The 121,662-nt window shown below is 59.9% G+C and overlaps 4 protein-coding genes and 1 non-coding gene across 6 annotated transcripts; 4 read left to right on the plus strand and 1 right to left on the minus strand.

The window, feature by feature from the left end:
- Positions 1-5,065: 5,065 nt before the first annotated feature.
- MAP2K2 (mitogen-activated protein kinase kinase 2) lies at positions 5,066-30,707 on the plus strand. Its single transcript, XM_087425724.1, has 11 exons — positions 5,066-5,365; positions 10,195-10,405; positions 16,083-16,229; positions 21,042-21,119; positions 21,775-21,826; positions 21,909-22,033; positions 22,648-22,861; positions 24,745-24,809; positions 26,173-26,234; positions 27,390-27,435; positions 29,265-30,707. The coding sequence occupies exons 1-11, from the start codon at positions 5,274-5,276 to the stop codon at positions 29,373-29,375; spliced, it is 1,203 nt and encodes a 400-aa protein (XP_087281850.1). The 5' UTR covers positions 5,066-5,273; the 3' UTR covers positions 29,376-30,707.
- A 19,542-nt stretch (positions 30,708-50,249) lies between these two features.
- Positions 50,250-67,474, plus strand: ZBTB7A (zinc finger and BTB domain containing 7A). Its single transcript, XM_087425720.1, is given in 4 exon segments — positions 50,250-55,474; positions 58,147-59,429; positions 62,811-63,219; positions 63,221-67,474. Coding segments are annotated over 4 exon segments (1,758 nt in total). The 5' UTR covers positions 50,250-55,459; the 3' UTR covers positions 63,272-67,474.
- Positions 67,475-70,339: 2,865 nt separating this feature from the next.
- PIAS4 (protein inhibitor of activated STAT 4) lies at positions 70,340-95,173 on the minus strand. 2 transcript variants are annotated; one of them, XM_087425721.1, is made up of 11 exons: positions 95,087-95,173; positions 89,786-90,212; positions 78,782-78,866; positions 77,949-77,990; positions 77,548-77,638; positions 77,302-77,430; positions 77,072-77,177; positions 74,650-74,723; positions 74,384-74,544; positions 71,703-71,833; positions 70,340-71,228 (listed from the first exon to the last, which is right to left on the minus strand). In XM_087425721.1, exons 1-11 carry the CDS (start codon positions 95,111-95,113, stop codon positions 70,966-70,968), a joined length of 1,536 nt encoding a protein of 511 aa, XP_087281847.1. In that variant the 5' UTR covers positions 95,114-95,173; the 3' UTR covers positions 70,340-70,965. The 2 variants fall into 2 exon arrangements, with proteins under 2 accessions (XP_087281847.1, XP_087281848.1); XM_087425722.1 differs by lacking the exon at positions 95,087-95,173 and adding an exon at positions 92,267-92,397.
- An 11,596-nt stretch (positions 95,174-106,769) lies between these two features.
- EEF2 (eukaryotic translation elongation factor 2) lies at positions 106,770-116,510 on the plus strand. The gene is made up of 15 exons (XM_004441305.3): positions 106,770-106,871; positions 107,885-108,099; positions 109,100-109,281; positions 109,356-109,567; positions 109,990-110,168; positions 110,328-110,433; positions 110,891-111,004; positions 111,237-111,375; positions 111,497-111,692; positions 112,707-112,965; positions 113,428-113,535; positions 114,324-114,677; positions 114,917-115,099; positions 115,188-115,320; positions 115,800-116,510. Exons 1-15 carry the CDS (start codon positions 106,869-106,871, stop codon positions 115,991-115,993), a joined length of 2,577 nt encoding a protein of 858 aa, XP_004441362.1. The 5' UTR covers positions 106,770-106,868; the 3' UTR covers positions 115,994-116,510.
- Positions 109,849-109,913, plus strand: LOC147912195 (small nucleolar RNA SNORD37). The gene has a single exon (XR_015550285.1). It is a non-coding gene; the product is annotated as a small nucleolar RNA SNORD37 (small nucleolar RNA).
- Positions 116,511-121,662: the final 5,152 nt, after the last annotated feature.

Consider the following 121,662-nt stretch of genomic DNA (forward strand, 5'->3'; position numbering starts at 1 on the left):
CATTGTCTGGATGGACCACATTGTGTTTATCCATTCATCCTTTGATGGACACTTGGGTTGCTTCCACCTTTGGCTACTGTGAATAATGCTGCTGTGAACATGCGTGTGTAAGTATCTGTTTGAATTCCTTCTTTCAATTCTCTTGGGTATATACCTAGAAGTGGAATTACTGGACCATATGGTTCATATTTAATTTTTTGAGGAACCACCGTATTGTCTTTTTTTTTCCACTTTTTATTTTGAAATAATTTAGGCTCACAGAAAATTTGTAAAAAGTACTGAGAGTTTCCCTGAACCCTTCACCCAAATTCTCCCAAAAATAACATCCTATATAACGATAGAACAATGTTGAAACCTGGGAATTCGCATTGGTACAATAGACATTATTCTGATTACAGCTGCTTCTACATGTACTCATTTTTTTGGGTATGTGCATAGCTCTATGAAAATTTGTCAAATGTTTAGACTCGTGTAACCACCACCATAATCAGAATACAGGACATCTCCATCACCACAAAGAAAAGCCCTCAGAGTCACAATCTTCCCCAAATCCTGACTCCTGGCAATCTCTGATCTGCTGACCAACACTATGATTTTGTCATTAAAAGAATGTCATATGAATGGAACCATGTTCCATGGAAATTTTTGAAACTTTTTCTTTCAGTCAACATAACACCTTTGAGATTTACCCAAGTTGGTGCACGTATCCATGTTTCGTTCTTTTTTATTACTGAGTAGTATCCCACTGTGTGGAATTAATCCACGATTTTTAAAAATTCATTCAAGCCACAATTCATTTATCAATTCCTCCACTGAAGGACATTTGGGTTCTTTCCAGGTTTGGGTCTATTACAGATAAAGCTTTATGAACATTTGTGTCCAGTTTTTTGGGTGAACCTAAGAGCTCATTTCTCTTGGGTAAAGACCCAGGAGTGTGATGGCTGGGTCATATGGTAAGTGTACCTTTGACTTTCTAAGAAACTGCCAATTATTTCCAGCTGGTATTCCTACCAGCAATGTACGAGAGTCCCAGTTGCTCTGCATCCTCGTCAACACTTGGTATTGTCAACTTTTTTAATTTTAGCCACTCTAATAGGTGTGTGGTAGTATCTCATTGTGGTTTTAATTTGCGTTTCCCCAATGGCTAATGATGCTGAGCCATTTTCATTTTATAAAAATAGTGTCACATGGGGCTGGTCCAGTGGCGTAGTGGTTAGGTTCACACACTCTGCTTCTGTGGCCCAGGGTTCGCGGGTTCAAATCCCTGGCCTACTCACTGCTCACCAAGCCGTGCTGTGGCAGTGTCCCACATACAAAATAGAGGAAGATGGGCAGAGATGTTAGCTCAGGGCCAATCTTCCTCACCAACAAAAAAAAAAAAAGGAAAATAAACTTAAAAAATAGGGTGTCACAGACAGTCTTCTGTAATTTTACGTTTTTAAGACTTTTTTACGTGGTTGTCATTTGTGTGCCCGATATTTCTTTGTGGGACAATGCTAGAACATATTTTTCCATTCCTCCGTCAATGGATATTTACGTAGTTTCCAGATTTTTGCCATCGAGAACATAGCGTCGGTGTCTCCTGGTTATATGAGAGCAAGAGTTTCCTAGGTTGTATGCCTAGGAGCAGAATTCCTAGGTTGTAGGGTATTCACGATAGTACTAAATTGCTTTCCAAAGGGGTCAGGTCAGCAATCCTTTTGGTTAATCCACTGCACAGGTGAGAGCGATCAAGTTCAGGGTGCGTTTCCAGATAGGAACAGTGAACACATGTGACATTAATACTAGAGCGTGCCTAATCAAGATAAATGTCACTTTGCATTGAATCTATCAACAAAGCTGTTAGAAATTTATTTCTCAGTGGGAGGGAAGTGATTTAGGAGACACCCAAGTCTCTGGAAGCAGGAAACTGATGCACGAAGAAAGTGGGGATTGCAACCAACGATAAGCAGGGAGATATGTAACACGGAGAGGCTGCGGAGCAAACTGCGCTCACCAGACAAGATAAAGGAGTGGAGGATGTGAGTCTGCACTGTAAGCTGGATAATAAAAGCTCATGTACTATCACAAGTTCTGAGAATCGGGTGATTAGTAGGAAATTTACGTCTCTGAGGACAGGAACGCCCGTTTCATTCATTCAAGTAGCATTAACGTATGAAGCATCAACTGTATCCGAGCGGCTGATCTGGGAGAGGAGACGAATTCAACCTCTTCCGTGCCTTCAAAACGTTCGTAACTAGCAGGGAAGGCAAAATGAAAGAGCAGTGATGTGCATCAGAACACGGTGAGAGCTGTAAACCAGAAATAAACAGGGTGCCCTGGGAATTGCAAGTAGGCAGCTGGCAGAAGCTGGGAGAAGCAGACTTGCTGGAAAATGTGCCATGTGAGCTGAGCCCCCAAATAGGAACCAAGGAGAACTGAAAAGGCTGATCATCAGAAAAGATATGATCTCTTCACCCTCCTCAAGAAGGTAATCCCCAAAATATACACCATGGTATGTCATATGGCGTGGAAAAAGAACAAATTAGTGTTATACGCAACCCCACGGGAGAATTGCAAAAACATTGTGCTGAGCAAAAGAAGTCAGACACAAAAAGAGTATGTACCGTACAATTCCATTTCTATGAGGCCCTAGAACATGCAAAATGAATCAATGGGGATAGAAATCAGAATCTAGAGTGTCTCTGGGGCAGTGGTGTGCTGTGGTCAGCTTGTCTTGGCTCATAGGAGCCTCTTGTTACCATTCTTTCCAGCTTCGTGGTAGCTGGAAATCAGCCATGGTGGAAATATTTACACCACAGAAATGGGCAAATGTTACAAATTATAAAGCAGCCTCTCTGTGCCCCCTCCCCCAGTTCCTTACTTCAAAAGCCCGCTGTTAAACATTTACCAGGACACCACTGCTGATTAGGGCGAGGGAGATTAACTGAACAGGGCACTGAGAAACTTTCCGGAGTGACAGAAATGTCCTACGCCTTGTTTCCGGGAATGGTTACATGGGTATATACAATTGTAAAAGTCGAATGTTCTCGAACATTCGAGAACTGTGCATTTATTATATGTAAGTTATAGCTCAATAAAAAAGACTCTATGGATATACACAGCCTAAAATGAAATAAAATGATGAAGAGATCACTTGGCAGAACAGAAAGAAAGAGGAAACGCCCAGAGCTGAGAAAGGTCACGGCATTATCTGAGGCCAGATGAACATTCCCCTGAATTTTGGGTGAGTGGGTGGGAACAGTCAGAGACAAAACTGAAAACGCTCAGACTGTGGAAGTGGGGGTGCAGACGCGTCTGGGAACAGGTTTAATCAGGGGAGAGCTATGGTTACATCTTTGCATTTTTAGAACATGGTCACATTTTGTAATTATGTATGTGTGTATTATGTATCTATTTTTTAAACATTGTATCTCTGGTGCCCAGCACTGTAGCTTTCACATAAAGGGCGTTGCAAATCAATTGTTAAAAGAACGTCTGAAAGGCACCTGGAGAGAAGTCGGCAGGACTGAGCCGGGGAGACCAGGGCACCTGGGCTGGATGGACCCTGGAAGAGACTGTTCACTGTGCCTGTGTCTTCCCATGTGGTTCCCAAAGGGGCACCCCACCATGAAATGTACACCCGTGCTCAGAGACGTGACAAAAAGAAAAGCAATGCGGGGAGTTTTTCATGAAGTCAACTTTTTCTCGTTTAAATGACTGTCGTTTATTCTGTGTCACGTACTTCCTTCTTTTCTTTTCTTTTTTTTTTATTGGTGTTAAAATGACCTTTCTCATAAAATGGTGTCGCCGCTGTGGAAAACACTTTGGTGGTTCCTCAAAAAATTAAACATAGAATTACCATATGATCCAATGATTCCACTTTTGAGTAGATATCCAAAAGAATTGAAAGCAGGAATTTGGATAGATATTTGCACACCCATGTTCACAACCAGATTATTCATAACAGTCAGAAGGTGGAAACAACCCAAATGTCCATCAATGAACAAATGGAGAAACACAATGTGGTCCATCCATACAATGGAATTTTTTTTTCTCCCCAAAGCCCCAGTAGATAGTTGTATGTCATAGTTGTACATCCTTCTACTTGCTGTATGTGGGACGCAGCCTCAGCATGGCCGGACAAGCAGTGCGTCGGCGCGCGCCCGGGATCCGAACCCGGCCTGCCAACATCAGAGCACATGCACTTAACCGTTAAGCCCCGGGGCCGGCCTGATACAATGGAATATTATTCAGCCTTAAAAAGGAAGGAGATTCTGACACCTGCTCCAACATGGGTGGACCTTGAGGACATGACACTCAGTGACATGAGCCAGATACAGAAGGACAGACACTGTGTGATCCACTCCTATGAGGTCCCTAGAGGAGTCACATCCACAGAGACAGAAAGTAGATGGTGGGGCCAGGGGCTGGGGGAGGGGACGGGGAGTCAGTGTTTCCTGGGGACAGAGTCTCAGCTTGGGAACATGGAAAGTTCTGGAGACGGATGGTGGGGATGGTTGCACAACAATGTGAGTGTGCTTCATTGCCACTGAGCTGTGCACTTAAAAATAGTCAAAATGGTAAGTTTTATGTTACGTATATTTACCACCACAACAAAAAAGTTTTACAATGACCTCTCTTTTTAAAAGAATGGGGATACTTGATATTATGAGGTGCTAGTGGGGAGGGGGGGTTCCAGAATTGGCAAAAAGACTTAAAGTCACTCTGGGTCCACCTCTCACACGGCTCTGAGGGTCTGACCTCTCCCCTGCCCACCTGCCCACGCTCATCAACCCCACCGCCGCCTCCCTCCCGCCCTGCCTGTCCCGGCCCCCAGCGCATGCGCACTCGCACGGTGGGAGGCGAGAGCGCGCTGCTCCAGGCACCGCCTGGAGTCGGTCTCCGCCCCTTCCACCTTAGGCGAGGCGGCCTCGGCTGGTGCGCACGCGCCGCGGGGAGGGGCGGGGCCCGGCGCGGCGGCTGGCGGTGGTTCTCGCGAGAGGCCGGCTCGCGATCTCGTCGCTCCCCTCCCCTCCCTCGGCCTCCGGGGCTCTGGCTGCAGCGTCAGCCTGGCTCGGGCCTCGGCGGCGGCGCCAGCGGCGGCTCCTCGGCTTCAGCCCCGGCGCCCCCCGGCGCCCCTCGGCCCCGGTCGGCAGGCCGCCCGCCCTCGCCGCCCCGGCGCCGGCTAGGCCGCGGCCGCAGCCCCGGGCTCGCGTCGGCGCCGCCCGCTCCCGGCCCGCCCCCTATGGGCCCCGGCTGAGGCGCCGCCGCCGCCGGCCCGCGGAGCCCCGATGCTGGCCCGGAGGAAGCCGGTGCTGCCGGCGCTCAACATCAGCCCCGCCATCGCCGAGGGCCCGTCCCCCACCAGCGAGGGCGCCTCCGAGTGAGTGGCCGGCCGGGGGCGCACGGGGGGAGGGGGCGGCGCGGGGGGTCTCGGGGGAGCAGGGGGAGGGGGCCCTGAGTGGCGAGGACAGAGGAGGGGGTCCTGAGTGGTGAGGATGGGGGAGGGGGGTCCTTGAGTGATGGAGGACGGAGGGAGGGGGTCCCCGAGAGGAAAAAACGGAGAGAGGGGGCCCTGGGTAATGAGGGAGGGGAAGGGGGCCCTGAGTGATGGAGGAGGGGGTCCCTGAGAGGAAAGGATGGGGAGGGGGCCCTGGGTGATGAGGGAGGGGGAGGGGTCCCTGAGTGTTGAGGGACGAGGGGGAGGGGTTCCCGAGAGGAAAGGACGGGGGGCCCTGAGAGGAAAGGACGGGGTGGTGGGGGGCCCTGAATAGTGAGGTCAGGAGAGGGGGCCCTGATTAAAGAAGTCAGGGGGAGGGATCCCTGAGAGGAAGGGATGGGATGGGGGGTCTCCTGAGAAGATGGGGAGAGGAGCCCTGGGTGGTGGGGGGGGGGGAGGGGGCCCTGAGTAGCGAGGATGGGGTAAGGGGGCCCTGAGTGGTGGAGGACGGGAGGAGGGGGTCCCCGAGAAGAAAAGACGGAGAGAGGGGGCCCTGGGTAATGAGGGAGGGGGAGGAGGTTCCTGAGAGGAAAGGATGGGGAGAGGGGGCCCTGGGTGATGAGGGATGGGGGGTCCCTGAGAGGAAAGGATGGAGAGAGGGGGCTCTGGGTAATGAGGGAGGGGGGGGGTCCTGAGTGATGGAGGACGGGAGGAGGGGTCCCTGAGAGGAAAAGACAGAGAGGGGGCCCCTGGGTGATGAGGAGGGGGAGGGCATCCCTGAGAGGAAAGGATGGGGAGGGGGCCGTGGGTAATGAGGGAGGGGAAAGGGGGCCCTGGGTGATGAGGGAGGGAGGGGGTCCCTGAGTGTTGAAGGATGAGGGAGGAGGGGGTTCCCGAGAGGAAAGGACGGGGGGAGGGGGAGGGGTGCGTCCCTGAGAGGAAAGGACAGGGTGGTGGGGGTCCCTGAATAGTGAGGTCAGGAGAGGGGGCCCTGATTAAAGAAGTGAAGGGGAGGGATCCCTGAGAGGAAGGGATGGGATGGAGGGCCCCCCCCAGAAGATGGAGAGAGGGGCCCTGGGTAGTGAGGGTGGGGAGGGGTCCTGAGCAGTGAGGATGGGGGAGGGGGCTCTGAGTATCGAGGTGGGGGGTCCTCAGTGATGGAGGATGGAGGAGGGTTCTTGAGAGGAGAAGATGAGATGAGGGGGCCCTGAGTAGCGAGGATGGAGGAAGGGGTCCTTGAGTGGTGACATCGGGTTGAGGGCAGGTTCTTGTGGGGAGAGGATGGGCTGAGGGGACTCTGAGTAGAGAATCAGGGCAAGGAGTGGTCCCTGAGGGGAAAGGATGGGGCGTGGGACCCTAAATAGTGAAATTGCAGTGAGGGGGGTACCTGAGTCGTGAATTGGGGTGAAGGAGGTCCCTGCAGGGAAAGGATGGGCGTGGGGCCCCTGAGTACTGCGATCCGAGTTGGGGGATCCCTGAGTCGTGAATCAGGGGTGATGGGGGGATTCCTGAGAGGAGAGGATGGGTCAGGGAGTCCCAGGCAGTGAGATAGGAGTAAGGGGGCAGTCCCTGAGTAGTGAGGTCAGAGTGCGGGATCCTGAGGGGAGGAGGAGGTGAGGAGGGTTCCTGAGTGGTGAGGACAGGTTGAGGGGTCTTGAGGGGGTCCCTATGGGGAGAGGACAGGGTGCGGGCGGTCCCTGAGTAATGAATCAGAGTAAGGGGCGACGGGGGGGGTCCCTGGGAGTGAGGATGGGGTGAGGAGGTCCACAGAAGACCAGCAACAGGGAAGGGACGCCTGAGCGATGAGGATGGGGGACGGGTCCCTGAAGGGGTGTGGGGAGGAGGAGAGTCTCCAAGGGAATTGGGGGAAAGGAGCCTGAGAGACTAAGGGCAGGATGAGAAGACCCTGCTGGTGGGGGAGAGGGGCTCCTGGAAGTAGCAGAGAGGGGTGAGGAGGCTGGGGCAGCAGGGAGTGAGGGGGATGTGGAGGGGTGGGGTGTGGGGAGAAGTGGGAGGGGTGGGGGAAAGGAGCGGGGGCCCTGCTGGGACCCCTGAAGGCACATAAGCAGAGCTTCTGAATCGAATGGACTGGCAGAGCCTCCGGGCTGGAGAAGTGCAGGCCGTGGAGGGAGACTGGAGGGCTTGGGGGCAGGGGACAGAGCAGGGAGCAGGGGGTGGCGGGGCTATGGGATGGCGGGATGGTAGTGTGTATGGTCACACCGGGGTGACCGCCTGGCCGCAGAAGTCCCCATGACCTCCCCACTCCCGCTCTCCATGCCGGTGGAGGGGAGTGGTCCAGAGGCCCCTGGCCGGGGGGTCTGCTGGCTGTGCTTGTGGTGTGCCGGGCAAAGGGCACGTCTGGTCCCCTCGGGGACTTGGCCTCCTGCGCCCCGGGTGAAGGACGGTCTTCACGCACGTGTGTGTGTGTGTGTGTGTGTGTGTGTGTGTGTGTGTGTGTGTGTGTGAGCCGGCATCTTTCTCCGTCTCCCAGCGCACAGCTCAACGCGGGGACAGGTTCCTAATTTTCAGAAACCCGCTCCTTGTTCTTCCTCCGGGAGACCTCTTCCTTCCTCTCCACTTCTCTTTCTTTGATGTGGTTTCTGATTTCCATCCCTTCAAGAATTCCCCCAGCAGAGGAGGCCAGCCGTTGGAATTCCAGGGTTTTTTTTTATAACCCCAGTCAAGTTGCCATTAAATTTAAAATGGATTAATCAGCTGACTCCAGATTGCATTTTAGATGTCACAGGGCAGGGCTGGAGACCTTCCAGAGTCTGGCCTCCAACATGGCCCCTTCAGCCCTAGGGGGAAGGAGCCGGCTCACGTCCCTTCATGCCTTTGCCTCCCCTGCTGCGTCCGTCAGAGTCCTCATTTCTTCTTCATCAGCTCTTGGTCTCCCAGGCATTGAGTGAGCTCCCGCCAGGCCCCAGGTCCTGGCTCAGGGCACGCTGCGATGAGCACAGGCTCTACAATCAGGAAGGACACAGGTTCGCTCTGGCCTCTGCCACTGCCTTGCGTCGTGACCCTCGGGCAAGTTCCTCAACCTCTCTGAGCCTGTTCCCTCCTGCGTGGGCGGGGGCAGCAAGAGACCCACCCCCGGGAGGATCATGAGACTTCAATGAGATGGTGTTTGCAGAGCTCTGGTACCTGCTCAGGAAGTGGCACCTAGCCCCCTACCAGCTCAGGTGACATCGCCCAGTGGCAGGTCATCTCGCCTCCCGGCCTCTCTGCCCTTTGCTGGCACCTCTTTAAGTTGCAGGCGAGTCGTGGCCAAACTCCGAAGTTGGAAGGTCCCTGAGAATTCCATTTTCCCTTCGTCCCTGCTTGAATCCCCCGTGAGGTCTCCCCCAGGCGGACAGTCAACCTCGGCCTAAACCCCCCCCAGGAATTGGTGGCTGAGGACCGCCCGAGGGGGCCCATTCTCCTGTATCCTTAGCTGCGCACACTGTCTGGTCCGCTAGCCCCGACCACAGCCGGCAGTGGCTTGTCCAGATTCAGGGGAGCTGTAGGTATAAGATGCATTCCCGATTTCAAAGACATAAAATACAAAAAAGTAAAAATAAATATTCATTCATTTGTTTATATCGATTACCCATTGAAAATTATATTTTTGATGGGTTAAAACAAATATATTAAAATTAATTTCACCTGATGCATATTTTTTTAGCATGGCTAGGAAATGTTAAATTGCACACGTGGCTTCCCTTCTATTTCTTTCGGACGGCACTAGGTGGGTTCTTGTGTGCATTGAGCTGAAGTCTCCCCGCCTGTCACGGGGAGCTGCCTTTTCCTCCAGGATCTGCTTCAAAGTCAGGGCATCCGTGGGGCCAGCCCGGTGGCATAGTGGTTAAGTTCATGCGCTCTGCTTCGGTGGCCCTGGGTTTGCAGGTTCAGATCCCGGGCGCAGACCTATGCCCTGCTTATCAAGTCATGCTTTGGCAGGCATCCCACGTATAAAGTAGAGGAAGATGGGCTCGGATATTAGCTCAGGGCTAATCTTCCTCACACACACAAAAAAAAAGTCAAAGCATTAGTGAAAATAGCTTATTGTCAAAATGTCCTTTGAAGATCCCTTGAGTCACCCACTAAAGTGCAATAGATGTGGTTGGTTTTTTTAATAGCCAGGTCCAAGAATCTGTGTGTGTGTGTATAAATGCCTAGTGTTTTCAGTAATGCTCAGGGTATGATAAGAGTGTGCAGGTTGGGCGGAATGCCCTGGAATTGTCTGCACTACTGAAATTATGCCCCTCTCCTTTTCTCCCTCAAATGCCTGTGCAGGATTCGTGTAAATTAAAGGCATGGACGCTGAGACTTCTGTCTGCCCATTGGTTCTGGTTCTCTGCTCTGAGGCCACTCACAACGAGTTTGCTCCTCTGTCCTCGTGAAGGACAGGTGTCCTGGCCTGGGCCTTCATGCGCCCGACCCCCGGTCTTGTCTCCCCAGTTCCCTCGTCTCCTTCCACACGGTCTGGAGCCCTTGCTTCAGGAAGGCTCCTGGGTCTGATCCCAGAGCTGGTCCTCCAGGTCCTGGGGTCTGTCCTGAACTTTGTGAGTGGGGAGAGAGCCCGTGCCTGTGTGTCTGCGGGAGGTCTTGCCTTCCTGCTGGATCCCAGGCCCCTGGATCACGAGAGTCAGGTCTGGTTCATCTCCGCGTCCTCCCAGCCGCCAACCCAGGGCCCGGCGCGCAGCGGCCACACAGCAACCTCGGCTCAGGCTGCGTCGTCTCTCAGTAGCTCATATACTCCTCACTCACCCTTGCCCTTGGGGTCTCTGCAGGGCGAACTTGGTGGACCTCCAGAAGAAGCTCGAGGAGCTAGAACTCGACGAGCAGCAGAAGAAGCGGCTGGAAGCCTTTCTCACCCAGAAGGCCAAGGTCGGGGAGCTCAAGGATGATGATTTCGAGAGGATCTCGGAGCTGGGAGCCGGGAACGGCGGGGTGGTCACCAAGGTCCAGCACAGACCTTCGGGCCTCATCATGGCCAGAAAGGTGAGAGGCGGCCGGCGGCGGGGCGAGCATTCTGTCCCCTACTCCACGGTCCGTGTAGGGGGGTGATTTCTCCCTGGTAGATGGGACGGAGGTTTGAACAGTGTGGGCCTCTGCTTCCTCACTGGCTCCTGGGCTCAGAGGCCCTCCCCACAGTGTGGGTCCTGGTCCCGAGGAAGAGCCCGGGGTCTAGGTAGAATACGGCAATGCTGGCTTGCCTCACGAGGCTCTTCCCTTCCATCACGGACTTCTGCCCTTGGGGAGGGCTTAAATTCAGATTCCCAGGAATGTCCAGGACTGTTTATGGACTGGCTTGAGAAATGTAGTGAGTGGAGTTTTGGGGAAGAAAGGAGGAGAATCAGGTCCCCTTAGAGCTGGCATCACCCTGACTTCATGACCAGGAGAAAGCACTGCAGACCCAGACGGGGCTCTGTTGCGATGGTCACATGAGGGGGTCCCTTGGCAATGAGGTAACCCAACTACTTGTATTAGTCAGAGTTCTCCAGAGAGACAGAACCACTAGGGCGCACGTGTGTGTGTAGAGAAAGAGAGGTATTTAGGGAATGGGCTCATGCACTCCTGGGGGTCTGGCAAATCCAAAATCTGAGGGCAGGCTGGCAGGCTGGAGATCCAAGAAAGCATTGATGTTCCAGCTCGAGTCCAAGGGCAATCTGGGGGTAGAATTCCCTCTTCTTTGGTGGGGACCTCTGTCTTTTCTTTTAAGGCCTTCAACTGATTAGATGCGGCCCACCCACTAATGGAGGGTCCTCTGCTTTTCTCAAAGTCTGATGATTTCCATGTTAAATCACACCTAAAAAATACCTTCACAGTGACATCTAGACTGGTGTTGGACCAACCACTGGGGACCATGGCCCAGCCAAGTGGGCACATGAAATCAACCATCACCCCACCCTTTGGTACAAACTCTGGCACTGAGGAGTCCAGGCCTCCCTCGTCTGGGCCCCTGCGCCACAGCGCAGCCTCCCACTAAATGTGCGGGAGCACTCCCGGGGAGACGTGGGGAGTTGGAAGGAGAGGATGTGACCACTGGGGATAGTGGCTCTTAAATGCGTGAGTGGGGGACTTCGTGTTGACATGGGGGTTAGCGCGTAGGAACGAGTTCTTTCAGCCGCCTCTTTCTGGAAGCCCATAATCCTGTAGTGCCCAAATCGTGTTCTTGGAGACCTGCCCGCCCCAGGCCCGGGCGGGTCTGTGCGGCCCAGCGTCTCCTGAGGGTCCTGCCTTTCCCGGGAACGAGGTGCTTGCTTTCCACTAGGTGCAGCCCCGCGGCTCTTTCTCCCGCCTCTGGAGCCGCCCTCCCTCCTGAAGCCCCACCCCAGGCGGCCGCTTCAAGACCAGAGCTGCCCTGGAAATCTCTGGTCCGCCGTCGCCCGAGTGCTGGTCGGGGTTTGCGTCCGGGACCGAGGGGTTCTCTCAGGCCAGCGAGGAATCTTCTGGGCCGACATGCCTTGTAGTAAAGGTGACTCTAGGGGTTTATCTGCAGCTGTATGAAACCCTGGGAAGTAAGATTGAGGAGTTTAAGACCAGGGAGGCCAGACAGGTCCTGTGGTCCAGTGACGGTGCTGTCCCCTTTCAGTCTCCTGGTTTGACACAGTCTTTCAGTCGTAGGCGTCGCCGTGGGCTGGCTGCAGGGTCCACGGGGTCCTCTCTGCTGTTGCTACAACTTCCCGTGCTTCTGTAATTCTTTCAAGACAAAAGGTTAAAAAAAAAATAGGTCCAAGAAAACTAAAGGGAAAGGACCTCAGATTTTGCTCCCCGTAGATCGTCACCTCCGGTGTGGGGACAGAGCGGGCGCCCACGTGTATCTGGTGACTACGTTGAACGAGAAGGCCGGCTCCGTGGCCATCGTGCGGTTGGGGCCATGACTCCCTGACGGCCCAGGGCCCTCGGCCCGTCGGGGGGGGTCTGGGGCTCCTGTTAATCCATCTGGAATGCCCGTTCACCCGGGAGGCCAGTCTGCCTTTGTTAAGTCGAGGGCACAGACGGGAAAATTGAAGTGACAACGTGGTTTTTAGGCATCAGTGGCCTCGGTCCTTCCTCTGCTGCCCTGGGTGGGATTCCCAATTCCCGGGAAGCCGCATACGAATTCGATGCATCCTGAGTGTCAGCTCGTCAGATCTCCACGTGCGGCCTCCTGCGGGGGTGAGGGTTGAGGGGTGAGGCTTCTGGAAGGCCTGTGGGGATCCCGCTCTGAGGGCCGGCGTCCCCCTGGTCCCTTTGATCGGCAGAGGGTTATCCTAACCACCGTGACGTGCTGGGAAAGCAACAAGAGTGGTTCTGTAGGACCTGAGAAAAGCCGTCTTGATTTTTGCAGTCACCCTCGTTCGTGAATGTTTTCTTGACCCAGGCATGGCCTTCTGACTCCTGCTTCCTTCTGAGAGGCCCGAAACAGAACCTCGGCGTTACTCGGGCTGGGGGAGCTCGGCGAGGAGTTCCACCTGTTAGTTACGCGTGCGGGGCTCCCGTCCCTCGCCTTCCCTGTACCCTCGGCCTTGCGTTTAGCTGCACCTGCTCGCTTCTAGAAGGAGGTTCTGTGACCTGCCCAAGGCCCCATAATAACACAAGCTGCCATCTTTCAAGGGGCTGCCCCGTGTCAGAGCTGGTGCTGAACCCTCAGCAGCTTCACTGTACAGATGAGAAAGCTGAGGCTGAGTCGGGTCGGTGTCTGAACTGGGTTTGAATCTCTTGGGTCTGCCCTTCACAGTCGACCTGACCTGGTGGAAGCTGTCAGGGCTTTGCCTCCAGAATCCACTTCCCTCTTTTCCTAGTGCGTCCCCTCCCACCCCCATTCCTAACTCAGATCCCCCATCCTGCAGGGGAAACCCAGGGGGGTGTCCGTGAGCCCGGCCCCATCCTGACCTGCCCGCCCACCCGCCGTGCGCCCCGGGAACGGGACTTACCGTCTCGGGACCTCAGCTTGCCCATCAGTGCAGTGGGGCCAGCAACCCCGTCTCCCCCGCACACCCTCAGTGGGGGCTCCTAGTCAGTCTGGGTGAGTGCATCTCGCTTCACTAGATACAACAGACCCGTTAAACCCGGGATCAGGTGGCAGTGGCCCCTTCTCTCCACTGCACTTTCCCGAAAGCCTGATGCACTTTCCCGAAAGCCTGACTCCCGTGGTCTTATTTCACGTCAGGGCCCCAACCCCGGCTTCCGGGACCTGGGATTCCCTCCAGTTCTGTCCACTCCTTCCGCTTCTCTAAAGCTGAGTGGCTGGGCCGGCCCCGTGGCTTAGCGGTTAAGTGCGCGCGCTCTGCTGCTGGTGGCCTGGGTTCGGATCCCGGGCGCGCACCGACGCACCGCTTCTCCGGCCATGCTGAGGCCGCGTCCCACATACAGCAACTAGAAGGATGTGCAGCTATGACACACAACTATCTACTGGGGCTTTGGGGGGGGGGGGGGAATAAATAAATAAAATCTTTAAAAAAAAAAAAAAGAAAAGCTGAGTGGCTTCTTGCTCCCCAGCCGCTCGCTCATCTGTGGCTCCTCTGAAGTGCGATCACACGCGGCTGCTGAGCCCTGGAAACACAGGCGGTCCAAACGGACGCTGCCGTACGTGCGAGCTAACACACCAGGTTTCAAGGGCTCCACGTGAAAAAATTCTCATTGATGTTTTTACACGGATCACTCGTCGAAACGGTGATGTTTTGATACATTGAGTTAAACAAAGTACATGAAAAATGCATTTGACTTCTCCTGTTTCGTGTTACTTTATTAACTCAGCAGCTGGAGGATTTAAAATTAAATGCGCGCTCGAGTTGCATTTCTGTTGGGCAGCGCTGCTCTGCGTTGCCCCTGACTGCCCGGCCATCGGCTTCGCTGTCCCCTTCTTTCTCGGCTTTCAGGGTCAACCGCCCACCCTCGACGCAGCTTCCCTCTCAGACCCAGCTTCTAGCGCCTGCAGAGCGTATCTGTGTGCGCGTTTCGGGCGTCACCTCACAGACGTGGTCCCGCTGGGGGAAGGAGCATCCTGGGGTCCTGGTGTGATCCGCCATCCTGCTGGGGTGGCCCTGGGGGGTGCAGTGTCCCCTGCCTGTGGGCTGGGCCGGGCGGAGAACCTTCAAGTGGAGGCCCCGGGCCCTGTGCTGCTGGAACCTGCTGCAGTTCTCAAGGTCGGGAAGATCATTGGCATGGGCCTGTGAGCAGGTGGCACCCCCACACGTACCCTGTGCCCCCCGAACTCGGCACACACCCCTTCATGCCCGGCTGCCCTCGAACAGGCAGCCCTTTGTCCCTCCGCCTGGAGCACCTGCCCCCACCTTGTCTGTTTGGCCGACTCCTACCCGTCCTTCAAGGCTGCCCTGTGTCGCCTGAGCCCCGGACCAGCTTTGTGTGATTCCTGCGACGGGGCACCTCCACCTCCGAGGCGGTTCACCCGCTTCTCCTCCCCAGGCGGCCGTCTCTGCCTTCTCTCTCTCCTCGTCACTGGCTTTGTGCGTAATCGGCTCTAACAAACATCTAGTGAATTGACGGTGATGGTTTTTAGACACCCGTGATCTGGCTCCGCCTCTCCGACAAAGGGTGCAAATCACACCCTTTTCTTGTCGTAATGCGATGGCTGGTGCAGCTAGGAGTCTAAGTGGCCGGCCCGGCTCTTTGCCGCCGGGCAGTGGCTCTCAGCTCACTTGGGGTCTGCAGTCGGGCGTTGTTCTTGGTGTTTCTCAGCTGTCTTCTCCGCCTCTCTCCAGATGGCCCTTTGGTTTCTCACCTTTTGAAGTGTTGTCATGGATTTGGTGACACCCCCTCTGCCGACCTGAACTCAAGTGGAAGGGGAGCTGGGGTCCTAGGCTGGCGGCTGGAGGCTCTTGGCATTGTCTCTGGCCTGGAGGTGGGAAGGGCTCTGGGGAAACCTGCCTGAGGGGGGCGGGGGGAAGGAATCCCCTCTGGTGGGGCATCCCCTGGCCCGCCTCTTGGGAAAGGCTGGCACATCGTATGATTGGGTGGCAGAAAACTCCTCTTCACAGAGCTCACCCTGTAACTGAGGGAAACATAGTTGCTACATTGATTTTTTTTTTAACAGGTTTATCAAGATGTAATTCACATACTGTACAGTTTACCCTTTTAGAGCATATAATTCACTGGTTTTTGGTATATTCACAGGATTATGTACCCATCACTACCATCGATTTTAGAACATTTTCATCACTCCAAATAGAACCATTTCTCCATTAGCAGTCACTCCCCACCACCTCCCCAGCCCCTGACAACCACGAACCCACTTCCTGTCTGTGGATCTGCCTGTTCTGGACATTTCACATCAATGGAATCACACACCGCGTGTCCTTCTGTGTCTGGTTCTCTCACTGAGCGTCATGTGTTCATGGTCCATCCACGGTGTGGCTGTGTCAGGGCTCCACTCCTTTTCATGGCTGCATCATATTCCCCTACGTGGATGGACACACTGTTTATCCATCATCCACTGATGGACACTTGGGTAGCTTCTGCCTTTTGGCTGTTGTGAATCACGTTGCTGTGGACACGCATGTACAGGTTTGTGTGTGGACGTGTGTTTTCGGTTCTCTTAGGTAGACGGACACCTAGGAGTGGATTGCAGGCTGGTCTTTGCTGTCCTGAGCACCCCCAGAGCGCAGGAGCGAGGCCCCCTCTTTGCAGGCTCCTCAGTGGCCTGGTCTTGAACCTGCTGCCCATTCCCTTGCAGCTGATCCACCTGGAGATCAAGCCGGCCATCCGGAACCAGATCATCCGCGAGCTGCAGGTGCTGCACGAGTGTAACTCGCCGTACATCGTGGGCTTCTACGGGGCCTTCTACAGCGACGGCGAGATCAGCATCTGCATGGAGCACATGGTGAGCACGGGGCCCTGGGGGCACCCCACGCCAGGGCCGCAGCCAGCATCCCCACAGCCGCCCAGGCCGCGAGCAGGTGGATGTGGCAGGACGGAGAGTTGGCAGAATGAGGGGGTGCCCGGTGAGAAGGAGGTCTGCCTGCCTGTGCCCCTCCGGGCCTGTCCTCAGAGGCCACAGCACAACTGTTTCCAAGGGCATCCTTCTGGAGGCAGCCGACGTCTGTGTGAGCATGTGTGTACGTGATTCCTTTGTTTTTAGACACCAGGCACCCTCTTCCCAGCTTGGCTTTTCCTCTTGACACGTGGTGGAAGTCATTCCCTGTTGGCAAATATGGAGCTGGCTCCGGCTTTTTCCCTGCCATCTAGTATTCCAGCATCCACATGTACCTGGGTGGTGATTTGCAGGTCCCCCGGTGGAATGGCTGGGCCCAAAGGTACCTGTGATTAAGCGATTGACCGATACTTCCTGAGTGCCCTCTGAAGAGAGTGCCACAGTCTGGGGAGCTGTTTGAAAGGCGGGCCCAGGTCTGCACCCCGGCTCAGATCTGTGGAATCAGAAGCTCTGTGGTGGAGCACAGCACCTGTCTTTTTTTAAACCGCCACGCTTGATTCTCATGTACCCCGTGTTAAGAAATGCCGGTCTTGAAGCTCAGAGATGGGTGGGATTGGGCGTCATGAAAGCAGAAGTGGTCAGAGCTGCAGGCCTGGGAGGAAACGCTGCCGACCCTCTGCGAGCGAACTGGTCAGGTATGAGACTGCCTGCTGCCGGCTGTCCGGCCCAGGCCCGGCGGGGCCCTTGCAAAACCAGGATGCGGCGTGCCTGTCGGCACAGCAGCTTCGGTTACGCCTCGCAAACGCGCTGTCCCCTCTGACGGTTTTGTAATGAAGGCAGGAAACGAATTTGAGCAAGCGCCCGCAAGGAAGGCGTCGTGAGTGGGCGGGTGGGGTGGTGTAACAGCTCCAGAGGGAGCACCCGAGAAGGTGCTCCCGCCCGCCCTGCCCCTGCCCAGCCGCGTGGTCCCCGCCATCCCTGCCGGGCAGCGCCCTCAGAGCCCCTTTTCTCACCCGGGAGCGGGAGATGGTGTCTGCCCGCCCGCCTGGCCCAGGCACCGTCAGCCGAGAATCGGGCGAGAAGGGCGTGCAGTCGCTTTGTGGTCTGAGGGGAGCTCCTCTGTGCTGTCGCTCCCCTCCTCCCCTCTCTGCTTCCTCCTCCCCCCCTCCTCGGCCCTCCTGCCCCTCCCTCCTCCCCTCTTCTCCTCTCCCTCCTCCCCTGCCCCCTTCCCAGTCTCCTTCCCGCCCCCTCCTCTCCAGTGCTCTCTGCCACCCCTACCTGTTTCCCCCGGACATCGTTTGAAGGCCCCCGCTCCTGCAGTAAAGGGGGCGTCACCACCGCCCTCTCCCCTTCATTCTTGGTGACTGAAGCCTTGGTTTCGGCGGGAGGTGTCTGCTCCCTGCAGCTTGCAGAGGGTCCCCCAGGATGCAGGGGAGGCCTGGCGATTCCACTGCTTGGCTGTGCTCACCGTCCCGAGATTCCTGGGTGGGCTGTGTGGGGTGCTGGGCGTCGCGCGTGCGAGGGGGGTGGAGCGCGATGTGACGCACAGGAGAACAGCCGCACGCTCCGCTGGGCCCGCGCTCCCCACCTTCCCCTGACCGCTTCTGATCCACGCCTGGGAGGCTGCGGGTTTTCAGGTTTGGGGCGAGCCTTCAGGAGGGGCACAGAGGATAGTAAGTCGAGGACGGGGGAGGTGGCCCTTCCCCTCACCGCTCCCCACAGTGTCTGCACGTGCAGGAATCCCCTTGGAGCTGATCCACGGGCACGGAGGGTTCCCGTGTTTGCAGGACGTCTGCCTCGTTCACTCGCTCCTTCCTGTGCCCTGGGGGGCCCCGCATGGGCCCTGGAGTCGGGCCTTGGTGCACTGCTCGCCTCCCTCGGCCGACTTGGGTCCCGCACCTCTTGGCCTGTCACGCCCGGTGGTGTGATGCCTGCCTCCCAGGCCGGGGCGAGGAGTCTGGACACGAGGAACATCGAGGGAGCATCAGTTGTCCCCGTGTGTCACGTGACCTTCACCTCCGTTTCTCACAGTCGTGACATCTGCCTGGTCGATCTCCCGCTCTGTGGCTCCGCTCCCTGATCGAGGCCCATCTGATCTCCCCTGGGTTCGTGTGTGAACCGGCTCTTGTCTCCAGTCAGGTGGATTCCAGCCCCAGCTTTGGAGAAAAGATCCCTCATTGACGACGAGCACCCCGAGTCGGCTCAGAAGTTGACCCTCACCTGGCCGGCGCGTGGGGCCTCTGGGGCTTAGACACAGCAGGGCTGGTGGTTCCCCCGCGGCCTGACCCTGTTACTGGGAGAACTCAGCGCACAGTGGGTGTCTCAGGGCCAGAGTGGCTGGGGCGCAGCTCCTGAGCACTCAGAGGCTCCTCTCTGTGTTTCTTGGGCTCCCGTGCGATCTCCTAAAGAGTGTGCGGCCCCGTCTTCGGTGATGAGAGATCCACCGGTCCCAGAGAGCCCAGGCTGCCATGCAGGGGAGAGTGGAGTCAGCGTGTGTGCAGAGCGGGGGACCTGAGGAGGGAGATGCGCGTCCACCCGCTCGTGTGGATGTGTATTTAAGGCTCTGTGCGCCCTCTGCGTATGGGTGTATATGCAAATGCACAGAAAGATCTGGAAGACTGTAAGTCGCACTTCAGAGGAGGCGAGTGGAATTGCTGTGGCGTCAGAGTATTGTTTATCTGCATTGGAAGTTTTACAAAAAAAGCACATTCACGTATCACCTGCTTTAAAAAGGACGATTTCGAGAACATTGCGAGCACACACGCAAAATGAAAGTGTGTGGCCACGCGTGAGGAGGGAGATTCGGGGTCAGAGAGACCTAGATGTGCCGTCTTCTGCACCACATCCTGCTCCCGTGACCTGAGGGCTCACTTACCCTGCCAGACCTCAGTCTCCCTGGCTGCAGACCAGGCGTCGCTCCTGGGGGTGGTCCTGCCCCCCCAGGGGACACTGGGCCATGTCTGGGGACATTGTGGTTGTCACACTGGGGGTGCTTCTGGTATCAAGTGGGCGGGGGCCAGGGATGCTGCTCACCCCCACAGTGGCCAGGACGGCCACACAGAGATGTCCCAGCCCCATGTCCTCAGTGCCGAGGGGGACCCTGCCGTCGAGAGAGCACGTCTGCGTCACGGGGGGGCTGCCTCCTGAGACCCACGTGGTGCCGGCCCGCCCTGGCCTCTCTGCAGGCGTTCTCCAGAATGTTCTCCGGCAGCACGCACATACCCACCTCTACGAGAAGTCAAGACTGAAAGGAGCCACGTTGGGGAGCAGGGATGACAATTTAAAAAGAAGGTTTTTTTAATTTAAATTCTTTTAAGGTTGAATGATAAAACAAAAAACGAGAAGGACTTCCCATCTGGCCCTGCGTGCAGAGCGGGCTGGGCGGGCGCCCTGGCCAGACCAGGCTCGCCGGAACGCCCGGTGCCGTGGCTTCCTCGGCCACACCCTGCTCTGCGCACCGGTCCCTCCCCTCAGCGTGGGGCTAGTTGAGTCACGCCGGTTCTCAAAGTGTCAGAGTGCATTGGGTTTTCTAGAACTCCCCACCACGGCCATCCTCATTGAGCACGGCTGGGGCAGAGCCAGAGAGGGCAGACCCAGGCCTCCTCAAGACCGCGGGCTTTGCCCCGCCCCCCACTGAAGTGCAAGGGGTCCCCAGGAGGCCGGTGGCTTGGGGCGCAGACCCGGAGCAGTGCAGTGGAGAAAACACCGGCTCTGGGGCCGCCCACCTCATCCGTCCGAGCCTAGAAGCTGGTTTCCTTCCTGGGGAGTGCGGGGAGACCACGGCAGGCTCCGGCCGTTGGTCAGAACTCGGCCGTGTCCACCCGGCGTCCTGAGTGGCCGGCGCGCGTGTCCTCGGAGCCCACCTCTGAAGAGGCTCCTCGGGCCAGAGCCGGCGACACCCTGGGGTTTGGTCTCCGGTTTGGTGTCGGGCGACCTTCTGCAAGACATTCGATATCTGTCGTCTCCTCCTCGTCAGGTGGATTTGGGGCCATGCCCGGGGTGGGGGACCGACTGGGATGACCCGTGTCAGGTCCTCTGTGGGACACGCCGTGCACAGCAGCCTCGAGCCCGTGACGAGACCTGAGGGAAAGGGGCAGAGCTGTCACCTCATCTAGGAGTCCTCCGTGCCCCTCGTGCGCCGGGTCCCTTCCTAGCGAGGCCGGGGCTCGGAGAAGAGGGGCAGCAGGGCTGAGGCAGGGGTGCAGGGGCGCAGTGCAGAGGGCGTGGGCTCAGCCGCGTCTCTCCTGTTCCACCTCTGCATCGCCTCTGCTCACCCCCTTCCCGCTAGGGCTGCAGCCGGCCCGCTGGGAGTGGACCCCGGGCCCCCAGAAGCAGGTCCCGCTCGGGCACACTCGCCGTCGCTCCAGTGGCCAGCCTGGCAGCCATGCAGCCCTCGCCTCCGGGGCTCCGCTCCACCCGCTGCTGCCGTGGCAACCCGGGAGGCTGAGTCACCGCCGGCCACGGGCCTGCGTCCCGGAAGGCCGAGCCGCCCGGGGAGTGCGGGCAGCCTCTCCACTCCTCACGGGTGCGCGGCCCCGAGGCGGCAGGGGCTGAGGGAGCCCCGGCTCTTGCCGGCCGGTTGCGCTCAGCTGTGCTCCGGCATCTGTCTCCCGTGGAGGGCCTCGAGCTCCGGCTCCAGGGAGGGAGATGCCTGGTGTCAGACCTGCCGCTCGGCGTCCCCCTGGGAGGCCGTGTCTGCCCTGCCAGCCCACGGGGGCACCGCCCGGCTGCCAGCTGCTCAGAGCGGCCTTTCTCCCCCAGGATGGCGGCTCCCTGGACCAGGTGTTGAAAGAAGCCAGGAGAATCCCCGAGGAGATCCTAGGGAAGGTCAGCATCGCGGTGAGTGTACAGCGCCGGCTGCCCCGGCCTTTGCGTCCCAGCCCCGTGCCTGGCATGGCCTTGTTCTAACTGCGGCCCCCTTCAGCGTGGCCGGGGCGGAGGAGCCCTGGCAGCCAGTGGGGTGGTGGGGCGATGCCTTTCTGCCCATCGGGCGTTGCAGTCGCCCAAGACGCTGGTGGCGTGGCCCCAGGGATACGGTGTCCCACGTGCCACCATCCTTGAGTGTTTCCTCGCTGACTTGGTGGAATCGCCCACTGCGCGCTTCCCGCCGTGGATTGGGGGCCTCCGCACAGCCCCGGCGCCGAGGCGCTCAGCAGTGACTGCCCGTCGGGCTGGAGCGACCCCCGAGGCAGGGTGGCCGGGCCAGACTCACAGCCCTGCCACCGGGCCCGGGGCCTCGTCTCCGCTTCCGTGGGCCTCGGCCCTCCTCTAGGCCGGAGCAGGCAGAGGTGTCTGCCCGTGGCGGGGGTCTGTGCCCCCAGCGCAGGCTGTCGTGGCCACCGCTTCACCACTGCCTGCTCGCCCCACCGTAAAGCAGGTCCCCTGAGCTTGCGCCAGGTGCGGTGGCCCCTCGGGTCTGGCCCGTGGGCCTGTCCAGAGGAGCGTCCTCTCCCCGCGGCGCGGCCCTGCTGATGGCCCCCGTGGCTCCCCGCAGGTTCTCCGGGGCTTGGCCTACCTCCGGGAGAAGCACCAGATCATGCACCGAGGTGAGACGGGAGCGCTTTCTGGGCTGGGGGCGGGGGGGCGGGCAGGTTGCGAGTGCCCCTCACCCGCCGGCTCTGCCCCCAGATGTGAAGCCGTCCAACATCCTCGTCAACTCCCGGGGCGAGATCAAGCTGTGCGACTTCGGGGTGAGCGGGCAGCTCATCGACTCCATGGCCAACTCCTTCGTGGGCACCCGCTCCTACATGTCTGTGAGTCCTGCCGGGGGCCCCCACCCCCTCAGCTCTGCCCCGTTTTCCAGAAGCGTCTCCAGAAGCCTGCACTTCCCCGTGGTCCACTTTCTGTCTTGGCTGGATTTCTCCTTTCCGTTGAGCTTCTAGTTTCCGTCACCTCCTCGCACAGGTTTCTCTCTGGAAACGCCTGCTGCTTGCTTTCCACTGGCAATAAAAGTGCAGGCGGGGAGAGCAGTCAGTCAGATTCTGAGCCAAGGCACTAGCCCTCAAGTAGTCTAGGAAACGTCTGAGTGAGCTAGGAGCAGATTCTGGGAAGTTAGTCTTGGGCTTGTGATGAGAAGGAGGCATTCTGCTGTCTTCTCGGGCTGATCACCCTTTTCCAAAAGCGCTAACGACGGCGGGTCTTTGAGGAGCCGAGGTCACACCGCCAGGAAGCTTCCCTGTCCCGAGGCGGTAGAGAGAGGGCGCAGAACTGCTTTCTTGTCGCTTGGTCTCTAGAGGGGCGGGGGCCGGGATGGGGCTGCAGGGGGAGCGTTGGAGACAGTGAGATGCCGCCCCGTCCGCGTGCGCTCCGGGCTCCCGCTCGCAGCCGTCCCCCTGGGCGCTCCTTCCCTCTCTGTCTCGCCCGACAGCCCGAGCGCCTGCAGGGCACCCACTACTCGGTGCAGTCGGACATCTGGAGTATGGGCCTGTCCCTGGTGGAGCTCTCCATCGGGAGGTACCCCATCCCCCCGCCAGACGCCAAGGAGCTGGAGGCCATCTTTGGCCGGCCCGTGGTCGATGGGGCGGAGGGAGATCCGCACGGCGTCTCGCCACGGCCCAGACCCCCCGGGCGCCCCATGAGTGGTACGTACGGCCTGCGCCAGAGCTGCCGGTCCCCTCGGGCCCTCCGGCACCACCTGTCCCCCGGGTCGTACCCGCTGTGGTCAGCAGTCCTCAGATGGTCCTGAGACTTCTGGGGGCAGCGCGGGGAGCAGCCCCAAACCTGTCCCGTCCGGGCAGCTGAGCCTGTCGTCACCAGCTGCGGGGATCTAGACACTAGCTCCTCGGCCAAGCCCTCGGGTGGTTGGTTTTTCCATCGTTTTATCACAGAGACATTCAGACGAACGGAAAAGCTAGAAGGCTTGCCCAGCGGGCGCCCCGTGCCCACTGCCGAGACGCTGCAGCGCACGCTCTGTGTGTGGGCTGGGTCACTCGGGGAGCCCCCAGTGGAACCCGACTCAGAGTTTCCTCAGGTGGCTGGTGGATGCAGCCCCAACAGGGCACAGCGTGGGAGGGATGGGGGGACGGGGGGCGCTGGGGGTAGCTGGGCGCCCAGATGACTCTCGGTTCCCCGGGCGGCCACCTGGGCAGTGGGGCGCCCCGGTGCCAGCGAGGCTCAGGCTGACACATCGGCCGCTTTGGGCGGTGGCGAGGGGGAGGGGTCATGGCTGAGGTGGCGTTAACTAGGAAGCAGCGCTCAGGGCTCTGTGTATGAGTTTTAAAGTCAAGTGACAAGAAGAGAGTTGAGTTAAACGAGAGTCCAGGGGAATGTTCCGTGGACTGTAGTTGGTTTCTCTGTTTGGTGACAGGTTTACTGAGATGGAACCGACACCATAAGATTTACTCGTTTAAGGCGTACAATTCAGTGGATTTGGGTATTTTCACAAAGTTGTTCAACCATCACCTTTATCTAGTTCCAGAACATTCCCTCACCCCAGAAAGAAGCCCCACCCAGTCAGCAGTCACTCCGCAGCCCCCAACAAACATGAACCCACTTCCTGTCTGTGGATGTGCCTGTTCTGGACATTTCACATCAAGGGGATCACACACCGTGTGTCCTTCTGTGTCTGCTTCTCTCATTGAGCGTCGTGTGTTCAGGGTCCGTCCACAGTGTGGCTGTGTCAGGGCCTCACCCCTCTTCATGGCTGCGTCATATTCCAGTGTGTGGATGGACCACATTTGTGTATCCATTTACTGGTGACAGACACTTGAGTTGTCAGCCAGTGATTTTCGTGGTATTTTTGAGCCCAGGTGCTCCCCTTTCCTGGCACCACGCTCAGACTGCTGGGGTGTCTTGATTTTCTCCAGGGGAGAGCCCCCCCGCCCCCTCAGTCTGTGTCCTCAGGCCCTGGCTCCGCCCCTCCCAGCGCCACCTCCCAGATAGCACGGCAGGCGTCCCGCTGTGGCCCCTTCCCTGCAGGGAGGACGCTGGGCTGTGCCAGGCGCCTCGGCCTGCCAGCACCTGCCCCGGCCCACGTGCCCGCTTCAGGACAGAGGACAGAAGGCGAAAGTCCAGCTGCCAAACCCGGCCCTGGCCAGCTGGGTCTGGGACAGGGGTCAGCCGCCCCCGGCCGGCCGCCTGCCCTGAGCGGCATGTGGGGCTGCTGCCGTCTCCACGCAAGGTCACGCTGCGTCCTTGCTCCCGGGCAGCACCCCCACGCCCCGCCTGAGCGCCAGAAGCAGGGGGTGGTGACAGGCCCAGCCTGGGCGCAGCACGGTGCCCAGTGTGTGACTTCTCAGAAAACGCCCCTGTTCATTGTGGCGTCTGTTTCGTTAACTCACGCGAGGCTCAGGAGAGCAGTGAGTTTGCCAGGAAGGCAGGTGCAGGGGCACAGCCACCCGGCCAGCGGAGCCCCCCGGTTTGGACCGGCGTGGGGAGGAGGGTGCTGCTGCGTTCACACTCAGACCCGACACCCGGCAGACCTGCGGCCGCCTGCCCCCTCACCGCTGTCTGTGTCCCCTGGCAGGTCACGGGATGGACAGCCGGCCCGCAATGGCCATCTTCGAGTTGCTGGACTACATTGTGAACGAGGTGCGTACCCGAAGCCCCTTTGGCACTTCTTCACACCAGCGGAATGAAGCCCTTCCTGCTGGAAGACGTCCCTGAAAACAGAATTCCGCACATGGGCTGTGGGTCTTGTTGGGGAGGGAGAGATGGAGACGTTCATGTCTCGGTAGGGGGTTGTCAGCTGTACAAATAGGTGACCGTCCTCGCTCCGTGCCGCACAGACCCACCCCTCCCCAAGGGGCCTTGTGTTGTTCGTTCTCATAAAGACGAACCCGAAGTCCCCCGCAGCCCCCGCGCTCCGAGGCCAGGACCCAGGCCCTCCCTGGAGCTGTCACCCAGCATCGCTCCCTGAGCATCTCGCAGCCCTTGAGCAGGGGTCAGAAATAGTCCCACTTCCCGGGGGAAGTCCAGGCTCGCCGTCCTCTCGGGGAAGTAGGCACAGAGCCCCTGGAAGGGCCCCCGCCTCGTCCTCTCCAGCCGTGAGTGGGTGGCGTGAAGACTCCCATTGCGCAGACGCTAAATCACGGCGTAAAGATGGGAGCGGGACCCGACCCCAAAGCGCCCCCTTGCAGTGAGGTCAGCAGCCCCCGGGCCTTCTGTGGGCTGACCTGTGTTTCCCGTGGCCCTTTCAAGTGAGGGCAGAGAAATGGGGCGGCTGGGCTTGGCCCAGGGCTGGGTGTCGAGGTGAGTGGCTCCGAGCAGGGTCGGTGGCAACAGAACAGGGCGGGTGGCTGTGGTGACACAGCGCTCGCTGCGCCTGGCGGCCACGCCCCAGCCCAGGAGGCCGCCACCCCTCCCAGCCCTGAGCGCCAAGGTCGGGCCCCAGGACTCAGGGGGCAGAGAGCCAGCAGGGAAGCCCTGTGCGTTTCACCAGGACAGCCTCTGCCCCCCGCCTTCCCTGACAGGCCTGACCCTGCACCGGCTGTCTCCACCCCAGGACGTGTGCCGGGCCAGGCTCCTTGGGCCCCCCGGCGTTAGGGCCCAGACCCCTGCAGCTAGCTGCCCACTCGGGTCCAGACCCGTGGCTCATTCCGAGACACACACGGAGGTGGGCGGCCCAACAGGACGAGTGTGGTTGAGAGTGACCGCCCTTGTCTCTAAGGCGAGGGTGAGGCCTGCCCTCCTTCCCTCCAGAACTGGTGCTCCCAAAACCAGCTTTCAAAAGAATACCCTGGAAGAGCCCGAGCCAGTCGGGGTGGCGGGCGCAGGGCCTGGGGGGAGGCCGCTGGGAGGGAGAGGGGACGGGTGTCCGCCTCCAGTGCGCTGAAGGGCCAGGGCAGGAGAGGCGCATCCCGAGGGTCCCCGACAAGTGCTATGCCGTACTCTCTCCGTGATTCTGGAACCATCCTCGAGTGTGTGACCCCCACCCGTCTGTTCTCTCCCACAGCCTCCTCCCAAGCTGCCTCACGGCGCTTTCACGCAGGACTTCCAGGAGTTTGTAAATAAATGGTAAGGTGCCGTGCCCCCCAGCAGGGCTCGGGCGGCCGGGGCTGGGCCAGGTCACGGAGGCCCCACCTGCCTCCCAGACGGGCCGCCGCACCCCGGCCGTCTGCTCAGATGCACCTTTCCTCCCGGTCCCGGGCGGGCCCTGTGCTGAGCCTGCTGGGCAGGAGTGCCGGGTTTAGGGCCGCGTCTGGGGACACCATGGGCTCATCTGAAGACCCAGGCTCCGCTCCCGGGCTGCTGGGTCACGGGCCCGGCTGCCATCCGCAGCTCGTCCCAAGCCCGGAGTGAACCAGGATTTCAGCCTCTCGCGAAAGCACGTTCCTCCCGCCTTGCCCTCAGCCAGCGGGCCCCTCAGTGTCCCGATCCCTCAGGCCCCGTGACCCTCCAGCTTCCAAATAAGCCTTCGAGCCAGGCTCTGGGAGGTGGCCACCTGCTATGGGCGCCTCCGCTCTCTGAAGACTGAGAAATGTCTCAGGCGACAGGCTGCGGACCAGGAGGGAGGGCCGGGGCCGCCCCACTTTCCTCTGGGGCCTCCTGCCTGAGTGTCAGGATGAGCAGGCGCGGCCACCCGGCTGCCGCCTGGGGGCTGTGTGACTCAGCCGCAAACGGGCTCCGTTCTGTGTGGGGAAGGAGCCACCGGCCCTTTGCACGACCTCTGGCCGGCACAGTGTGTTGCGAATCCAGTTACTGGTCATGTAAACGTTTTGATACTCGTGAAAGAGGCTTTTGTGAGGTTTGAAGAAGCACCACTCGGCCCCGAGCTGCTTCAAGCAGCTGCCTTCAGACAGTTCTGCTTTTTTGAAGGAAAAAGTTCAACTTTGACATTTGGACTCCCGAACTTGGGGTTTTTATTAGAAATGGAGCTGCGGTGGCTGCCGGGCCTCTGACTGGCAGCAGCCGGGGGTTTCCCACGCTGTTTCCCTTCCCTCGGGTCCCGGTCCTGGCGCCTCGCCCTCCCTCCCTGGGGCGGCCTCCTTACACCACGGGGACCAGGCGGCAGAGGGACAGCAGGACGGGTTCTGTGCCTGGCCGCCTCCGGGCACGGGGCTGGCACAGGCTGCCCGGTCACAGCACAGAACGCGAGTCCCCATGGCCACGACTAACTGCCCTGTCTTGTCTCCCCGTTCTGTCCTCCGTCCCCCCTCGCGGAACTGCCAGCCTCATTAAGAACCCAGCAGAGCGCGCGGACCTGAAGATGCTCATGGTGAGTGACGGGGCGCGGGGGCGCGGGGCGCCGCCCGGGCCTCTTCCTCCTCCTGGAGAAGGGGACCCTGCCAGGCCCTCTCGCCTGAGCCGGCTCTGCTGTCCCGGGCATGAACCGAGGGGAGAGCGCTGTGGGGGGAATGATCCAGAGCAGCCGCCGTCCTCGGCTCCGCGCCCGGGTCTGGGGTGCGTCTCAGACTGAGCTCTGAGCTTCTGGCCGCTCCTGCCTTGGGCCTGTCGGGACCCCCACGGGTCGGGGAGGCTGCAGGCTGTTTCCTTGCTTTACACCCACACCGCCCAGCGTCCTTGAACGCCAGGGTGGTCGCAGGGACCCGCCTTCCCCTGGCGGTGGGGACGGGCCACGGAGCTGGCTGACGTCTGGCCTTAGAAGGGGCCGTCACAGCGCCCCCCGCGCCATGTCCACCGTTGGTGACGTTAGGTCTAATCACCTAGGACAGCCCGCTATTTACGTGCCTCTAAGAGAAAACAGTGCCGGGTACAGTCCTAAGATGCTGACTCGCGGATGTCCCAACACGAGCGAACGGGCCTCCGATCACTGTCAGAAGGCGGTGTCGTAAATGACGGAGCCGAGCCCTTCGCTGGGTGCTGGTGCCCTGCCTGAGGCCACCGGCCCAGGGACCGCCCCGCTGCCTCTCCACCTCCGCCCTCCCTATGCTCCTCCCCTGTCCTCCAGCCTCTCTGCTGCTCTCCACCTCAGGGCCTTTGCACAGGACCAGGCCCTGCTCCCCAGCTGCGGGTCTCCACCGCAGCGCCCCGGCTGAGAAGGCCCCGGGCACCTTGTCTGATCCCGCCTCCCTCTGTTAGTTGTGGCGACAGCCGTGTGTCCCCGTTGTGTTGCCGTTTGCTCTGATCAGGATAGAAGGCCTGGCCTGGAGCCCCCTGTGGAGGGGTCTGTGTCCGCCTGATTCTCTCCAGAAACTCCTTACTGTGTCTCACACAGAAACGTGTGTTAAGAGAACACGTGACGTAATAAACACGGGTTCGCTGTAAAATATACACGTGGGAAATAGAGAAACGCCTTCACGTTGAAACCCCTGTGGCGCCCCCAGCTCCCCGCAGTTCACGTTGTGCAGGAGAACCTTCCAGATCTCTCTGCCTCAGTAGAACTGCTGCTGTCTGGGCTAGCTTAGTGACTGCTCCTCCTCGTGCCTGAGACCCCAGGAGCCCTGTGCCCCTCGTGTGGATTTTCAGCTGTGCTTGCGCCCCCCATTAGGAAGGCGAGAACTGGCCCGCCCGCCCCCGAGCCAGAGCCAGGCCTCGATGTCGTGTGGGGAGGCTGGAGCCCCCCCTGGACTCTGAGGCCCCCCCCTCCCCAGCACAGCCCCCCACGAGGATCCCCTAGTGCTCTGCTGTCCCCTACGCCGTCCCCTACGCACAGGAACTGCCAGCCGCGTGTGGCTGTTGAAGCTGCTTTAAGCGACATGGATGGCACACGTCTGTTCCTCAGCCACATGGGCCGTATTTCAGGGGCCGGGAGCCGCACGTGGCCGGCGGCTGCCACGCCCAACGGGACGTGTAGACAACTTGTCACCACAGAGAGTTCTGTGTTCCGGACCCCTGTTCTCACCATGGGGGACACGGGGCCGTGTCTGGGGACATCTGTGGCTGTCACACAGGGGAGCTCCCGGCATCGCGTGGGTGGGGGCCGGGGGTGCTGCTCCACCCCCACAGCGCCCAGGCCGCCCCCCAGAGAGAGTGCCCGGCCCCGTGTCCGCAGAGCCGGGCACTGGGCTGCGGGGGGCTCGGAGCCGCCCCGTGTCCTGGGCCGGGCGGCAGGGCGTCTGCTCAGGCGCTCCTCTTCCCTTCCAGAGCCACGCCTTCATCAAGCGCGCCGAGGTGGAAGAGGTGGACTTCGCCGGCTGGCTGTGTAAAACGCTGCGGCTGCGGCAGCCCAGCACACCCACGCGCAGCGCCGTGTGACGCGGGCCCTGTCCCCGCCCTCCCGCCGCCTCCCCACGGCGGGCCGCGCGCTTCCTCCCCCCGCCGCCTCCGGACGCGCCGCCTCCGGACGCGCCGCCCGAGGTTGCAAAGCAGCGACACGGGGAAGCGAGAGCGGAGCGGGCCCGCTGGCCGTGTGGCGCCGTGTGTCCCGGGGGCGGCGCGGGGCAGCCAGGAGAGCCGGCCGGGCGCAGAGACGCGGGCTCAGGAAGTGGCTTCGCTCTTCCTCCAAGGCCGACGCCGCGGAGGGACCCCCAGACGCCGGCGTCCTTCACCAGAAGAGGGGACACGCCACTGCCTCGTTTCTCGGTCACCCCTCGCCTGACCTCTGCCCCTTGGGGGGCTCCCCCGCAGGCCCCGCAGAGCCGTCATGGGGTCCACTCCCTGCCCCTGCCCCAGGCCCGGCCCCTTGTCGTACGGCCCGCGTGGCCTCGGTGGAGCGCGGCCTGCCCCTGGGAGGGACTGCCCTCTCTCCTGAGCCGGAGCAGACCGGCTCCGCCGCCGCCGCCGCGCTGCCGCTCGCCTCGGCGGGAAGGAAGTGTTGGTTTCCAAGCCGTCGTGCGGTTGAAACCCCAGCAGATCCCCAGATAAGGCCGTGCTCCCCCGCGCCTGCAGGCCCACAGACGTGGGCGGGCGGCTCGCTGTCACCTCCACGCGCCCCGCGAATCAGACGTGACGCCCCGGGCATGTCACCCCGGGCACGTCACTCGCAAGCCTTCGAACCGTTGAGCTGCAGCCAGTTGGAAACGCAACGGCAGGAGAGAGGTCGTCCTGGCGGCCGTGGCTGTTGGGCTGTCCAGCCAGGCCTCTGCTGTGGCCTGCGCCTGGCCTCTCCGCCTTCTGGCCTGTGCCACCGCAGACGGAGAAGGCCGCCCCTGGGCCACTGGGCAGTAGGCAGTGGCGGAGGGTAGGCCTGCATCTAAGGCAGCCCCTCCTCCGTGCGCTCTGAAGATGCTGAAGCTGTGAGCTGCCCCCCTCAATACTTCCTGAAGGCCTGAAAGTAGCTGATCCTTATCTGTGGCAAATTGCAGGGGAAGGGCTCCCAGGGAGGGACGGGCCTGTGCAGGCCCCACTGGCCCTGTGCTTCAGGAGGCGGCGCAGTGGACGGCCGGGGCTTGTGGTCCTCTGGGAACTGCTGGATCCTTTTCTTCTTAGGGAGACCTTTCTAGTCTCCTGTGTTGTTTTTCTGTGGACACCAAAGAGGAGACGAGGTGGTGGCTTCTTCAGCCAGCTTTCCGGGTTTCTGCCTCTTCATAGTTTACCCCCCAAGTCTCATCTGGTCTAGAAAAGAATAAAAAAGATAACTGAAAGTTACGAAGGTGTCGCTCTGTGGGCCCCTGACTCCCTCCGGAGCTTCCTCAGGGGGGTAGGGGGGCCTGACGTGTGAACCATGATTCAGCGTCTTGGTCCCAGGGTACCTGGCGCCGGTGGTCACAGCCGGGCCGCATCTTTGGGCCTGTCCTGAACACAGCAGGGCTCAGGGCCGGGCTGACTCCCGTTGACAGAGCTGGGGTGAAACCATGAGGACCGGGCCCTAGGGGAGTGGGAGAATTTGGGGGTGGGCGCAGTACGGCCCCCAGGGTATGAGGGACAGGGAGATGGCTCGGAAACAGGGTGCCTCCACGAGCAGCCATGGACGAGGGCAGCCCAGCATGGGCCACTGTTGGCTGGACCGTTCTGTTGCTTGGGAACCATGGCGAGAGCACGTCTGACTGCTGACAGTTTCTGGGTGTCCAGCCGTCGCCCCCACTCCTGCAGACACCTACACTTGGAGCCTCTGATCCAGGTTCCCAGCTGCCCGGGCCTGGCTGCTCCCAACCATCTGGCCAAAGGCAGCTGCAGACAGGCCTGGGGACACTGCTCCCCGAGCGGGGACATGCTCACAGGGTCTCTTGCGTGGGAGCAGGCCTCTCTGCGAGAGCCACGCAACAGCCGTGGGCTTGGGGTCTCCTGACCCCTGGCGTCCAGGCAGCGGTGGGGCCGGGCCGCCGGGCGCTCCCGGGCCCTCCCTGGGGTTCTGAGCCCGAGGGCCCTGCACCACGGTGTCCGGGAGTCTCGTGACTGTTCAGGGCCACCTGTGGACATGCCCACACGGTGACCCCCAGCACCCCCTGTCTGACCTCTGTCCCAAAAAAGAGAAACCAATCAGGAAACGGATTGGGGCTGCGGACTCGCGCTCACCGGCGGCTCTTTTGTCTGTGCCCTGTGTTCACTCTCGGGCGCTGGGTTTGGAAGAAGACACCGAGTGTCGTGTCTGTGCGGGTTTTCTTTCAGGTCAACATTGTCATCATCATAAACAGCACTTTACGTGACCACGTGCGCCGTCTCCTGTGTCCTCGGAGAGCGAGCTCTGTCCCCGCCTGGTCCCCTCCGTGGCATTCGTGCCCGGAGCCCAGAGCCCGGAGCCGGTCGCTCGCCAGCCCACGGGCGGCCCTCGGAGTCACCTGGCTCCGCAGCCGGCGGTGGCCTCTGACGAGGCGGGCTCCACCCAAACAGTCCATGTCCTCAGACCCCGCGCAGGCCGGCCCTGCCCTTCATCCTGAGGAACTCCCGTCCCCTGGGACGGGTCGCCTTCCCTTCTCCGGGGCGGGGCAGGCAGAGAAACGGAAAGGAAAAGGGCCCGCAGAACCAGCGGCACACCCCAGCTGACTTTTAGGCCCCTGGGTCTCATGGGGGCAGTTCTGCCCCCTCGGGGACACTGGGCGGTGTCGGGGACATCTGTGGCTGTCACACTGGGGGTGCTCCTGGCATCGGGGGGGTGGGGGCCAAGGATGCTGCTCACCCCCACAGAGCCCAGGACGGCCCCACAGAGAGTGACCTGGCCCCCATGTCCGCAGTGCCGAGGGGGGACCCTGATTTGGCCCAAACCCCTCCCCAAGTTGACGGTGTAGGAGGCCACAGTCTCCCCGCAGCAGACGTCAGACCCTGCAGCCACCCGGTCTCCTGTGTCCAGAGCCTGGTGTGGCAGGGGGTGTGGGCCCAGAACCTTCTAGAAGGTAGGGAGTCGGGAGCTGTGTGCTCGGCGGCCTCGGGGGACTGAGGGAGGTGTGTGCAGGGCAGGAAGCCTCAGGTCCGGGAGGCGGAACTTGCCCCCCGCTCGGGGCCGTGGAGTCCGGGTTAACCAAGTTCAGAGGAAGCTGAGACAGGCTTTCCCAGAACTCGGGGGTCCGCGGGGAGTGGGGTGAGGAAGGGGAGGGGCCGCGCTCAAAACGAAACCAGCAGGGCCTTCGGCTCCTATGACCAGGTGTGCGCGCCCCAGGCCGCACCTGGAGCCGCCAGCCAGTGGCTGGAGGACCTGCCCGTCCTGCGGTCCCCGTGGCAACGACAGGGTGGCTCTGGGGAGGAAGGTGGGGGGAGAGGCCTGGGCGCCGGGGCAGCCTCAACCGAGGCCAAGTGTCGGGTTTCTGCCCAGGCTTCCCGGGGGACAGAGGGAGGCTGCCTGCAGAGCCACCTGGAGAAGCGGGCCTCAGGTGAGGGGGGGACCCCCTTCGCCATCGCCCACCCCGACCCGGGGCAGCAGGACCCCCATGTGCATATCAGGCCCAGAGCTCAGAGAGGTTAGGAGACCTGTCCAAGGGGACAGGAGGCCCATCCAGAGACACCGACCTCCCTGGGGACAGACCCCCATCTCCGCACGCAGCTCCCCCAGCCCAGCTCTCTCCTCCACCTCCATCGGTGTCTGCGGTTCCCAGAGAGCCGGGCTCTTGTGCCGTTCCCTGTGGGGGGCCTGAAAGACAGAGGAGCAGCCCCCCGACTCTTCCGGGAGCCTGGAGCCCAGCCTCGGTGCTGGAGAGAGCTCACCGCGCCCTGGAGCCAATGCAAGGCGGCCCCCTGGGGACTGGGTGTCCCTGCCGAGGGCCCTGGGGGCACAGAGGCATGGGGGGGGCGGGGGGGACCACATATCACCAGCCCCTGACCTGAAGGAGACCAGCCTGGCTGGGGGTGTGGGCTGGGGTCAAGGTTCAAATATTTAACAACCATCCAGCAGAGCTGTGAGCACTCGGAATGGGCATGGGAAGGGGCCTCGGCTCAGAAAGGGGTCAGGGAGGCCTCCGCGGTGCCTGGTGGGGACCCTTTGGTTTCTGGGGGCGGGGCAGGGAACAAGGGGTCAGGGCATTGGCTGCCCACCAGGTGGAACGGAAGCTCATCATTTCAACCCCCACCAGCCTTGGGCGCAGGAGAGGCGATGGCCCTCACATGGACCTGCCTCTTGGGGAGGTCATGAGCGCTCAGTGACCCCTGTCAATATTCACCCCGGTCCCAGGCACTCACCAAACTCCGTAGAAGTCCACTATTCACCTTCAAGGAGTTAACCGTGGAGTTACCCGGTGACCCAGCAATTCCCTCCTAGGTGTCCACACAGACACGTATTCATGAATGTTCCCAGCAGCACGATTCACAAGAGCTAAAGAGTGGAAACATCCCCAGTGTCCATCCACGGAAGAATGGATACACAAATGTGGTCCATCCATGGAGTATGACACAGCCATGAAGAGGAGTGAGGCCCTGACACAGCCACACTGTGGACGGACCCTGAACACACGACGCTCAGTGAGAGAACCAGACACAGAAGGCCACACGGTGTGTGATCCCCTTGATGTGAAATGTCCAGAACAGGCACATCCACAGACAGAAAGTGGGTTCATGGTTGCCAAGGGATGGGGAATGACTAGTGATGGGGATGGGGTTTCCTTTTGGGGTGATGGAATGTTCTGGAATTAGATTGTGGTGATGGTAGCACAACTTTGGGAATGGACTAAAAAGCCCTAAGTTGTACCCTTGAAATGTTTTAAATGGAGGGTTTTATCTTAATAAACAAGTAAGCTGCTGGCAGGACCATCTCCCTCCTTCTCTCCAGGATCGGGTCCTGCGCTGTCTCTTGCCCTCAGCACGAGGACACCGCTGTCTCCCGGCCCTGCCCCGGCCCCCGGCCTCCTTCCAGGGTGAGCCCAGATGCGACCAGAACTTCAGGACATGCCCAGGCCACGCAGCTAAGAGACCCCTTCCTCCCTCCAAGCAGGAGGACGCCCCCGAGAGCCCCTGAGTTGTGAGATTGCTGGACGGGGACACTGAAGGGGTGTGGGGCCCCCTCGATGTGGCCAATGGCTCTTGGGGGCTGATGTTTCTACAATGCCCACTTCCCTGAGAACCAGCGAGGCTGAAGCTGCCTCCTCCGGTATCCTGACAGCTTCAACAGCAAACTAGAACTATAGAACTTTCTAGAACTTTCTAGCACTATCTGTCACTCTATGAATATCCTTGTCCAAGAATCCCGGGTCACTGCTCACCGGCTGAGAGCTGTGCCTTGTATGGAGGCCCCTGAGAAGCTGTCCCTGTATCCCTCCTTCCTCCCGGAAGACCAAGCCCACCCGTCCCCAGGTCCCGGGGCACCACTGTCCATTCCCTACACTGCCCCCTCCACACCCGCCTGGCTCCTGCTCCTTCATTCCTGGGGCGTCTGCTCAGAAGTCACCTCTCTCTCGAGGAGGCCTCCCACCTTCTCTGAGCCCCCGGAACCCTCCCGGTGGCTGCGATTCCCCCCCCCTCGCCTGCGAGCTCACTTACGGGGTCACCACCGTCCCCCCTGCCCTGGCACCCATTTCCTTCCTTCTAGTCACCTTGGATTTTGTGGTGGGGATAGGGCAGGTTTGACTTGATCTAAATTAGAAACTTGGGTGCATCAAAGGGCGCCATCAAGAGAGTGAGGGGACAGCCCACAGGGAGGGAGACGGGCACGGGTCTAGGGCCCCGAATATAAAACGTGTCGTTACCACTCAGCAACCCCACAGACAAGCGCCCCAGAGTAGAGAGCGGGCAGAGAGCGGACGCCTCCCCGGAGACGAGGTGCTAGCCGCCCAGTGAGCGCACATGCGTGCACCTGGGCTCCCCGAGGGGCGCACCTGGGGTTGGGCTGGGGGAGGGGGCGGGGCGGCTGGGATCGGAATTCCTGGGTCTGGGGTCCGCGGAGGGTTGGGGTCTCCGCAGGGATGCCCAGCGCCCCGGAGCAGGGAGCTGAGTGAGCAAGGACGAGGCCCCGGGCCCCAGGGACTGGGGTGGGGGAGCTCAGCGAGGGGCTGCGGGTGGGGCCAGGGCGGCCCCCCACCCACGGGCGGGGGATGTGTGAACCCCAAGGTGCGCTGTCTCCTGTCTTCGCCCCACATTAAAGAGCAGGAAGTGGCTCCGGGGTGACAGGAGTCGGATCCTGCGTGACTCCTCCTCCTCCGCCCCTGCCCGGGGGCTCCCTGCCCAAGGTGGGAGGGACGCCGGGCACAGGTGCGGGGGTGGGGGTGGGGGGAGCCACCGCTCACCTGGCATAGGAGGAAGCCCCTCCCCTCCCCTCCTCCCTCCTCCCCTCCACTCCTCCCTCCAAGCCCCTTCCCTCCCCTCCCCTCCTCCCTCCTCCCCTCCATTCCCCCAGCCCCTCCTCTCCCCTCCTCCCTCCTCCCCTCCACTCCCTCCAAGCCCCTTCCCTCCCCTCCTCTCCCCTCCCCAGTCCCTCCCCTCCCCTCCTCCCTCCTCCCTCCACTCCCCTCCAAGCCCCTTCCCTCCCTCCTCCTCTCCCCTCCCCAGCCCCTCACCTCCCCTCCTCCCTCCTCCCCTCCACTCCCTCCTCCTCTTCCCTCCTCCCTCCACCCCTACCTTCCCCCAGCCCTGCCCCTCCCTCCTCCCTCCTCCCTCCCCTCCTCCTCCCTCCTCCCTTCCCCTCCTCCCTCTCCCCTCCCCTCCCCCAGCCCCTCCCCTCCCCTTCCATCCCCTCCTCTTCCCTCCTCCCTCCTCTCCCCTCCCCAGCCCCTCCCCTCTGCCCTCCCCTCCCCTCCCTTTGACCTACCCACCCCCAGCCCAGCTCTCCTCCTCATTAAAGGAAAGCCACCATTCTTCGGGGACCTGTGTTCCTCACTCTCCTGGCCCTGCTGCTCACTGGGCCTGCCCCTGAGGTTCTGGAAGCCTCTCAGAGTCTCGTGTTTGGAAGTCCCAGGTTCACACTGGGGCCAACCTGGATGGGGGCGGGGAAGGTGCCCGGCAGCCTGTGTTGGGTGCTGCTTTTCTCTGTACATTTTAGGGTCTGCTTCTTACCCCGGAAAACACAGGGTCCCCATGCGTCATTTACTGCAGGTGGACAGACGCTGATAGAGACCTGCTCTGGTTACCTGAACACCTGCCCTCATTCACAGCAGCATGATTCACCCTGGAAACAACTGAAATGTCCACCAGCTGAAGAATGGATACACACAATGTGGTCCATCCGCATAGTGGAATATTACTCAGCCAGGAAAAGGAATGAAGCCCTGACACAGCCACACTGTGGATGGACCTTGAACACACAATGCTCGGTGAGAACCAGACACAGAAGGCCACACAGTCTGTGAGTCCATTAATGTGAAGTGTCCAGAACAGGCAGATCCACAGACAGAAAGTGGGTTCATGGTTGCCAGGGGCTGGGGGAGGGAATGGGGGCAACTGCTGATGGGGACGGGGTTTCCTTTTGGGGTGATGGAATGTTCTACGATTAGATAGTGGTGATGATTGCACAACTCTGTGAATGTACTAAAAACCAGTGAAATGTACACTTTAAGTGGGTGAACCGTGTGGGATGGGGCTTACATCTCAATAAAGCTGTTATAGAAAGACAAACCACCCTATCTGGCCTGGCTGTAGCTGACACTCCCAGGGTGACTCCCCCGTCCCATCTGGCTGAGTGCTTTACCAGGCCCTGAGCGGGTGCTGGGGAGAGAGGTGAATGGGCCCAGGTCCCGCCCTAAGTGGCTCTCAGCCAGGCTTGACCACGCCGTGGACCCCCAGCCTGCAGGGCCCTGTGGGGGGGGCATGGAACAAGGCCACCCCCATTTCACAGGTGAAAACACTGAGTCCCAGAGACAGGCAGCTGGGCTTCCAGCTCGTATCTGCCAGACCAGGAGCCCCAGGCCACGGCCGGTGATCTCAGGGGACTCTGTCTCCCCTCCCCACCCGGGCCCCAGACTCAGGCCACATGGATCTTCCTTCCTGGTGGTTTCTGGGCCAAGGGTGCCTCGAGGGGTGAAGGCAGCCAACATCCTGTTCTGCCTTGGACCTTGCCCCGCCCCCTCCCACTGGGGACATCGCGGGACAGTCCTTGTCCCGGGTCAGCGGCCAGCAGGGCTTTGATCTTTCTAGCACCCCGTGGGGTGGACGCGATTCCCAGCCCCGCGGGGGAAAGAGCCCAGAGGGAGGAGCTGGCTTGTCCTGCCCAAGGTCACACAGAGGGGGCTTGACCTTGACCCCTTGACCTTCCCCAGGAAAGGGAGCTGCAGAGGGTGGTCCCTCAGGATGGGGGCAGAGGCTGCTCCTGCACCTGACACAGCCCCCCCGTCTCTGTCTCTCTCTATCTCTGTCTCTCTCTCTCTCTGTCTCTCTCTGTCCCTCTCTCTCTCTGTCTCTCTGTCTCTCTCTGTCTCTCTCTCTGTCTCTCTGTCTCTCTCTGTCTCTGTCTCTCTCTGTCTCTCTGTCTCTGTCCCTCTCTCTCTCTGTCTCTCTGTCTTTGTCTCTCTCCCTCTCTCCCTCTCTCTGTCTCTCTCTGTCTCTCTCTCTCTGTCTCTCCCTCTCTCCATCTCTCTCTCTCTCTGTCTCTCTCTCTCCCTCCATCTCTCTCTCCCTCTTTCCCTCCCTTCCTCTCTCTCTCTCTCCCTCTCCCTCTCTCTCCCTCTCTCTCTCTCTGTCTCTCTCTCTCTCTCTGTCTCTGTCTCTCTCTCCCTCTCTCCGTCTCTCCATCTCTCTCTCTCTGCCCCTCTATCTCTCTCTCTCCCTCCCTCCCCTCCTCTCTCTCTCCCTCTCTCCCTCTCTCCCTCTCTGTCTCCCTCTCTCTCTGTCTCCCTCTCTCTCTCTGTCTCTATCTCTCTGTCTCTTTGTCTCTCTGTCTCTCTCTCGTCTCTCTCTCTCTCCCCGGCTCTGAAAGTGAAACCAGTGACACCAAAGTGAAACTGAAGCCAGGCCCGGCGCCTGGCCCGGCAGAGCGGGGCGAGGGGGGCCTCCTGGGGCCGGCCCACGTGGCAGGAGGCAGGATGAAGGGAGGAGCGGCTTTTTAAATTGCGGTGATTTTAAAAAAAGAAGACCGAGGGGAGGTCTGGCTGGCCAGCACTGCTGCCACGTTCTCCCTCCCTCTCGCCCGCCGCCTGCCCCCACGGCGGGTCTCCCCGCGCTGCCTCTCTCCCGGGATGCCATCTCGTGGGTGGCCGTGGAGGGGCCGGGCCGGGACCCGCCTTGTTCACTCGGGGGCCCTCGGGGTGACGCTGACCCCCGGGAACCATCTCCGGGCCTCGGCGGATTACCCGGCTTCAGGCCCGTGGCGCAGATGGAAAGCGAGGCCCCCCCACAGTGGAGACGGGCCGCCTCGGGCGGTGGGGGCAGGAGGGTCTGCTGGGGAGCTGGGATTGGAGGGCAGCGGGGGGCTCAAGGGCTTGGCTGTCCGGAGGCCACCGGGCAGCGGTTCCCCGTCACTGCAGAGTACAGAGAGGGAGGAGCCAGCGGGCAGGATGGAAGTTAGACCCAGGCCAGAGCTTGTCGCCCTCGCCATTGGGGACATTTGGGGCCCAATCACTCTCTGTGTGGGGGGCCATCCTGGGCGCTGTGGGGGGCGGAGCGGCATCCCTGGCCCCCACCCAGTCGATGTCAGGAGCACCCCCAGTGTGACAACCACAGATGTCCCCCAGTGTCTCCTGGGGACGGAGAATCACCCGCTGGTATGACCCACTGCCCTAAGCCAATTCCCGCGGTGTGGGAGCGCGGCAGAGCTCTGAGCCGGACCCCAAAGGCAGGCAGGCTGGCGCCCCGCTTTGGAGCCCTCTCCAGGGTTCTGGGGGGCAGTGGTCGAGCCTGGAAGTGAGGGGGCATCCAGGAGCCCAGCGCACAGGTGGGAGCGGGCAGAGCCGGGTGGAAACCCAGAGGGCGCGTTGCGCAGACGGGAAGGCTGGGCTGGGGAGCAGGGTGAGGACGGCGCAGCGCCAGCCAGAGCGGCTCCCCTTCTTCTGCGCTCCGAGGCCTCTCCAGGGAGGTGCACCAGCCCCCAGTTGCAAATAGACCAGGCGTCGACCCAACCGCTATGAATCCAGGGGCTGGGGGAGGGTCTGCTGCTCCCAGGATGCTCGGGGGTGGCCCAGGGGAGGGCTGGGGGGGCAGGGGTCCCCGGGGGCTCCGGGCCACAGTGATTTCCATACTTGCACACCTGGTTTGGCCACCCGGGCTGTGCCGGTTAAATGTTAGCTCTGCCCCGAGCGCGTTTTGGGAGGGGCCCCGGGGCCGTGGGAGGAGCCTGAATGGGCGGAGGCTTCTGGAAGCCCGCCTGGCCTTCTCTGGAGCCGCGCATGAGTTCCGGGTACCCTGGGCACCAAATGCAGAGGCCCTGCCCACAGCATCGGCCATGTGCCTGCGAGTGGTCACGGCTGTGTCAAGAGGGTCAGAGCCGGTGGCCACTTGTCTCTATAGTTGTGGGGGGTGGTTTGAGGGCTCTTTTCTCTCTAATGTCTTCATCTGACAAATAGAAAAGGCTGGCCTCTGTTACACTGGACCCCAATATCGTTTCTTTTCTTTTTTTTAGCTATCAGAACCTTGATTTTTTTATTGTGGTAAAATATACGTAAAAGTCACCATTGTAACCATTTTAAGGGCACAGCTCAGTGGTATGAAGCACATTCACATGTTGCGCAACCATCCCCACCATCCGTCTCCAGAACTTTCCATCTCCCCAAACTGAGACTCTGTCCCCATGAAACACTGACTCCCCCTCCCCCCCCCAGCCCCTGGCCCCACCATCTACTTTCTGTGTCTGTGGGTGTGACTCCTCTAGGGCCCTCCTGTGAAGGGATCACACAGTGTCTGTCCTTCTGTGTCTGGCTCATGTCACTGAGCATCACGTCCTCCAGGTCCATCCACGTTGGAGCGGGTGTCAGGATGTCCTTCCTTTTCATGGCTGCATAATATTCCAGTGTGTGGATGGACACACTGTGTTTATCCATCATCCCTCCATGGACATTTAGGCTGTTTCCACCTCTTGGCTACTGTGAATCACGCTGCTGTGAACACGGGTGTGCAAACACTAGTATAGTTTTAGGAACTAGACTTTGCTCTGGATTCTCTGATTTAGGCCTCTGCAGCCTTGTTAGCAGTTTGGAGCTAGACCAAATGAGTCTGGTGGAAGGGCTCCCCACAAGGCTTCCAGAAGGTTCTCCTGATAGAGTGCCGATCCACCCTCCTGGCAGTAGAGTACACGATGCACTAACTGAACCCAGTACAGTAGGCCAGGCAGTGGGCGGAGACTCAGACAGCACCAAGACCAGGTCTGACATCCTTTCCTCGGGAAACCCCCAGAATCAATTCCATCTTCTACACATCAGCCACAAAGAAGACTCCTTCGAACCAGGCCTGGCTGACAGTTTGTCTTTCCTTGTGGGACATGGCTCCCTGTCTCCCTTCACTATCCTGGTCTGCTCCCTCTAAATGGTTTGGCAAGACCACCACCTCCCATGAGCTGAGCACTAGACCTCTAATAATGTGGCAGGAAATCACATTGGCTTTTTCAGAAGCCTGGTTGCCCTACTAATTGCCTGGTTTGTCCATTCAAACCTGTACTGGGCAGAATAATGGTCTCCTGGAGATATCCACGTCCTAATCCCTGGAAGCTGTGAATATGCTCCCTTATGTGGTAAAAGGGACTTTGCAGATGGATTAAGTTAAGTCTCCTGGGATGGGGATGACCCTGGATCCCCGGGTCCCAGTGTCACCACAGGGTCCTCGTCAGAGGGAGGAGGAGGGTGAGAGGCAGAGAGAGACGGGAGACGCTGCGCTGCGGGCTGTGCAGACGGAGGAAGGGGCCCCGAGCCCAGGACGCGGCGCCTCTAGAAGCTGGAAAAGGCAGGAGAAGGTTCTCCACGGAGCCTCCGGAGGACAGCCCTGCCTGATTGTAGACCTGGATTGTAGCCTGTAAGACTCATTTTTGACTTCTGACCTCTAGAAATATAAGAAAATAAATTTGTGTTTCAATTCACCAAGTTTATGGTAATTTGTTACAAAACCCTCATAAGTTATTTTCTTTCTATCTAGTGCAATTAGCTTGGCTTTTTTTCTTTTCATTTTAAGACAGCAATATATATTTATTGAAGAAAAATTCAAATATTCAGAGAAGCAACAAATTCACCCTTGGGCCGGCCCCGTGGCTTAGCAGTTAAGCGTGTGCACTCTGCTGCTGGCGGCCCGGGTTCGGATCCCGGGCGCGCTCCGACGCACCACTTCTCCGGCCATGCTGAGGCCGCGTCCCACATACAGCAACTAGAAGGATGTGCAGCTGTGACACACAACTATCTACTGGGGCTTTGGGGCAGGGGTGAAATTCACCCTTATCACACGACATACAGATGACCACTGTTGATACCTCGGTGTATGTACTGGGATATACTGTGTGTATATTTTTAAGAATAATGGGGACTTTTTAACTGTACTGGTTTGTAACCCACTTTTCCCGTTCCTATAGGTGGACCATCTCCCCATTTCAAGATATATTCATCTTCAGGACCATTTTTCGCAGCTGCATGGTATTCCATCGTGTGGATGTGAGCCAGGATCGAATTGAGCCAGTTCACGTGAGAACAGTCCTGGCCACAGCTTCCATCTTTCCTTCGGATTGGCCCACTTTTCATCCCAACTGGTCAGTGCCCGGGCTTAATTGGCTGGTTAAACATTTTGAATATCACACCCATTTAATCACCAAAACTCGATTACAGAACATTTGCATCCCTTTCCAGGATTTCGATTTTATAAACCGGGCTAGATGCAGCATCCTTGCAGCTGAAGCACACCCCAAATTCTTTCTTTTGAATAAACTTCTAGATACAGAATCTCTGGGCCAAAGGTTAAGCATAGTTTTATATATAAGTCAAGTGAGTTTTTTCTGGTGTTTTTATTTCTGTTTTTTTTTTTTTTTAATTAAGGTATAGGCTACAGACAGTAAAAACACACAGATATTAAGTATACAGTTTGATGGGTTTAAAAAATGTATACAATCTTGTAGCCTCAATATTTGCTTCTTTTCGCTGTGAAATAAATTTTTTATTTTGGAAAATTTTTTAATTTACAGAAAAGTTGCAAAGATCTTAAAGAGATTTCCCATATACCCCTCCCCCTGCTTTCCCCTAATGCTGGCACTGTGCCACACCGCATGTTGGTCACGGCTGAGGACCAGCTCACAAATCGCCATTAACGAAAGCCCACGGTGTATTCGGATGACACAAGTTTTTTCACTAATGCCCTTTTTCTGTTAGTCAACTGACTTTCCCCTCCTTGAAAAAAAAATAATTGTGGTAAAATATATATACCAGAACATTTACCCTTTCAACCATTTTTAAGCATACAGTTCAGTAGTTAAAATACATTACCATTGTTGCATAGCCATCCCCACCATCCGTCTCCAGAACTTTCCATCTTCCCAAACTGACTCTGTCCCCATGAAACACTGACTCCCCTCCCCTCCCCCAGCCCCTGGCCCCACCATCTACTTTCTGTCTCTGTGGATGTGACTCCTCTAGGGGCCTCCTGTGAGGGGATCACACAGTATCTGTCCTTCTGTGTCTGGCTCATGTCACTGAGTGTCATGTCCTCAAGGTCCATCCACGTTGGAACAGGTGTCAGAATCTCCTTCCTTTTCAAGGCTGAGTAATATTCCAGTGGATGGAATATTCAATGTGGATGGACCACATTGTACTTATCCATCATCCATCCATGGACACTGGGATTGTTTCCACGTTTTAGCTGTTGTGAATCCTGCTTCTGTGAACATGGGTGTTGCTTTGCTTTAAAAAAAAATCAAGATGTAATTCACATACCGGAATATTCACTCTTTAAAGTGTACAATTTAGTGGTTTTCAAAATATACATAAAGTTGTGCAACCATCACCACCATCTAATTTTAGAACATTTCCGTCACCCCAAAAAGATACCCTGTACCCGTTAACACTCATCCGCTCATCCCTCCTCCCCAGCTCATCACAAACTTAGTCCCACCTCTGGGCCTTTACCCTGCTGTTCCTTCCACCTGGGAGTCTGTCCCCAGATCCTCACGCAGATTTCCGCTCACGAAAGAAGTGTCCCAATGACCGTTAAAAAAACCTCACCCCTAGACAAAACTAGATGTTGTCTGATTCCACGGGGTCTCTGTGCGTTTCGCTGTCTTTGAGCTATTTTCCAACCGTGTATGTTGCAGAAAACTGATAATAACGGCAGGGATTCTAGTCCATAGAAATACAAATTAATTGTGCACAGCCACGTTTTGCTTCTGTTTGTAAATTCATTCTAGCCTTTCTGATTGGCTCACATATGGGTGTTTGAATTTTCCTTGGAACCTGCTGTAACCTCTTACTGGTTTCCTCATTAATGAATGAGTGAAATAAAATCTTTTGACACATGTTCATTTAAAAAAAAAAATAGCCCCCGGGCCTGGATCACTGTCTCTCCAGTTCCTCTGGTTAACTGTCTCCATTGTACTGATAATTGTCTGAAATTCTTTTATTTATTTGTCTCTTTGCTTATTATCTTTAGTCTCCACTAGAATGTGAGCCGGAGATCAGGGACCTGGCCCATGGGTGGCGCCCGGGCCTGGCTCTGTGGGCTTCCAGGCAGACTAACTGCTGAATAGAATGTTCTAGAATCATCATGGGGTCCCCATCAGACTCAGTGACCCTGGGTTCTGGAACCTACCTGTGTCCCTTCCTTTTTCAAAACTGGAACACCTACCCCCAACTCCCTTTGCCAGATCTTTCTCCAGGAATGTTGCTTAGGGTGCCCAAGGCCCGTGTGCAAACTCTGTTAACACATTGAGCCTTGAGCCCTCTGAACCTGCAGCCCTGAATTCACCCACAGCAGCTGGGGGAGGCCCCTCATCCCCTCCCCTCTCGGGTCATGGTTGAGAGAACAGTCAATAACCGTGAAAAACCTAAAGACTTTGGAAGCCAGTGCCCAAGGGCCCCGTGCCCTTGTTTTGTGGCTGCATGTGAGAGAGATACGGCGCTCGCCACTACTGGTAAACTGAGGCAAACCTGTGTGGCCTTCTGTACTGAGACACATTCTCTTAAAATATCTCAGGCATTTTGAAGATTAAATGAGATAAGGAAGGCATAAGAGTTTTGTAGGCTGCAAAGTGTTCCTTAATCAAAAAAGAATGATGTTTATATACCTAAATAATTTTTTATTGAGATATAATTCACGTGCCATACAGTTCACCCTTTTGAAGTCTATAATTCAGTGGTTTCTAGTGTATTCACAGAGTTGTGCAGCCACCACTATCTAATTCCAGAACATTCCATCACCCTAAAAAGAAACTTCCTGTCCGCTAGCAGTCACTCCCCAATCCCCCCAACACCTCCCAGCTCCAGGCATCTGCTGATCCACGTTCTGCCTGTGGATGTACCTGTTCTGGACATTTCACATCAGTGGAATCACACACCGTGTGGCCTTTTGTGTCTGGCTTCTCTCACTGAGCATTGTGTGTTCAAGTGATGACCGGTCTGTTCAAGGACACTGGTCTGTCCTCAGTGTGGCTGTGTCAGTGCCTCACTCCTTTTCACGGCTGCGTAATATTCCACTACATGGTTGGACCACATTGTGTGTATCCATTCACCTGTTGATGGACGTTGGGTTTTTTCCACTTTTGGGGGTATCGTGAATGATGCTGCTGTGAATATTCGTGTACAAGTTTTCGTGTGGACATGTGTTTTCATTTCTCTTGAGTATATACCTAAGAATGGAATTGCTGGGTCAGATGGTAATTCTATGTTTCACCTTTTGAGAAACTGCCAGAAGGTTTCCCACAGCAGCTGCACCATTTCTGTTCCCACCAGCCATGTAGGAGGTTCCAGCATCTCTGCATCCTCGATAACTCTTGCTAGTGTCTGTCTTCTTGACTCTAGCCGTCCTGGCAGAGGTGAAGTGACATCTCACGGTGGTTTTGATTTGCATTTCCCTTATGACTAATGATGTTGGGCAACTTTTCATGAGCCTTATTCGCCATCGTTGATCTCTTTCAGAGTAATGTCTGTGCAACTCCTTTGCCCATTTAAAAAATTTGGTTATTTCTGTTTTTATTGCCAAGTTTAAGATTTCTTTCTGTATTCTGGGTAGACCCTTATCAGATCTACGGTTTGCAAATATTTTCTCACACTCTGTGGGTTTTTCTTTCACTTTCTTGCTGATGTCCTTTGAGGCACAAAAGTTAAGGAAAGTTACTTTAAAAAATATTTTTTATTTTATTATAAGTAATGCATGCATCCTACAAAATTCAAAAGATCAAAGAATAGAGTGAACACGAGCTCTGTCACCCTGCTCCCCATCACCCCTACTTCCCCATCCCAAAAGCAACCCGCATTTATGGTGACAAGAATGATCTGCTTAAAATATTATAACTTTGCAGTTTAGCCAACATAACTCGAATTCAAGTCCCCCTACTTGCTCGCTGTGTGTCTTTGGTAAGTTACTTACCCTCTCTGGGTCTCTGTGTCTTCATCATGTACATTGGGGATAATAACCCCCACTGCATAGACAGACTAAAACAACACGGAAAGGTGGAACTTAGAAAAGAGAGGTGGTGTTACCACTCGCCGTGGAACAAATCTGTTTTGAGACAAGTGGCGATTCTTTATCAACTTTTATATTGTTCTATTGCTGAGATGGAGCTGGTCCCCGTACATTCCAAGACCCCTTTTGCCAAGCATCTTATGGAGGGCTGCCAATGAGGTCCAAAATGCCTTGAGTGTGTGTGAGTTTTTCACCTTTGGAAATGTGGATTTCATCTCTGCCCAAATAATAATAGCAACAACACAATGACATCTACGGTGTACTGGGGACGTCCCTGGTGCAGGCACTGTGCTAAGTACGTTACCTGTAGCATCTTGTTTCTCCCTTGTCACAACCCTAGGAAGTCTCTACCGTTATTCTCTCCAAGAGACTCTAAGGATGAGAGAGGTTGAGCAATCTGCCCAAGGCCACACAGTAACTCAATCTTTTATACTTTATTAGGTTTTAAAATAGTATAACTTTATTAGGTTTAACAATAGTATCTACTTGGCTATTTTTTTGGGGGGGGGGACTGAGGAGGGGAGTCAGCACACATCTTTGCCTCGCTCCCTCATTGTATCTTCACTGCAGGGGCAGGAGCGGGCACGGGGTCAGGGTCTGCCAGGCTGGAATTTCCTGCAGGACCCACCCCCAGCCCCTCTGGCAGGGTCCAGAGTGCGGGGGAAGGCTGGATTCAACATTTTTGCTCCTTGTCCCTGTCTGGGGCTCAGTTTCCTCACGTCAGGTGAAAATCGTGTCACCCTTGCCTTTTCCCAGGGCGTGATGAGGATGAGATTCAAGACCAATGTCACACAGGAGTCCCTGCGCCCTCTGACTCAGGTTATTAACTGTGGAGAGCCCATGCAAGATATCTGAGGCTGGGCAGTACAGGGCGGGAAACTGAGTCACGCCTGCTCTGGCTGAACCAGCCTAGCTTGGGGTGGGGGGAAGTAAGACCATTTGGGACTGAGGCCTGAGCTTCAGTCACCTGCAGCTCTCCATGCACAATCCTGAGACCTGCAAAAGGGTTTCTGGTTGTCCCTTCTTGTCCCCAGGCTGGTGGCAGGCTAGTTTAAGGAAGGAAGCCTGGCTTATATGCCAGGCAGGGTCGTTAGAACAAAGTCCCCGGGTTCCACCCTTGCCCTGGACCCACTGGCCCCTCCCTCAGTCCCTTCCCATCTCCTCGGCGCTGGTTTCAGGCTGCAAGTCCCAGGGCTGTCACTTCCCCTCTGGGGGCCTCCCGGGTTTCCCCTCGGAGCCAAATCATTATTACAAAAGTCAATTCACCCCGTTTGGGAGCTGAAAGGCGCTTATAAGATGTTGTGCGAAGAAGCCGTCAAGTGCAGGGGGTGGGGGGAAGGAAATCTTTGAAGTCAGCGGAGGACAGACGGGGTCCCTGTCGCCCGTGGCAGTGGAAGTTTCCTGCCTGTAAGGTGATGGTGGTAATAGGGACGAGAACAATAAATAATAACATGACAAGGCGATGAGATGTTGGGATGGAGGTAGACAGGACCCCGGACAGAGCCAGCCACTCCAGAAGCGCTCGGGAAAGCGCTCAGCGAAAGCAGGTGCGGGCCCTCTCCGTCCCAGGGAATGCGGGAGGGGAAACTGAGGCCGGGAGCCCCCCTCGCCAGGGGGCTGAGCGCACCCGCCAGCGCGCCCCGGGCGCCTACTGTGTGCAGCGCGCGGCCGGCCGGGCCGGGTCAGGCTGTCCTCGCGCTCGTCCCCTCCTCCCCCGCCCCCGTCCCCCGCCGGACCTCTCCCACGACCGGGGAGGAAGTGGGAGAAACGGACAGGGAAAAAAGTTGGGCCCGGCCACCGCCTCCCCACTCCCCACCTCCGGCCCTCCCGGGCCACGCAGACCCTGGCGGGAGCGGCCCGCAGGACCCAGGCGTCCGGGGCCGGGTCCCCGTCCCGCCCAGCGGCCCGCGGTTGGGTGGGGGAACTCGGAGAGCCGGGAAAACAACCGCCCCGCCCGCCCCTCGCCAACCCCTTCCCCCGCTACGCCCCTGGCGCAGCGGGCGGAGGCGACTCCTTTACATAATCGCGGCCGGGCAGGTTGGCTGTCTCATTCGGGCACCCGGGCGCCCAGCGCGCCCGAGCCGGCATCCCCAAGCCCGCCCCCGGGTCCCTAACGCGCCTGGGCCAACTGAGGCCCGGGGAGGCCCGGGGTCCCCACTCCCCGGCCCCCCACCCAGCCCCCGCGGCCCGGGCAGCCGCGACCCACGCCCGCGTCGGTCCTCGCGGTGCGCACAGCCCTCCCCGCCCCCGCTGCCATCCTGCCACGCCCCGGGCGTCGGGGGCACAGCCGCGCCCCCCCGCACCCGCCCCTGCGCGGAGGCTGGGGGCCTGTTTATCTGGAGGCCCCCACCCCCCCTCCGCCCCGGGGGGCCCGCTCCCCCCGCGCCCCGGGGAGCTCTGGGGCCAGATAAGCTGGCAAGCTGGCACGGCGCCGCGCAGCGGGGCGGAGAGGTCAGAGGAGGGGGGGCGCGCCGGGGGCGGGCTGGACCCCCCCCCAACTTGACAAAACCTAATAACAGCCCGGTCTCCCCGGCGCAGCGGGCGAAGCCCCACGGGAGGGCAGAGACGTGGCAAGAGGGGACCTGCCGAGCCTGTTCTGGCCTCCGAGGCCGGGGTGGGGGGGCGGGCCGGGCGTGGGGGGGGCCGGCGGCTGCGGCACCTTTAAGACAAGGGAGGACCCCTCTTGCCCTCGGAGAAACCAGGAAGGGAGTCGCGAGCATCATACGGGGCTTTGGCTGTACTGTACAGTTACTGTAGGGGCAGTGACGCCGCCGCCGCCGGAGCGAGGGAGCGACGAGGGGAGAGCCAGCGAGGGGGAGAGCGAGTCGCGGACCCCGGAGGCGAGCGGCCGAGGAGCCCAGTCCCAGCTCCGGGCCCCGGCCCCGCGCGCCCCGGCCCGGCCCGGCCCCGGCCCGGCCCCGCGAGGTAAGTCAGCGCCCGGCGCGGCCCCCGGCGCGGGGTGCAGGGCGGGGACGGGCCGGGGGCGCTGCGCCCACCCCTGCCCTCTCGGGAAGGGGCGATCCGGGGCCGTTCCGCAAGTTTCGGAGGAGGGGGTGGTTGGCAGCTGCCCGGAGGCTGGAGGCGCCCTGGATCCCGAGCGCGGGGAGGGGGCGCCGCCCGGGAGGGGGGAACTGGGGGCGAAGTGCATGAGCTGGTGCGCCAGCCCCCCCCCACCCGGTGCATGGCTTTTTCGGGGCTCCCGGGCGCGCGGGGAGCGGGGGAGGGGAAGCGGGGCTGCATTGAGGTGGGGGGAGCTGGCGTGGGGAGATAGGGGGGCGCGTCGCGTGCTAAGTTTGCAGCTGGGTACGGGGGGCGCTCTCGCCCCCCGGGGGCCTATTCGGGGCTGCGTGCATACGTTGGAGTTGGCCAGGATCAGGCTCCATGGGGATGGGGAGGGGGCTGAAAACAGGGAGGGGGGCTTTGCAAAGGAGGGGGAAGGGGTGGGGTGTCCGGGTGGGCGGGCGCGGCCGCGGGGCCCTCTGGGCATCGTAGTCCCCCCGCCGCTTGCGACTGGCAGGTGGCAGGAGGCTCGGACTACAAGTCCCAGGGTGCCCCGCGCCGGCGGCCCGCCGCGGCCCGCGGGTAGGGGCGGTGCGGAGGAGGGGCGGTGAGCGGCGGGCCGGCGAGCCAATGGGCGCGTGCCGATCGCGCGGCGCGGCGCGGGGGCGGGCCCAGCCGGCCCGGGGGCGGGGCCTGGAGCCGGGCTCCCCTCGCCGGGGGCCGGTGGCGGTCCCCGGCTTCCGGCTGCGCGGCCCGCGGGCCGGCCCCCTCCCCGCCCCGGGGCCCCTCCCCGCCTGGTTGTGTAACCGTCCCAGCCCCCCTCTCCTCGGCCCCCCGCCCCGGGGGGGGGGGGGTCACCCGCCCGGCGCTCCCCGGGGAGGGCGGCGGCCGGGGCGGCCGCGCGGCGCAGGCGAGCCCGGGGATGCGCGGCCTAGTGCAGGCCGGGCCCGGGCGTGGGGGAGGCGGGCGGGCGGACCCAGATCCGGGGTAATTTGCATCGCCCTCCCCCCAGCCCGGGTGGGGATTGGCCGCCGGCGGCGGGGGGTGGCGCGGGGCCAGGCTCACTGCCGCCTCCCGGCCCCTCGGAGGGAGCCAGCCCAGCCGCAGCCGCCGCCACCGCCGCCGCCGGGGCCGGGCCCCCTCGCCGCTGCCCGGGAAGGAGGTAGGAGCCCCCGCGCGGGCGGCGCGGCGGGGGCCGGCGGGCCGGGCGGGTGCCGCGCGCTGCGGCCGGGGCGGGGAGGGGCCGCTTCCTGCCCCCGCCCGGGCCTGACTCAGCCCCGGGTGGGGGGACCGGCCTGGCCCCTCGGCCTGCCCGCGCGGCCGCCCGGCCCGGCCCGCGGGGAGGGGGCGCCGAGCACCCGGGGCCCCCGCCCGCGCCCCCGGAGCGCGTGACCCCGTCTCCTCTGGCCCGGACCCCCTCCTTCCCCTTGACGCCGCCACCACGTGCGAACGCTGAGCCCGGGCAGAGGAGGGGGTGAGCTGGGGGGATCCGGCCCCCTCCCTCGCGCGCCCCGCCCGGGCACCGGCCCCCTCCCCCAGCCCGGGCCTGGGAACCAGGCGGGGGCCTGGGCCGGCCCTGGGGCCGTGCACCCCCGGGCCCAGGCCTCTGCGGGCTCCGGGAGGCGCTGGCCGGCTGGCCGGCGGCGGAGTCCGGTGGACCGCAGCGGGAGACTGCTGTCCAGCCAGGCCCGGGCACCCACTAAATGTTTGGGGAACGCAGCCAGCACTTGGCCGAGTGGCAGGGGGAGGCGGGCACCTCCTCTCCCCCCAGCCAGCCGGCGGAAGTGAGAGAGGTGTCGGTGCCCCTTCCCCGGGCGTGCCCACCTGGCTCACCCATGGGTGGCGGGCTTGCTTTGCACCCCCCCACCGCTGCCAGCTGCCTCCGGGAGCGGGCCGGCCGGAGAGGGCGTCCGGGATCCATGTCAGCACCCCCCCAGCGGGGCCAGGGCGTAACCCTCCGTGTGCCGCTCCCACTCTGAGGGGGCCCTCCCCAGGACCAGCCGATCACTTCCTATTGGCAGAGTTGGTCTGGGGAGAGGTCGGAGGAGTCCAGCCTGGGCCTTGCTGCTGTTCCCCGGGCCGGAGGGCTCCAGGCCGGGGGCATGCTCCCCCCAGGGCCACCCCCAGAGCTCCCGGGGCCTGGCACTTCTCGGCCGGGCTCGGGGCTGTGTTTACCGCCAGCCATCGCTGTGGAGACGGGAGCCTGGGGGGGGGGGGTGGGAGCGGTGGCTGGAAGAGACAGCGAAGCCCTGGGATCCGCATGTCTGATGAAGGAAAGAGGAGCCAACGGGGACACTGAAATTTTAATTCGTGGGTCACTTTGGGGGGGGGGTATTGATCATTCGGTTCTGATTGGCTGCGTGGCGGCCAGTCAGCACCCTGGCCCGAGCCGGGAGCCACGCAGCTCACAGCAGAGGCCGCGCAGGAGCAGCCACGGGTGGCTGCTGAAGGCCCTGCGCCCTTTGCTCTGTGCAGGAGACTGAGGCCTGGCTGCTCAGCCCTCGCCCGGTGGGGAAGGTCCCCGGGGCAGGAGAGAGGCCTTGTGTTTGCTTTTTTCCTTCCCTTCTTTTCCTGGGGGCACTCTGACCCGGAGCTGGCCGGGCTGGTGGCAGTGTCCGTTGCCACATGAGGAAACGGAGGCCCATCTCGAGTGTGGGAGCTTAGAGGAAGCCTCAGAGCGGCTGTGGGCTGGCAGGGGAGACTGAGGCCCAGGGGGAAGCAGAGAGCAGCCCAAGGTCACCCAGCAGAGCTGGGGCAGGCCCTGGAGGTCCTGCCACGTCCAAAGTCCTCCCTGTGTCACAGTGAGGGGCGCCTGCCCACCTGTGTGCCAGGGGGCCCAGAGGTTGATAGCAGGACCTGTCGGCCCAGAGCAGCCTGCCCGGGCCTTAGGAAGCCCTTTGCCCAAAGAGGACAGAGAGGCTCAGAGAGGGCCAGCAAGGCGCCCACGGTCACACAGCGTGAGCCCCGTCCTCCCGCCTCCCAGCGTCCCGTGGCCGGCACTGTTACAGCGCGCAAGGCCCTTTCCCGCCCCCTCTGAGCCACAGTCCTGCACCTTGGCATCTTGGCCCCTGTTGATGGGCAGGGCTGTGGGCTTTACCATCCATTATTCCCAAGCAGCCTGAGGTCACCTCTCAAGAGCCAAGACTCAGGGCCAGCCCCTCCGAAGCAGGGCCACCCCAGGAGGGTGTCCGCTGGGTTGGGAATGCCGACCCGTTGCTCTGTGGCCTTGGCCGAGCCCCTCAGCCTCTGGGAGCGCACGTGTCCCCCCTCTGTAGAATGGGGTGTTGGGGGGTCCCCCCGGATGGTGCGTGCGGGTCTCCCTGTGTTGTGTCCTCCCCTCCCTCGTGGAGGAAGTGCCCGGGTCCCGCCGGCGTGCGTCTCGCGGCCTGAGACACTGGGCACCCCCACCTGTCACCTTGCGCTCCAGGCCCTGCAGCGATGGTAAACCGCCCTGCAACAGCCCTGGGCGGCAGGGACCAGAGGAACAGGCTTGGGTGGGGGCCGGCGCGCTCCAATCCCAGCCCGGCCCTCGCCGCCACCTGAGGTCCACCCGGGAGGTCACGTCCCCGCTGCCGGCCTCAGTGTTGTCGACAGTACAGTGGGGACATTACTTTCAGCCAAAAGCGTCACCCAAGGATTTACTCGGATTTCTCAGGAATGTTTGTTGAGCGACTGCTGTGCGGGGTGGGGGCCTGGGGGGCTCCTCCTGCATCCCTGTCCTGATGACCAAGGGATCAGGCCCCTGCCCTGAGTTCGCAGAGGTGGCTGGACTCCAGCCCCCCAGGGTGGGGAGATGTAGGCCCCTGCTGGTCCCTGGGGGCAGTGTGGTGGAGGGAGGAAGGAGCCAGATGGCCTGGGTTCAAACCCCCCTCTGCTGTGTGACCCTGCGCACGTCGCTTCGCCTCTCTGAGCCTCAGCGTCCTGACTGTAAAGTGGGGCAGTGGGTACAGACCCTGCCTTCCCAGAGCTGTGGGGATGGACGTTGAGATGCTCAAGACCAGGCCCCCAGGCTGAGGAGCAGCCCCGGCCCCCCGGGCCCGAGTCCCAAATTTGGCGCACCGGAGGGCGGAAGGTGCCCTGCGGAGGATCTGGCGCCCGTGAGGAGCGGGGCCAGATGACCGGCCCCTCCATCTGTCCCCCCAGCAGGCTGTGGACGGCCACTGGGTGGAAGCGTCCCCACCCACGCCTTTCTGGTTTGACTGGAAAACAAGGCCGGGTCCCACGTCCTATCAGGATGTGTGACGGGAGGGGATGGGTCTGTGGGCACGGGCCCCAGGGGGCTGTTGGCCCCTTGGTCTGGGGCTCCCAGGCTCAGCCCTCCACCTGCTCGGGCTGGGAGTGGGGGTGGCACAGGTGCCTCCAGGTGACAGGCAGGCCTCGGGGGAGGGCGAGAGGTCTGGAGGTAGAAGGGAGGAGCCGTCTCCTAGAGGTCACCTGGGCCTCCCCTGGGCATCTCGGATAAGCAGGTGCAGCCTGAGCGAGGGCGGGGTACCCGGTGACAGGATTCTGCGAAGCCTGGCTTTGCTTACTCCCGGTGACGGGAAGCTCATTCCTTCCACCTCACCGGGAATGGCTCTGTCTTCCCAGAGCTTCCTCTTGGAGCCCGCTGTCGGTGTCGGGGTGGACTTCCTGACCCAGGACAACACTCAGAGCGTGGGAACAGGGTGGGCCTCGGCCCCGCCCGCGAGTCCAGGGTCAGATGGGGTCCCTATGACCTCCTCATCCCCTCCATCTGCCCCACACGCACACTTCCCACCGGGCCCGCGGCCTTCCTGCCTCTGGCCCTTTAAGGCCCGGGCAGGAAGCCCCTCCCCATTTAGGGCAATAAATGGACACAGAAAATGGCCGAGGGCCTGTTTGCTGGTGTCTGGCCCGGAGGGAGGCCTGTGAGGGCGAGGACGGGCGGGCAGGGGGCGGGCCGGCAGCTGGCAGCCGGCAGCCGCCCTGGGCCGTGGGTGCCCCCCGCCCCCCGATCGGGACGCTGCATTCCTGTCCCATGAAACCCGGGGCCGGGGACCGGGCCAGGCAGGGATTGGCACCAGGTCAGGGCGGGGTAACCAGTCAGGACCAACCTTGCAACACAGGCCGCCAGGCTGGGAGGGGGCAGGGGCGGCCGGGCGAGGGCCTGGCAGCTGCACCTGGGCGCTCCACTTGCTGTGTGACCTTGGGCCGGCCGCCCACCCTCTCTGGGCCTGGTTTTCCCCTCCAGACGACGGCTGCGCTCCCCCGGCTTCCTCCTGGGCCCCCCGCACGCTTCCTCGGCACATAGTAGGTGGGAGGGGGGCTGGATTCCTGGAATTCTGCTCAGAGGTGAAGTTCGAGACCCCCCATGCACCAGCCGGGGCGGTGACCAGCCTTTGGGGACAGGCGCTGGCACACAGTAGGTCCTTGGGCAAAGATTGGTAAGTGGATGAGAGTGGGCCCCTGGGCCTAGCGCAGCCCCAGCCTGTTGCCACTCCCATGACCCCTGAGGAAACTGAGGCCCAGAGAGGTGCTGCGTCTTGCCCGAGGTCACACAGCCTGGAAGTAGAAGAGCCAGGGTTTGGGCCCGGGCTGCCATGTGCGGCGCACAGTAGGTGTTAGAGTCCCTTCTTGGGTCTGGTCTGTGGGTGGGGGTGGAGGGGCCTGAACCCCGCGTTAAGCTGCCCCCCACCCCGGACACTCCTCCAGGAAGGCGGCGGGTGGCAATTACCCCCCCACCCCGGCGGGCCGCCCCTCTCCCTCCTGCGGAGTGTGGGTGGGAGGAGGAGGCCCCAGCCCTCACCTTGCCCCTGACCTTGGGAAGCCTCCTGGTGACTCGGCCTCCTCCTCCAGGTCCCCTCTCTCGGGTGCCCACTGCCAGGCCTTTGCCTCTGCTGTTCCCCGTGCCCGGTACACCCTTCCCACGGTCCTGGGGTCCTTCCTGGGTGACACGTGCTGCTCCCTGACCTCACCTCAGGTCCCCAGCCATTGAGGGCCGGCAGCTCAGGCCTGCCCAGGTCAGAGAGTCCGAGTCCCGACCTGGCCGCAGGTCTGCTGTGTGACCTTGCCCGGGTCTCGTCCCCTCTCTGCGCCTCTCCCCAGGCTTTACCGTGGAGAGGATGAAACAAAGGTGCCCGGGCAGTTCCTGAAAGTTCCGGGGCATAGAGGAGGCCCTGGGGAGGGCCGAAAGCAGGCCTGGGTCCTGGGAAAGAAGCAGCAGTAAGTGACCCTAGGCTAGATCGGAGGTGGGACCGGCATGAACCGGGTGTGCCGCTCGCCGGGTGGGCAGGGCAGGGCGTGGGCTCTCCCCAGTGCATGGCTCTCTGGTCCTTGGTTCATCTGGCCATGTGCTGCGTCCCTACTGTGCGCTGCCCGGGGGAGGCCTGGGAGCAGCCCGGAGGGACAAGGGCGCCCCCACTCCGGCCCAGGAGGAGCCTGCCGAGGCTTGCCCCTCGGCCGCCGAGTCAGCACCCCAGCACCCCGGAAATCCACGGCAGGAGCGTGGGGGCGGAGCTGTGATGAAAGACGCCAGGGTGGGTGTGGGCTGCGCCCAGGGGACCCTGGCCGTTGAGGGTGGGGACCTGGCCGGTGGGGGGCGGGGCTTCCTGGAGGAGAGAAGTTTCGTTGGATCCTCATGACCCAGGAAGCCGCCACGTGTGGCGTCAGGTGCCAGCGGGCCTTGTAGGTGGGAGTAGATGGGAGAAGATGCCATGCGCACAGTGGGTGTGCAGCAAATGGGTGCTTCCCACTGCCGGGACCCCCTCTGAGCCACCAAGGGGGCTTGGCTGTCCTCCTCTCCCATCGCAGAGGGAGGGCCCTGAGAGGCCCGGGCGGGGGCAGTGGCCCCAGGTGTGGCAGGCAGGTGGCATGTGTTCCTGGAGAGAGAGTGGGTCAGGTGTCTGCAGAGCCAGTTCAGTTTCCAGGGCGAGGGAAGAGGTGGGGGGTTGGGGGACGGGGGCCAGCCTCTGGCCTCCGTCAGCTCCCGGATCCCAGGCCTTGCTGGGTGCCCTCAGCCAGACGGTAGCCGTCTCTGGGCCTTAATTTTCTCATCTGTAAAGTGGGGGAGCATGCTACTCTCGTGGGGGCTTCCTCAGCTGGCGCCTCCCCACGCCCGGCCCTTTTTGGGGAAGAGTCTCCAATGGTTATCTGGGGAAACAGAGGCCCCCGCAGGGCGAGGACAGGCACATGGGCCCCAGGCCCACGGGCTGCCCCACACCCCAGGCCTTTGCACGTGGCCCTGCTCCCCCAGCCACTGGAGTGCCAGACCCAGGGCTTGGTGCGGTGCCCCAGGCCGCGTTCAAGGCCCGAGCTTGCTCCTTCCCGGCCTGGTGGCACCCGGCAAATAGGGCTGTGCCAGCCCCTGGCCCGGTGGGCTCAGTGCCGGTGGGAAGGGGGGCGGCATGGTGATGGGGAGGGCTGAGTCTCTTGGACTATTTCAAGTCCCCACCTAGAGGCCCCCGAGACGCCTCGAGGCCCGAGGGGACCCCGGGGCACCTGGGGGGACGACGGCAAGCAGGGCCAGGGTGGCCATCTTGAGGCCTTGGTGGCCCGGCTCAGAGGGGGCGCGAGGAGGGGCTGAGGCCGGGCTGATCCGGAGCCCATCTGCCCACTCGCTCCCGGGGCCCCGGCCAGACGGCAGATGGTGCCAGGGGGTGGGAGCGCCGGGGGGGGCGCCTCCAGTGGGGTCGCCCCCCCACCCTGTCCTGCACCAGCAGCCACATCTGAGCCCCCCCCACCTCGGGCAGGCCGAGCAGGGCAGCGAGCAGCTGGGGCGGTCGAGGGAAGGAGGGCAGACCCGAGAGAGGCGGCCCGGGGAGCGTCGTGCCCGCCGAGTGGGGCACAGAGGCCTCTGTGTCAGCCCCGCGGCCTGGACCCCGTGCCCGGGGCGGCCCTGGGTCTAGCCGGACCGACCCCGATCCCTGGCCAGGCCGGCTGCCTGCGTCCCACTCAAGGGGCTGCCGGGGGTCCCGGGCTCCTTAGGCGGTCTCTCCCTGGAGATGTCGGGGGCTCTGGCCTGAGAGCCGGCCGAGCGGACGGGCCTGGAGGAAGGAGCGTTGTGCTGGGTGCTTGGGGCAGCAGGGGCTCCCCGGAGAGGGTGTCTGGGCGGAGACAGGAGCCAGAGGTTGCACAAGCGCCCGAGTGGGTGGATGAGTCACGGCCCCGGGGCAGGCGGAAAAAGGGAGGGGGAGAGGGGCGGGACAGAGAGACAGACAGATAGAGTCCCAGCACTGCACGGCTCTTCCAAAGGCCCATTTGACAGATGGGGAGACTGAGGCCCAGAGAGTGGCAGGGGCTTGTTCTGGGCTGAACAGCACAGGCAGGGTGGCCGAGAGTCAGAGAGGGGCTGGACAGGCAGGATGTGGACAGGAGGCCCCCGGCCCCCCGCTCCTCCGTGGGGGGCTTGGCCCAGGCGGGCTGGGAGAAGGCACGTCCGGCGGTGGCCCGGTTTTCCCCCTTACTCACTGTGAGGGCCCAGCCACATCCTGGGGGCTCCGAGGGGCAGGAAGGGGTTTATCCTGCAGTGTCGCCACCCCACCAGGCCACGCCCATGGCCCCAGTGACCCCGGCCCGGTCCCCGGGGCTGGGCCTCGCCCCTTCCTGCTGACTCAGAGCCCCCCAAGAGACCAGGCCTCACCAGGAGGCAGGAGTGAGGGTCAGAGAGGCCGAGGGGCCAGGCGGGGACAGACGGCTAGGCTGGCTCGACATTGGCTCTGCTGGGGTCAGCCACCCCGGGTTTGAATTCGGGCTCATGGCCTCCCCTCCCTGCGCCCCCTCTGCTCGCTCTGTGGGGGGTCAGGCATCACAGCACATAGTGGGTGCCTTATGAGGGGCACCACCGTGGCCTCCTAAAGATGTATGGGCAGAAGCCTGCGCTCAGATTCTTCAGGAAACAACTCATGTCAGAGCATATGTTGAGCACCTACTGTGTGCTCCCGCCCCACCTCACATCCCCCCTGGGGCGGGCCCTCCTGGGGCCCTCCAGTGCAGGGGAGGGTGCCTGAGGTCGTCTCTCAAGCACCCAGTGTGGGTCTTAACAGCATCACCTCATGTAGATAATGCAGACCTGGACATCGCCGCCCCGATGCTCAGCTGGGGAAACTGAGGCTGGGCGGGGGGCAGAGTGGGGCGCCGCGTTCAGAGTGTTTCGAAACGCTCCGGTGGGCCGCCCAACCCTCACACCTGCCCTCCCTCCCCGGCCCTGCAGGTCTCGGCGCGGAAGATGGCCGGCGGCGTGGACGGCCCCATCGGGATCCCGTTCCCCGACCACAGCAGCGACATCCTGAGTGGCCTCAACGAGCAGCGGACGCAGGGCCTGCTGTGTGACGTGGTGATCCTGGTGGAGGGCCGCGAGTTCCCCACGCACCGCTCGGTGCTGGCGGCCTGCAGTCAGTACTTCAAGAAGCTCTTCACGTCGGGGGCCGTGGTGGACCAGCAGAACGTGTACGAGATCGACTTCGTGAGCGCCGAGGCCCTCACGGCGCTCATGGACTTCGCCTACACGGCCACGCTCACCGTCAGCACGGCCAACGTGGGCGACATCCTCAGCGCCGCCCGCCTGCTCGAGATCCCCGCCGTGAGCCACGTGTGCGCCGACCTGCTGGACCGGCAGATCCTGGCGGCCGACGCAGGCGCCGACGCCGGGCAGCTGGACCTCGTAGACCAAATCGATCAGCGCAACCTCCTCCGGGCCAAGGAGTACCTCGAGTTCTTCCAGAGCAACCCCATGAACAGCCTGCCCCCGGCGGCCGCTGCCGCTGCCGCCTCCTTCCCGTGGTCCGCCTTCGGGGCCTCTGATGACGACCTGGAGGCCACCAAGGAGGCCGTGGCTGCTGCCGTGGCCGCCGTCGCCGCCGGCGACTGCAACGGCTTGGACTTCTACGGGCCAGGCCCCCCGACAGAGCGGCCCCCGGCCGGGGACGGGGACGAGGGTGACAGCAACCCGGGGCTGTGGCCGGAGCGGGACGAGGACGCCCCCACCGGTGGCCTCTTCCCGCCGCCCGGGGCCCCTCCAGCCACGGCCACGCAGAACGGCCACTACAGCCGGGGCGGGGAGGAGGAGGCGGCCTCGCTGTCGGAGGCGGCCCCCGAGCCGGGTGACTCCCCGGGCTTCCTGTCGGGCGCGGCGGAGGGCGAGGACGGGGACGGGGCCGACGCCGACGGACTGGCGGCCAGCACGCTGTTGCAGCAAATGATGTCGTCGGTGGGCCGGGCGGGGGCGGCAGCGGCGGGCGACAGCGACGAGGAGTCGCGGGCGGACGACAAGGGGGTCGTGGACTACTACCTGAAGTACTTCAGCGGCGCCCACGACGGCGACGTCTACCCGGCCTGGTCGCAGAAGGTAGAGAAGAAGATCCGGGCCAAGGCCTTCCAGAAGTGCCCCATCTGCGAGAAGGTCATCCAGGGCGCCGGCAAGCTGCCGCGGCACATCCGGACCCACACAGGCGAGAAGCCCTACGAGTGCAGCATCTGCAAGGTCCGATTCACCAGGTGAGCTGGCGCCGCCGCAGCAGGGGGCGGGGGGCGGCAGGGGGCGCCTGGGCCCTTGGTACAAACCACGGCCACACACAGAGCCCCCCTTCCTCCACGCACGCGCACACACACACCTGTCTCTGAGTGCAGCTCCACGCCGCCTGCCCTGGAATGGTGCCTTCTCCTTTTGGGGTACCCCCCCGTGCGCCTGTTGAGAGCGGCCGGTGGGTGAGGGGAGTGCAGGCCCCACCAGAGGGCCCCCTAGAATATAAGGCTTGCCTGGCGGTGCAGAACCGCGGGAGGCTGGGAAGAAGGGCGCTGGAGTCGCTCGTCTTCTTTTCCCAGAGGTGGTTCTTCTTTTCAGCGGGGCTGGAGGGGAGTTTTGCCCCGGGAGCAGGTGACAGCCTCGTGGGGAGCGGAGGGCTCTGCTGGTGGTGTCCCCTGAAGTCTCCCGTGAGCCCAGGGAGCTTGTTCCATTCAGCCTGCATTTATGGAGTGCCTGCTGGGTGCCAGGCCCCGTTCTAGGTGCCAGGGACGCAGAAGTGGAGACGGGCCAAAATCCCTTTGGGGGCGACAGCATGTGCGGAGAAAACCACAGAACTGATAACGCTAGTTGGTGGAAAGTGCTAGAGAGAAAGAGAGGGCAGAGAATGGGGGGGGGGAGCGGCCGTGGGCGCTGCTTTCAACAGAGAGCGAGCCCTGAGGGAGGTGAGGGAGGAAGCCTTGGAAGGGCAGTGCAAAGGCCCTGAGGCCAGCTCAGCCCCGGGATCGCAGAGCAGTGGAGGAAAAGCACGAAGTCACTGGGCTTGGTCCCTGGACAGGAAGAGTTTGAGGCCAGGCTGGGGGGAATTTGTGATTCCATCTTAAGAGTCCAGAGGTGGCTGGCGGGGCCTTGTGGGCCAGCCTGGTGGGGGCGGGGGGCTGGTGTGCAGGGGCCTGGCCAAGCCTGGTGACTCAGCATCGCCCCTAACCCCCGCCTGCCCTGGGGTTCCCCCAGCCACGCCCACCCAGGCTGAAGAAAGAGGCCATTGTCCCAGCTTCCCGGCCCCGCCCCACGGGGACAGGATCTGGGGGCCGACCCCCAGCCCCCTCCCCAGCAGGCCAGGAGAGGCGGGTGTGGCCCGGACTTCGGGGCCCAGGAGTGCCAGGCGAGGGGCAAAGGGCGCCGGCTGGAGGCGGGCAGTCTGGTTGGCAGCCTGCCCCCCTACTTTGGTGAGAGTGGGGTGCCGGAAGCCTTGGGGGCCCCCTCTTCCTCCAGACCGGGGTCCTGAGATGGCTGGGGGCCCGCCCTCCGGGGTCTCTGGGTGGAGGCCCAGTGAGCCTGGGTCTGGAGAGGTGACCGGGCCAAGCAGAGGCCCGGGGCCCCCCAGCCCTCTAACCACGGGCCTGTGGCTCAGTTACGTTCTGGCCTGGAATTCTGGCCGCCCCACCCACAACCCGGGACTGAGCCCGTTCGCCAGGCGGGGAAACTGAGCCGTAGAAAGGGGCACTAGGCCCACCTTTGCCCCCCGCGTGCCCACCTGGCTCCTCTCTGCCCCCCGCCCAGGGCCTCAGCCCCCACCCCTCCCTCCAGGCTGGGGAGCCAGGGGCCCCTCTGAGTCACACTAGAGAGTTGAGTAAGCAGGGCCTGTGGTGGCCGGGCTATAATTACCCGGGCCGGGGCTCGGGGTGACGAAACTGGGGTGGCCTCCACCCCCACCCCACCTGGTCGCAGCCCCTGCCCCGCTGTGCAGCTCAGGGCAGGTCACTTCCCCTCTCTGAGCCTCCGAGCCTCAGCCGGGGAAACCTCTGCCCAGCGCTAGAACTGTCGGAGTCCCTGCTGTCCCCTCCGTGACCCAGCCCCGCGCCGGCCTCCCGGCAGGGCCTCTGGGAGGCCATGTCAGCGGGCTTTCAGGGAGGCGAGGGGAGGGGAGCTCTGGCAGTTTTGTCCCCTCCCTGGTGACAGACCCAGTTAGTCCAGGGAGCAACAAGTCCATTGTGGCCCGAGTTCTCTTGGCTCACAGAGGGGGAGCAAAGCCAGAACGCAGGCAAGGGTCGGGTTGCACAGGGCCAGGCTTTGACCCTCAGGGCAACAGGGCGCCATGGAAGGGTTACAGCAAGTAGGGATGCCAGCTCTGTGGGCGGTGCCAGAGGGAGGGACCTGGGGCTGGAAGAGCGTAGGGAGAGCCCAGGGAAAGGCTTCCTGGAGGAGGAGGGGCATTTGAGGTGGGGCTTTGAAGGATGAGTAGGAGTTTGTCAGTCCTTGTCTTGAAGAAGCTCTCATTCTGGTGGGTGTGAGAAGGAAGAGAGCTAGAGTGGCTTAGACGTGGGCACAGGAGCTGCAGCAAGGAGCAGATCAGATGCTCTGGAGACCCAGGTCCCCGCCCCTGCCCTGTGGATTCCAGGCAGGAATCCACTCCCGAGAGTATGGACCAGCACAGTGATAGAAGTATCACGTGAGCCACTTCCTTGACTGTACGTTTTCTGGTGCCACTTATTTAAAAAGTAAAAGGAACACGGGAAAGTCATTTTAATTGTATTTCCCGTAACCCGTTAGCTCCGTTTCAACACGGAATCAACGTGCCCAGTTATAAATGAGCTGTTTTACGCTATAGCGAGGAAATGAGGTCCTCGGGATCTGGGGGGCCTTTTGCACTTCTGGCCACATTTCAAGGTCTTAGGAGCCACGTGTGAGCAGAGCAGTCGCCCCAGGGCTGACTCGGTGACCAGCTCTGTGGGCCGAGGGCCCCAGGCTGAGCTGGGTCCACTCTGTGCCCTGTGGGGCGAGATGGACAGAGGGGCCTGGAATCACACCAGTCCCTGCTGGCTCGAGGCTCACAGTCCAGTCGAGGAGACAGATGAGAAACAACGAAGCCAGAACACAAATAAGACAGATGGTGGTGGCACGAGGGATGGGGGTGGGAGACAGAAGAGCCAAAATTCAGTTGTGAAGACCTGGGAGAAAAAAAGTGCTCCAGGAGCAGGAACAGCACGTGCAAAGGCCCTGTGGTAGGCTCGCACTTAGCACATTGGGGTGCCAGCCAGGACCTCGCCGGCGGGCGGAGCAGAGAGAGGCAGAGGACTGGGGGCCCTGGGTGGGGACTCAGTTACGATGACGACCAACCGTAGGGACCGAGGGCTTTCCTGGGACGCAGGACGGCTGGTCACCCTCTCTGTTAGCACCCCCCTGGCATCGTCCCTTGTTCCCTGTAATAATTTCAGCACCTGGAACAGGGCCTGGTGCTCAGCAGGCGCTCAGGAATGGACACACCTGCCACTTGGCGGAACCCCGGGTGGGGGGGGGAGCCCGTTCCCGTCCTCCTGCTCTGGCCAGGAAGGGAGCTCAGAGAGGTCGAGTCACGGGCCCGAGGCGGCACCGCCGGGTCCAGGCCCGGCCCTGACGCGCGCGCCCGCCCGCAGGCAGGACAAGCTGAAGGTGCACATGCGGAAGCACACGGGCGAGAAGCCGTACCTGTGCCAGCAGTGCGGCGCGGCCTTCGCGCACAACTACGACCTGAAGAACCACATGCGCGTGCACACGGGGCTGCGGCCCTACCAGTGCGAGAGCTGCTGCAAGACCTTCGTGCGCTCCGACCACCTGCACCGGCACCTCAAGAAGGACGGCTGCAACGGGGTGCCCTCGCCGCGTCGCAAGCCGCGCGCCGCGCTGGCCGCTGGGGGCCTCGACGCTCGCTGGCGCCGCGCTTCGGCGCGCCCGCGCCGCGCTCTCGACGGCCGGCGCGACCGGGAGAAGCACTTTAAGGACGAGGAGGAGGAGGAGGACGCCGCCAGCCCGAGCGCTGGCGCTGGCGGCGCTGGGGCGCTGGGGCGCGGGCGACGGGGCCCCCGCCGACGGCAGCGTGGCGGCCGGACTCGCCTGAACGCCAAAGAGCAGACGGGACCCCGAGAGGGCAGGCCCCCCGCGCCCCAGACCGCACGCCCGGGAGCCGCTCCGTGTCCAGACCCCATATCTCGAGACGCATATGCAGACCCACACGCGCGGCGCGCCGCCGAATCTAGATAGTGCTTTCTCGGGGGGCCCCCCACCCCGCCCCAGGGTCTCGGGGCTCGGCGTGGGCCCGATCGGGGGGCCCCGGGTGGCTGTCCATTTCCTCCCTCGCTGGTTTCTCCGAGTCTTCGAGACAAGACCTTAAATGATGGCTGTCCGCTGAGAGTGGACGTTAAAATGCACCCCCCCACCCCGTCCCCCAGCCTCCTTCCTCAGGGCACTTACTAAGTGGGGGTCTCCCCGCTTGATCCCCCCCACGGCCTCCCCGCCTCCCCTGCCCTCCCCTCCCCGCTGTGGCCTCCGTATCTCCCGGCCGCTGGGACGCCAGTCTATTTATTTCCAGGCGCAGAGAAAGGGGACAAGACGGGGGACACGGGGGCGCCCCCTCGATGGCACTTACACCCCAGCGGGGCCCCCTCGTGGGGCGCCCCCGCCACCCCCGTCTGCGCCCCCCGACCCAGGCTGCCCGGACCCCCGAGAGATGTTTGGAGATTGAAAACTTTGTCTTCCCCCCTCCCCGCCCCCTGAGCCCCCTCCCGTTTTTAAAGCACTTTTTAGATTTTTTTTTTCCTCCTTTAAAAACAAAATTTATATATAGATATATATATATATATATATATATTAAAAAAATATACTTTTCCTCAGAGGAGCAGGCAACAGCGTGGGGTGAACTAGCCAACAGCAGAGGGAACCCAGGGTCCCCCGGTGGCAGGGATGAGGGGAGAGTGTCCAGAAGTTCCAATGTCACAAAAGCAATAAAAACCCAGATTTTACAAAACGAAAGGAAAAACAGAAAAAAACAACAAAAAAAAAGACCACCAACCACCAATAGAAGTCTTGGCACTTTGAAACAGAACGGGTACTACACTTTATCTTAATTCTTAATTTAAAAACGTGTTTACAAGTTGCAACCAACTTCTATGAAAAGTCGAAAAGACAAAAAAAAAATAAAAGAGCGAGCGAGAGAGAGAGAGTGAGAGAGAGAGCTAAAAGAAATTCCTGAAAGCTGATTTATTTTTGTACAAAATAATAAAAAAAAAAACCCACCGCAGACGGAGAATCCACTTCTGTTCCCTGAGGCGAGGAGGGGCCAGGAAGGCTGGGCAGGGTCTTCGGAGGTCCGGGGTGAACCGGGGGGCTCGCCTCGCAGACAGGCCTCTGGGGTTTTTGTGTTTCTGCCGTGTCCCCCCACTTCCCCCCCATCCTGTCCCTTTTTTGGTTCTGATTTGGAGATGCTTGTCGCTCACTAGCCATACCGTGGCCCCCCATGTCCGTGGAGACCCTCCTTACCGACTCCCCAGCTCAGGGATGGGCCCGAGAGACGGCTGGCTTTCCAACCAGCCAGAGCACCCAGTCCCCCACCTGTCCCCGACCCTTGCTGTCCCCTTGCCCACCTCGGGGCTTCCCACCCTCCAACATGGTGGCCCTTCCTTGTAGCCGCCAAGGAGCCACCATCTTGGATATGCCATCCCCATCGAGGTGGGTGACGGGGGCCCCACCTCCAGGGCCTTACACCCCCCCAGGCACCCCTCTTTTTACTCAAAGGCACTGACTGTAATCTGGGGGCTGGCACTGCCTCCCCCCAGCCCCTGGCTCCCCAAAGGCCCGGCATTGGCCGAGCCACAGGCCACGGACAGGGGCCAGGGGCGGGGGGACCACGATGCCGGAGGCCAGGGCACCCTCACCCAACCCCCTCTCGCATATGCAACGCCTAGCGTGGGACCCTGTAAATAGATGCTCCGCTGAGCTGAGGCCCTTCCTCGTCAGAGCCCGAGGTGGGGGTGCCCCTATCCCCCCTCCAGCCGCTGGCCCGTCTCCCCGGGACCCCCTTGCTCTGTGACAAACCCTGTCTTCTTGTCTTTTCTTTTTCTTTTTTTTTTTTTTAAAGGGAAGCTTTTTAAGAAGGCAACTTTCATTGTTGTTTCTATAGGAGACTTTTCTTTCTCTCCCGAGCCTGTCAGCCCCCAGATGTCTCAGGACCCCCCCTCCTGAGGGAGTGGCAGGGGAGCCCAGGGCCCGGTGGCCTCGTCACACCCCAGCAGTGAGGGGTGAGCTCTTTCAGAGACCCATCTGCGGAGGCCGAGCAGAGAGCTCAAGCGCCCAGGCCAGGGACCCCACCCCCACCCCACCCTGGCTCCCAGAGAGGTTCCCTGAGGGGACGGCCCTCTCCCCCCTCCCCACACACCCCCTCGCAATAAAACCAACTGAAAAATCACAGCTGTCATCCTGGCCAGTGGGGGCGACCGGACTTGGGGGATTGAGGACTACGGCGGGGGCAAGGGCTCAACCCCGCCGAGCACACTTTAACATAAACCTCCTCGGGAATTGCACTAAACCCCTGCGCCTAGCTCTGCGCTCAGCTTCTGCCAGCCCCGCCCCCCTCCTCCGCCTTAACCCCGCTCCTGCCTCCCGCCAGCCTGTCCCGGGGGCTGCAGCGTCTGCATGGGCCCAGCGCCGGGACCCCCACTCGCCCACCCAGCCCCCCCAACTCCCTGCAATCACATACTGTATATAGACGTGGATCGATTTTATTTTTATTCTTTAAATTAAGGTCGTGATCAAGTGTTGCCAAAGATACTGCTGAATTCTCGAGTTTCAGGAAACAAACAAACAAAAAACAAATCTTTGAGGGGGAGCGTGCTGACCAGTCAGAAAGGACACAGGAGAACGTTTTTTTGTTTGGTTGTTTGGGGGTTTTTTTTTTGTGTTTTCTTTTTTTGGGGGTGTTTTTTTTTTTTAACTGCCTGGTACAAAAAAAAAAAAAAGAAAAAAGAAAAACAAAGCGGAATTGTGATTTCCATCCTCTTGGTGAGGCTGCGTGGATGTGTGTGTGCGCGTGTGTGCGCGAGTGAGGCCCAGGCGGGGCCTCCGAGCTCAGGCTCTGGGGGGCCTGGCGGGATGGGGGGCCGGAGCCCCCGCCCGGAGCGGGCACCAGCCTGGGGACCCGGGAAAGAGAGATTAACACCTTAGCTGCTGCCCCCTGCCTAGCCCCCCGCCCCACCGCTGCCTTTTGAGATTGAGGGAAAAAAAAAAAGGCAAAAAAATAAAAACGATAAAAATACAAAATTTCAAAACCAGTGAATGTAAAATGCCGGCCCAGGCCCAGCCTGGCACGGTCGTGGGCCTGTGCCCAGCGGGCTCCAGTGGGCCACACCAAAGTCGGCCCCTGGGCGGCTCGCCCAGGAGACCCCATGTGACCGCCGTCTTGTCACCCTGTTTGTGCATGGCTGTCCGCTTCCTTCCGAGGGGGGTCTTAGGGGAGGGGAGGGTCCCCCGGCCCCTTCCAGGGTCTTCCGGGGGAGACTTTGCACTACTTAGACCCTTCGGCCACGGCGGGAGGGCCGCGTGGCACGCGGTGGGACCCAGGCAGGGGCTGGGGGTCCCCCAGCACCGGGGCAGCCGGGGTTGTAGGAGGTGACACAGAGGGAGTGCTTGAAAAGCAGGAAATAAAAAAATTTAAAAACCTACAAAAAAAAGCAAAAATCCTATTTTTTGAGAAAGAAAGATATTTATATTTGCAGTTTTATTTTAACAAGTTATTTAAGCTGGGGAAGCAGCCTTCCTGGAGTCGGGGGTGGGGGTTGGCTGGTGCAGGACGGGTCAGGGGCCTGGGGGCTCAGGCACCCAGGAGCCACAACCTCAGAGTTTTAAGACTAGCTAGCACTAAATACACAGATTTACATGGGGGGGCGGGGGGCAGGGCCAGGAGACAGGGGGGGCTGGGGGGACCCCCATCCCGCGGCCAGGGGTCTCGAGGCCCAGGTTCCCCCCTGCCCCACCCAGGCCCAGACACGAGGTGCCTTGGACTTTGGGGGGCCAGGCCTGGCGACTGGGGGGCTGGGGGCACAGCACAGAGCAGACATTCCAGAGACTGTACCTGAGAGTCTTTATAAAGTGTGGGAGATTTAAAAAACAAAATCAGTTGATAAAAATGCACTTTTTGGGGGTGGGGGGAGAAGCTTTAAAAGTAATTAAAAAAAAACAAAAAGACAAAAGATGATGAAAAAACGGACAAAAAAAGTCATTTTTCTTGTACATAAAAAAAAAAAACCACTAAACGCAGCCTGTTACGACCGCTGCTGCCTCATTTGCCTGATTTTGATGTTGTGTTTTGTTGGTGGGGGGAGGCTGGGGAACGGGGTTGGAGGGTTGTGGGGGGCCCTTCCCTGCAGGTTGGGCTCCGGGGGTGGGGTGGGTGTCCCCAGCAGTGCCAGGCCTGGGGACCCTACGGAGGAGGTGACCACAGCCCCCGGGGGGCGGGTAGGTGGCACCAGGAAGGGGCCCCAGGAACAGCGCGGGCAGGGGCCAGGGTGCGGGCGGGCAGGGAGAACCAGCTGGGCGGGCTCCTCGGTCACCAACTCCAGGGTTTCTGGAGGCCCTGGGCAGGGTGACCTTGGCTGGGGTACCCCAAGTCTGCCAGAGGCCCCCAGGTGCAGCCCCACGCTGAGCCCTGATGACACAAGCCGGTATCTGAGCTGGCTGCTCCCCCACATCCCCTGGGGGGAAGTCGAGCTGGAGTCCACTCGCTGGGGATGGGGGTCCTGGGCTGCAGCCCCCACCTCTGGGTTGGGGTCACCAAACGTGGCCATTTCCAGGGCCCCTGGGAGAGCCCTCCTCCCTCCTGTCCCCCAGTGAGGCTCAGGCCAGCAGGGCCTGGAGTGGGAGCGGGTCTTGGAGGGCACTGAGGGGGCACAGATGGCCACGGCACGGCCTGGGAGAGGACGAGCCGCGCTCTGTGGAGTGACATGGGGTGACGGCTCTGGGAGTCCTCCCTCAGCCGCAAGGTCACTTACCCATCTGCACTCACGTGGTCGTGTGGCTGCAGACACAGGATTTGAACCCAGGTGTCCAGCTTGGGCTGGGTGGGGGCGGGGGGGCGGGGGCCAGCCATGCCACAGCCGGACCCCGAGGGGACCTGAGCCAGCCACGAGGGAGCCCAGACGTATCTGATCAGGACAGCGAAGGAAGCAGGTTCACCAGCCACTCAGCCAGCGTGGGCCTCCTCCCTCGTGCTGCCATGTCCCCTCCGCTAAGACGGAGCAAAGCTGTGATTTTTAATTGAGATAGTCACACACAATCCACCCCGGTGAAACCAGTGGTTTTAGCATATTTGAAAAGTTGGGCAACCACCACCTGTAACTAGTTCCAGAACATTCCATCACCCCAAAAAGAAGTCCTGTCCCCATCTGCAGTCACTCCCATCCCCTCCCCAGCCCCTGACAACCATGAACCCACTTTCTGTCTGTGGATCTGCCTGTTCTGGACACTTCACATCAATGGAATCACACACCGTGTGTCCTTCTGTGTCTGGTTCTCTCACTGAGCATCGTGTGTTCAAGGTCCATCCACGGTGTGGCTGTGTCAGGGCCTCACTCCTTTTTATGGCTGCATCATATTCCAGCATACAGCTGTACAGATCCACTATTTGAGGACGTTTGGGCTATTGTGAATGCTGCTGCTATGAACACGTGTGCACAATTTTTCTATGAACCTATGCTTTCATTTCTCCTGAGTGGAATTTCTCCTTGGAGTGGAACTGCTGGGTCAGACGGTAATTCCACGGTTTACCTTTTGAGGAACCGCCAGACTGTTTCCAAGCGGCTGCCATTTCCACCAGCCGTCCGTGAGGGTTCCGGTTCCTCCCGTCCTCACCAGCACTTGCTCTTGATTCTCCCATCCCGGTGGGGTGAGGTACCATCTCGGGGTTGTGACTTTCGTGTCCCTGGTGACTAATGATGAGCATCTTTCTGGGAGCTTATTGGCCATTTGTGTGTCTTTGCCACCCGGGGGGCAGGGACAACCCTGGGATTCGGGCAGTCTGAATTCCTGGCCCAGCCCAGCAGAGACACGGGACCCGGCAGTTCCAAGTGACCTCCTCCTCATCTGACCCAACGCTGTGTCTTTCGAATCCTGAATCTCATGTGGCGAAAGGGAAGGAGAAGCGGGCACGGGACAGAGCTGTGGTCCTCTGCTCCCCTCACCCCAGCGACGCCCCGACGCACAGAGAAGCGGACGCCTCGGTGGCTTCACCTGGATCTTTTTTATTTGCGTTTTTTAAAAACAATTAAATTAGAATACAAATATTAGAAAACAGTGGCCCCCAGCTGCCAGTGCAGGTGGGGGGGCCGAACTGCGCAACCGAGTTTATACAGTAAAACTGAATTTGCCCTCGACCAGATTGCTGTCCCTTTCTTCTTTAGACCTGAAATGATATTGCTTCCTGACTAGGAGAGTTCTGTTGATACAAAGGGGAATTATTTGGGGGCTAGGGGTGTGGGGGAGGGAGGTCAAAAGCAAAAACAGAACAGTGGGCAGAAGTGGCCTGGAGAACCAAGCGTGGTCCCCAGGGGGAGGGGGCAAGGATGCTGGGCAGGGGACCGGGTACCCGGCTGAGGGTCCCTGGAGGCATCTGGGGCAGCTGTGGGAGCCCCGGGGTCACTGGACCCCCGAGGTGGGCTGGGTGCCTGGGAGCCGAAGGGCAGCCACCCACCCGGGGCCTGTTGGAAGACGAGAGGGTCCTGGGGAAGGGGTGCCGGGCAGGCCTCATACCCGTCGGAAAACCCAAGAGCAAGAAGAGGGGCAACGGCCCACCCCAAATGGAGAGGCCGGGGCAGGAGTCCCTGCTGCCCCTTGGGACGTGGCCACCCTCCCTGCCCCGCTGAGTGAGGGGCCGGCGGTGTCTGTGGACATCTGCACTGTTCCGTAGGGAAGTTAACCTGAATTGGAGTTACCGAGGTAGCTGGCTAGAAAACTGAGACCCCCCCACGCCACACGGTGCCGCACTCTGGGGCCCCCGCCTCCCGCAGGGGTTCCTGGCCACACGCCGGGTCTTCAAAATACCAAGTTATTGCACTTTCAAAAAATACAACACATCTGTGGCTAAACCCTCCCAGGCCCACCCCCCGCGCCCCCACCGCCCGCTCGCGCCCCCCGCCGCCCCCCTCCCCGCCCCAACCCACTCCATGGCTTCTTGGCTAAAACGCTTGCTGCTTGGCGGCACGCTCCAGGGTCCCTGGGCTTGCGAGAGGACACGTTCGCAGAGAGAAAAAGAGGAAAGGAACAGCCGAATGTCAAAGTCGAGGTTGCCGCCGGGGAGAGGGGCACACAGCCAGCTGGCTTCCCAATGGCCCCCACCGCCCGGCCCGGGTCCCTCTGCACCACCTGGAATGATCATCGGAAGGCAGGGCGGGGTGTCAGAGGGCGCGGCTTCCTGGGTCCCGCCCGCCCCTTCCCAGGGTCAGCTCCGTCCTCGGGGCTCCAACTCTGGCTGGGGAAGCAGCTGTGTGGGTGGCTTGCTTTGTTTGTAAGAGTTTGACTTTTTTTTTGTTTGTTGCATTTTTTTTTGTACTTTTTTTTTTGTCATTTTACGTTTTTTTAATCCTCCGATAGGAGAGTCCAGAGGTACAGGTGCCAGGAGCCAGGGAAAGTTTGGGTGGAAAAACAAAATGAACAATAAAAAGAAAAAAATATATATATATCACTCCTCCCACTGTACCCCGAGGCCCGCCTGCGCCCCTCTGCATGGTGAGCACCAGGAAAGTCGAGTGTCCGACTGGTGGCGTGCGGTCAGCAGGCCGATACCAGGCCCTTCTGGAAGGGGCAGCGGCGCTTGGGCCGGGGGCCCTCCTCATCCTCGTCCTCCTCGTCCTCTTCCTCCTCCTCCTCTTCCTCTGAGGATGACGAGCTGTCCAGGGTGAGGTCCACCACGTCAGCTCCCGGCTTCCCATTCTCGATGCCGCCCGCCACACCGGGCCCACTGCTGACACCCCCCAGCACACTGCTGCCGTTGACACTGGGGGGGGACAGGAGCCCGTTGGCATCTGAGGCGCCTGCAGGTGACAGGGACAGACGCTCAGGATGGCTGCTCACAGAGGGGGAAACTGAGGCCGGCGAGGGCTGGGGAGCCCTGGGACCTCTTGTCCCCTTCATCATGTGGCAGGCCCAAGGAAAGGTCTAGCCGGACCTGATGCCGCCGGGTCCCCAGCACCCTGTACAGGGCCCGGCACACAGCAGGTGCTCAACAACCGTGTGCCATCTCTACACAGCATGACACAAACACTCAGAAATCGCCAGCCCCCCAAGAACAGGCATTCAGGGAAAGCCCCGCTGGCCGGGGCACAGGGCTCTGGGGGGACTCACCGAGCACTAGGACAGGGCACGGGGGGCCGGGTGGGACTCATCGAGCACGAGGAGGGGACACGGGGGGCCAGGCGGGACTCACCGAACACGAGGACAGGGCACGGGGAGCCAGGTGGGACTCACTGAGCACAAGGAGGGAACACGGGGGGCCAGGCAGGACTCACCGAGCACGAGGACGGGACACTGGGGGCTGCAGCTGTGCTCCCTCTCGGCGCGGATCGGGCACCACGAGCCATCCACCAGGAACTCGATCTCGTCGGCGTCCTTGCACTCGCTCAGGATCTTGGAGAGGAGCCTGGGGGATGAGCGGGGCTGATTCCTGGGCCTCGGGCTCCCTGCTCCCCTCCCGGCCCCCCTGGGCTCAGGTGGACGCTCACTAAGGCACCTTCTCCTCTGCCATAGTGGCTTCAGGAAGCACCTGCCAGGGCCTGTGATCTCTTGTCACTCGGGCCTGCATAGGCTGGGCTCCCAGAGGGATCTGCCAGACTGCTCGAGGGCCTGCAGTAACGCACTCGTCAGGAGGTGACAGCTGGGCGCAGGCAGAGAGAGCAGGTGGCTGTCCCTCGAACTGCTCGAGAGCAGGGGCCTGGGGGCGCCGCAGGATGGGCCAGCCCACCAGTGCCCTAATCTAGTGGCCCCTAGCTCCCACCTTGATTCTGTGCTGCCCCCAGCCCTACAGATGAAGAAACTGCGGCTCAGAGAGCTGGGGCACGTGGTCCATGTGAGGTGGAGTAGAGCAAAGCAGGGCCTGGTCACTCCCACTGACAACAGTGTCCCCAGGAGAGCGCCCACGGGGAGCCAGGCCCTGGGCACATTCCACGGAGGTACTGCTGGCCCAGCCCATTTCACAGAGAGAGAAACTAAGGCTCAGGGAGGGGGATGAGCTCCCTGAGGCCACAAGGCCTGGCGGCAGCAGGCCTACAATCCAATCCTACCCCCTGCCACTTCCTGGCCACAGGGCCTCGGTCTCCCGACCTGCAGAATGAGGGGAGCACTGTGCCCACAGGATCTGAAGAGCAGCCAGGTGTCCAGGCCTGGGGCGGGGAACACACTGGCTGCAGCAGCAACGGGCCCACCTTGTTCCCCAGCATCTGTTCACCGTCAAAGCTGCACCTGCCCCCAGATGACTTCAACCACCTCAGTCATGGTCATGCAGGAGGGAGGCCCCCATCCTGCCCTAAACACCCTCTGGGTCCCACCCCCACCCTGAGACCTTCCCTCCATCGTCACGCTTGCAGACCCACCACCCCAGGACCCTGGTGTGAACACAGCTCTTCCTACATTGCACTTCTCCCCCTGGAAAACTCCTACTCACTCTCCAAAGCCCAATGCTACAGCTCCTCTTCCTCCTCTAGGCAGAGCCCGAGCAACAGGAGCATCTGTGTCTGGCTTGGTTCCCCCCACCCTCATGCCTGTTACGAGTTCCCTGAAGCAAAGTCTGGGACAGGCCTTTTGAGGACCCCTTGATCACCAGCTCAGGGCTGGGGACGACAAGGTGGCAGAGCCTCCAGGAATAAATGAATCAAGGACCCCCTCCTCCAGGAAGCCTCCCTGGCTACGTCCAGGCCCTGAGGGCTACTAGGACAGTGGTCTGTGTGGGGCACGGCCACGCTCTCCAGCCCCGTCTGCACCTGGAGCTGTCAGAGCTACTGCCACCCGAGCCTGAGGGACCCGCTCTGGGCCCAGTGGGAGGGGAGCAGGCAGGCACCAGGCTGCACAGCTGCCAGGCCGGGAACAGAGTCGCCATTCAGGCCCAGCCCTCGTGCCCGGCCCCAGGGGCCTCCTCCCTCCACCCCGAGGCTGGACTGTGTGGGGCCAGTGGCTCGGCCTCTCTGGGGAGAGAACTGGGCTCAGAGCTGGCCAGATCTGGGTTCCAGTCCTGGCCTGGCCACCTGTGAGCTGGGGGGCCCTGGGCTGGTGTCGGCCCCTCTGGGCCTCAGTTTCCTCATCTGTAAAGTGGGGACAATTCAGGTCCACATCCCAGGATGGTCGGAACAGAGGACTTGGGAAGACCCTAAGCTTGGTGACCAGACAGAGACGAGTGCCTGCACTCGGGGACAAATTCACGCCAGCCCCTGGAGGTCGGGGCCAGTCCCGTCCCCAGGGCACACTCCCCGTGCCGCACGTTGCAGCCTCCACAGGCTGGGGGTCCAGAGTGTGGCCGCCCGCAGGCCCGCTCCGCCTGGGCCGCCTCCCCCGCCCGGCTCTAGGGACAGGACGTGGGTGTGGCGGGTGCCTGGCAGGAGCCAGTCAGTCAAGTGCTGGGCTTGGTTTCTGGAAACCTAAGACCCAAGCAAAGTTCCCCTTTTGGAAAAAGAGCCTTTCCCCCTTGTCTCCCTGTGTCAGGCCAAGGGGCCCCCATGAAGGGGACAAGGGGATGTGACCAGCATTTGGGGAAACGTGTGTCCTTTCCACCTTTCTACGTGGAGGGCCTGACTAAGGCCGTGCTGAACGCCCTTCGGGAAGCAGCTCCCTGAACCGTGCAGCAGCCTTGAGGCTGGGGCTCTCGGGTCCCCATTTTATGTGGGAAAAAACAGATGCCGAGAGCACACGGTCACATGGGGAGCCCCAGGGACCTGCTGGGTCCAGAGCCCCTTCTGAGCCCTAAGCCACAGTGCCACCGCCTGCCCAGCAAAGGCCCTGACAAGTCCCACGAGGATGACCCTGCCTCTCTCTGGATCCAGGGGCTGCCAAAGGGCACTGCTGGCAGTGTGGGGGCCCCACGAAGGCAGGAGCCTCAGAGGCCTCAGACGCTGCCCGGCTCCGTTCCTCCGTCCACGGAGGCCCCAGAGGCGAGGGCCAAGCCCCACAGGCAGGGAGGCCCCTGTGCGCCGCGGCAACTCACCCATCGATGATGAGCTGGTCGTAGGGGGCGGGCTTGTCGCACACTGGGCACATCCAGGTGGGCTTCTTCTCGTTCATCTGGAGGTAGAAGACGGCGTCGAAGCACTGCAGGTGGGCGCAGGTCTCCGCCCGGCAGGGCACCGAGAGCCGCATCTTCACCAGCTGCGGGGGTGGGGGGCAGCAGGTGTGAGCAGCGGCAGGCCCGGCACCGCCCACCCAGGCTATCCCCACGTGACAGGCAGGGGAGGGGGCCCCGCCCCGACTCACTGGGCAGATGAGGGAGACCCGCACGCCGGTGGTGGCGATCTCGCTGTCGGGGTCCAGGCGCAGTTTCTCTTTGACTGCAGAGAAGGCGGCTGTGTCAGCGGAAGGAACGGAGGCGCTCGCGGGGCTGGGGCCGCGGGGCAGGCTTTCTCCAGCAGCGAGAGCCCTCAACACCCCGTCGCAGAGGGGACACGGTCACCCTGCGAGCGCCCTGCATCCACTCCCAGGACAACGGGATGCGGGTTGTGCTCCGGAGCCCAGGGCTGCGAGGAGCGGCTGTGCAAAGGCCCTGGGCAGCGGCCGGTTCTTTCTGACGATCACCTGGCCGCACGGAGGCAGCGGGCCAGCCACCCTGCTGGGGTTCTTTATGACCCACAGGACTTTTCTGGAAAGATCCAGGCAGCAGGGCCACCGCTGTGATGGTCACTTCTGATGAGAACCATCCCCGAGGACGGCGGAAGTGAGGCAGGGCCACGGCCTCTGGCACCACACTGAGGGCTGGGAGGTGCCGACGCCCCACCAGGAGCGCCCCCCACGGGCCCTGGGGGGCAGGAGAGGACCCACGGGCACGCTCCCTTGACGACCAGTAGGAAGACGGCGGGCGCCCACCCAAAGCCACGCAACACGGAAAAACGCTCACGCCAGCAAGCAAGGCCCCCTCCGGACTGTGAACTAGCACTGGAGAAAAGACTGGAAGGAAACACGCCCAGCGCAGCCCTGTGCTGGGCCTGCAGGGGGCGCCTAGTCTCCCTCCTCCTCTTTCCTGCGTGTCCTGCCTTCACTGGCCCACAAACCTCGAGGGTGCAGGCAGTTAAGCTCCATCCCCAGACAGCTTGGGATGCAGGAGCCTGGGCCGCGCAGAGCGGAGGCCATCCTGCACAGGGATGGGGACCGCCCTTCCCTCCTCGACATGACTCCTGCACCCCCTCCTCCAGGAAGCCCCCTCTCCCGTCTGGCACGGAGTGGAGGGTGACTAGGCTGGGGGTGACCGCACTGGCTTGTCCCCCTCTGCATACGACCACTCCCAAGGTCATGGCAATCATTCACCCCTCAGTATGAATTTCCACCCCGTGGCTCCCGTCTCTGGCCGACAACGGCTAACAGTAGACCCAGAGGCCTCAGCCTGTCCAGACAACCATGGCAGCTAAGACTGGACACAGTGAGCGTCGGGTTTTAAGGCAAGACCACGTTCCCCCTCTACCTAATAAAGAGAACGCATGTGCAGCAGGAAGGGTTCAAGCGAGACCAGGAACAGGACTTCCCGACGGTGACTCGAGACAAACCCAGCAGCAAGACACCTAGCCTGGGGCTGGCTGAAGAAAGGACGCTGGGGGCCTCTTCAGGGCGAAACCTGACCCTCTGCCTGCACAGGGCCCCAGGGCAGCAGGGCTCAGGGCAGTGACTGAGAAGTTAAGGCAGGCCTCGGTGTGCCCCCCCACCCCGTGGGCCGCTAGGGCCGGGATGAGCCTGCCCAGCCCCCGCCAACCCCTGCCCCTGGCCAACAGGCACTCTGGTCAAGTCGGCCACTGTCCCCGCAGGGACATGGGCAGGTGGGGGGTGAAGAAAGGGCCCTGTGAGGGAAAGGGGAGGCAGCAGGGTGGGGCACAGAGGCTGAGGCCCAGGGGTCACAGCCCTGACTCTGTCATTGTGCCTCAGTGTCTCCCCTGACCAGTCAGATGGAGACATCGCCCGGCCGCACTGCCCAGGGCCACCGTGAGAAGCCACCCCGCGAGGACCTCGGGGTGACCAGAGAGGGCCAGCGACTTGCCCCAGGCCACACAGCCGCCCTGCAGAGCAGTTCCTGAGCGCCTGCTGTGTGCTGGGCAGCCGGGCTGCAGGGACGCAGGAGGAACAGGGCCAGTCCACCAGCCAGTCTCAGTGTTGGGGTTTTTAATGCTCTTTGCATCACACTCCCCTTTTTTAGGTTAAAGAGTACAAAAAAGCAAACAAGGCACGGTCTCACCATTTCTGGTCAGATCTGCACCATCGCCCGTGAATGCATCCTCTGCTCCCGTTCTCCGGGCCCCCGGCCCCCTGCCCACCCCACTCCCTGCAGGGCAGCCAGGTCTGCCCAGGACATCCCTCACCTGGGTGGGGTCCCCCTCTCCACGAGCCCTCCAAGGCCCCCGGCTGCTGCCCGGACCCCGGCACACCTCACCCCTGGCTCTCTGCAGCCGCTGGCTGGGGTCTGTGAGCGTACCTCGCCTGTCCCCGCCTCGGGGCCATGGCACTGCCGGCTCTGCTGCCCCCCCACCCAGAGACCTCCCCGAGCGTCCTGACCTCCGGGTGACGGACGGTCCCCAGCCGGACCCCGACAGACAAGCTCCTGTGAGGGCCGGGCCCACGCCCCACGCCCGGCCAGGGGAGCGGGGACAGCACCGGGGCCGCTCCCGCCCCAGGAGCCCCGGAGAAGGCCCGCGCTCACCCAGCGCCTTGCACAGCTCCGGGTGCTTGACCCCGATGGTCTTCAACCTCTGCAGCAGCTCCGAGGAAGTCAGCTGCCGCACCAGGTACAAGGCCACCGAGTAGCTCTGCGGGAGGAGAGGGGCGTCAGGCCAGAGGGGGTGGGGGAGCCGGCAGAAGGGAGGGGGGGCAGCGGGGGGGCCGGCAGAGGGGCGGGGGGGCGGGGGAGGGGCAGCCAGCCCCCGCACTCACCTTGCCGTAGTTGCCCCAGGTGACGGTGATGCGGTTGGTGGCCGAGGACAGGTACATGAGGTGCGTGAGGTTGATGGGGCGGCACGGCCGCTTGGGCTCCACGCCGGGCTTGTTGGAGGGGTAGTAGCCCTGGGGGCGGACATGCCGCTTAGGCCGCTGCCAGTCCCCCGCCCCTCGTCCCGCAGTCTCCACCCAGCCCCGCGGCAGAGCCGGGCCCCCGGGGACCCGCTCGGGGACCGCGCTCACCGGGACAGAGCAGTAGCTGTGGTTGACCTTCACGGCGATGTTGGGCGGGTACTGGTCCTCCTGGGGGCCACTGGTGTCCGAGTAGCAGATTCTGCAAGGATGATGGGACCGTGGGGCTGCAGGGACCAGGGGCAGGGGCAGGAGGACAGACCAGGAGGGCAGTCCGGCCTGACGGGCAGATCTCAGCGCTGGGCTGGGCGTGGGGTCTCGGGGCGCCCAGGGAGAAGGACAGAGGGCAGGGAGACGGGAGGAGCAGCCTGCACCTCTGGCCGGGGAGCCCGAGGGGGCTGTCAGCAGGGAGGGGGGCCTGGCTGCAACGCGTGGGGGGCGCGCCGCGGCAAGGCGGCAGCCACCCCGGCTCGGGGAGGCGGAGCCCGGGGTCCGGGCACAGCCGGGCTTACCTGAGGACGACCTGCACGGCCTTGATCCCGGGCTGCAGCTCCCTGTGCGCCGGGGGAACCAGAGGGGAAGGGAGCGTCAGGGAGGCAGCAGTGCCCCTTCAGCCGGGCGACCGCGGGCCCCTCCCGGGCCAGCCAGCCGGGCCAACCCGCTGCCTCCCCTGGCAACCGAAGGCTGACGGGTGCCACCTAGAACGTTCTCTCCTGCCACTGACTCCCTGGTGACTTGGAAAAATGACCTCCCCTCCCTGGACAAGGGGGCAGCTGGCGGGAACATTAAGTGGGCTGGCGGGTGAGGGCCTGGCACGTGCCGAGTGCCCAACACGCGGCTGCTGTGGCGGTGACGCCTGTTCAGCTGGAGACAGAAGGGCCTCAGGGAGCAGAGCCGAAGACCCGGGACTAGCCTCCGTCCCTCATCTGTTACAGCCCCATGTCCTCACCTGGGGCAATCCTGCCCCCAAAGGACACCAGGCGATGTCTGGGGACATCTGTGATTGTCACACTGGGGGTGCTCCTTTCGTCGAGTGGGTGGGGCCAGGGATGCTGCTCAACCCCCCACAGCACCCAGGGCAGCCCCCCGGCGAGTGATCCCGCCTGACGTCGCAGTGCCGACGGGGGGACCCTGTTCAAGGGGACAGCTGGCCACCTCTGGGGCTGCAGGTCCGAGGCATGAGAGCACGCTGACTGGGCACACTGCCCCGCACGGAGGGCAGGCGCTGAGCCCAGGGCAGGCACGGGATTCCCTTCCCGCCACCGCCGTGTGGGCTCTGCACGGGCCTGGCTGAGGGCTCCCTGGGCCGGCCCTCGGCACCCCGCAGAGGGCAGGCCCAGCGCACCTGGAGTTCCGGATCAGCTCCACCTGTCTGGGCGTCAGCGCGAAGATGCACGGGCTCTCTTGGAGCTTCTCGTTATTCTGCGGAACTGAAGACACGCTGGGGTCAGGGTCACGTCTGGTCCCCCAGGAGGGCACCCACCATGGTCACGGCTACGGGCCTGGCCCTCTTCAGGCTGGGAAGCAGGACACGGGAGGCTGAGTCCCGCCTGGGCGGCCAGACACGTGGGATTCGTGGTTGGGGGGGAACCCTGGCCCTTCTTGGAGCCGCTCACCACAGCCTACAGTTCAGCGAATACTCATGACCCCCCAGACCCCCACTGAAAGCCACTCGGCCCTCCAGGGTTCGGGCACCTATTCCTGAAGACTGAGAACTGCTCAGCGGGGGAGAAGGGCTGGGCGGGCCGAATGCGGCACGGACAGGCCGGGTGCAGACAGGCCAGATGCTTCACCTGGGCTGGCCTGCTTTCTCCAGGTCTGTAAGAGCCAGCAACAGCTCTGTCCCCACCCCACACAGCTGTCCTGGGCACCTGGTGAGCACGTGCCTGTCCGTGCAGTGCTCGGCACAGCCGGAGGTCACAGGGACAAGCTGGAGAGAAGTCTTGCCTTGGGCACTCACGACCAGCCAAGGAGACAAGGCAAACCTCCACGTGCACCAAACAAGAGCCACAGGGCGGGCCGGCTCACCGCGCACACAGAGCCTCGCTCACCACCACAAAGCACCCACTGGGCACAGAAGTCGGGGGAAAGTCAGCTAGGGGATGGAGACCTAGATGGTGAAGAGCCGGCTCCTGGTTCTCAATTACAACTGCACTGAGAGCCACAGCCGTGGGGAGGAGTTGCTCTGAACTGCAGGAGAAAATACAACACACCAAAACTGGGGGGAGGCAGCTAAAGCAGTCACGAGAGGGGAAGTCATAGCTTTAAATGCTTCTACCAAAAAAGAAAGACAAAGATTCAAAATCAATGACTTATTGGGGCCAGCCCGGCGGCACAGTGGTTAAGTTTGCACACTCCACTTCGGTGGCCCAGGGTTCACCAGTTCGGATCCTGGGTGCAGACATACTCACTGCTCATCAAGCCATGCTGAGGCGGCATCCCACAGAGAGCAACTAGAAGGATGTACAATTATGACATACAACTATCTACTGGGGCTTTGGAGAGAAAAAAGGAGGAGGACTGGTAACACATGTTAGCTCAGGGCCAATCTTCCTCAAAAATAATTAATTCATTCATTTAAAGATTTTATTTATTTATTTATTTTCCCCCAAAGCCATAGTAGACAGTTGTATGTCACAGCTGCACATCCTTCCAGTTGCTGTATGTGGGACGCAGCCCCAGCATGGCCAGAGAAGCGGCGCGTCGGCGCACGCCCGGGATCCGAGCCCCGGCCGCCAGCAACTGAGCGCACACACTTAACCGCCAAGCCACGGGGCTGGCCCTAATTCATTCATTTAAAAAAATAAAATAAAATAAAATAAAATCAATGACTTATGCTTCCTCCATGAGAAGCTAGAAAGAGAGCAAATTAAAGTCAAAGTCATTAGAAGGAAGGAAATTCAAGACACAAATGGAAGCCTACGAAAGAGAAAGCCAACAACAGAGACAACCCACAAAGCCACAGCTCTCTGACAAACACCTAGCTAGACGGCAAAGCAAAAGATCTCGAGAACACAAACTGTCAGAAGCGAAAACCAGACAACAGTACAGCCCCACAACCCTTTGGGTTAATAGGGGAACGGACGAACAACTTCACGCCAATAAACTCAGTAACTCAGATGAAATGGACAAATCTTTCCAAGGATGCAAATTACCAAAACTAGCACCAAAAGATATAGAAAGTTTGAAAAGCTCTTTATCGGTTAAAGAAACTGAGTTTGTAATTAAAAATCTTTCCACAAAGGAAACTGCAGGTCCAGATTGGTGAATTCTATCAAACATTTAAGGAAGAAACCATATAAATTTTACATAAACTCTTTCAGAGAATAAAGGAGAAAGGAACGCTTTTCATCTCATTTTAGGAGATCAGCATAACCCTGACACCAAAACCTGCAAAATATGCATCAAGAAAGGAGAACTGCTGGGGCCAGCCCGGTGGTGTAGTGGTTAAGTTCGCACACTCCGCTTTGTTGGCCCGGGGCACGGGTTTGGATCCCGGGCGTGGACCTACACACCAATCGTCAAGCCATGCTGTGGCGGCATCCCACATACAAAATAGAGGCAGATGGGCACGGATGTTAGCTCAGGGCCAATCTTCCTCACCAAAAAAAAAGGGAAAGAAAGAAAGAAAGAAAAACGCAGATGAATATCCCTCATGAACACAGACGTGAAAGTCCTTAACAAAATATTAGCAAATATCCAGGGCCCCTGGGATTTGCCCCGGGGAGGCAAGATTGGTTTAAAACCCCGACACATCCACTCAAACGGCTAAAATGAAAAGGTCGACAACTCCAAGCACTGGCGAGGATGTGGAGCGATCAGCGTTCTCTGCCATAGGATATAAAATGGTACAACCACTTTGGAAAGCTGTCGGGCCGTTCCTAATAAAGTAAAACATACACCTACCCTATAACCCAGCAGTCCCACTCTTAGGTATTTGCCCCCAAAATAAACGGAACTATGTCTACAAAAAGACTTGTACAAGAAGGTTCAAGGCAAATTTATTCCTAACAGCCTTGCACTGGAGACAACCTGAGTGACCGGCGATGGAAGATAGATCAACAAGCTGTAGCACACTCATGCAGTAAAACAAAACTTGTGGGGCCGGCCCGGCGGCATAGCGGTTAAGTTCACGCGCTCCACTTCAGCGTCCCGGGGTGCGCGGGTTCGGATCCCGGGCGCGGACCTACGCACTGTTCATCAAGCCACGCTGTGGCGGCGTCCCACGTACAAAATAAAGGCAGATGGGCACAGAGGTTAGCTCAGGGCCGACCTTCCTCACCAGGAAAATAAAAAAATAAATAAATGAAACTCGCGATCCACACAACAACGTGGACAAATGTAAACACCATCACGCTGAGCCACAGAAGGCAGAGGAAAAGAAGCATGTCTGCACTGCGTTACGTCACCTTCTGGAACAGGCCACGCTGATCTACGGTGCCCAGAAACCGAACAGGGGCAGCTCTGGAGGGGACTGAGGACTGCCTGGAAGGGGTGCGCGGGAACATCACGGTGATGGAAATGTTCTGTGTTCCATGGTGTTCGGGTGACCGGGGTACGTCCACTTGTCAAAACTCAAACTACACACTAAAATATCTGTGGCGCACATTGCATGTACATTACACCTCAATTTTAAAAAAATTTAAAACTACATTGAGAAGCCATCTGATTGGAAGATTGGAGGAGATTGAAACGCTTGATAAAAATTGATGAGGCTGTGGCCGGTAGGAGTGAGAAGCTCTAGGGAGGGCACCTTAGCACAATCTATCAAAACCACAAACACACAACCACAGAGACAGCCACCCCTACAGTCTAGGAACCACAACTGCAGACACGTTCACACATACAGGATGATGGAGGCCCACGGCCATTAATCACAGCAGCAAATGATGCCCATCAACATGGTCTGGTTAAGACACGCTCTGGGTCACTGTACGAGGAATACTACGCAACCATGAAAACAGACGATAAAGAATCCAGAAGCCCTTTGTGCCCTGATGAGGAGTCATTTCTAAGAGGCTTTTGTTAAGTGGAAACAGCAGGGGCAGAGCGGTGTGTATGTCACGAGCGGGGGTCTGTGCAAATGCACGTCTGCTTATCTGTGCAAGAGACGTCTCTGGGGGAGGGGGCGGGAGACATGGCCATAGCCACAGCCTCGGAGGGGTTGGGAGAGGTAAGGAGTGTGCTTTATCTGCACTGCAAACTCTTCAGAACAGCAGTGGGCAGACTGCTCCTATAAAGGGCCCGACCGTAAACATTCCCAGCTTTCGAGAGCCACACAGTTTCTGCCTCGATGTCCCCACTCTGCGTTGTACCTCGAAAGCCATCAGGGCCTGCAGGCACACAAACAGGCATGGCCGCGCACCAATAAATCTTAGTTACGAGAACAGGCAGCCAGTGGGGTTGGTCCCTGGCCCTAGCCGGCCAACCCCCCACTTTTGAACCTTCTGGACTCCAACCCACAAGAGGTAACCTATTTGCAAAACAAACAAGATTTGAATTTAAAACCAGCTCGGGCTCAGAAGCCAGACGGCCTGGGTTGGTGCCCCATCTCTGCCTGGGGCTATGCGCCCCCACCCCTGCCTGAGCCTGGGCGCCCCGTGCACGCTACCCATTCCTTGGGTGCTGTGCTGGGCCCGTGGCTGGCGCTCAGTCAGAGGCGGCTGCTGTCGTCGCCACACTGCTGCCGCCAACTCCTACTTGTTTGTTGCGGCCCCGGCTGGTCCCCTCGGAGTCCCCGCTGGGGCCCTGGAGGAGGGCAGCCTAACAGGGGGCGTGGTGCATGCAGGCCACCTGCAGACACACCCAGACCTGCCCAAAGAGCCCGGGGGCAATTACTTACTGGGGGGAGGCTCGGGATATCTGAGCTGGGCCTCGCAGGCTGGGCGGAAGGTCAAAAATACCCCCCCATCCCACAGTGTCCCCCGGGAGGCGGGGGGTGGGCAGCAGGCCGCTCGGGAGCCACCGCTGGCCAGGAGCTCTGCCAGTAGACACAGCACGAGAAAGGCAGCGGGGCTGGTCGTCGACAGACGTGACTCCCTGGCCCCCTCCCTCCTGGGAAGGGCCCGTTTCTAGGTGAGGCTCAGCGGGGACAGGGGACACGCCCCACATTCCCAGTTCCCACTGCGCCATGGGCCCCGGTGGCTGACTGCTCCTGCGGGAAGCCAAGTGGCAGGTGGGAGGCGAGCGGCCACTCAGCAGGGACAGGGCACACGCGACATGTCAGGACGGGGCTGGGCGTCGCCGGAACTAGGCCTTCAGCGTCCACCTCCAGTGGAGGCTCGCCCCTCTCAGCTGCTCAGGGCCGGGGAGGGGGGGGAGGGGCGCTCCGTCCCCACCCCAGTGGCCTTGATTCCACAGCAGCCACCCTGGCCTCCTCCTCATGCTCCCCACCTGCCAAGAATATCGCGCCTTGGGACCTTTGCACTGGCCATCCCCTCTTCCAGAACATTCCTCCCCCAACGAGCTACGCGGCCCTGGTGTCTTTTAAGTCTGCACAAATGCCAGCAGGATGAGAGCCTTCTCTGAGCACCTTTATTTAAAACCTACACCCCACCCCCACAACTCTGACACTCCCCACCTCCTTCCCTGCTCAGTTCTCCAAAACCTTTACCTCCTAAGAACCAACACAGTTTCCCAGCCTCTTTGCTTCGTCATGGACGCCAAACCAACCAAAAAGTCCTCGTGTTGTCACCTAAGGTGCTGCAGAGCGTGGAGCCCCGGGAGCCCGCCGGGCAGAGCAGGGGCTGGGCTGAGGTGCACCCTCGGGCCTCTGAGCCCCCCGGGACTGAAGGGAGGGAACCCCCGCCCCGGGGTCCTCGGGGAGCTGAACGCCGGGAGGAGCAAGTGAGCCGAAGACGGGGCACCAGGCCCTGGGCTCAAGGGAGACAGCGACAGAGGGGCCCGCACACCCCTCTCCCCGTGCTGCCGGGCGGCCTCGCGCGCTGCCACCAGCAAGGCAGAGTTAGCGACCCGCGCAGAGGCTCCCGAGACATGGCGGGACAAAGAGCGGGCAGGACACAGCCGCCTTCTCGCAGGATCGCACGCGCAGAGGAACCAAGGCGGCAGGAACAGGCCGGAACCGCCGACAGGGCTTGTGGTAGAGTGACAGCCGGCTTTCCCTGCTGTCCACCCGTGTTTTCTACGGTCAACACATGCTTTCACAAAAGCTTAAATGAACAGAAGAGAAAAGGAGATTTCCAGAAGCTGACGGCATGGCACTGGTCCCCCTCCCACTGGCCCACGGAGAAGGACAGAGGCCCCTCGCCCAGGCCGACGCGTGACAAGGTCTGAGGGCCGGTACACGGTGCACGGTGGTGCCGGGCGATGCTCTGCAGGCGCCCCGGGCCGCGTGTGGGGGCCTCGCGCCCAGCAGGGAGCAGACAGGTACCACAAGCCCCGGGGCGGGGGCTCTGGGTTCAAATGCCAGCTCCTCCCTGCACGGGGGCGAGGAACCTACGTGCCCGCACCCGTCCGATGCCCTCACGACTTCCTACCCATGGGCTATCAAGATGGACCAGGAGCTCCGCGATGTTAGCGTGGGGTCCCCACTGCAGCCCCCAGGCTGCTTCTCAGCTCCAAGCCTTTGCTCACACAGGTGCCCCCCCAACCCCCGCCCCACTCCATCCCGTGGCTGCAGCAGAGAACATGCCAGGCCCAGGCCCGGGTGTTAAAGAAAGCACACAAATTAATAAACAGAGTTGGGAGCAAGGCCGTAAAGGACCAGAGATGGGTGAGGGGAGGCGAGGAGAAGAGGGAGATAAGCTGCAGATGAGACGAGCGGGGAGGGAAGGGCCACGTGGGCGTCTGGGGAAGACTGTGACAGAAGCAACAGCCCGTGCAAAGGCCCTGGAGCAGGCCTAGGTCTGACGTGTGGGAGCAACAGCGAGGAGGCCCGTGTGGCTGGAACAGAGGGAGTGAGCGGGAGAGAGGGAGGAGGGAGGGCAGGGAGGGGACGGGGCAGAAAAGTCAGGAGGTCAGAGGAGCATTTTGAGCAGAGCAGGGATGGGACCAGCCTGCTATTATAAAAGCTTCCCCTGGCTGCTGAGGTAGTGAACTGCTGAGTGGGAAGTAAACCAAGGAGGAGGCTGGGCAGGTGAAAACCGGGCCTGGGAGTCACAGGAGATGGTGGTGAGCCAGCAGGCCTGGCCCGGGACCTCCCCGCCCACCTGTGGGGCCCCCTCGCAGGTCGTGTGGTGCTCCCCATGGCTGGGGCCTCCTGCAGAGCTGCCCAGTGGGTCAGGCCACTGACCATGGAGCTGAGAGACGGGACACAGGATGCCCCGCGACCACTGGGGCTCCCACGGCACGAGACGGGCCTGAGGACCCCCCTGAGGAGCCTGCTGGGTACCGCGCTTGGCTGTGGGCAGCGCGCGGGCCATGCTGCCTCTCTGAGCCCCTGGGACGCTCAGAGAGGACCCGAGAACACAGACCCGGAAAAGCTCCCAGGACCTTCATGGACTCCGAAACCCTTGGGGCAGTCCAGTCGGTCCCCACTCTTCCCCAGGGCCTCTTTCTGGCCTCTGCCGCCCCTGTCCGGGCTGCTCTCCCTCCCTCCTTCTGCGCCACACCACGCTCCGGCCACAATGGCCTCCATTCACGAGCCCTCTCCCACTCGGGCCTCTGCCTGGAACACGCTGCCCTGCTCCCTCCTCTCTCTCCGACTTACTGCTATTCAGCCCTCGGGTCTGGAAGAAGTGCCGCCTCCTCCAGGAAGCCTTCCTGACCGCCACCTCCCTACAAACGAGCAGTAAGGGGCTCCTGGTCCCGACAGGCCCCCAAGGACCCTGCACTCCCCAGTCAGACCTTCCTCATTCAGAACTGTTTAACCTTCTCTATGTAACTTCCTGGCAAAAGGCACCAGGCCACACCACTACCTTGCCTGTCCCTTGGGCAATACCAGCCAAAGGGCTCAGAGGTGGATGAGAGACGTGTGCCCTGTGCCGTGGTGCCCACTCTAGGGGCACGTGGAGAGCTGGGGGTATCTGAGCTGTCATGACCTGGGGTGCTCACCCCCCGCACAGCAGCAGGGACGCTCCGAGTGTCCACACCGCGAGGCTGGCTGCAGGATGCCGGGGGCTCCAGAGCAGCACGGGGCCAGGTCAGCGCGCTTCCTTCCTTCCGCCTCAAGTCTCATGATGGCCCTTCCTCTCCCCACGCGCCCTGTTGGGGCAGTCTGGGCCTCCTCAGTTGGATCCTCACTGCTGACACTCTGAGTGGCCTGGCTGGGGGACCCTCAGTGAGCCCCAAACTGCGGGGCGTGAGCCGAGACTGTGCTCCTGCCCTCGAGTTCTGCCGCGCTCGGGAAGCAAGTGCCGGCCCCTCTCCGGGCTGGGGAGGGGAGGACAGCCGGGCTCCTCAGCAAGCAGGAGGCCTGGGGTCCAGAAGCATCGTGTGGTTCAGAATGGGCGCCTCCACACAGGAGTGCAGGGCACCGATGGGAGCGGAGTAGGAAGATGGCTGAGCACGCGGCCTGGAGCCCCTTCAGAGGATGCTGTGTGACCCTGGGCCAGTCTCCTGACCCTTCTGGGCGCCAGCCCCCGCCCCCCGCGGGAGTGGCTCATCTGTCTCCTGAGGTCCTCCCGCTCTGTCCGTGGCTCTATTCTTCCCTCCCCTCCCCCAGCCCGCACATTCCCCTCCACGTGATTTATGTCTCCTGTCCGCCTGGCGCGCTCTCCATCCCGGAGCCGGCTCTTCCGGGGAAACAGACCAGAGTGTGGGCCTCGTTTTGGTCAGCGGGTCAAGGCCGGGGCCGAGGGGGAAGGGGAGGCTGGCTGAGCCAGAGCCTCCTGAAGGGGCTCTGGGGCACCGCCAGCACCACAGGGCTCATTGTGGGCAGCACCCAGGGCGAGGGGCGGCGGGCAGGACCACTGGTCCTGGAACAGACGGGACCAGACTGCTTCAGGGCCAGGGTCTGTGCTCGATGAGGCCTCTCCCTAGGAACCCAGGCAGCCGCGGGGGGCCCCAAAGAAGGGGTACACCCTGATGGGGAGGGGGAGGGGGTGGGAGCAAAGGCAGGGCGGGGTCGGCCTCTTTGTTCTGAGCCGCCAGCAGAGTAATTCCTGGTGTAGACAGGGGAGCCGACTCTCCCGGAGATCAGGTGACCGGGGTCCCCGGGGGCTCAGGGCAAAGTGATGCATTGTGGGGTGGGAGCGACTGCACACTCACTCGCTGTGCAGGAAGGAAGCTCATGGTCCAGGCAGGGGAGGGGAGGCCGGCGGCCCCGAGTTCAAAGTCACCTCCAGCCCTGTCCCCCGCCCAGCGCCAAGCCTACGTCGCTGCCTCCCAGTGAAAACCCGGCCTCCCTGTTATGAAGATGATTCTCCAATCCCTGGGAATCTAGAACAGCTCGACCTTCGAAATCCGCCAGCTAGCCAGGCCAGCCCCCAAAGCCTGCTGGAGCACCCCTGGCAGGGGGTTCTGGCGTCTAGAGAGAGGCTGGGGAAGTAGACGCAGGGAAGGCAGCCGGCAGGAACCCAGGAAGGGCCCTGGGGCTCTGCTGTTGCCACGTCAGCCCCTCGGCAGGTGCCGCTGGGCCAGCCTGCTTCCCACCTGGGGGCGGCGAGCATCACCTCCTCGTGCCAGACAGAGGGCAGTGGAGGGCGAGGCCTCAGGCCCCAGCAACTCCTCCGGCCCCAGCAACTCCTCCCTCCGCCTCCTGCAGCCTCACCTGGAACCACAGCCCCTGCGGTCCCACCTCGCAAAGCCGGAGGCCGCAGAGAGGACGGAGGAGGGAGAGGCAGCACACTCCCTCCCCACATCCAGGGCAGGACGGAGGGGCCGCTGGGGTGGGGCTGAGCTGGAGTCTGCGTGCAGAGGGCCCGGCCCAGCAAGGCAGGCGCTGGGTCAGCAGGGCGGGAGGGAGCGGGCCACGCAGCCCGGGGCACGGCGGGTGGGGGCACGGAGGGCCGTGACCTCTGCCACGGCACGCGGGGACCAACCATGACCAGGGTCCATGTCGGCCGTGCTCAGGAAAGATGTGGAGGGTCGAACGCGAGGTGTGGACGACGGGCTGCAGGGGGGCAGGACCCACGGCACCTGCACAGGCTGGGGGCCCCCCGAGGTCCCCATCAAGAGTGCTAGGAGGGGCACCCCACAAGGACAGGGGCTTCGCCTGCTCCTTGCCATGTCTCCAGGGCGGGCACCCCCCAGGAGGCGCTCAGATGTATACTGTGTGAATGAGTGAGTGAACGCAACAATGAATGAACGGGGACAGAGAGAGAAGAGACAGTGGGAGGGCTCTCCAGGGACACTCCGGGACCTGGCAACACCCAAGGGTCAACGAGAGGCCCACCATGCCACGTGCTGTCTGAGCCCCAGAGGCCCAGGACCCCGCCCTTAGCTGGGGCCCACTCCCACCCCAGCCCTGTCACCAAGGCTGCGGGGAGGGGCCAGGGTCTGCCTACACACCAGTGCTACGCAGGCCTGGCGCACAGCAGGCGCTCAGTCAACACGGGGAGCACCCTCGGAGCCCTGGCCTCACCTCCTAAGCCCTGACGGCGCCCCAGCTCTCGGGAGCACGCCCAGCCATGCCCTGACTGGCCGGCCGTGCTGACCGGCCTGGAGCCGCTGCCCAGGTTACTCCTGCCGGCTGCCTGCTAGGAAACACGCCTCTGTGTGGAGGAGAGAAGCTCACCTCCAGCTCCCAGACCCTCTGCTGCAGGGAGTAAGGGCACGGAAGCCAGCCTCCCAGGTGGCCCCAGTGACCCCGCCTCCTGGTGGTCCGGCTGGTGAGGGCCCTGCCCACCGTGTACCAGAGCGGGTCTGCATGCCCAGTGGAATGCGGTGGAAGCAAAAGTATGACTTCCAAGCTTGCGTTATGAAAAGGACGACGGCTTCTAGCAGGGCTGTGCAAGCGCACGCGTGCACACACTCACCTTCTCTCTTTCCCCCGCCCCTGCCCTCGGGTCCCTGGTTCTGGGGGAAGCGAGCCAGCATGCCACGCTGTGAGGACACGCACGCAGTCTACAGAGGCCCACGTGGTGGGAACTGGGGTCTCCAGCCCACAGCCAGCAAGAACCCAGGCCTGCCAGCAACCACGTGCGTAAGCAACCCCCAGCCCCAGTCCAGCCTTCTGATGAGGCAGCCCTCGGCTGACAGCTTGACTGTAACCTCACGGGGACCCCACGTCAGAACCACCCAGCTGGGCCGCTCCCAGGTTCTGACTCTCGGAAACTGCGCACTAACACGTGTCAGTTGTTCTAAGTGGCTGGAATCAGGGGAATTTGTTACTCAGCACCAGGTCACTAACAGAAAGACCCAAAGGTGGCCCCCGTGCTTCCCAGAGGGACAAGCCCCCCACCACCGGGAGAACTTGAAGGCAGGTCTCCCTGGGGGAGGTGGGACTCACCCAGCTCGGTGGGCTTCAGCAACTCATCCAGCATGTTAAAGAAGGGCAGCTTCACCAGGCGCACTTCTGGCTTGAGAGTCTTGGCGGGCAAGCGTCCGAGTCCGTTCAAGTACTTCCCGTAGAGCACGGGGTAGTCAATGTTGGGGCCCGTGAGGGGAGTCCTGGGCACCGCGCCCGCCCGCTCGTAGGTCGGGTGCATGGCCAGGGGGTCCAGGGGCCGGTGGGGCTGGGGCACGGGCTCTGCGCTCTTCTTGGCGTAGCGTGTCTCGTAGAGCTCCTTGATCTTCTTGAAGAGCTCGGGGCTGCAGTCAAACTGGACCAGCTGGAGGGCCCGGGTGACAAGTTCGTGTTTAAGTCCACTCTTACTACGGCCGACGAAACCCAGGAGCATCTGCAGGTCGGAGACTCGGAAACTCATCACCATGTTCTGGAAAGAGCAACCACAGACATGCACGCTCAGGGGAGGCGTGGGCTGCCAAGGGGGCTCGGGGCCTCCCTGGAGCCTCTGGGCCCCAACCAGGGGACCTCGAAGTGAGACCCCGTCAGCTGCCGCCCGGCCCTGCCCCGGCCCCCTTCGTTCTGGCCGTGGAGCGGGAGCCCAGGAGGAGGTGGCTTCGGCACCGGTGCCACCTGCCCAGGCTTGGTCCCACCTCCACGCCTTTGCTTGGGCCCCCTCCCAGCTCAGCCGTGCTCCCCTCCTCCTCCTCAAACGTTCCTCAGCATTGCCAATGCAGCACAAGCTCTTCTGACTGCCCCCCACACACCGCTGCCTTCTATTTTAGGTTCTCTTTGCCCATCTTCCGCCTGAAAGCATCTCCAGGGCAGGAACTGGGGTAAACAGCCTCAGCCACTCCCTAGCTGAGAACACTGCTGGCCTCTCTGACCCTCGGGCTCTTCGTCAGGGAGGACAACAAGCTCCATCTCATCAGGATGCAGGAAGGACCAGATGAGGTACCATGTTTCCCTTTGGTGTAGAGGATGGTAGCCACAACTCACTGGATACCAATCACCTTTCGGGAACTGAGCTGGACACGCGCTGATGTACTTAACACTGAGCCCTAAGACACCCCTGCTACGCTGGTGTGAGCGCCCCATCACAGCCAAGATTCACCCAGGCCGACTCGGAAGCCAGGGGCGGCTCCGCTCTACTACACTGCCCCCGGCATGGACACAGAGCCGAGCACAGTCACCGGAATGTCCCCTGATCATTCTAGCACACTTTCTCCGCCTCGGCACTACTGATGCTGGCCCTGGGGCGCCGTCCTGGGCGCTGTGGAGGGCTGGGGAGCATCCCAGGCCCCCACCCCCTCGACGCCAGGAGCACCCCCAGTGTGACAACCACAAATGTCCCCCAGACATCAAGTGTCCCTGGGGGCAGGATCAGCCCTGATCAGAACCCCGCATCTGAGGCAAAAGCTGGCAGAATCCGGCAGCCGTGGGTGCTTTTAACCGAGCTGTGGCAAAGTGACGAATGCGGTCTGGCACTTAATACCCAGCAGAGTCCCCCCAACTAAATGAAACCAAACACAGGAGCGCAGCTGATCCAGTGTTTTCCTGGGGCCGGCTGGCGGTGGCCTGCCCTCCATGGGACTCTGGGACACCAAGGCAAGCGAGGGTTCCCCGATATGCTGCCCAGGCAAAGTGTCTTCCAGGGATGGGCCAGCAGGAGCTCGGGGCCACCCACGCTGAGCCCTGAGGCTGGCCTGGGATGAATGAAACGTGGTGGGAAAAACACCCTTCCGGGGGGCCGGGAAGAAAGCAGCGCAAGTGACAAGAGTGGCCGTGGAAAGCCGGCGGGCCCAGGGCAGGACACCACCCCAAGAAACCAATAAATTGCTTCAACTCAACTGGAGAAGGTCTGACAGTCTGAGGGGGGTGGGAACCCTGCCAGGTGTTTACGTAGCGGCCTCACTGCCAGAAGGTTCTGGTGTTTCCCGTTTCCTGGCTGTTTAAGGGTGAGGCGGGGAGTCTGAGGGCGGCCCTGGGGCTCAGGAGCGATGGGTTCCCAGACGAAGCCAGGCCCCCTTCGCTTTGGGCACCTCACCTGTGGGCACAGAGGGGGCTCCCTAAGACTCCTTCTACTGTGGGCCCCTGCTGGGGGGGCCGTCCAGATTCAGAGTGACAAAACCTTGAGGGGGAGCCTGGCCCGGCCGCAGGCTCTCCCTCCTCCTCCCGCAAGACAGAAGTGAGTGTCCACCGCGTGCCCAGCCCCACGAGGACCCGGGCCCAAGATGCAGGACAGAAGGCTGACGCTCCGAGAGGGAAGCGGCTGGCCCGGGGCCTCCCCGCGTGTCAGTGGCGGGGCTGGCGCCTGGACCCGGGGCCATCGGGCTCTTCAGGGCATTTCCTTCCACTGTCTGGGGGCCTGGGGGACCCTCACCCTCGGCACACCCCCCGCCCGAGGACCTAAGTGGTCTGCTGCCTCTCAGAGTCCAGGGCGCTTTGAAAACAGGCTTCACCTCCCTTGGCCTGACTTCCTACCTGGAGCGGAGAAAAAAGGCGTGCAGACGAGATGTTTCTTCTGGAAGAGGCCCAAGGCCTCGGAGGGCAGAGGCGCTGTCATGTGAGCAGACCGCCCGCCAGGGAGCGGAAGGCAGGTGGGCCCGGCCCTTCTGAGTCTGACCCCAATCTTCTGACATGAGCCCGCCCCTTGGAGCCCCTGACCTGCCGAGGCCCGGCCCCTTCCCCCAGGTTGGACACCCGGAGAGCCGCCCGAGCATCCCGGGGCACACCCCTCAAGCTGCCATATGTTCACGACTCGGATTTCTCGGCAGCTGCCACCAGCGAGGAGCCTGCCCTTGACACTGGGGGGGTGGCGGCGCGAGGGGGACACCAACGTTCAGGAAGAAGCCCCGAGCGCTCCGCAGATCACTTCCTGCCGTGGCTTCACCCTGACCGGCCTGCCACTCAGATCTGTGTTTATAAACAGCGCCAGCCCCAACGGCTTCCCGAGTCTCAGCTCCGGGCCTGTCTGGAGCCGCGTGGAGACACCTCTGCCTGGATACGGCAGCCGCGCCTCGCTTCCCCTCTCCCCCGCCCCACCACGGGCTCCTCAGAGCGTCTGGGGAAAGTTAAGGCCCCTCTCCCCAGGAAATCGGAGATCTGTGCAAAATGCTACCCACTAGCTCGGGGAATCCACAGACCACCCCTTCCCTCTCAACCCCCCTTGGGGGCCTGGGATGAAGAGTCTCAGGTTTCCAGTTTATCGACAAGTTATCAACAACTCCCCTCACACCTGCCCGTTTTGCACCCCAAAAATAAAATCTCCAGCTCTTAACGAGAGGTTGGGAAAGCCCCTAAAAGAGGGAGACGTGTCAATTACATGGAAGGCCCTCCACAGTGAGGGCGAGGCTGATGGAGAAGGCTCTTTAGCACCAGAGAAAGTTGTGTTGAAGTCCCCAAGATCCCCCCAAACAGAGGCTTGAAAAAAGCGTCAACTTGATTTAATTGGGGTGGGGAGCCCCAGCCACCAGAGGGTCAAGTAGAGTTCATCAGATCATGTTTCAAGGCCCTGGATGGTAAAAAAGAGTGCAGACCCTACCCTATGGCTGGGGTGGGGGCGGGGCCCAGAGTCACGGGCCACAGCCCCACAAGGGGGTTAAATTTCAGGCAGGGGACTCCGGGCCCTCGGGCTGCCACCTTGGGCTTACAGAGTTCAGACCTCCACACCTCCACGGCAAGTCTCAATTTCTCAAAACCTTGGAGAGGGGCAGAAGGGTGTGTGGGGTAGGTATTGGAGGGGCGGGCGCTGTGGGGTCAAGGGAGGGTAACACCTATAATCACAGAAGCTTGAGAGCTGCATCTCAGATCCCAGCAGGAGAGAGGACAGATGTAAAGAAAGGGAGGAGTGAGGAAAAGAAAACGATGACAGGTCAGGACCTCGGGGAGGGGAGACCAGAAGGGGGAGAAGGGGGGTGCCTCAGTCCTGCGAAGGTCCAGCCCCCCACCTCCCTGGGGTCAGCGGCCTTGAGTAAACTTCTCAGGAAGTTAGGGAAGAACGCTAGTCTAGTCCAGGGCCAGGGTTCTGGAGCCTCCCCTCGGGGGAGGCACCTGGGAGAAGGCACATCTCCGGGACAAGGATGCTCCCAGCTCAGTCCCAGGAGGTTTAGAGGGGCCGCAAGCTAGGAGAGGGGACGTGGAACCTGCCCCCCAAGTATGGGAGAAGTATGGGGAGAGAAACACCAGAACCGACCTGAAAAAAAAGAGACCTCCCCTGGAACCCGCTGGGGACCCTCCAAGAATCAACACAAGAGAATAGCAGAAAGGCGGGGTGGGGGGGGCGGCTCAGAAGCCAGAAATGGGGGCATAAGGGGCTCGAAAGCAGGGTCTGGGGGCTGCCTGGGGAGAGAATCTGATCTGAGAACACACTCGCCAGAGAGTAGACTACAGAAGCATCCAGTCTGGGGTCTGATCCCGCTGTGCGGGGCTCAGGGCCCCCAGGAACAGAGTCCCAAGCCTTGTAGATGCTGTCCCGAGGGGAAAGAGGGAAGAGGAACGCAGAGCCCAGGACCCAAGACCGAGAGGAGGGAGTTAGAAAGAGCTTCTGCCCGAGAACAGCGGTCAGGGGTCCACCCCAGGGAGGTGGGCAGGCTCCGTGAACACCGCGCCCACTCCCGGGGTGAGAGGGAGGGTGTCAGGAGGGGGGCGGGGCTCTGAGACCCACGCGGAAGCTGCCCAGGGGCTCCAGACCCCAACTTGGGTCCAGACCCCGAGAGGACACACCGTGTTGGGGGGCGGCTCAGGACCCTGGCTCATCACCCCGGACGGGGAAGCGGGGGCAGGAGGGTCAGGGGACCCTTCTGAGCAGGGAGTCGCCAACCCCAGCCCGGCCTGCTGGGCGGGGAGGCTGAGCCCCACATGCCGCCCTCCGTGCCCCGGGGGGCGGGGAGGCCAGGACACTCCCCCCGGAGGAAGAGCGGGGACCCCGGCTCGGGGCGAGCAGCGCGGCCCGTCACGCTGGCCGCGGGGACTGTGCCTCCAAGTGGGAGGCGCGGCCCTGTCCCCGGGTTTGGGGACCCCCGGACCGTAACCGCTCGGGCCGGTGGGGGGACCCCGCCCAGAGCCCGGGGGCCGACCCGGGCGCCAGGACTGGGGTGAGGTTTGGGAGGCCCCGCCCCCGGCCTCCCCGCCCCCCGCCCGCTCCGGGGCCCCGGGGCCGGGGGCGGGCGAGGGGGCCGGGCGGCGAGCCGCGGGCGGGCCGCGCGGTGGGGCCCCGGGCGGGAGGCGCAGCCCTCGGCCCGCCGCCCGGCCCCCGCCCCCCTCGCCCGCCCGCCCGGGCCGGCGCCGCCGCCGCTCACTCACTTTGGCCTCCACCAGCTCCGCCGCCATCTTGGCCACCAGCGTCCCCCGCGCCGGGAGCCCCCAGCCGTCGCGTCACGTGACCACCCGCCACTCGCGGGCGGGGCCGCCGCCGCGGCCAATTAGCATCCGCGCGCCCTCCTCCCCCCGGGCGCGCGCCGCCGCGCAATGCGCAGGCGCGCGCGGCCGCCGCCCGGGCCTCGGGCCAATCAGAGCGGCCCGACACCGCCCCCCTTGCTCGAGGCGACCACGCCCACCCCTGGCCGCGTCTGGCTTCTTAAAGGGGCACGAGCCCCGCGCAGGACAAGGCGCGTGCTGGGTCCCGTCTGGGGAGCGAAGGAGGGTGGAGGCGGCGGCCACAACCCCCGTCGAGAGGCGGCCGCCGGGTGTGTGCCCGTTCGCCCCGCGGCGTCGGGGGAGGGGACGGTTGCTCCAGCGCGGCGGCCGCCAGTGCACGCTGCGCAGCACGGTGCAGCCTTGGCGGGCCCGGCGCCCCGCGCGCTGCACATCCGGGTCCTGGGGCGGCAGATGGGGAGCGGGCGCTGCACCCCCTGGCTGGCCCCGGGTTGAGAAATGCGGGACCCCCTCCCCAGTTCCCCGGAGCTCGTGCATCCCTCACTGCTGCAGGCGACCCCTCCCCGCTAGTCCCGCCTTCCCACCCACAGTCAACCCTTGGAATCTGCACGAACCGGAACCTCCCCTGCTCAAGAGCCCTCCGTGGCTCCCCAGTGCCCGCGGGCAGCGGAGCTCAAACCTTCTCGTGTCAAAAGCGGAAAGCGAGAGAACAAAATTTATATTCCAGGGTCTGTCCCCTGAGATCGTAACTCTCAGGGCAGGAATTAGGCGAAATTTAAGGGAGCGCCCCCAACTAACTTAGTCATCAAGTATGTGAGTGCGATATTTTTAAAAATAAGAATTATTACCAAAAAAAAAAATCCATGATGAAAATATCAAAATTTTAAGTCAAGACAGAATCCAGCTGTGGAATTGCACACATGACCTGGTTCACCTCCCCCAAACCCTGATTCTACAGGGTTCTGTTTTATTCTTATTACAACTTCTTTACCTTCAAAATAGTTTTAAGATTCCCAAGAAGTTGCAAAAATAGTGCAGAGTTTATCCTTCACTCATCTCTCATATCCTTCACTTCAATCTTCACTCATATCCTTCACTCATCTTCCCCCAATGATAACATCTTACATAACCACCACCGTGTGTTGTCAAAACCAGGAAATCGATGTTGATACAATATAATCTACTCAGTACAGACCTTGTTTACATTTCGCTAGTTACTACATGCACTTTGGGGGGGATATGTCTGTGAAATTTGATCACTCGTGTAGATCCTTGCAGCCAACGTGGTTTAACATATGATGATGGTATTCTGCCTATGCTTTAAAAAGAGCCTTTAATGTGGAAAAATACGTACGGGCATATTTATGAAAGAATTGGTATAGGATTTGCTTTAAAATGACAGGGAGGGCGTGGGGAAAAATAGATGAAATACCATGCAGTGTGAATTGCTCACTGAGGAGTCTGTGGGGATGTATTCAGGAAGGAGTCATGAAAATCAGTAGCTAAGACTGCGGACCCCTAACTCTGCCAGAACCGCCAGATCGAGCTCTTTCCATGGTATCAGCATTCTCGTTGACCCCGGTTTTCTGCTGATGAAACCCTGGCTCAGAGATGGGAAGCAACCTGCCCAGACGGGCAGAGCCAGAATCTTAATCCAGGTCTGACTCTCCAAAGACAGCAGCTGTAAACTGCATCCGACTCCTCCATCGGATATTCAGTAATAATCTCTCTATATATTGAGCACCTACTATGTGCCAGACAGCTTTGAGTCAGGGGTCAGCAAACGTTTTCTGGAAAGGTCCAGATAGTAAATATTTTCAGCTTTCCAGGCCACATGCAGTGTGTGTAGCAACCGCTCAATTCTGCCATCCCAGGGCAAAAGCAGCCGTGGACACTATATGTAAGCCACCAGGTGTGGCTGTGTGCCAATAAAACTTTATCTAGAAACACTGAAATTTGAATTTTATATAATTTTCACGTGTTATGGAATACTATTGTTCTTTTGTTTTTGGTCAAACATTTAAAAGAGAATAAATACATTTTTAGCTCATGAGCTATACAAAAATAGTTGTTTGGCTAAATTGGGCCCTTCCTTCCTTCCTCCTCTCTCCCTTTCCTCTTTCCTTCCATCCTGTCTTTCTTTTTTTAAAACTTTTTAATTGTGGTAAAATACCCAGAAAATTTACCATTTTAACCATTTTTAAGTGCACAGCTCAGCGGCATGAAGCACATTCACAGTGTCGTGCAACCATCCCTACCATCCATCTCCAGAACTTTCTCATCCTCCCAAACTGAGACTCTGTCCCCATGAAACACTGACTCCCCGTCCCCTTCCCCAGCCCCTGGCCCCACCATCTACTCTCTGTCTCTGTGGATGTGACTCCTCTAGGGGCCTCCTGAGGGGCTCACACAGTGTCTGTCCTTCTGTGTCTGGCTCATGTCACTGAGCATCATGTCCTCGGGGTCCATCCACATTGGAGCAGGTGTCAGGATTTCCTTCCTTTTCAAGGCTGCGTAATATTCTGGTGTCTGGATGGACACATTGTGTGTATCCATCATCCTTCCGTGGACACTTGGGATGCTTCTACCTTTTGGCAATTGTGAATCATGCTGCTGTGAATGTGGGTGTACAAATAGCTCCTTGAGACCCTGCTTTCAACTCTTTTGGGTTGATACCTAGGAGTGGGATTGCTGGGTCATATGGTATTTCTATGTTTAATTTTTTAAGGAGTCTCCATACTGTTTCCCACAGCGGCTGCACCATTTTCCATTCCCACCAACAGTGCGGAAGGATTCCAATTTCTCCACATCCTCGCCAACACAAGCTATTTTCTGTTTGTTTGTTGTTTTTTAATAATTGCCATCCTACTGGGTGTGAAGCCATATCTCATTGGGGTTTTGGTTTGCATTTCCTAAGCATTAGTGATTAGGATTCTCATCTTTTTGTGTGCTTATTTGCCATGTGTATATCTTCTTTGGGGAAACGTCTGTTCAAGTCTTTTGATCATTTTTTTAATTGGGTTGTTTGTATTTTGTGTCATTGAGCTGTAGGAGCTCTTTATATATCGTGGACCTTAACCCCTCATCAGATATATGATTTGCGAATATTTTCTCCTACTCCCTGGGTTGCCTGACTTAATATTATTAAGCTGTTAATACTACCCAAAGCAATCTACAGATTCGGTGCAATCTCTGTTAAAATCCCAACAACGTTTTTGCAGATACAGAAAAACTCCTCCTAAAATTCATATGGAACTTCAAGGGACCCCAAAGAGCCAAAAAAACCTTGAAAAAGAAGAATAAACAGGAACTCACATTTCCGGATTTCAAATTTTACTGTAAAGCAACGTAATTAAAACAGTGTGACGCTGGCGTCTGTACAGACATGGAACAAAACTGAGGGTAAGTTTTATGTTATATATAGTTTACCACAATTTTTTAAAAGTATAAACAAAGAAAAAAGTTACCCTTGGCTGCCTTTTCTTATTAGGGACAAAATGTTAAACAGAAACAAAAGCACGGTTTCTTCTTCCCCTAATCCATTGCTTCCCAACTTGATTTAACCCCATGAAATAGGTACTATTCTGGGTTCCAATTTACAGATGGGAAAACCAAGGTCTAAAGTAGTTAAGTGACTTACCAAGGTCGCCTAGGAGAATGAATGCGTGAGAAGATATGCACCTGAACGTTCAGCCCCAGGGGAGAGCTGAGGTTGCAGTTCGAGTCTGAAGGCCATCTACTGGCAGAATTCCTTCTTGCTTGGGGAGGTCCGTCTTTCTGTTCTTGTCAGGCCCTCAACTGATTGGGTGAGGCCCACCCATACTTGGGAGGGCCGTCTGCTTTACTTAACAGTCCACCGATTTAAATGTCAATCTCGTCTTAAAACACTTTCACAGAAACAGCCAGGATAACATTCGACCAAATATCTGGGCATCACGACCCAGCCAAGAGGACACATAAAATTAACCAGGGCGTGGGGTAAGGTGGGATTTGTGTTTGCAAAGATCCTTCAGGCAGCTGTGGAAAATGGATTGCGGGGCACAGGAGTGGAGGCAGGAGGCCAGGGAGGAGGCTGGTGCAGTCACCAGGAGAGCAATGATGGGGTCCTGGACCAGGGCGAGGAGTGGGGGGCGGAGAAGATGAAGAGAAATGGACAGAGTGGAGAGGTTCAAGTGTATACAATTCACTTAAAGAGTGTTAATATCATCACCTTCTAATTTTAAAACGTTTCTATCACTCCCAAAAGAATCCCCGTCCCCATCAGCGGTCATTCCCCGTCCCCTTCCCCCAGCGCCTGGCACCCACGAATCCACTTTCTGTCTCCGTGGATCTGCGTGTTCTGCACATTTCATATCAATGGAATCCTACCACGTGTGTCCTACCCCAGCAATCCTGACCTGACTTGGAAATCAACACCCCCAGCCCCCGCCCCCACCCTGAGCTCCACACTGGTGTCCAGCCACCGTCCACGTCCTCATGTGGGACCACACGGTGTCGCACACACACCGTGCCCACGCCAGCTTTCCGTCCTGCCCATTGAATCTCCTCCCGTCTCAGCTGATGGAAGCTCCCTCCTTCGCCTTTCTCTGGACAGAACCTTGAAGTCAGCCTAAACTCCTCTCTCCTTCACGTTCAACACGTCAGCCAGAACTGTCTGCTCTGTCATCAAAATCTATCCTAAATCTGCCCACTTCTCACCCCTCCAAGAGGGCCACCCTGGAGCCAGCCCTCATTATTGCCCACCTGGACCAGCATGAAGTCACCTCTGACCCCGTGCCCCCCTAATCTGTCCTCCCCGAAGCAGCCACCAGAGGGCGCCTGTGAGCACCTGAGTCAGGTCCCGCCCTCCTCTGCCCACAGCCCTCCAGGGCTCCCACCTCCCTCAGGGAAAAGTCCAAGTTGTCCTTGTGACCTGCAAGACCCTGTACAACCTGCCCTGTCCACTCACTGCCGTCCCCTCCTCCCTCTCTCCCCATCGCTCACTCTGCTCCAGCCACACGGGCCTCCTGCCTGTTCCTCCAACGCGCCAGGCACGTTCCTGCCCCAGGACCTTTGCACGGGCTGGGCTGTTCCTTCCACCTGGAATGCCCTTTCCCCAGACACGCACACTTGCTCCCTTCCTGGCCTTCTTCAGATCTATGCTCCGATAGCTCCTTACACATATGAAATAAGTCCTGCCATCTGCCCCCTGGACCCCCATCCCCTAATCCTATTCCCCTTCCCTCCATAGTGCTTCTCACCATCTGACATACCACATATTTCACTCATCTATTTATTGTCTGCCCCCCCTTGCCCTGCTGGAATATAAGCCCCATGAGCAGAGGGCTGCTTGTCCTGTGTCCCCATAATCTCAATGTCTGGCAGACAGACAGTGTCTGGCTCACTATATATGTGTTGGATGAATGAATACCATGTGCACTCTAAAGATTTGGAGCATAGTAAAAAAATAACCACTTATAGGGTTTTTCTCCACCTCAGCACCGTGGACATTTGGGGCCAGATCATTCTCTATGGAGGGCCATCCTGGGCGCTGTGGGGAGTGGAGCAGCATCCCTGGCCCCCACCCACTCGATGCCAGGAGCACCCCCAGCCGTGACAACCACAGATGTCCCCAGACGTGGCCCAGCGTCCCCTGGGGGCAGAATCGCCCCTGAGTGCGATCCAGTGATATAGGGCGGGGATTACCTGTTCCATTTCACAAACGAGGCTTACATGGGTACAGGATGTATGGGGGCTTCTCATTGGGGTCTCCACTCACATGCTCCCCTGTTCACAGGGGACCCACATATCCCAGGGGCCTGGGACCAGCCTGGTTTACAGCCATCAATCACCCTGCTGTAATTAAATCGACGTCCCTCTTGCTTTCAAAATCGTCCTGGTTTGCGCTTTCGCAAACAGACGCATCCGTTCAAGCCGGAATCAGGCACAGTGTATGACTCAGCAATTCCACTCCTAGGTATGTACCCAACAGAAATGCTGCAGGCACACGTGCTAGAAAGTTCCATAGCAGCATTAGTCATAACCACCCCAAGCTGGAGACAACCCAAATGCCCACCAACAGTGAAACACACAGATAAATCTGTTGTGCCAGCGTGTCCGAAGGAGAAGATAGCAGTGAGAACAAAGTTCAGCCATCCACCCCATGCACAAATCTTCGTATTCACCTCGCGTGCAAGAAGCCAGGTTCAGAAGAGGCCACACTGCATGATTGAACGTCAACGAAATTCAAAAATAGGCCCCCCTAAAATCTGTGATGTTAGAAGATACGGTGGGAGTCTGTGGGGCGGGAGTGCCTGGAAGACACAGGATTTCTGGGGGCTGGTTATTCTGTATCTTTGTTTTCATCTGGGTTACAGGAGCCTGTTAGTTTGTGAAAGCCATCAGATTTTATACATTGTATCTATGCTCTTCCTGTTTCTTGGTTAAACTGTAATCACAACTTTGCAAACAAAAAGTGTTGCTATTTGGATGACAAATTATAAGGACGCTCTTCTCCTAGAGCAAGGGGGTCACAAACTACGGCCCTGGGGCCGTATCTGCCCTGCTGCCTGCTTTGGCATGCCCCGTGAGCTAAGAATGGTCTTTACATTTTTAAGTGGTTGCAGAAAAAAAAAATCAAAAGAAGCATCGTTGTTCTAAGAACGGTCTTTACATTTTTTAAGTGGTTGGGGAAAAAACATCAAAAGAAGCATCATTGTTCGTGTACATGAAAATTGTATGAAATTCAAATGTTAGCGTCCGCAAGTAAATAAAGTTTTATTGGAACACGACTACGCCTATTCATGTGTGTCTGTGGCTGCTTGGTGCTATAAAGGCAGAGTTGAGGAGCTGTGATTGAAAGTGTGTGGCCTGAAAAGCGGAAATATTTTCTACTTGGCCCTTTAAAAAGTTAGCTGACTTTTGTCCTGGCCAGTCCATCTAAAGAGCTCCCTCTTCTTTTTTTCACACTTCCTCCCTGTGTTACAGGTAGTGGTACAGAGAGCCACACTGCATTGTTTCTTCACTGTGTTTCCCACCCCAGGACCTTTGCACTTGCTATTCCCTCTCCCTGGAATGCCTCCTCCACTTTTGCTCCTTGGATGCATTCTCATCTCTCAGGTAATAGTTTAAGAATTACCTCCTGGGGCCGGCCCGGTGGTGCAAGTGGTTAAGTGCGCGCACTCCACTGCGGCGGCCCGGGGTTCGCTGGTTCGGATCCCGGGCACGCACCAACGCACTGCTTGTCAAGCTATGCTGTGGCAGCATCCCATATAAAGTGGAGGAAGATGGGCGTAGATGTTAGCCCAGGGCCAGTCTTCCTCAGCAAAAAAAGAGGAGAATTGGCAGATGTTAGCATAGGGCTGATCTCCTCACACACACACAAAAAAGAATCACCTCCTCTGGGCAGCCCTCCCTGACCCCCCAGGCTGGATCATAGCCCTCCCTGTTCTACCCTTTCCTTCGCTCATTCTCTCTCTCCTTCCTAGCATAATTTGAAAGGTTCAACTTGTGCAAACATTTGATTGACTCTTTCCTCCACCAGCCCATCAGCTCCCCGAGGGCAGGGCTTCTGTGTTTCCACAGGCTCCCGGAAACATTTGCTGGACCAATGAGCACCGGGTCTGAGGGATGTGAGGAATTCCAGGCGGAAGGGTTGAGCCGGGCTGCAAAGCCGATGGGTTTATTTGCAGGCAGGGAGGGGCGGGGCCTGGTGGAAAGTCCCCCAGCCGGGAGGTACCAGAGGCAGTTTACCAGCAAAGAAATGCAAAACTGTTTGCCCAGGGCTCTAACCTAGTCCCTAAGGGCGTGCTGGGAGCCCTCAAACTACCCTCACCAGCTTTTCCCTGGACCCCCTGTTCTGACGATACAGCCTCACCAGATCTCCCTAAATCCTGTTTGCTCAACCATCCTTGAGAGCACCATGACACCGCTTCCCGACGTTATTTGTGGGAGAATTCACTGCTCCACTGCCCAGGGCATCTAGTGGGACCATCTAACGAAGACCTGTCTGCAGTCATCGGCCCCTGAAACCAAGCAAAAATCAGTAATACTGGTCCTGTCTTTATTTCAAATCTGGATGCTCTATTCCTCAGGGACTTTTGGCATTCTTCGGGATTTAAAAAAAAAAATGGTATTTAAATATTATTATCACGATGACCGAGTTTTTCGGAGCCTTCTTAACGCCTCACTCTCCTCACCCCAGACCCAGAATGTAGTAGGTACTAATCAATGCGTGTAGCAGGAATGGTTGCAATAAAATCTAATATTTCTATCCCATCGTAGGAGCTGTTTTAGTCCGCTAGGGCCGCCACAGCAAATATCACAGCCTGGGCGGCTTAAACAACAGACATCGATTGTCTTGCGGTTCTGGGGGCCAGAAGTCTGGGATCAAGGTACCGGCAGGGCTGGTTTATCCGGAGGCTGGGGGATGGAGGTCTTCTCTCTGTGTTTCCACATGATCTTTGCTCTGGGCTTGTCTGTGTCTTCATCTCACCAATACTACTCGTGTCCTATTGGATTAGGACACGAGCCGTGATGACCAGAGTCCCACCCTAATGACCTCATTTTAACTTAACTGCCTCTTTAAAAACCCTACCTCCACATATAGTCACATTCTGAGGTCCTGGGTACTGGGACTTCAATATATGAATTTTAGGGGACACAATTCAGCCCGTAACAGGAGCAAACTCTTAAATAGGGAATACTGTATGCCAGGTATCAATTTCTTTAAGTCTCACAAGAGCCCCATAATAAAATAGGTTCTGTTATTCAGTATTTTACATGCAGAGTCAGAGGCTCAGAGAGGTTAAGTAACATACCCAAGGTCAAACAGCCAGTGAGGGCAGAAGCAGAACTTAAACTCAAGATGTCTGCCTTTGGTTAACCAAATCTGAGCTACGTCTAGGAAACAGTAGTGTGGCAGAGTTACTCCCTGATTAAACCATGCCTTTTTTAAAAAATTGTGGTAAAATAGACATAACATAAAATTCACCATCTTAACCATTTTAAGTGCACAGCTCAGCGGCATGAAGCACATTCACAATGTTGTGCAACCATCCCCACCATCCGTCTCCAGAACTTTCCATCTCCCCAAACTGAGACTCTGTCCCCATGAAACACTGACTCCCCCTCCCCTCCCCCAGCCCCTGGCCCCACCATCCACTTTCTTTCTCCATGGTTGTGACTCCTCTAGGGGCCTCCTGTGAGGGGATCACACAGTGTCTGTCCTTCTGTGTCTGGCTCATGTCACTGAGCATCATGTCCTTAAGGTCCATCCATATTGTAGCAGGTGTCAGAATCTCCTCCTTTCCAAGGCTGAGTAATATTCCATTGTATGTCTATACTACCACTAAACCATGCCTTTTGAGTCGCTTGGTTTGGCTCTAATTAGCTGTGTGACTTTGGGCAAATCTTAACTTCTCTGGGCTTCAATTTCCTCCAGCTTAAACGAGCTCACCAAAAGCCCGGGGTTGAGGGGAGAGGATTAACTGAATTAATTGATTTAAAAGTCTGTGGCTGGTATCTAATGAGCGCCCCATAAGCATCAAAGGGCAGATCCAACGGGCTGCAGTGGCGGCCGCTGGCCAGCAGGGGCCGCTGCCGCCGCTTCCGCGCCCTCCCCGCGCCGCGGGGGGGGCGCATGCGCAGCCGAGCCTCCCTGCAGAGGTAACTTGTTTCTCGAGGTTCTTCCCCGCCCTTTACCCTCGCCTGTATTTATGACTGCAGACCTTGAACCCGGCTGTGGCTGCTTTTGCTCTCTGCTGAAGCCCCGCCCCCCACCAGGCTTCTGCTAAACGTGGGTCTGGGGATAGCGGTGGGGAGAGGTCCTCTGCCAGTATCTGGCCCCATCCCTGCTGCCGTGGGGCTGAAACACCTTTTTTTTTTTAATTTATTTTTTATTTTTTCCCCCAAAGCCCCAGCAGATAGTTGTATGTCATAGCTGCACATCCTTCTAGTCGCTGTATGTGGGACATGGCCCCAGCATGGCCAGAGAATCCGGGATCCGAACCCCGGGCCACCAGCAGCGGAGCGCTCGCGCTTAACTGCTAAGCCACGGGGCCAGCCCTGAAACACCTTTTAAGCTTAAAAAAATTTTATGAAAAATGGGAAAGTGGATACCCATCTGCTGAAAACGCGTCCTCCACACGGCGCATGCGCTTGCCTTGTAAAATTAACATAAAACTTGTCACGAACACAGGTGTAAGTGTTTAAAGACCCCCCCCCCCCCCCGATGGAGCCCGGGGAACCGATATCTGCTGCCTGACACTCCCTCTGCCATTCTGAGCCTCCATCATTCCATAGATGTTTATTGAGGAGCTCCTCCCTGCCTCAGTTTCCCCCCTGGGAACGTGGGGGTGATAGCAATCATTGATTAAAGGAAATCAGGGCTGTGACAGAGCTTTAGAAAGCAACATGCGAAAGCATTTGCGGGAGGGAGGAGCGCACAGGCTTATTTTAGAGTCCAGACGCGAATTTGCATCGCTTTCTGCAGACGCGCATCTCTGCTCCCAGCGCAGGAAGAGCCCTGTCGTCTGTTTCCTTTCGACAAGAGCGAGTTTAGAGGAAGATTTACCAAAGGGGGTTTACTCGCGCTAATGGGAATATCATTCATTGATGCAAGAAATACTTACGTACCAGGCATGGGGCTGGACCCTTTACAAAGGAAAAGGTTGCTGAGTTGAATGCCAATTCTCTCCCTCGAGCCAAAGATCGGAAACACAACTGTTTCTTAGGGTCAGATTAGGACACGAATGCAAAACAGTCTTCCTGCGCCTCCCCCTGGAGACGAAATGAATAGAAAAAGATTGCGCAGGGAAGGAAGCGCTTAGCCCCGTGCCCGAGACATGGCAAACCGGGCCCTGAAGTAAATGCTTTATTAATAGCAGTGATAGCTAATTAAAATAGCTGAGGTGTATTGAGAACTGTGTCAGGCGCGGCGCTAATCCCTTTATGTGTGTTTAGTTAATTTAACTCTCCCCCCAAATAGTGAGGGAGTACTGATTACCCACATTGTGCGGACGAGGAAACTGAGGCAGAGAACACGTAAAGTGGTGGAGCTCGCCTAGCAAGGTGCTTTTTTAATTGCTAAATCCACACCTATAGCAATGCCTGGTATGGTCGATGCTCAATCTGTCTTTCTGGAGTAAATGATTAATACCTGCTTTTAAAAAGCTTTTTATTTTGAAATCATTACAGACAGGTAGTTGCAAAAAGGGGACAGAGAAGTCCCGAGTACCCTTCCCCCAGCTTCCCCCCATGGTATCATGTTCCATAACAATATCAAAACCAGAAAACTGGGATAATCCACAATCTAGTCACATGGAAATTTGCTTTCAATAGAAGTGCTGGGCGTTTTGCGAGCTAATCTAGTTGCTTTGATGAATATGCTCAGCTAAAACGGCGCTCTTCGCTTTGTGCCCCTGAGTCCCCGAGGCGTGTACCCACCTCGGGGCAGACCACCGCCCCGAGCAAACCCAGGCGGGGAACGCGGATCCTAGAGCAGCCGCGCCGGCACCCAAGGGGTTAACCCGAGAACCACGTCCCTGCGCCTGCGCGCGGCGTCGCTTCGCCCCGCCCCCGCAACGCGGTCAGATGATCCGCCCAACCGGCGTCGGCCTATAAAAGGGCGGGGTGTTGACGTCAGCGTTCTCTTCCGCCGTCGTCGCCGCCATCGTCGGCGCGGCTCGCTTCGCTCGGATCTGCCTGGGAGAATCCACCGCCATCCGCCACCATGGTGAGCGACGCCGCCCGGCTGGCGGCCTGGGACGGCGGCGGGGCCTCCGCGGGGTTCGGCGCTGCCGGGCCTGGAGCGCTGGGGCCGCCCGGCTCGGGAGGAGACATGGCGGCGGCGGCGGCGGGGCCGGCGGGCCCGGGGCTGGGGAAGCGGCCGCCGCCATGTCTGCGCGCCGCGCTGCCCGCCGAGCCCCTTCTCCGCTTCCGGGGACGCCGGCGCCTCGCGGGACCCCCGGCCCGGCTGGAGCGGAGGCGGAGGCGGGGAGCGGAGGGTGTGATGATGTGGCAGACGCTGTAATGGCGGCGCCGCGGGGCGAGCGGGGAGACCGGGGGCCGCCTTATGTAACCCGCGGGCCGCGAGTCTGAGATCGGTTTAGTGTCGGGGGCCGTGGGCGCCGGGGAGGTGACAAAATGAGGGAAGCCTGTCCTGTAAAGCCCTCCGACTCCTCCTAACCTTGGTCTGGCTCCTTGGCCTTCCTCTGCCTCGCGATCGTCCACAGCTGACCCCGGAGCCACGAGGGGGGCTTGCGCGTGTGCGCGCTGCGCAGGCCCCCCCGACCGGGGGTGACATTTAGGAATCTCATGCGGTGGGTGGCTCTGTCTCAACCCCAGCCAGAGAGGTGACCTTGGACTCTAACGAGGTCCTGTGTTTGGGGGAAACCTGGGGAGGTTATGGGGGGGCTTCATCCCTCCCGTATCCTTTAAGTGGACCCCGTGACCCGCCATATGGGTGCCCCACCTGAGGGAAATCTGTTGTCACTCTTGGAGACTCACACCGCAGCCCCTATTCCGAGTTGTCATTTCTAAGTGACAGCTGGAAGCTGGCCTTTCAGAGATGAGGGCGGGTGGTATTAAAGGGGTGTCACGGAGAGGCGGGGGCATTGGGGCTGCCCCAGGACCAGCCCACTCCTGGCGGTGGGCCTGGCATACCCTATCGATCGCCGCGCCAGTGCCAAGCCTGGTTCCTGGACACCGGGCCGGCCTGAGCCTCCCCTCCCCCCCCCCCCGGCGCAGGTGAACTTCACCGTCGACCAGATCCGGGCCATCATGGACAAGAAGGCCAACATCCGGAACATGTCCGTCATCGCCCACGTGGACCACGGCAAGTCCACGCTGACTGACTCCCTGGTGTGCAAGGCGGGCATCATCGCCTCCGCCCGGGCCGGGGAGACCCGCTTCACGGACACCCGGAAGGACGAGCAGGAGCGGTGCATCACCATCAAGTCGACGTGAGCAAGCCTGGCGTCCTCTGGACTGGGGAGGGAGGAGGGGAGGTGGCTGTGGGGAGGCTGGAGCCATCCCCGGGGGTGGGGAGACAGACAGCAGACGACATTGCTTTCCGGGGAGCCTCTTGGGAGAGGATGAGTCAAGCACCTGGGGGCTGGCGTCTTGAGCTGTGAGGGAGGGTGCAGTTCAGCCTAATGGGAGTCAGGAGGCTGTGAGGCTAGTGGAGGCGCAGTGATGGGGAGTATTGGGGGGTGGGGGCCTTGGAGAGGAAGGGGTTTCACCGGGTGGTTCCTCTTCCCTGGGGCCAGGGGACCGGTGGCAGTGTCTGGAGAGGTCTGGGAGGAGGCCACTGGGCCGTAAAGATGCTGAGCATCCTTTGTGGAAGTTTCGTGGCCCCAGGTGTCAGTAGGGTGAGAAGCCAAAGCAGTGACGGTAACTGTCAGTTACCTTTGATGGGCAAGTCGTGAGGTTAAGTCGTGAGGTTCCTTTGGGTTTTCTGGTCTGAGTCGTTTTAGTTGGGCTGGAGGGAGGGGAACTGGGGAGGGGTGGGTGGGTGAAGGATGGTCTCAGGTTTGTGGTCTCACCTCACCTGATCACGTAGTTAATTTTTGGAATCAGGTGTGTGAACCTGGGAGGGATCAGGGCGGGGGCTGGGTAGGTGGGCTCTGGGGAGCCGGCCTCTGTGGCCGGTAGCAGGGAGGGGGCGTCCCTGGCAGAGGGTGCTGCCCGGGCAGAGTCCTCTGGGTGGGCTGGCTGTTGTGTGGGCAGTCTGAGGTCTATCTCCAGGGGTGAGTAATTAACGCAGGGGGAGGGGCCAGGTTGCAGGTCTGCTCCGGGCTGCAGGCCTGGCTCTTCGCTGGGTCTCAGCCTCCCTGAGGGATGAAAGGCCCCCATCCTGACTCCCCTGGGGCAGGAACTCGGCCGACCCCAGGGGTCCTGGGGCGGGTGGTTAACCAAGCTGAGCTGTGGCTTCCCCCCAGCCAACCTGTGCCCTCTCCTCAGGGCTATCTCCCTCTTCTACGAGCTGTCGGAGAACGACCTGAACTTTATCAAGCAGAGCAAGGATGGCTCTGGCTTCCTCATCAACCTCATTGACTCCCCCGGGCACGTGGACTTCTCCTCGGAGGTGACAGCCGCCCTGCGCGTCACCGACGGGGCGTTGGTGGTGGTGGACTGCGTGTCGGGTAAGCAGCGGGCCCCCCGCACGCCCGGGCCTTGGGCTGTCCCCACCCTGGCTGACAGCCGCCCGTCCCGCCAGGCGTGTGCGTGCAGACGGAGACGGTGCTGCGGCAGGCCATCGCCGAGCGCATCAAGCCGGTGCTGATGATGAACAAGATGGACCGGGCTCTGCTCGAGCTGCAGCTGGAGCCCGAGGAGCTCTACCAGACCTTCCAGCGCATCGTGGAGAACGTGAACGTCATCATCTCCACCTACGGCGAGGGCGAGAGCGGCCCCATGGGCAACATCATGGTAGGTCGGTCGCCCAGCCAGCTTGCCCCGTCCCCGCTGCCGTTCTGGCACCTCTTGCGTCTGCTGGGTGGGCTGCGACCTTCCACGGGGGCTTCTCAGATCTGGAGGTGGGTTTGCCAGGGACATGGGGTGACGGCAGGGGATGGAGTGTTGTGAAAAGGACTTCATATGGCACTTGACCTTTCAGGGAGGTGGCACGGCATCTGTTGAGGGCTCGTGGGGCCTGCTCTCAGGGTCTTTGCACGCCTCTTGTCTCGGGTGGAGGCAGGGTTGGGCACCGTCTACGTGATGACTGAAATTTCTTCACTTTGACCTGATGGCTATTGAAGAAATCCACTGTCTGAGGCCCGCGGTGCCCAGGGCCTGCATAGCCGCTGTTTCTGTTCCGCTGCCCTGCTCACAGCTCTCCCCTGTCCTGTCAGATTGACCCCGTCCTTGGCACTGTGGGCTTCGGGTCTGGCCTGCACGGCTGGGCCTTCACCTTGAAGCAGTTTGCGGAGATGTACGTGGCCAAGTTTGCTGCGAAGGGCGAGGGCCAGCTGGGGCCCGCGGAGCGGGCCAAGAAAGTGGAGGACATGATGAAGAAGCTGTGGGGGGACCGGTGAGTGCTCTGGGGGTACGGGCAGTAATGCAGCCCGCCGATGGGGGCGTCTGTGACACTGCTCTGAACCACCAGATGCCTGTGGGGTGCTCTCGCCCAACCCTGTGCTTCAGTGGCCCACCTGGGTCCCCCTAACCTGGCTCGGGTCCTCTCCACCAGGTACTTCGATCCAGCCAACGGCAAATTCAGCAAGTCTGCCAACAGCCCTGATGGGAAGAAGCTGCCACGCACGTTCTGCCAGCTCATCCTGGACCCCATCTTCAAGGTGAGCTGCACACTGCGACTCTTTGAGGAGGATGCATCCCCTGGGCTGCCCTAGGGCCGGCGGCCCCTGGAGGACGTGTGAGCAGCCCCACCTGCTCTGACGTGGTGTGTGGCAGGCGGCAGTGGGGCCGGGCAGAGCCGGGGAGCAAGGTGGCTGTTGGGAGGAGACTGATCTTAGCAGCAGGACATTTGCCTCGGGCTTGGCCTTGAACCCTGGGCCTTGGGGCAGCACGCCTCCCGGGCTGGGCTGGGGGCTGGGTGAGACGGGAGGGTCTGGGCTTCGCAGCCCGCCTCGCTGCTGAGAGGTAGCGTGCGTCAGGGTCAGCGGGCTTGTCTCCCTGGGGCGCTGTGGGGGCTCGTGTGCGCCTTGCCCCGCTGGGTCGCCGTGGTGGGCGGGGGAGGTGTCTGGCCTTCCCAGTGGTTCCCACGCCCACCTTGCTGTCCCCTCGGGTTGTCAGGTGTTCGACGCGATCATGAACTTCAGGAAAGAGGAGACGGCCAAGCTGATCGAGAAGCTGGACATCAAGCTGGACAGCGAGGACAAAGACAAGGAGGGAAAGCCGCTCCTGAAGGTGGGCCCTGGTGGCGGGCAGCCGTTTCTTGGTGTTAGGCAGCCCTGGGGAGCTCAGGGCTCTGTGCTGGGGGCGGCCTGTGGGCTCTTCCTCCGTGGTTCCTGGTCCCAACTCTGGCAGCGTCGCCAGCGGGGGTGCAGAGCCCTCAGCGTTGGCGCGCACCTTCTGGAAGGGGCCCTGCGTGGTAGGGTCGCTCAGGTGAACACGGCTCAGCCTCCCGTCCGGCCCGCAGGCTGTGATGCGCCGCTGGCTGCCCGCTGGGGACGCACTGCTGCAGATGATCACCATCCACCTGCCCTCGCCCGTGACGGCCCAGAAATACCGCTGCGAGCTCCTGTACGAGGGGCCCCCCGACGACGAGGCGGCCATGGGTACGCGGGCACCTGCTCTGGGTGCTCAGGCTCAGGGCCGCGCCTCGGGGGGTGGGGTTCTGGAGGTGGAGCTGGGGGTAATCACACCCTCCCCTTTGGGGCTTCCTCTCTCGCCCCTCAGGTATTAAAAGCTGTGACCCCAAAGGTCCCCTCATGATGTACATTTCCAAGATGGTGCCGACCTCGGACAAGGGCCGCTTCTACGCCTTCGGCCGCGTCTTCTCGGGGCTTGTGTCGACCGGTCTGAAGGTCAGGATCATGGGGCCCAACTACACGCCCGGCAAGAAGGAGGACCTGTATCTGAAGCCCATCCAGAGGTGAGGGCCTGGTGGCACCTGCCAGGGCCGCAGGGGGCGGGAGTCAGGGTGTCCTCTGGAGAGGGGTTCAGGGCTACCTCCTGTCCACAAGCCAGAGCGGGGGGTGAATAAAGTGCCCAGAGAGGCTGAGGGCCCAGTCTGGGTGGGGCGCAGCAGGAGGCAGTGGGTGCCTCCCCCGCTAGCGATGCTTCGGACAGAAGCCCAGCACTGCGTGGGACACAGGTGTCCCCGAGCCTGGGGTGGTGGCGGCGTGGTTGTGTCATGTACCCAGGGAGCAGGTGCCGACCGTGGAGATAGGTGCCGTGGAGCCCCCACCAGCACTGCAGGCACAGTGCTGGGGAGACAGACCCTCCGTGCCCTCTGGCTCCTCGGGCCAGGGGTACAGGGCCCGGAGAGCGTTCTCCCCATTTGTTATTTTTTTGTGAGGGAGATCAGCCTCGAGGTGACACTTGTGTCAATTCTTCTCTTTTTGCTGAGGAACACTGGTTGTAAGCTAACATTTATTGCCAATTCTCTGCCTTTTTTTCTCTCTGTCTCCTCAAAGCCTCAGTAGATAGTTGTATGTCATAGCTGCACATCCTTGTAGTTGCTGTATGTGGGACGAGCCCTCAGCATGGCCGGAGAAGCGGTGCATCAGTGCGCACCCGGGATCCGAACCTGGGCTGCCAGTAGGAGAGCGCGCACTTAACCGCTAAGCCACAGGGCCGGCTCGCTCTCCCCATCTTTATCGGCTCATTTTCTTGTGCTCACACCTGGTCTGCGTCAGGTGTACGAAACCCTCCATATGGATCCGAGAATGAGCAGGTGGCTGCCTGGCTTGGGGCGCAGGAGCCAGGCCCGGCCTGGTTCCCTGGTTGTAACATGGAGCCAGGAGAACAGGTCCTGGTGGGGATGGTGGTGCTGCTCCAGGCAGGGGGCCGGCCACAGACTGCAGGCGCAGGAGCCTTGTCTTCTAGTCATCTGGGGATCTGGCGCCCAACGTGGGCACGTTGACACCTTTCGTATCTCCCCCAGGACAATTCTCATGATGGGCCGGTACGTGGAGCCCATCGAGGACGTCCCTTGCGGGAACATCGTGGGCCTGGTGGGCGTGGACCAGTTCCTGGTGAAGACAGGCACCATCACCACGTTCGAGCACGCCCACAACATGCGCGTGATGAAGTTCAGCGTGAGCCCCGTCGTCAGGGTCGCCGTGGAGGCCAAGAACCCGGCCGACCTGCCCAAGCTGGTGGAGGGGCTGAAGCGCCTGGCCAAGTCGGACCCCATGGTGCAGGTGGGTGGCTGCCCCAGCAGGAGGTGGCACCGTCTGTCTGTGGCTTAGGTCCCGTGTGGCTGAGCTGCCAAGATCGGGTGGCTTCTCGTGAGAGTACGGGTTTCCAGCTGTTAGGAAAAGCGGTCTGTGCTGGGCCCTCAGCTGCCCTGGCAGAGTTGCTGCCCGTTTGGAATGTGGTTTCCCACCGCGGAGCCCAGCCCTCGTTCACAGGCTGCTTGGGGCTGTACAGGCTGGTCGTGGACTGGATCTGTTTAGGACATTAATGATGAGAACCAGCAGAATGGGTAGGCGAGGCCTCTTGCTGCCTCCTGACGCTCACCTGAAAACCCTGTTTTGGGAGAACAGCCTTCCCGGCTGGAGGGGAGCGTAGATCCTGCACTCCACCATTCCTAGACTGCCCTGGGGTCCCAGCGCTTCTGTCCCCAGGTCGGCGCCCAGGCGCTAACGCTCAGCCCCTTGCAGTGCATCATCGAGGAGTCGGGGGAGCACATCATCGCGGGGGCCGGTGAGCTGCACCTGGAGATCTGCCTGAAGGACCTGGAGGAGGACCACGCCTGCATCCCCATCAAGGTGAGGCCGTGCTGGAGGCCTGGCCCCGCCACAAAGGGCACGTGTGACAGACGCGCGCTGCTCCAAGGGTCCACCCTGTCGGCGGCCCTCAGCTCTTCTTCCTCCCAACCCGTTCCTGCCCGATAAACGCGCTCCTGTGAAACCAGCGTTTGCGTGCCGCCTCAGAGCAGAGGCTGAGGTGGAGTGCCAGGGGTCTGCCTCTTCCCAGAAACTAGGAAAACCGTTTCACGGAAGTTTCTGAGGAGCGCAGACGCTTACGTTCCCGTAGCCAGCCTCAGGCCCGGCTGCTGGTTCTCACGCTCTGCACTTCACAGAGCTGGGCTCGCTTCTGTCTGTGTTCTTACACACAATCTGGGATTTCATTGCGCGCTTTTCTCCTTCTTTAAGCTTCTTACTCCTTTTTGTTCTTTTCGTTACAGAAATATAAGCCTCTCTTGTTTCTTCAGTTAACTATTTAGTAGCTTTCCGGTGTTTTTTATGTAACGAAATATCTATAAATACGCTGAAGTGGGATCAGGCCCTGCCTGCTTTTGAGTCTTGCTTTGTCTTGGGTTAATACCGTGTAGAATTTCACAAGAGACAGACCATTTGACAGGGTCTGTTGGCGGCGGGCAGGAACGGCTGCGCGCGCTGTTGACATCAGAGTGAGACGGGCGGGCGCTGTGCCACCGCCTGGTCAATTCTAATTCCTGTGCCCGCGCCCGGCTGTCTCCCGAGCCGCGCTAGGAAGACATCCTTTACTCAAGTCCTTTCCTACGGCGGGCCTGATCTCCTCGCTCCTCTCGCAGAAATCCGACCCGGTGGTCTCGTACCGCGAGACGGTGAGCGAGGAGTCGAGCGTGCTCTGCCTCTCCAAGTCTCCCAACAAGCACAACCGGCTGTACATGAAGGCGCGGCCCTTCCCCGACGGCCTGGCCGAGGACGTCGACAAGGGCGAGGTGTCCGCGCGCCAGGAGCTCAAGCAGCGGGCGCGCTACCTGGCCGAGAAGTACGAGTGGGACGTGGCCGAGGCCCGCAAGATCTGGTGCTTCGGGCCCGACGGCACCGGCCCCAACATCCTCACCGACATCACCAAGGGCGTGCAGTACCTCAACGAGATCAAGGACAGCGTGGTGGCGGGCTTCCAGTGGGCCACTAAGGAGGTGAGGGCTGCAGGGGCCTCGCGGGCCCTGGAGGCCCACACGTGTGGGGGTCTCATGTTCTCGGCTCCCTGTTGAAGTGGGGCTGCTGGTCCTGCCTCCTGGGGGGACTCTAGGGAGGCCAAGCTGGTGGAGACACACCAGGTTTCTCTGGGCTGAGAACTGGAAAAGTGGCCCAGGTGACTGTTCCCAAGGAGATACAGGGACAGTCTGAGCCTGATGGTGGTCCCCTTCCTCCTCAGGGGGCGCTGTGCGAGGAGAACATGCGGGGCGTGCGCTTCGACGTCCACGACGTGACCCTGCACGCAGACGCCATCCACCGCGGGGGTGGCCAGATCATCCCCACGGCGCGGCGGTGCCTCTATGCCAGCGTGCTCACGGCCCAGCCCCGGCTCATGGAGCCCATCTACCTGGTGGAGATCCAGGTAGGAAGGCCCAGGCCCGCTGCTGTCCCCGGTCCCATCCCGCCCCCTCCTGCTCCTCAGCTGCTTATAGCCTTTCTTTGCCTGACAGTGTCCAGAACAAGTGGTGGGTGGCATCTACGGTGTCCTGAACAGGAAGCGCGGCCACGTCTTTGAGGAGTCCCAGGTGGCCGGCACCCCCATGTTTGTCGTGAAGGCCTACCTGCCCGTCAACGAGTCCTTTGGTAGGTGCCAGCCCGACGCGGCGCTCGGGGCCCTTGCTTGTTGTGTGGAGCCTCGTAGGCTGGCCCCCAGCCTGGTCTGGGAGGATGGCCCCCATTCTCGGCCCTGTGCGAGGTCCAGAGCGGGCCTGATGGGAGCTCTTGATGTGTTCTGCACATTGCTGTTCTCTTGCCTCTTCGGGAGGTGGGGCCCGGTCTCCGTGTGGACCCTGGTCCCTGGCGAGAAGGCCCTTGGCTGGCAGAGCCACCATGCTGTGGCTCAGGCTCCTCCAGAGAAGGGGTGGAGGGAGGCCCAGCGCTCCTCAGTGGGAGCAAGCCGGGGTGGGGGGCAGAGGGTCTGCCCCCACTGGGTGGTCGGCACTCGGGGAGCCTCTCGTGTGTGCCTGAGCGCCCCCCCTTCCCCCCCGGAGCCCGGCCAGGGAGCCGTCAGGATTCCCATGGTCCTGGCTGCCCGCTGACCCTGCCCCTGCCCCTCCCCGCAGGCTTCACTGCCGACCTGAGGTCCAACACGGGCGGCCAGGCCTTCCCGCAGTGCGTGTTCGACCACTGGCAGATCCTGCCTGGAGACCCCTTTGACAGCACCAGCCGCCCCTGCCAGGTGGTGGCCGAGACGCGCAAGCGCAAGGGCCTGAAGGAGGGCATCCCGGCCCTGGACAACTTCCTGGACAAGTTGTAGGCGGCCCTGCGCACCTGCGCCCGGGTGGGACTCCGCACAGCCCCGACGCACGGCCGCCCACCCACAGCGACAAGCCTCCCCTCCTGACGACACCTGAGACTGTCCAGACAGTGCCGCTCCGCCCGGCCGGTTCCTGGGGCCGCTCCGTGCCACCGCTCAGCGTCAACGCCTGATGGGACCGTTCCCTCCGATATTTATTTCAGGATCTCAGAGGCAGCGAGGCCCCCCTGCAGGGACTTGTTCGGCGGGTGGGGGAGGCGAGTTGGGACACCCAACACTTTTTTTTTTTCTCATTTCAGAGGGAAACTCACATGTCCAAAAAAAAAACTTAAATGCATTAAGAGGTTTATTTGGGTAAACGACCCACAGTGGACTTTGCCCCGGAAGGGGGGAAGGAACAAGCGGGTAGATGTTTCTCTGGACAGAAGCTAGAAGGCGGGAACTCTTGAGCGGTGTCACCGTGAGCACCTCCAGCTGTATTAGTGCCATGGGAGTAATAAATTTGGTATGGTGGTGAGCAGTGTGCGTCCACGCGACTTCTTTCTCCGTCCACTGGAACTGCTGCCCCAGTCCGGCGCCCGTGGCCGTGGGTGGTGCACGATAGAGGGGTCGTTAGGATCTTGAGGCATCAGTACAGATGTTGCACCCAGGCCGAGGCTGGGGGTCCATGGAGACACTTGATCCAGGCCAGACTAGTGGGGCTCATGGCAGTAGGACTGTCCTGTGTCTACTGGGCGGAGGGGCGCCCACTGAGCGCCTGGATGGGACCCATTTCACCTTAAGGACGTTTCCATGGTCCACAGGGGCTGCCCTGTTGGTCAGGGCAGACGTAGACAAACCTACATGGCTGGTGGCCTCACGATCTCATGCCATCAGGACTTCCCTCTCCGGGTTGCTGCAGTCCCGACGAGCACACTCACGGAGAAAGTGGTGGGCCACCCGTTCAGTGTCCTGTTAGTGACGGGTCTTGAACAGCCGGGTTCCTTTGTAGAAGTGTCTGGATTGGGCTGGCCCCGTGGCTTAGCAGTTAAGTGTGCGTGCTCCACTACTGGTGGCCTGGGTTCGGATCCCGGGTGCGCACCGACGCACCGCTTCTCTGGCCACGCTGAGGCTGCGTCCCACATACAGCAACTAGAAGGATGTGCAGCTATGAATACCATTACTGGGGCTTTGGGGGGAAAAATAAATTATAAAAAATAAAGTGTCTGGATTTGCGCACTCAGACCTTCCCTGAGATTTGTGAATTAGACACAGGTGATCGCTCTCCACGTGTGCCCCAGTGTCCTCCAGAAGGCAGGTGGGGGCAGGGAAGTACTCGTGTGGGGCTCCTGGCAGGCAGTGTGGCTGGTCTGTCCCCAGACTGGCCAGGGCCACCCCTCACTCGTGTCCCCTATGTTTTGTTGTAGTTACTGAATCAGGGCTGTAACTGGCCCTGGGCTTCCCGCAGCCAAACCGGAGGGGAACTTGAATCACTTGTTTATAGTAAAGAAATTATACGGGAGTAGAACTTCACAGGTATCCCATAGAAAGTTCCAGAAGAGGTTTTTTTCCGTATATGGGGGGGAGGAAATGCCCACCATAAAAAGCCACAAGACACGTATGTATTGGAGCCTTGGATATATTCCTGAAGCTGACACAGATCCAAGTGACAGTTTGTCATCCCTGTGTTCCATACATGTGTTCTTGGAAAACTAAGAAAATCTACCCTTTCCTCAGTTTGGGGGCAGTCAGCTCCCTGATGCTGAGGGTCAGCTGACAGCTACTGGCCCATCGTGGGCACCGTCTTGAGTCCAACCAATGACCCTGGGTAATCACGAACCCACTTGACACGTAAACAAACGAAAATCCAATTGCCCGACGTCCTGGTGGCAAGGAAGCCGACACTGGAGCCCAGCTCCCAGTCCCTGTCCCCAAGTGTTCGTGCTCAAGGAAATTTCTGCTGGAACACAGACATGTGGCATGCTGAGACGGGCTCCCTTCACATTGCCCTTTCTGTCCTGCCGAGGATCTGGAAGAAACCAAAGAATGTCACAGGTGGTGGAGGAAAACTGCAGTTATCTCAACTTCTAACCAAACACTGCTTGACATACAGTGTTTTTTGTACTTTTTAAGAATACACTTACTTTTTGAATAACGTTATATTTACAGAAAAGTTGAAGATCCTACAGAGATGTTATCCTATGTAACCACTGTGCATTTGTCAAAACCAAGGAGTAAACATTGGAAGGTTACTCTTAGCCGTGTGACGGAGTTTATTCGGGTGTTATCCGGATGTCCACGCATGCCCTTTTCTCTATTTCAGGATTCAATCCGGGATAGATACTGCGTTGCAGCTAGTTTTGTACATTTTAACTTTTTTTGTGAGGAAGATCGGCCCTGAGCTAACATCTGCCAATCCTCCTCTTTTTGCCAAGGAAGACTGGCCCTGGGCTAACATCCGTGCCCATCTTCCTCCACTTTATCTGGGACGCCGCCACAGCATGGCCTGACAAGCGGTCCGTCGGTGCGCACCTGGGATCCAAACCTGCAAACCCCGGGCCGCAGAAGCGGAGTGTGGGCACTTAACCCCTACGCCACCAGGTCAGCCCCTGTACATTTTTAATACCAAATAATTTTGCCAGAGATATGACTATATAAATTGAGAAGATTGAACTGCATTTTGTTGAACTACAAGAATTTTTCACCACTTCCAAATACTGATGGCAAGGCCACTGTGGTATTTGGCTTGCTAATACAGCACCTCTGTGTCAACGTGCATTTATAGCTGCTGCACGCACGGTGATTCCATTTCTGGGGGCTGCCATCTGGTGACTACGTTGTGTCTTCTGAGTAATTCCACCCGAGCTTAGACATGTTACAAATATGTGTGTGCGCGCGCGTGTGTGTATTGCTCCCTACCTAGATTTGTTTCATTTTATTTATCGATTTTAGTTAAATGGTGTTATTTTTGTGATTGCTCCAGGCCAGCAGTTCCCAACTTTTTGATGTCAGGACCCCTAGACACTCTTAAATGTTAGTGAGCTTTTGTTTAAACAAATTGCTTTTGTTTAAACGGGTTCTCTCTGCCGATATTTACCATATTTTGAAATTAAAATTGAGAAATTAAAAAAATGGAACGAATTTATTTTGAAATAACAATAACAAACCCATCTCATTTAACATAAATAGCAAATAACATTTTTATGGAAGAAAAACTATTTCCCAAAACGAAATAATAGAAGAGTAGCATTGTTCTACATTTTTGCAAATCTTCGAAATCTCTGGCTTCATAGAAGACAACTGGATTCTTTTTTTTTTTGTGAGGGAGATCAGCCCTGAGCTAACATCCATGCTAATCCTCCTCTTTTTTTGCTGAGGAAGACCGGCCCTGAGCTAACATCTATTGCCAATCCTCCTTTTTTTTTCCCCCCACAGCCCCAGTTGATAGTTGTATGTCATAGTTGCACGTCCTTCTAGACAACTGGATTCTTATATCTGCTTCTGTATGAAATCTGTTATGTTGTTTTGGTTGAACTATTTGGAGAGAATCAAGCCTCACTCATTCCCATACTTGGAAAAGAGAGAAGCATTTTAGTACTTTTTTTCAGCTAATTGGGCATGTTCTTTTATACAACACCAAAACTCAACAAGTGCTGGTTTCTTAAGGAGTAATTACAATGTGGTATCTGAAACCATACTAATGAACTTTTCGTAATTGTTACATTAAAATCCATTGGTCTGTCTTGCACTTTGAATGAGTCTTTGCTTCCCACATGATTTTGTAACATCATGCACTGGTTATGTAGCAATATTAGTAGTAAACCAGGACCGGCCCTGTGGCATAGCAGTTAAGTGCGTGCGCTCCGCTGCTGACGGCCCGGGTTCGGATCCCCCACACGCACTGATGCACCGCTTGTCGGGCCATGCTGTGGGGCGTCCCATATAAAGTGGAGGAAGATGGGCACAGATGTTAGCCCAGGGCCAGTCTTCCTCAGCAAAAACAGGATGATTGGCATGGATGTTAACTCAGGGCTGATCTTCCTCACACACACTAAATAAATAAATAAATAAATAAACAGATGAATAAATAAATATTAAAAAAAAAAAAGTAGTAAACCAAGTTTGCAGTTCTTCCAGATGTTGGCACATTTCATTAAACCATACCGAAAAATCGCATTTGTTACTATCAATTTCATTAGGCAAGTGTCGAGGTATCGGGAAACTGTCAGGTGTCAAAAAATTTAATATTTTGCTTGAAAGCTCAAATGTTACCGTCGGCAACAAATACTGTCAACCGTTTCCCTTGAAGTGACAGGCTCAATTTGTTCATTTTTGAGAAAATGTCTGCCAAATACCCAAGTCTGAATTACTATAGTTTGTCAGTTGTTTTTTTCAAGGAAAAATGGTGTTCCAACCTCTCACTCACTACGTGTGGGCTGTGCATACGTAACTTGCTTCCAATGAATACCGTATGGAAAAGGGAGGAAAAAAGAGTGACTTTATAGTGGAGAAACCTGACAAGGAGCCAGGGGACCAAGGTCAACATAAACAGTGACAAGTCACATGGATGGAATAGACCCCGATATGATGGGGTGAAAAGGGCACTTTACCTCTGGGGTCCTCCTCCTTAAAACCCATCACCCCAGTCCAACCATGAGAAAACCATCAGACACCCCAGTTGAGGGACATTCTACAAAATGCCTGTCCAGTCCTCAAAACTGTCAAGGTCATCAAAAACAGGAAAGTCTGAGAAACCGTCACGGTCCCAAGGAGCTTAAGGACTAAATGTCATGTGGGATCCTGAAACGGAAGAAGGGCGTTAGGAAAAACAAGGAATCCGAGTAAAGCGTGGACTTGGTTAAGAGTAACGTGTCGCTGTCGGTTCATTAGTTGTGACAAATATACCATGTTAGTGTACGATGCAGTAACAGGGGAAACCGGGTGTGGGAGAAGGCACTGCCTTCGCTGTGAACTGGAGTGTGTGTAGGAGTTAAGTAAGAGGGGAGGAAGGCGATCTCCAGCCAGAAGGAACAGCTCGTGCCAAGACCTGGGGTAGGAATGAGATGTTTGAAGTCAGAAGGAACACAAATGTGTTTGGAGTGCAGTGAGCAAGGGGGAGACCTGCGCTGATGTTAGGTTGGTCGGCAAAGGCTGAAAGATATAGGGTCTTGTGTCCAATGGCCTCTGAAGTGGCTTGGGGTTCGGGCCCATCTGGGAATGAATCTCAGTCCTGCTATTTACCCGCTGTGTGACTTTGAGTGGGCTACCTAACCTCTCTGGGTCTCAATTTCCCCCTCTGTAGAACGGGGGAAATATTAATATATTTTTCCTCCTAAGGTTGTTGATTGGTACATGCTAAGGCTCAAGAAATGCTGTTATTATCATGTATCTTGAGACGCACAGGAGTCGCAGAAGGAGCCTCAAGCATGCATGGCAACACCTGACTGGTCTCCTCACTTGCATTTTTATTTATGTATTTGGAATATGGGTAACGTTTTACAGGGGAGGAAACCGCCACTCAGGGACTAAAGCAGCCCTGGGGTCCATCCCCGGAGCTGCCATGCCGGAGCTGGGCTTTGGATTCGCGTACTCTGCGCCCAGAAACGCAGGAAGATCGGGGGGCAGGACTTCAGCCTCGCGCCTCCCAGCTTCAGGACCCCGGTCAGAGGAGAGAGGGCGGGGCGATCCAG

Source organism: Ceratotherium simum, chromosome 39, assembly GCF_057802395.1.
Source record: "Ceratotherium simum simum isolate JZ-2026a chromosome 39, ASM5780239v1, whole genome shotgun sequence".
In the NCBI taxonomy this organism is placed as follows: Eukaryota; Metazoa; Chordata; class Mammalia; order Perissodactyla; family Rhinocerotidae; genus Ceratotherium; species Ceratotherium simum.

Bases quoted from the DNA above. Each gene is read 5' to 3' on its own strand.
- MAP2K2 (XM_087425724.1), top strand. From the start codon at position 5,274: ATGCTGGCCCGGAGGAAGCCGGTGCTGCCGGCGCTCAACATCAGCCCC. The intron at 10,406-16,082 runs GTGAGAGGCGGC...ATTCCCTTGCAG, and splicing joins GCCTCATCATGGCCAGAAAG to CTGATCCACCTGGAGATCAA. The intron at 22,862-24,744 runs GTACGTACGGCC...GTCCCCTGGCAG, and splicing joins CCCCGGGCGCCCCATGAGTG to GTCACGGGATGGACAGCCGG.
- PIAS4 (XM_087425721.1), bottom strand. From the start codon at position 95,113: ATGGCGGCGGAGCTGGTGGAGGCCAAA. The intron at 77,991-78,781 runs GTGCGCTGGGCC...CCCGGCGCACAG, and splicing joins GAGCTGATCCGGAACTCCAG to GGAGCTGCAGCCCGGGATCA. The intron at 71,229-71,702 runs GTGAGTCCTGCC...TGTCACCTGCAG, and splicing joins GTGTCCCGTCCTCGTGCTCG to GCGCCTCAGATGCCAACGGG.
- EEF2 (XM_004441305.3), top strand. The intron at 108,100-109,099 runs GTGAGCAAGCCT...CCCTCTCCTCAG, and splicing joins TGCATCACCATCAAGTCGAC to GGCTATCTCCCTCTTCTACG. The intron at 109,568-109,989 runs GTAGGTCGGTCG...CTGTCCTGTCAG, and splicing joins GCCCCATGGGCAACATCATG to ATTGACCCCGTCCTTGGCAC.